Source organism: Tenrec ecaudatus, chromosome 4, assembly GCF_050624435.1.
Source record: "Tenrec ecaudatus isolate mTenEca1 chromosome 4, mTenEca1.hap1, whole genome shotgun sequence".
Taxonomy (NCBI): domain Eukaryota; kingdom Metazoa; phylum Chordata; class Mammalia; order Afrosoricida; family Tenrecidae; genus Tenrec; species Tenrec ecaudatus.
Window position 1 is genome coordinate 104636715 of NC_134533.1, and position 144179 is coordinate 104780893.

General features: G+C 43.8%; 1 protein-coding gene and 2 non-coding genes across 3 annotated transcripts; 1 reads left to right on the forward strand and 2 right to left on the reverse strand.

Annotated features, from left to right (window-relative positions):
* Positions 1-22637: 22637 nt before the first annotated feature.
* On the reverse strand, positions 22638-104857 carry SLC35F2 (solute carrier family 35 member F2). The gene is made up of 8 exons (XM_075548750.1): positions 104686-104857; positions 45451-45626; positions 41868-41995; positions 37497-37656; positions 35934-36090; positions 35129-35181; positions 33090-33244; positions 22638-24092 (listed from the first exon to the last, which is right to left on the reverse strand). The coding sequence occupies exons 1-8, from the start codon at positions 104793-104795 to the stop codon at positions 23907-23909; spliced, it is 1125 nt and encodes a 374-aa protein (XP_075404865.1). The 5' UTR covers positions 104796-104857; the 3' UTR covers positions 22638-23906.
* Positions 64148-64341, reverse strand: LOC142447413 (U2 spliceosomal RNA). The gene has a single exon (XR_012784127.1). It is a non-coding gene; the product is annotated as a U2 spliceosomal RNA (small nuclear RNA).
* Positions 77307-77436, forward strand: LOC142447764 (small nucleolar RNA SNORA76). Its single transcript, XR_012784417.1, has one exon. It is a non-coding gene; the product is annotated as a small nucleolar RNA SNORA76 (small nucleolar RNA).
* Positions 104858-144179: the final 39322 nt, after the last annotated feature.

A 144179-nucleotide genomic window follows, 5' to 3' on the forward strand; every position in this document is an offset into this window, starting at 1 on the left:
TTGAAACATGAAACGCTATTTATGATTAAATTGTTAAGGCAAGGAATAAGGAAGAGAAGTTCCTTAATATGATGAAGACAAACTGTCAAAGCCAACTTCACCCCATAGCAGAAAGAGGACCTTTGGCTGCATTTGTTTAAAACAGAGACAAACAAAGGATGCCCCTGCCAGGCTTGACCATCAATACAAGGATATAATGGTTGAAAACCAGGATTTAAAATTGCCATTGTTTTCAGATAATAGGGCCATCTACATAGAAACATAGCAATATAAGTACAGTGCTCTGGGAAAGGCCTGGTGCGCCTAAGATAAAGACAGTGCCTTATAAAAGGTGCCTTGCTTCTTCACTTTCATACCCTAGGCACAGGAAGCCAATGGCAAAAGCCATCCCACAAGCCCAAGGAACAATGATGTTGACTAGAGATTATGCACACACACACACACACACACACACACACACACAAACAATCTCAAACTCATTGCTCTGAAGTGATTCTGACTCCTAATGACCCTGTAGGACAGGGTAGAACTGCACTCATGGGTTTCTGAGACTGTAATTGTTTACAGGAGCACAAGTTGGAGGGCGAGGGGTTGGGTGAGCAAACACTGTATGTGGTAGAGGGAAAGGAGCACTAGAACTGATGGTGAATACACAACTCATTTTAAACTTGATTTACCCGTGGGGGGTGGATATGGGTAGGGAATATTGTGGTGATGATTGTACAATTCTTCTTGATATAATTGAAATGTTGAATTGTGTGATATATGGATTAAGTGTCAATAAAACTGTTTTTTAAAAAGATGCACAATGTGGCATTTGCAATTATGAAAATAAGAGGGAATTAATTTCTAGGATGTAAGAGGAACACTTGAAAATCAGTAAAAAAGGGGTCCTCCCTCAATGCAAGAACACTTTGTTCTAATAACCTGGCATTCTGTGATGCCCACCTTCACAACACAATCGTGAAGACAAAGCGGGTGCATAAGCAAATGTGATGAAGAAAGCTGATGGTGCCCAGCTATTAAAAGTTAAGCATCTGATGTCTTAAAGGCTTGAAGGTGAACAAGTGATCATCTAGCTGAGAAGCAACAAAGCCCACATGGAAGAAGCACACCAGCCTGTGTGATCACGAGGTGTTGACAAGATCAGGTACCAGACAGCAGAAGACCCAAAACAAACATATCAATGCGAACAAGGAAGGCCAGAGTAGAGACCCAAAGCTCATCTGTAAACAATTGGACACCGCCTCACTGAGGGGTCACAAGGAAGGGACAAGTCAGCCAGGGCGCAGTATAGCACCAACGAAACACACAGCATTCCTCTAGTTCTTTAATGCTTCCTTGCCCCCGCCCCTATCATGACCCCAGTTCTACCTTACAAACCCGGCTAGGCCAGAGCATGTACACTGGTACAGATTAGAGCTCTCCAGACATGGAATCCAGGACAGATAAGCCCCCCAGGAACAGCAATGGGAGTAGTGATACCATGAGAGCAGTGGGGGAAGGTTGGGGAAAGACGTGGGGGAGAAAGGGCAACTATCTCGATGGCATAAGATATAAAAATAATAATAATTTATAATTTATCAAGGATTCACAAAGGTGGGGGGTGAAGAAGGGAGCTGATACAAAGGGCTCAAGTCAGGAGAATAGGTTTTGAAAATGATTATGGCAACATATTTATAAATGTGTTTGATACAATTAATGTGTGGATTGTTATAAGACCTATAAGAGCTGTAAGAACCCCAATAAAATGGTTTGTTAAAAAGAGAGAGCTCATTGTACCAGTGAAAACAGTCATGGAAGCTGCACACATGGTTTTTTCTTATATAAAAATTTTAAAAATTAAATTGCATTTTTTTAAAAGAGAAAATCGACAAAAAGAAGAAAGGACATCTATTTTTTTAAGGTAACTAACATGCATTGGTGATTCACAAAAGGGAAAAGAAATGGCTCTGTGCTTCGGGTGGTGGTCTTTCTGCTCCTCCCAAACACAGCATATCCACGCTCCCGTCAGTCCAGCCTGTGCCTCATTGTTGGTTGCTCCCCCTAAAACTTCTCAGGTTTAACTCCTTGTTGCCTCAGTTTTAATATTCTCACTTCCCACCTCACCTCATGTCACCTAGCCTATCTGATTACTTGTGCCATTATTTTCTATTATGTCCTACATACTACTGTTTTATTTTCAACATATACTTATTAATATTATCCAGTTCTCCTAAATCTATTTATTTATTTCTCTTCCAACAGAAGGTCAGACTCAGAGTCAGAAATTTGTCTTCTTTAACCTTTTATCCCCAGTGCATGATGTCCAATAAATATTGGTTGAATTCATGCAGATATTAATGCATTTAAAAGCTAATTCAATCCCTGTTGCTCGTGTAATGAACTCTCCAGACAAGGATTTTCAATCATAATTAAATGACTAATTAATGGGATCATGCTAAGCACCATCAAGCCATCAGATGGAGACTTGGGCAGGATGGCCATTATTTAAGATACTCCTTCTAAAAATAATACTTTATGAGTCAAAGAAACACAGTTCCCTTGGATACCTTTGTTTTGACTACAGTGTCTAGAGTTCATTATTTTAGTCAAATGGATTAAGCCAGTTGAAACCCAACCCTCTTTAGGACTGTGCACGCTCAACACCAACACTCAGGGGAGTCCTGGTGTGAATTCCTTCAGGAGGAGGTGCTGTTTGTGCTGCATACTCCAGCAGGGAGGAATATTCTAACCATGAATCTGTGTGCCTCAAGGTCAGGACTCCCCGAGCTGACAGCTGCTTCTCACTTTAAATCCTGTAGGGTGTCAGTCACCACATGATCATGGAGAACATTGCATGATACTAATCAGGTCTCCTGTTAGAAAGTCCAGTGAATTGCTTATAATCGAGTCTCAGGAGGAAGCAAGTGTCATGGTTACCATACCTGCCATTTCAGTTAGGACACGGGGCCTTGATTTAACAAACTGTTGGATTTATTTCAACAGAATGCTTACACGCTTGGGAAATCTGTCACACAGCTTCTCAGTATGCCGTGCGATTTTTTAATGATACACTTATGTAACCTCCCTTTGCTCGGTGTAAGATAAAACTTGTCTCTGTGGATTTGCAAGGATGCTTGTTTATGAGAGCCTTTAAAAAAAAAACCTTAGCCGAAGCGCTAAATTAAGCATAAGCCTTATTCTTAGCACACTGTCAGCATTACTCTGAGCAAAGCCTGTCTCTTGCTTTCTCTCATTACTTTTTCTCTTTTTCCTTATCCCAACTGACCGTCTCTACTGCAATTTATATTATGTCTGGAAATAAACTTGTATCGTTGTGACATTTGTAGTGCTGTGCGTGTTTGTGCTTCCAACACACTTCTGCTTCTTGCTTTTATCATGTCCACGCTGCTATTTAAAGATCTTTCCATTCTTGCATGTATGTTTATGTTAACAACTCCCACCTTCGCACAACACATCGTGGCCATCCTGCTACACAATTGTATTGCTATTGGTAACAACAATAAGAACAAAACCCCGTTTCTGGTGAGTCAAATCCAAGATGTAGCAGCCCCATGATTTCGTATGGTGAACAAGGTAGATAACATAGACTCGGGGTCCTGAAGGCTACAGCAGAAGAGAGAGTTATGCATTTACATTAGTCTCTCCTACATTATACTTTCCAAAAGGCAAGAACTGATTCTCAATCCTGAGAAACTGTTCAATGGATTTAATTTTGTTGAACTCAATGAGATGGAACCAAATGTTACCAAACTGACAATGTTTTCTTTGGCTCACCATTTAACTCTCTTTTTGGTTACTTGGAACCAGAAAGAAAGCTCAATTTCCCTGGCTTTCAATCGCTAAGAAATGGCTTCTCCCCAAAACTCTTCCCAAGCTCTTCCGCTTCTAAGTTCCAGACAGATCACTATTTTCTGCAGCTAAAGCCAGAAGGGTCAGCTGCTAGCCCAGGCATCACTTGAAACTTTTCCGATGATCTGTGGGAACGAAGCCACTACCCTTTCCCTTGTGCATTTTCCCCTACCAGGGCTCAGTATTGCAATGGACCCACGGGGCTACTGTCACTGAAGGTGACTTCGCTGAGCTCAGACGCTGAAAATACCCTCATGTTCTGAGTCTTAGAGCATATCAATGCCACTGGTTTCACAGATGGCTCCCCCATGGAGTGGCTTTCATGTTCGCCTTGCATGGATAAGGTGAGAGGGCCGTAAACACGGTTAAAGAGGGAAAGCGAGAAACAAGAGTTGACTGAGTCTTTTTCCCCCATAAAAACATTTCACTGGGAGCTATTCCAGATATCGTTCCATCATAACAGCATAGTTAATGCTCAATCACATTGAGCAGTGCTGTACAATTGCTACCACAATCAGTTTCAACCATTTTCTCCCTTCTTGAACTCCTTGATCTCTGCGCCCCTGTATCTCCCACCCCAGCCCACCCCAAACACAGAACCCTTATTCTATCTGTCTCTGCAGGTTCATCGATGCTGGGTTTCATAAACTGAAAAACAGAAAATTATATAACAAATATTCAAGATGGCTACCCACTGTGACAAAATCCATCAGAGATAAACCCCAATATGGAAAGAGAGAGGGGGGAGAAACAAACAAAAAACCAGAACATAATGAAATCCAGATCAGGCCCAAAGTATATCGTGGCAGGGGATCAAGTGACAAGGTTTTAACCGTTCAGGTCAGGTTTATCGTTTTGGTCTGCCATAGTCATCTCTCCAATACTCTGTTTTGTAACCAGTTTATTCGCATCCCTCAGTTGTGGAAATCAGCGGAGGCTTATTTCCTGTGTAGCTCTTGGAAAGGACCGATTCTTCTGAGTGAACAAGAAGTCACAGAAGCCATTTAAAGTTGATCGTGCATAAAAATTGTAAATCAGGCCATTTCAAATTAAGGGGGGCTGCAGAAACCACCTGGTAACCTGAGGTGAGCTGTTTTCAGGAAAAGAGACATGACCTCAATCCATCAGACTGAGAGCAGCCAGTGGCTCCTTAACTGTTCCCTGGTCTCTTTGAGAACCTCATTGTAACTAGTCTGCATGGAGCTGTTTCTTTTTGGAGAGACAAAGTTACCTCCTTGTATGCGTAAAAAATAACTGCTCAAATAAACTCTATACTCCTCACCTCTGCTTTGATTCTTTAAAACAGCACACGTTTGTATAATTAACATATCTGGTAGCCCAGAACTGGGCCAAATGTCTGTTACTTGTATTTAATAAAACAAAGATGGAGAAGCGGAACGAGAAGTGGTTTAAACAAACTATCAGGATCAGTTAGTTGCTGCGCTGAAATTCCAGACTCATACTTTACAGTCAAATAGAGAGAGATGTGTGTGGGCGTGTGGGCGTGCGTGTGTGTTCCTACAAAGGTGGAGGGGGGTCGGAGACAAAAGTTAAACCAGTTGCCATCCAGTCCGTCCCAGTTCATGGCGCCCTCTGTGTTGCAGAGTGGAACTGCACTGCACAGAGTCCTCCAAGACTGAGCTCTCTCAGAGCTGATCACCAGGTGTTCTTTGGAAGTGCCTCTGGAAGGGTTCAAAACAGTAGCCTTTCAGAATCCAGGGGTACAGAGATACCCACAAAAAAATCAACAAAATAAAAGTGACCTCATCTGGCCTTGGAAGGTCAGCTATCTTAAAGCCGGGGCCATGTAGACAAACTTGCCATGGAGAGTATAAATTCCGGGGGGGACTAGGATCAGTGTCTCTGGGGCTCAGAATCTCAGCGTGAAGCACCACCCCCACAGTGCCGAGCTACCACTCAGTGGGCCTTTTCTCTGCTGCAAGGGATGTGGTGCAAGAAATGGCTTGTTTGGGGATGCAGGGGGGCAGCTGACGTGTCTGCTCTGTCTAACATAGGGGCCACGCGGGTATGGGAGAGAAAAAGAGAAGCGTGTATCATAGTGTGAAAGACATGGCGAGTCGTTCATTCCTTCCAGAAGGAAGAGAGAACATTTTCAGTTTCACAGATGGGAAACGAGACACATCTGAATGCAGTCTTCATCTACTCAACTCACTGTGGAGTGCAGCAGCTGATGCTTACCGTCCAAGCTAGGGGAACTTGAAACTCCCAACGTAATACAGTTTTAATGAGAGAAATGTCCTTTCACCCGTTATTAATTACCAGGTTGCCCGTAACAGGGTTCAGCTAGCCAAATCCCAGGCATCCCTGATCCAGTGTCTCTCACATAATTCTTTCCCCAAATTTTTATTTCAATGTCGCCATCTAGTGTCCAATTCCCCATCCATCCATTCAAGAACATATTATTCCATTTTAGAAAAAAAGGTCAATATTCTCTGCTCTGGACATTTTGTTGAGTGAAAAACAGTACACTTTAAAATGGTATGCACTAAGGGAGACTCCGGATAGGGCAAGATATGACAAAATAACGATGTATAAATTACCAAGGGCACATGAGGGAGGGGGGAGGGGGGAGGGAGGGGGGGAAAAAAAGAGTACCTGATGCAAAGGGCTTAAGTGGAGAGCGAATGCTTTGAGAATGATTGGGGCAGGGAATGTATGGATGTGCTTTATACAATTGATGTATGTATATGTATGGATTGTGATAAGAGTTGTATGAGCCCCTAATAAAATGTAAAAAAAGAAAAAAATGGTATGCACTATTTATGGTTCCATATTATAGATTTATGTGGATGTATGGGTGTAAATTTTATGTATATGTGTATATTGATCTGTAAGGATATTCTCCAAATTGTAAATGGTGATTGTCTCAACCTGGTAGGATTTGGGAGGATATTTTAAAAATTATCTTACTTGGAACTTGTACAACTATTATCACAATCCATCTATCCATCCATTGTGTCAAGCACATTTGTACATTTGTTGCCATCATCATTCTCAAAACATTTGCCTTCTACTTCAGCCCTTGGTATGAGCTCCTCATTGTTCCCCTCCCTCCCTCCCTCTCAAACACTTGCTAATTTATAAATTATTATTTTTTTGCATGTCTTACACTGACCAATGTCTCCCTTCATACACTTTTCTGTTGTCTGACCCCAGGGTGATCTGTGGATCATTGTGATCAGTTCCCCCTTGCTCCCCCCACCGTTAGGGGAGGATTTTTTGCTTTTTATTTGTTTCGTCCTTACTCTTGACTACACTATTTCAGTTTTTTATAACCATAATAGACTATTTATGCATCTAGGGGAAAATTATTTTTTAAACCAGATGAGCCCCAAAGATAAGAACCTACTTCTGGATAATATTTTCAGTATTGAATTATAATCAAAAGATATTTATTAATTATCTACTAGTCCAATGGACTCTTTGGATATGAGAGTATACTATTAAAGTTGTATCATGCCTCTCTATTAGCCTATTAGAACAAAACCCCACTGCTGTGGAGCCAGTCCTGACTTATAGCAATCTTATATAGAGTCTCTAAGATGACAGACAAATGTTTATGGGAGCAGACAACCTGCTCTTCCCAGCAGAGCAACTGGTAGGTCCAAACCACTCACCTTGTGTAGCCTCAGACCCAGCCCACAGGGGCTCCTCTCCCCATCCTACTGGCTGTCCGATTCAGTGAGTGCCGACTGCGTGGGAAACGCTGTGCTGAGCTCTTTGTGTTTTTCATCTTACAACCATCCTGGAGAAGACACCACTCAAGGGAAAGAGCTGCATCTCAGAGAGGTTCGATAATGTCGTAAATGCCACAAAGCAAATAATGGGATTCAAATTCAGGGATTTGCCAAAGCCTGAGCACCAAATCATTATACAATTCTCCAAGTGCCTAAAACGTTCTCCTTTCACACCCACAAGCATGGATAGAATGGGAGATAATATCTTTGGGATGTACTAAGTGCCAGACACCAGAATTTTTCCCCTTCATAGCACCCTAGGAATATGACATTTTAAGTGAGGAAAAGTCATCCCTACATAACAACTTTACCTGGTCACAGATCTAATAAACATCATAATGGAACACTTTATGCCAGGCCCGGGTGTGAGAGCCTAAGGAGCCCAGGAAGCACTGCGAGTAAAGGATTGGGCAACTAACCACCAGGCTGGTGGTTCAAACCCTGCAGCCACTCTGCAGGAGAAAGATGAGGCTGTCGGCTTCCATAAGGATTTGCAGTCGCTGAAACCCTCTAGATGGGAGCCCCATGAGTCAGAATCAGCTCTAAGGATCTAGGGTTTTGTTGTTGGCTGTTTGGGTGGTGAGAGCTTACTATGCATTGCTCTCTTTAATTCACCAAATGATTCTGTGATGTAGTAGGTAGGGTTATCACTCTTATTTTACAGATGAAGAAAGGTCTCAGAGAGGTTCAGTAACTTGCCCCAGGTAGAAGACCTGATATTAGCACACCGGTTTGGATTATTTCAAAGTCTAGCCTCTTTCTTCCATGGGATGCTACCGTTACCCTCCAGGTCGTTCTCAACAAGTATTTCAGGTGAACAGGATGCTGCCATTCTCGTTTTTACAGAAGGTGATCTGGCAGCCAAAGAAGTGAGCAGTCACTGGTCCATGTTCACCCAGCTACTTGATATTAAAACCTGGGTTGCCTAATTATCCCCAGCTTATGGCTCTATTCAACTTGATACCCAAGTATATGTTAACTACCAACGGTTACCATACAGTTCTTTAGGGCTTTTTCGTTTATTTTAAATGATCGTTTTTATAGTTTGTAGCGATATTCATTTGTTGTCATTAAATGAGCATTTAGTACTTGCGAACATTGTTAAGTGGAGCGCCACACCCTCCACGTAGATAAGTGGTTCTCAACCTGTGAGTCGAGACCCCGTTGGGGCTCAAACGACTCTTTTACAGGGTCACCTAAGACCATCAGAAAATATATATCTCCGATGGGCTCTCAGGAACCCAGACACCGCTCCTCTAGCTGTCTCCAGGCGGGTCTACCCACATGCAGACACGCCCACATATGAGTACCTGGTGTGAAGACTGTTACCTATGCTACACCATGCTTCAAGACAAAATTTCATTTATTTGTAATTAGAAATAAATATTTCACAACATATAATTACATATTGTTTGTGTGATTCATCACTATGGTTTCATTAAGTTCAATTTGTAACAATGAAAATACATCCTGCATATCAGATATTTACATTATGATTCATAACAGTAGCAAAATGACAGTTGTGAAGTAACAACAAAATCATTTCATGGCGGGGTCACCGCCACAGGAGGACCTGTGTTAAAGGCATGAGGAAGGTTGAGAACCACTGCCTTAGAGGAAGCAGCCAGGTTTTCTTATTTGTTTAGCATAAGGCTTTAGAGACAAAACAGGAGCATTAGTTAATAAGTTTTATTTAGGGATAATGGGAATTACAGAAATCAAAAGGAATGAGATAAAGGGGAGATGAGTAGCCGAGGGAGCTTGGAGTCGCATGAAAGAAAAGGAGACACCTAGCTTATAAAGTATAGAAGTGACAAGAAGCCTAGTTGCATAGAAAAGGGAGAAACGGGTTTTTATACAGACTCACTAGCAAGCTGCAATAGAGTTTGCTGAGGAGAGAGTTCACGGGGTCTCCCCTGGCTGGCTGCAGTCACTGCCTGCTGCTTTGTGGCAGAGAACCAGTGGTGAAGAAAGGAGCTGCCGACAGAAGTGGAATGACGGAATTTACAGAGAGGGAGAGAGACAGATGGACAGACAGGCCTGCCTCTTTTCACAACAGAGTCAAGAAAGCAGTAAGGGTGGCAAGAGCAGTTAGAGAGGGCAGTACCAGAGGGAAAAGAGCTAGAACCAAGACTCATCTCAGGTATTTACGTCTTCTGGGATGTCTATTAACTCTTTTAGACAGGAGGGTTGCCGCGCATCTTTCTGGTTGGACCCCTCTGCGGCCCTGGGGGTGTCGACACTCACGCCTGCAGGCTGGGATGACTTCGTTTTGCCTACAGGCTGCACGGGTGAGATAGGGAGCATGGATTTGTTTGTACACAAATAGCGCAGGATTGAAGCTGGCTGGAAACTGCAGACTCGCTATTGGACCTTTTATTTAACATAAGGTTTCTAACACATGGGGAGAATTCTGAAATTGCAAAGATTACATCCTCTGGAGACTGTAAGCCGTCCATCTGGCTCTGAGCATGGCATCTTTGTATCCACGACTCATTAACAACTCACTGTCCATCCCGAGAGGAGAAAGTCACAGACCGGTGGTTAGACAGTGGAATCTTGTGGGGATTATAACAGAATAAGATGGATCGAGTAACAATGCAGCATGGGGTATAATTGAATTAAAAGAGTCAGTGAACTAAAACGACCATTGGGAACTCTGATGGTTAATTTTTCTGCGTCACCTTGGCTAGGCTCTTGTGTACTATTGTTTGGGAAAACACTAGCTGTTGTGACACGCTCTGTTAGTTCTGCCTCTCTAAAGAACTCTCCCACCCTCGTCAAGATAGAGAGAGCCAGCATCCCAGCCAGTCCTCCCAGGCGCCCTTTTCTGTCAGTGACTCTACCCTGACCACTAGCGCCGCACAGAATGTATCATTTTGAGTGGCATATGAATGAGACTGGAAGACATGCCATCTTTTCAGGATGCGAAACTTACTCCTTATGTAGCTGCCATTTGCTTATCCTCTTTCCCAGGGATAGATTTTTGAGTCCTTTCCAATTTGCTGCGTTTGTGATTAAAACTGAAGTAAAGTTGCTGTGAGAAAGCCCCTGGGCTGGTGAGCGCTGGTGTGCAATTTCAGGAGACCTGGCTCATAACACCACTTGGATAGTTAGTTGGACCTGAGGTCTGATGCTTCTGAGCAAACTTCTTGAACTTTCCCTGGCCTGCCAGAAGTAGAACAATGCCCTGACCAGTTACAACCTGAGTACGTACTATGCAGTTGGAAGGTAGGTCATTTTTGTTGGTGGCATGGTGTGGCTACGGAGCACATTCTCTACTTGGTTACATCGTCCATCTACCCGTCAGTCTGTAGAGCTGAACATGAACTTGCAGGGTTTGCAGTTTCTACAAAACCAGGATACTAACTGGGAGTCAAGTGCCAAAGGCAGGTGGCTTGGGAGTTCTTGGAGTTAGAGATTACCAACAGTAAATAACTTATGAAATGAAAAAGAGCTGTTGGAATTCATGAAGTGAATGGGGCAATTTGAAGTTAAAGGGCAGGATGAAGCTGTATTTGGTGTCCCCCAGTCAAGTGGTAGATGAACATGCTTCGGTCTCTGAGAACTCTGTGTGTGGTCTGAATTAGTGATCTCTTACACTTCTCTCTTGGCTCTAGTACCCATTGCAATAGCTACACAGAACTCACAGACAAAATTCATGATTTAAGGGTTCATTAAGGAAGCTACATTGTAATGCCAGTGAAAACAAGCTCAAGGTGGTTTATCAGCTGAGTGAAAACAAGCTACATTGTAATGCCAGTGAAAACAAGCTGAGTGGTTTATCAGGTCATGTTACAAAGTTCTGGCAAGTCTGATAATGAATGCCCTAAAGACATACCACTCTGCTGCAAGGCTCAACCAGCTCCTTCAATTAAGTGACCAGAGGCACCCCCCCACTCCAGTAAACCCCCACCCCCCCCCACTCCAGTAAACCTCGTCCTGAAAGCACTCAGCTCCACTTCTGTGGGTCAACAAGTCTAATTTCTCCCAACTAAGTGCCCAGAGACTCCTTTCTCCACAAGCCAGCCTTCTGCACGAAAGCACTCGTCTGTACTTGCTCCGTGGGTGGGAAGTCCATCCCTCTGCTCCATGCTCTGGCTCCTGCTTCTGCTGCTGCTCCTCTGATGTCGAAGCTTTCATCGGAATTCAGGAGTTCACTGCACAGGAATCTCCGGTCCAGAGGATGTGCTACAGTAGCTACACTCCTGGTCTTTGCTGTTAATAAGATCCCTCCTCCTGCCTCTCAGAGGGTTTATATACACAGCAGGATGACACTCCAGAGAATCCTGTTCGCAGTTACTCACAGGTGAATCCTATCCGTATCTTCCCCCACCTGTCTACTAGAGCAGGCAGGGAAAGGTCATTCAGTGGGAGTTAGAGACTTTGGTGGATGAGCCACATTCAATAATTCACTGCCCCTGCGCGATGCTCAGTATCTTAACCAAGACATGGTGACCTGCACAGAAATCAGGAACTCTGAACGAGCAGAATGCTGCTGCTGCTATGGCCTTCAAAATCCACACTGTTTCCTTCCTCAGGAAGTTGATGATTAAGCCTAGTGCAGTAGTCAAGTGAAGAATGAACCACCAGAAATGCCCATGGAAACCTAAGCACCACAGCGTATAATTTACTTGGTGGGGAAGTTTCCACTATAAAACTTCCAACATCTTGCCAACTGGAAAGAAGATGCCCCACCCAGGGTCATCCACCCGGGGACTCTCCAATACACACTCCAACCAGAGATGGTATCGAGTATGGGACTAAGGACTGCCCCATAGCATTTTCAAGGCTGCAATCTTTGCAGAAGTACACCTTCCTCCCAAGGTGCAGCTGGTGGGTTCAAACTACGTTGGGTTAGCAGCTGAATGCTTAACCACAGTACCACCCGCTTCTGTGAGTTCAGATCCATTTGATGGAAATGACTCCATAAAGATTATAGCCCTTGTCTCAAGATAAGCAGCCAACTAAGTCCACATGAAAGAAACACACTAGACTGTGTGATCCAAATAAACTTCAATCCAAAGGCAGGAATGGTATCAGAGCTTAAATTCTGACCACCCAGTTTGCAGAAGGCTATGGATGACCAAAATGCATCCCCAGGGTCCCCAAATGGATTGTGAATCCCCTCTGACCATAGGCAAGGGATGTGGCAAGCCTTCCTATCAGGCGGAGAGCATTGGAAAGTGGATTATGGCAGATGTAGCCAGGTTGAAATGCATCATCTTAGCATTTGATCTCCCTTTGACCCACATTAAGTTGTGCTGGTTTTTAGTATTTTCTGCTTTCTTTTTGATTGAGATTTTTCTCTGTTTTGTCATTGTTGTTGGATTTTGTTTGTTGTTTGTGCTTTGTATGATTTTCTGTACATGAAATCCAGGATGGGTAACTCTATAGAGACAATAGCTGGATCAATATTTACCTAGGGGCATGGCAGGAAAGGGTGACGGGAAATGGGGCACTCACAGCAAAGAGTACAAGAAGGAGGAGGAAAACGTTCTGAAGTTGATTATGGTGATGACTGCGCAAGTCTTCTCCATCTGATCGAACTATTAAATTGTATATGTGCTAATTAAGTGCCAGTAAAACTTTTATAAAAAGATAACAGCTTTGGAAATCCTTTGGGCTAGCTCTTCTCTATATTACAGGGTCAAATCGAGCTGGAATCAACTGGACAGCGATAGGTTTAGATCAAGAAAGCACAAATAGTTATTCCCATCAGAAAAAAAAATTGTTGACATGAAACTTTTTTTAAAAACATTTTATTAGGGGCTCATACAACTCTCATCACAATCCATGCATATACATACATCAATTGTATAAAGCACATCTGTACATTCTTTGCCCTAATCATTTTTTTTCTTTTCTTTTTTTACATTTTATTAGGGGCTCATACAACTCTTATCATAATCCACACATATACATACATCAATTGTATAAAGCACATCCGTACATTCTTTGCCCTAATCACTCTCAAAGCATTTGCTCTCCACTTAAGCCCTATGCATCAGGTCCTCTTTTTTTTTCCCCTCCCTCCCCGCTCCCCCCTCCCTCAGGAGCCCCTGATAATCCACAGATTGTTATTTTGTCATATCTTGCCCTATCCGGAGTCTCCCTTCCCCGCTTTCTCTGCCGTCCATCTCCCAGGGAGGAGGTCACATGTGGATCCTTTTAATCAGTTCCCCCTTTCCAACCCACTCACCCTCCACTCTCCCAGCCTCGCCCCTCACACCCCTGGTCCTGAAGGTATCGCCCACCCTGGATTCCCTGTGCCCCCAGCTCCCATATGCACCAGTGTACAACTTTTAAAGATAAAATAAAATAGATTTTTCAAACGTGCTAGTTTATTCTAAAATGTAAATAACTGTAAATGTACTATAGTGGAATTATCTGTAAATAAAGTAGTAGGTCCCCCACCCCTATCGTCAGCAAGGAAGTAACAAAAAATGACCCTGGATTTGTTAAAAAAGCAACATAGTCTTAGAAAGGGAGTGGTATCCTAAATTCATTGAAAATAGTCACTACCCCCAGAATTTGATGTGGACACACTGGAGTCTCTCGGAGACTCCCCCTTTGAATGTTGATTTACCTTCAGGACACTCAAAGTGCTGAGGGTGACACCACTTAGGAGAACTGGCAGTGTGAGTCGAAATTATCAAACCTCAAAGCCGGTTGCTGGTCAGGAAAAGAAGGCGGTGTTTAGCAAAAGACACTGGAATCAGCCCTTGAGTGCACAAGCCCAGGCGCTCAGTCAGAGATTTCTGTGTATGGACTAAAATGCCCAACACTGGGACTTGCAACCTGCCTGGCCAAGCTTCCCAAGGCTGGGCTCCTCTATGCCTCATTGACGAACCACATCGACTTCATGGAGCTGTGCACCAGGGCAGGTCTCAGCCCAGAAAAGAATGACATGCTCGCTCAGCCCACAGAGCACCAGCACTTCCACACTAAGACCATATGCTGGAAGCATGAAATGACGGATCCGAAATAGCTCATCCTGCTTGGGCTCCCAAATTAGACAACCCCCAGCCACTAAAAGCATTTGAATAGTCAACATTCCTTTTAGTTTTCAGATAATTCAGGAAAAGGACAGAGTCCCTAGAGAGAGAACTTGGTACTGATGATGCTGGAGTAATTTAGGAATAAAATTAGCACCTGTAACTCTGCTCCCATAGTACGGGACAGCTTGTATCCCTGACATGAAGAATGAGAAGTGGCTTTGTGCCTTCTTTATTTGGGGCTCTTCCTGTTTCACTGTCCACAACAGAGACAGCTGGTTGTCTCGAGATAACAAGGAAGGTAGTGAGACTGTGAAACTTGAAATAGCCGAGGTGTATATAGAGGGTGTGAGAGGCAGCACCAACATTCTCGGGTGACAAAAAAACCCAAACCAGTTGACTTCTCGTCGATTCTGACTCATGGCAACCCCGTGCACATCAGGGTGGAACTGTGAGCCATGGGGTCCTCGAGGACTGTGACCATTTGGAAGCAGCTCAACAGGTTTTTCTTCTAAGTAGGTCCACCCGGCCTCAGAGTGGACACAACGGCCAACCTTTTGGTGAGGAGCCTAGAAGGATGGGCCTCAACCATTGCCAGAGGGGAAGTCCCTTGCAGTGCTCAGCCCTTGACATGACATGACATGCATCCTGGCGCTTAATCCTCACAGTTTTCACCAGAGGAAACTGGAATGTGCTAATTACGTCACATGCCCAAGGCTTAGCCAGCAAAAGCTTCACCAGACTGGCACCCACTTGGATTTGCGATCTCTATGGTGAGCTGCTCCGGTGACCCCAGGCTTGTGGTCTCCTCTGCTTTGGTCTCCCTGGCACCCAGCCATTGGCAAACTCAGTGCAGCTTTACTTTAAGAACTCCATCTTTCAGAGGGTTGAATGAGCAGCACATTCGTTCTTCCTGCTGACATGTCTGATAGTTCCCTGAGTAGCAGGCCTGGCTTTGGGAAGCAGCCAGATCCTGAAGTGCAGAACTAAATTTCAAATCACAGGGGCTGGCTGCAAACGCTCTGCTTGCTCGGGAGCTGCCGCATCCAGTGGATCCAACATGGAAGTCAAGTGCTGCACGTCCAGATGCAACAGATGCCAACGCCTAACGCCCACAGCTCCCTTCCCTCCAACGAGACCCGCGTTTTTCAGGAAAATGACAAGAATGTGGTACTGAAAGTTTAAAACTATATTTTGTGATTCTGTCCGCCTTTTTAAATTCCCTCCCCATGTTACCGATTGTACTCTTCCTACAATGATGAACTAGAGGTGTTATTACAAGTCGTGGCAGCAACAGGGTAACTAAGCACGCCGACGCCGGAGTCGGGCAGATGAGGGCCGAACCTGGACGTCTTTGTGTTTTGTAATAGTCTGAGGGCTGCACGCAGTATCTCCGCTTTGTTCTGATCCAAGTACATCGTAGAGCGGCTTCTCCACACTTTGCCTTTGGCGGCAGCCACGTGACTTGCTTTGGCCCGTGGGATGAGCGCGAAGGAGAGGTGTCGCACTAAGAGCCAGGGAGCAGTTTGCTGGGTCCCTCGTCCATGGACCACGGTACTTCATGCCATTCGTGGAGGCTGCTCCTGCGGCCTCCGTCTCTGAATGAGGATAACTTGAAGCAGAACCGCGATAACCCCCCAAATGGATAACCCCCCAAATGGACAACTCCCCAAATGGATAATCCCCCAAATGAAATCTTGTTAAATCAATGAACTTCGTGGCATCCATTGTCCCGGCAGCAGGCCTCGGTTCATCCCGAGTAGGTCAGGTAATCCATCCTCAGTTTCCTCATCACATAATTTCTTAAACGAAGATCGATAGAGCATCAGCCTCCTTAAGATGTGGTGAAATTTACAGAAGAGAATGCATGCTAGAGACAAGTGGGTCCACTGAGAGGCACCCCAAACTTGCAGATCAATGACAGCTGTAATGGAAGTCGAAGAGGGAATGGAACCATCCAACTTAAAGCTTTAATCATCTAATCAGACTGCGGCTTCCAATTATATTCATGTTCACCAACGCTCCTGTGAACACCAGGGACATCATAAGTGCTTGTCTTGGATTGGCCTGCCATTTCTGAATGCCTTTCACCTTCTAGCCATATGAAATGTAACCTCCTGATCTGGACTCGGCTTTCTCCCAGGAGCAGTTCCCCATCGCACATTTTCTAAAATTCGCTCTTTTGCTTCATTTTAACTGATGCCAAGAATGCAAATTTCTGGGAGAGATTAATGTGCCTTAATGGATACCGTCATGGAGCAGCGCCCTGCCTATGAAGTCATCCTTTGGCTTCTCACACTGGATAGAGTTATCGCTCCTTATCCAAACCAAAACCAATGATGCTCAAGTTGAGGATCTGATAGAACACAAGAAGCGCATAACCAACCAGCACAGCGCTATTGAATCCTTGTGACTTTAAACAGAGAAGGTTTTGTCTGGTGCTCTGATGAATGCTTGTGAAAACTAACACGAAGGGATGGGCATGACAGATGTTGCGAAAGGAGAGAGAAGAGCCATCGGTGCCCTGTGGGGTGTGACGGGCGAGGAATAAATATCACTTTCCAGGGGTTGAGTCAGCGCAATACGACCACAGCATCACTCGTGAAATAGGAAATGCAGAAGTGGCAAACTCAGAGGTGGGGGACTAGAATATGAAATTCAGAAATAGAAACGCAAAGGAAGCACATGGAGTCAAGAGCATGATGCGCTTCAGGTGGACTTCCTGGACTTGAAGCAATGGTGAAACAGCTGACTTAAGAAAGTCTACCCCGGAAGGGCATCCGAAGGCACAGACTTATTTGGGAGTTAAATATCCTACGGGCGTCATCACTATGCCTCTCTGCACGAAGCCCCTGAGTGGTGCAAATCATGAATGTGCTCAGCTACTAACTGAAAAGCTGTAAGTTCTAGTTCACCCAGAGGTGCCTCAGAAGAAAGGCCTGGCAATCTACTTCTGAAAGATCAGCCCTGAAAAAGAACCTGTGGAGACCATTTCTACTCTGACCAAATCATCATAGTCAGGATCATCTCCATGGCAGCTGGTGCATGTCTTGGGTACCTCAGTGAGTTTCCTTTCTTGAGTCCATTCATGTCTTCAGGGGCCCCGGAGCCTCAGTTTTCCATTTCTTCCTCCTAACCCACCCACCCCACTTGTGGGGCTCTATAAGAGTGCTTACCCACACTCCTGTTAGCCTTTTCCCTAAAAGATTAGCATGCAACACGAACTCCAGGTAGTTAGAGCACCCAGTATGGGATTATCCAATAAACTAGGTCAGTACAGGATAATGACTGTTTACTTTGAACCTGTAGTGGGCAATTTCCCATCTATGATCTATCTCCCAACCCTGCCACCCTGCCTCACAGCATCAAAGCCTCCTTTTGAATTTATAACAAAGTACCCAGGAGGGAAAGTAAGCACGGGCTTTATTGTGCATACTTACAGTTTCGCATGTTTTCCCACCACATCAAAGGAGGAGATGTCTCCTAGCCTGGAGTCTTGGTGCTCAGCGCCCCACAAAGAACTGCGGGGCATGAACCCTGCTCCTACATCTGGCTGAAGGGTACTCACCAGCCACACTGAGCTCTCAGCTGAGCCAAATCCCCTGCGCTGCCAGAGTCCACATTTCAGTTGGCTGTTCAGGTCTTGGCTCTCCCTCCTTCATCCTCCAACTTGATGAGCGGGAAACACTAAGCAGTGCACACTCGTGGTGTCCAGGGAAAGCCACCAAATCCATACAACCCAACGACCAGACTGTGGAGATGCAATTCTGCTGCGATGCCTCTGGATGTGTGCTGGGGTGGGGCTGGGTTCCCTGAGACTACTGCCGTGTGTCCTCTCAGTAGCAACAACCCCTCGGCAAAGACGATCGCAGGAGTTTGTTTCTGGTGGTCAGCCATCGCAAGACGTGCTCGCCGCCGTAGGAGACTTTCAAGGAGATCAAGGTAGATAAGGACCCATATGGACTCCCAAGATCAAAGTCAGACTGAGAATCTCAAAGTTTGTGATATACAAAGGTAGAGGTGGGTGAACACGCCCACCAGGCAGAGAGAAGGTGATGTGTAAGTCCAAGACGGTGGCACTTCTCCCAGAAGCGCCCAGTGGGCAGGCGGTAGAGAGGAATAGGTGAAGCGTATGAGACCATCTCAATGTGTGTCTGCAGTCGATGAGAGACGCGTATGAGACCATCTCAATGTGTGTTTGCAGTTGAGATGAGCGTATGAGACCATCTCAATGTGTGTTTGCAGTCGATGAGAGGCGCGTATGAGGCCATCTCAATGTGTGTCTGCAGTCGATGAGAGGCGCGTATGAGGCCATCTCAGTGTGTGTCTGCAGTCGATTGGAGCCAACAAGTGTCCCAATTGCTGTGCATGGGTTCTTTTCTGTGTCATTCTTTCCCTTTTTGTTCTAAATTTCATTCTCCAAAAGAGTACATTTTACATTAATCTTTTTGGAAAGGGCAATATGTAAACCAAGGAATAAAGCACCAGTAATGGAGCGTTGAGGATCGGGAGAAATAACGTTGGCACCTTCAGTCCTACAGATTGATGCCTGGGAGGGTAGGTAAAGGTTTGCAGTGCAGAAGAGATTTGATGCTCCCTTGTACACCACTTACTTATCGCCAGGCTTCCCGAGTACCCCTTGATAGGACTGGGGGAGAAATGGAGTCTTAGCATGACCTAATTTCCCCATAAATCTCAGGCCTTTTAATCAGCTAAGTGGCTAGCTGCTGAATTTCTCTGATTTATTGATATCTTTAGAGCGCCGAGGATCTGTCCAGATACTAAGTGATTCGATGTGGATGGAAATGGCACATCTGCCTAATTGCCAAGGCAAGGAGAATCGTGACTAGGCATCCAAAGGAGAGCGCAGGCAGCTTCTGCAAAGGGCAAGCGCCGAGCGTGCAGAGAAAACTGCCCACCAAATCCATTTGCTACACCAAAACCTTCACAGTTCCACTCATGAGAGGTGCATTCGCTGGCTCAGCAGCTGCGCAAGAAGCCCCTTAGAATTCACCGTCTCCAGGAGTGGGGCCCTCAGGCTGCTGGCTCAACTGAAGGATTCCAACCCCGGGATTCTGTGCTCAGCTTGTGAAAGATGGAGTTGGTACCGTTGTTAACGCGCCACCTGCTGGAGACTCCACTAATGAAACTCACCGCCACCAGTCCATGCTCTCAGGGAACCTTAGGGACAGAGTGGAACTCTGTTTAGGGGAGTTGAAAGCTTCCTATTTCTCCCGCTGGTGGTGTTGAACTGCCAGCTTTGCAGTTAGCAGCCCAATGCGCGTCACCACTATGCTACCAAGGTTTCTAGGGCAGGGAAGAACTGTGGAGTTTCTGAGGATGTAACTCTGTAGGAACTCAAAATCTTGAACCCCAAATCCATTGGCAGAGTGTCTAGTCAGATGAAGTCTCCAGCAGATCCCCTCAAGCCACAGGCAGGGTAACTATCAGAGATGATAGTAAACGTGATCATGGTGGATCAAACCGGGGTATACTAGGTCAGTTGACCTCTCTCCTGCCCCGACCTGAATTTGCTCTAGGCTCAAATATTTCTCGATTGTTCCATGACAGAAATGTCTTCTCTGGCTTTTAAAATATTACTGGTGGTCTTTTCTTTCTTGCTCTTTATTTCTATCTTTATGTATTATCATTTTATTGTTCCTGCTTTTATTGTTTCTGCTGGTGTCCCAGCTTATGAAGCGCAGAAGGCGTGCGTGCATAGAGACAATAACTGATGCCGTGGTTGAGCAGGAAAGGGGGTAGGTAGGTGGGGGAGGGGGAAGGCGAGGGAAACTGGAGAGCAATCAATAAATGTGGAAGGGGGAGTATTCGAACTGATGGTGATGATGTATAGACAACTCTTTTTAACAGCAATTTAACTATGAAGAAAAAAAGGATTGTCTACTTCCAAATATCCAATACATGTCCAATTCAGCTCAAAAAAGAAAGTCCTGTCTTTCTCCTGGGGCGTTGCCAATGGCTTCCAACTGCTGACACTACAGTGAGCCACCCAACAGTGTAACCACATGCCCCTGTGGCTGGCAATTCTCGGAGAAGCTGGTACCAGGTGAGTGAGAAAGTTCACTGCCTGTCCACAAAAGGGACCTAGTTTTGCAAAAAGCAAATCCTAAGCATGACATCCTACCAAATCCCTCTCTTCTTAGAGCATTATCACGGGTCAGGGACAACAATTTACTACATAATTTAGAGAACAATTTAGCAACTCCATTGTACTATCCAGTAGGATGGTTGTTTTGTGGAGTTATTTTTAATGGCATGAGTATTTAGAAAGTAATACTGAAATATCTAATAGGTTCAAAGAGATTAACAGAAGGTTCTCAATTGAAGAATGGGCAGTCTTTCAGAAGCATCTCTGTGCCATGTTCTTGAAACACACTTCCTTCTGGAAGCAGTGCTACCAAGTCTGGGTAAACTCCCAGTCCTCACACAGGCAAGGCATGCTGCACAGCCCTCCTGAGGTACTAGAGATCATTTAATAGCTGCCTGCCATTCAGAATGCTGCTTCTTTGGCACATAGCATCTGGTCTCTGTTCTATTTTGGTATTTCTGTCCGATAGCCACCACCATGTCAGTCTGCTAGACTGTGGCGGCTCGTGTGTTGTTTACAATGCTGGAAGCTATGCCACTAGTCATGTTAAATACCAGCAGATTCACACGTGGGAAAGCAGCTTTTACAGCAGAACTTCCCCTGAGACCGACTGGGAAGAAAGGTCTGTATTCTACTTATGAAAATGAGCTACTGAGAATTCTGTGGATCACAACAAAATAGTGCCGAAAGATGAGCTTACCCCCACCACTAGGTAACGGGGGGTGGGGGACAGGGCCGCCATGGAGTCTATTCCAACTCACAGGACCCTATAGAGCAGGGTAGAACTGCCCCTGTGGGTTTCCAAGCCTGTAGATCGTCAGGAAATAAAAAGCCTCATCGTTTTCCCTTGATGGTTCCCAACTGCGGGCCTTGTGCTTACCATCCCAACATGTAACTGCTGTGCACCAGGGCTCAAGGATGGAGACTCAAACCACATAGTGGCCACAGCAATGGGTCTGAGCAGGCCAACAAGGGTGAGGGGACCACGTTTCACTCCGTTTGTACAAGATGTCTGAGACGCTCTTTTGTGTTCCTTTTTCTCGCACATTATTCTCTGGGAAGCCCACGTTTAAACTCCCTCCTCCTCCTCTTCCTCCTCCTCCCCCTCCCCCTCCTCCTCCCCCTCCCCCTCCTCCTCTTCCTCTTCCTCCTCCTCCAGCAGTGACACCTGTGGAGCAAAACTAGGATGAAAGTAGATGGGTGGAAAGGAAGCAGAGCAGGATGAGGCAACTTAATATAACTGTATTCATCTGTATAAAGCACCTTACTTTTCTCCCCTTAAATGTTATGAATTGAGACCAAAAGCAAAGGTTTCTTTCATAAAGGGGCATGGGGAGGGGGGCAATTATTAACCTGGAAATGTTCCACCTGTGCAAAGGAGCCAAGTATCCGGCAGGGCTGTAAACACCTGCAGCAGGGAAGGATCCTGCCCGCCCCAGCCTTGAGAATGGCTCCAAAGAAGAGGTGACTCTTGAGCTGAGCCTCGAAAGACACAAGGAATTGTGTCACCTGAGAGACTGATTCACCACGACCCCTGCAGATCTTCATTCACTCGTCAGCAAGATACTCTGAGCAACAATCAGTGTGCTGATAACCACTCTCACCTCCAAGGGCCATTTTACCAAGACCTTCTTTTGTCACACCAAACCCAAACCAAACTGACTGTCATTAAGTTGATACAGAAATGCTCCAGTGCGTTGCTGAGACTGTAACTGTTTACGGGCATAGAAAGACCTGTCTTTCCCCCAGAGAGCGCTGATGGTTTTGAACTGCCGACCTTGTGGTTAGCACCCCAAGTAACCACGACACCACCAGGACAGAGAGTGAACACTAAACATCAACTAAAAGGCAACTTTAATTGGTTTCACAGAATTAAAAGATAATTTCACTAAAACAAACAAACCTAAGACTCCCATTGTAATAATTTAGGATTGAAAAAGATTAGTTCCTGAAAAATGATCTGTGAGTTCGCTCCAAAACTCCTCTCCACCCCAGCGGAGTCCCACAGAGAAAGGCCGTCTGTCTTTTTTTAGAAAGGTCATGATTCTGAGATGTTGGACATGAAAACATTTCACATGTGTTTAATCACTTAAAATCTATCAGGGGAACTGGTTAATCAAAAGAAACCGCCCCGTGAACACACTTCCATGATTTCAAAATCTTTTAATGAAAAGACCTCAGCCCCGTGCCTTTATTGCATTTTTACAAAATGATTTACATAGTGCTTTCTTCAACAGACATACTGGTGGTTGGTAATGTAATCTTAATACTCTGGATTGAAGAGACGTCATAAAAATCTCCTAACACATTACAAATATTTGGTAAGAGGCTGTGTAATAAGTATCCTCTTTTCACAGCTGAGAGGGTTCCTGGGTGTCCTGGACTCTGGTTTACTGTTTCTATGCTACACTCACTTCTAGGCAATCATTTCTCAAGTGCTTCCCTCTTCCCGCCATATTTAGTCAATCAGTCACCAGGCCTCGTGTGTGCACCGCAGGTCCGCCAGGCTTATGGTCAAGGACTGCCTTTCTGGAAGAGAACCAGAGGACAGCTACCCCATAGCCACTGTGGGCGGTCGCCTCTTCCTGACCACCTAGCTGTGTCTGGGCAGCCGGCTTTGGCTGTCAGGCTGTCCTGACACTGGCTCACTCCTGGCTGACTCCTCCATCCTGCTTCCCACTTCTGACTCCAGGATCCCAGTGGAGTCTCCCAACACCACCAGGTATTGATCTTCAAACACACAGGCGCAAACGCCTTGCTTTCATTTCTGGCCTGGTTTGGGTATGTCCATGCCTGATGCGCTCCCCGTGAGATACAAACCGTGCATGCACTCAGCTGCTAACCAAAGGCTTGGAGCTTTCAGTCCACCCAGAAGGGCCTCGGCAGAAAGTCCTGGCTATCTGCTTCCCCCTACATCAGCCCTTGGGAAAAACTTATGGAGTACCTTTCTACCGCGGTGCACATGAGGTCTCACCGAGTCAGGGTCAACCGGACAGCGAGTGGGAATGCTTGATACATTATTCTGTGTTCCTTTCTCAAATCTCACCCCAGGGTGCCATGCAGGGCTGCCGGGTTCGCTCCGAGTCTGATCATGATCCGAGAGTCCCCGCAGCCACCGGCAGCTTCTGCTCTACCGGGACCTGGCGGTGCCCCCGTGTCTGAAGCACCGCGTGCACTTGTCTGTGGCTACAAGGCTGCCGAGTGGGCTTCCTGGAGGTTCTCCTCGATCTTCAGGCCCAAGTTGTCGAAGCCAATGATGGTGACCGGAGGCACGCTGCTCTCGGCCGGCTCGGCAGTGCGCGTGGGGCTGGAGCAGTAGAGGACGAAGCCCACCATGATGACGGAGAAGGACAGGAGGTAGAGACCTGAAAACTAGGAGGCGAGACAAACAGGCTGTGAGCTCTGGTGCACCCTCACCTCCCCTGCGGCCGCTGTGCTTTGAGGGTGACCTTAGAAGGGCTCCCACAAATCTTTGTGAATACCTGGGTTCTAGGAACGCCGGCAGGCCACTGGTCCCTTGTATCCCGGGGTAACGGCACCATTGACCCATGCCAATCCAGCTGTGCACCGCCCCACTGACTGGGAGGGGTCAGAGGATCCCAGGAGAGAACCTCATACAGGACCCTCAGCAGTGCTCGCCACATCGGTGTGACACAGACATATGCCTTAAGACAAAATGTATCCTGTGCCAAGAAAGTTCATGTTGCTAGAATCTCATCAGTTGTCTTCTCTTTGTATGCAAATATTACATGGAGACATTTATGGTGGTCAGAGAAGACTCCGCTTGTTAGAGTCAGAAAAAGCCTCACTTACTCCCGATATTGAGTGGATGTCAACTCACAGCAACCCTATAGGGAAGAGCAGAACTGCCCCCCAGCGAGTTTCCCAGATGATCACTCTTTACAGTGGTAGAAAGCCCCGTCGTTCTCCTGCAGAGCAGGCTGGTGGTTTCGAACTGCTGACCTTGCAGTGGCCCAACATGTAACCACTGCCCCACTAAGGCTCCTTAGACAGAGCCGAAGACACCATTTGTCAGGGAGAAGTGAGAAAGAGCCGTAAGTGAAGTCAGAAGTCATTACTGGCCTGAAATCTAATGAGAACAAGCTGAGGGACCGAGGAGCAATGGTAGCAGGAGCATTATGACTGCCCTGAGGTGGAGAGAACTCTTAGCGATCTTCTCCAACCTAGTCTCTTCCTCCACTGAAAACAGTAGAGTCAGAGCACTGATGCATTTGGGTATTTTTACTGAAAAATGACATCCTTTATACTCCAAAGTTTCCAGAAATTGTATTAAGTAAGTACTTGGTGTAGTTGCATGTACTGAAATAGCTGATTCATATAAAAATTCAAATATACACAAAGTCAGTGAAATCCAAATTTACTTATGATATGATGATGCAGGAAGCACAGAAGGAGACTAGCGAAAGCCTGGCCATACATGGCATCGTCAAAACCCAGGACACCATGAAGTAGAATGAACGGTCCGAGATCGGTCAGTCCCCTGCCTTGGTGGGAGCAAGGCTCTATAATTTCCTGCCATTTGCTTTACTTCTGGAATCTCATACTCTGCACAGTGTCCAACACATTTAAAAAACAAAACAGGCCCATTGCCATCAAACCGATTTCAATTCAGGCCAATCCCATATGTTACAAAGCAGACCCGCTCCCCGGGCTTGATGGGCTTTAATGTTTACAGAAGTAGATTGTCAAGTCTTTTTCTGCAGTGCCACGGAGAGGGTTCAACGCACTAAACTTTGGATTGGAGCTGAATGTATATATACTACGTGTAGCACCCAAAGACCTGTCCCATATATAGTGTTTAATAAATGCTCCTTGGAGGTGGAAAATGATTCAGAGAATATTAGGAAAAGTTACGTCTATTTTGGTTTAAAACCTTTCAAGTCACTATTATTAAATGCTGTCCTATTAAATGTTTACTGTTACTGGTGGTAAAACCTATATAAACGTGTTCAGGACACGTCCTCGCTGGTTTGGTGGTTTTTAAAGTTTGGAAGAAACCTTGTCCCCCTTGAGAAGGCAGATGATCAAAGAGAGGCACCTTGTTAGAAAGGAGAGGCTCTGGGGGAGCGAGGACAGTCTTCTGAAGGAGAAGCTCTCCCCATTATCTTTTAAAAAACGTCTACCCTTTGTGCCTGGATCTACACAGGAAGTTTCTTGTGGCTTCTCTGTTCCAGAAGCATTCACTCAAGATCAATTCCAGAGGCGTTTGAGGACTGAAGGTTCTTACACAGAAAAGTGTAAAAAATAAAAGTTTCTTTTTATGAACTGGTTCCTTCAAAACCTCACAGTCAAAATTGTTTTAGATACATATTTTCACAGTAGTATATTACACTTAAGATTCTGTCTTTAACAATTGCATCTAAAACATTGGCTATCTTATTCGTGCTCTGAAAGGCTTCTCCGTCTCTCTAATTTACTCTAGAAATCACAGCAGACCTGCTCTTTGCTCTGTAAGTCTGGAAATGGCCTTTGACCAGAAACAATAAAATCAAAGGGGTCAAGAGTGAGTTCCTGGCAGCAGAGGGACACAGAAACATAAAGCAAAGGAACAAGAAAGGGAAGAAATAAAAAGAACGGAACCAATGGCTCCTCCTGGGGCATTCTTTTACTTATGAGGGGAGGAAATACTAATACTAAACCAATATATTTGGTCCTTACACACACAAAGCGGAGATGGGGAAGGGCCCATTTGCTGCACGGCTGAGCTCTCACGCTTTCTTCGTCTGAGGTCGCGTTCAGCTGACCCCGAACTAAGTGAAAAGCACCCTGTGTGCCTGGCCTGGTGGTGGCTGGCTGAAATGCAGGCGCAGCTCCCAAGAACAACTCACTCCACTTATGGCTGACTTTAAGAGTGGGCTTTCTACTCCTGTAAGCAGCTACAATCTCAGAAACCCACAGGAAGTCGCTGTGAGTCAGCACCAATTCAATGGCCCTGAGTTTTTGGTTAGGTTGTAGCCCTTGACAGTTCTGCCCTCATAGGTGTGTGTGTGTGTGTGTGTGTGTGTGTGTGTGTGTGTGTGTATGACTCAGAATAAATAAGAATATCAGAACACTTTCTTATATATATTCACATAATATACATAACTTCATATTATAGTATAGATAATATAACATGAATATATCATATAAAATATTAAAGTGTATATATCATGTTTCCCGATCCGTGTGTGTGTATCTTAGCATCATTTCTCCCACTCACTTGGCATCTGTTGTTGTTTTATGATGCTACCAAAAAGCTTCATAATTATCTTTGCAGCCTTATAACCAACGATTCAAAACTTAACTGCCATTGAGTCTATTCCAACTTAACTGCCATTGAGTCTATTCCAACTTAACTGCCATTGAGTCTATTCCAACTCATAGTGATACAACTCCCCTTTTGGGTTTCCGAGGCTACAAAACTTTACAAGAACAGACAATCTCACCCTTCTCCCTTGGGTATATGGTGGATTTGAACTGCCAGTCCCAAACGTAAAGGTTCAGTAATGCCTTAATGAGCAAGTCTGGACAGCTAACAGCTGGTTCCTGTCACATGTAATCTTTCCAGGCACAAGGATTTACACTCGTTAAGCAGAAATTTCTGGAAATCCTCCAAGCTTACATTATCAATGGTTCAGCTAGTGAGTTCATGGTTGATTCTTGGGAACTGTGTATATCAATAATAAGAGTTTTTACCCAGGTATAAAATTTCACAATTTGTCAATATTCCCAAAAGCTGTTGAAACTGAAATTATCATGCTGTAGCCAAGAATGTAACTAAGTGCCCAAATAAAAGATAAAGAACAGATCGATGATTTTCAAAAAAGTGAGAATAAGCCACTCTTTTCACTCTTTTTGTATTTTGTAAAGTATATTCTTTTCATTACAATGTTATTTAAGTGAAGACCCAAAGCCCCCATATAAGATGAGTGGACAGTCACTCACAGAAACACACAAGGGATAATATGTCCAGGGTGCAGCATAGCATTGTTGAAACACATAAATATCCTCTAGCTCTTTGATATTTCCTCCCCTTACTATTATGGTCTTAGTTTCACCTCATTAATCTTGTGAGACCTGTGTATGTTCATTTGTATAATTAAGGTTGTTCAATGAATGAAAACCAAGCTAGATGAACCCTTCACAAATAATAATGGGAGTAATGATTCCCTGAGGGCACAGGAAGAGAGGTGCGGAAAGGGAAATTGATAGCAATGATGACTATATAACCCCGCTGGAGGGACACAGAATTGAAGGTGACAGGTCCGACCCCAATCCCAACTAAGTGGATACACATTCCCCCACCCCCCAGCAGAATGCACTTCAGAGGACAGCACTGAAGCTACAGCCTGGAGAGAGGGGTACTTCTGATCAGAGCACACAGGGGAAAGGAAGAGGGATAGAGAGGGAGGGGAACATATCTGGTCCACCAAGTCCCAAGGATGATATTCCTGTTCAGAGCAGACAATGCACACAGAAGACCATAGGGCCGGCCCCACCACGAAACACGATGTCCCTCACTGAACCATTGCATTATGGGGGAACAACACTGGAGACAGTGTGTGAATTGTGCCCGATCTGACCCCATCACACTGGTGTGAAACACTAAGGGCATGCAACAGAGCAGCAAGGGGAACAAAGCAATGTAATCCCCAGGGAATACCAAAAATAGACTTTGGGGCCAGAGTGTGGCACCCATCAGACTCGACTGAAAAATACTCCTAAAGGTCAAAAAACAGACCTGCAACTATTTATAGGCTTTTCCTTTTTTGTCATTGGCTTTCTTTTTGTTGTTATTAATTTGGTTTGGTTGTTGTTTTGTTGGTTTTGTCTTCCTTTGTTTTTTTTGTTTGGTTTTTGCTGTTTTTTTACACTTTGTAATGCCTCTGCATGTCTATCTAGATAAGACAGGAAAGATAAACCATTAGAAGCCGAAAACAACGGGACTGACAGTTCCAGGGGAACACTGGAGAAGGGGAGGTGGAAGAAAGGAAGGGGGGTGGGCAGCCAACCCAGGAACACGGAAACAACAAGTGAACTAAAATCAATGGAGAGAAGGATGTAGGATGCCTAGTGGGGCTTAATCAAGGGCAATGTAACAGCGATGAATTACTAAACCCTAATGTAGGTCGAACATGACAGTGGGACAAGAGGAAAGTAAAAGGAAATAGAGGAAAGAACAAGGAGGCAAAGGACATTTATAGAGGTTTAAACACAGGCATGTACATATGTAAATATATTTATATATAATGATAGGGAAATAGATCTAAATACAAATATTTATATGTTAACTATTAAGGTAGCAGATGGGACAATGGACCTAGACTCAACTACTTCCTCAACACAAGAGCACTTTGTTCTAATAACCCAGCATTCTGTGATGCTCACCTTCCTGACATGATCGCTGAACACAACTGGGTACATAAGCAAATGTGGTGAAGAAAGCTGATGGTGCCCAGTTATCAAAAGATATAGCATCTGGGGTCTTAAAGGCTTGAAGATAAATAATTGGCCATCTAGCTCAGAAGCAAAAAAGTCCTGGTATCACTATTCTCCTTATCTGTCCTGGATTCTCAGTGTTACACGTTCTTATCTGTAGCAGTGTACATGCTTTGATCTAGCCAAATTGAAAGGTAGAATTGAGGTCATGATGGGGGGGTGGGCGAAGCATTAAAGAGCTAAAGCAGCAGTTCTCAACCTGTTCGTCATAACCCCTTTGGGAGTTGAATGACCCTTTCACAGGATTTGCCTTATTCATAACAGTAGCAAATTTACAGTTATAAATTAACAACAAAAATAATATTATGGTTGGGGGGTTACCACAACATGAGGATCTATAGTAAAGGGTCGCAGCATTAGGAAGGTTGAGAACCACTGAACTAGAGGAAAGTTGTATGTTTCAACGGTGCTACACTGCACCCTGACTGGCTTGTCTCTTCCTTGTGACCCTTCTGAAAGGGGATGTCCAATTGTCTACATATCGGCTTTGGATCTCCACTCCTCACTTCCCCTCATTCACATTGATATGATTTTTTGTTCTGGTCTTTGATACCTGATACTGGATACCTGATCCTATCGACACCTCATGATCATGCAGACTGGTGTGCTTCTTCCATTTGTCATATTTGAAATTAAAACTGAGAAATTAAAGAATTAAATTATTGGTTTTTGCTTATGAGGGAGGGTGGGGGCAGGGGAAAACGAGCAGGTAATATTAAGGGCTCAAGTAAAAAGAAAATGTTTTGAAAAGCATGATGGCAACATATGTACAAATCTGCTTGACACAAAAGATGAGTGGATAGGTTGTGATAAGAGATGCAAGAGATATGACAAAATAAAAATTTATAAATTATCAAGGGTTCTTTAGGGAGGCGGGAGGGGGAAGGGAAGGGGGAAAATGAGGAGCTGATGCCAGGGGCTTATGTAGAGAACAAATGTTTTGAGAATGATGAGGGTAACAAATATACAAAGTGCTTTATACAATTGATGTATGTATGGATTGTCATAAGAGTTGTATGAGCCCCCAGTAAAACGATTTAAAAAGAAAAGAGATGCAAGAGCCCACAATAAAAGTAGTTTTTTAAAAAGAATTGAAAGTGAACAAATATATTGGACAGTCTAAGAGACAGCAAAAAAATGAAAGAGGCAAAAAAAAAGGGTCTGGGAGGTGGGGTAAAGGAAGTGGTGTTAACCAACCCAGGGACAAGGGAACAACAAGTGATCAAAAATCAGTGGCAAGGAGTGGTAAGAGGCCTGGTAGGGCTTGATCAAGGGCAATGTAACCAAGAGGAATTACTGAAACCCAAATAAATGCTGAGCACGATAGTAGGACAAGAAGAAAGTAAAAGGAAATAGAGGAAAGAACTAGGAGGCAAAGGATATTTATAAAGGTCTAAATAGAGGCATGTACATATGTAAAATATTTATAATATATGATGGGGAAATAGATATATGTACTTATATTTATAGGTTTAATATTAATGTAGCAGATAGACATTGGGCCTCCACTCAAGTACTCCCTCAATGCAAGAACACTTTGTTCTATTAAACTGGCATTCCACGATGCTAACCTTCCCAACACGATTGCTGAAGACAACTGGATGCATAAGCAAATGTGGTGAAGAAAGCTGATGGTGCCCAGCTAACAAAAGATATAGCATCTGGGGTCTTAAAGGTTTGAAGGTAAACAAGGGCCATCTAACTCAGAAGTAACAAAGTCCACATGGAAGAAGCACACCAGCCTGTGTGATCACAAGGTGTTGATGGTATCAGGTATCAGGCATCCAAGAACAAAAAATCATTTCATTACAAATGAGGGAGAGTGCAGATTGGTGATGCAAAGCCCATCTGTAGACAACTGGACATCCCATTTCAGAAGGGTTCTGGGAGGAGATAAGCCAGTCAGCGGGCAGTGTAGCAATGATGAAATTTACAACTTTCCTCTCATTCCTAAATGCTTCCTCCCCCACTATCATGATCTCAATTCTACCTTACAAATTTGGCTAGACAAGAGGATGTACACTGGTACAGATAAGAACTGGAAACATGGAATCCAGGACAGATGATCCCTTCAGGACCAGTGGTGAGAGTGGCGATACTGGAGGGTAAAAGGAAGATGGGGTGGAAAGGGGGAACCGATTACAAGAGTCTACATATAACCTCCTCCCTGGGGGAAGAACAACAGAAAAGTGGGTGAAGGAAGAGGTCGGACAGTGTAAGATATGACAAAATAATAATTTATAAATTCTCAAGGGTTCATGAGGGAAGGGGCAGTGGGGAGGGAGGGAAGAAATGAGAAGCTGATATCCAGGGCTTAAGTGAAGGACAAATATTTTGAGAATGAGTGTAATGAATATAAAATGTGCTTGACACAAAGGATATATATGTGGATTGTGATAAGAGTTGTAAGAGCCCCCAATAAAATGATTTTTTAAATAATAGGGGTTCCTGGGGGGAAGGAGGGAGGGGGTAAAAGGGAGCTGATATCAAAGCGCCCATGAATAAAGAAAATGCTTTAAAATTATTGTGGCAGCAATTGTACAATTATAATTATGCTTGAACTAATTGAATTATGGATTGCTATAATATCTGTAAGAGTACTCAATAAAATGATTTTTAATGTTATTTATGATTACATAGAATGGATTTATGATTCTTATTAATTAGTAAATAAATATTTTTAAATTTCTCAGTTTTAATTGCAAGTATGATAAATAACACCAGCTATAAGCAACTGGGGTCCTCATACTTGTTTAACAGTGTAACTGGACCCTCAAGTTTAAAACAGACGTAAGAACTGATGCTCTGATTTTCCAAATTAGATAGGAATTTGAAAAAAAAAACCTACTTATTTGCCTTTCTCTGCAATACGTGATTTTACCTTGATGAATCTGTAAGTATGATAGAGTCATCTTAACAATGGTGAGAGGGAGAAAGGTGCAATAGAAAGAAGACAAGCTTCTTAGACAACTACGGTGCTGTGAGTCAGGAGAGGCCCAGTGACAGAGGGTCTGGCGTTCTGGTTTTATTACCACCAACCAGTGCTGATTAACTGCACATAACCTTGCTGCTCCTTCATTTCTCCATCTCTAGAACGGAACTGTGGCAGTTCCATTTTATGTCAACTTGAAGCCGGGGGAAGTGGAGGGGTGGAGTTCTCAATGTCTGTACATGTCTCCTCTCCCACTTCGAGCTTTCCGCCCACCCAGTGGAGAAGGATCACACGCACAGGAGCTGTAAGGGGATGGGAGGAGCTTACACTCGTGAGTGAGATGCTGCAGGCTGCTGTGGCAGAAGGAGTCTCCGAAACCACCCAAGTGAATCATCCTTAAAGGACCCTTCTAGATATGAAATGATGTCAAGGACTGAGCCCTTCATCAATGCATGCATGACAATACACCTCTGTCCCTTTCACCGGTACTGCAGATGATCTATGTGTGAAGCAGGGCAAAGGGAGTGAGTGAGCCTGGGTCTGATGACCACTCGAGATCGGCAGTAGCTCCAGGATTGCTTGTTCATCATCCAGCAACATTCCTTAAGCAAGGACATGGAAATCTAAGCCAGTGGCCTCAGTCATATCATCATAAAGAGGCTATCACTATATTTCACCCTTGAGACAAACCCGAGACACACAATTCCTAGGCTGATGAATTTTCTAACGCAGAAGCACAGTACACGTGAACACTGTACACTGAAATTCTTCTCAGGAGGGTGGTTGTCCTCGTCAGCCACCACCACCAAGAGCGGAAGAAGGCTTCATTCATTTATTCATTTATGTATTTAGACCAAGAGTATTGAAGAAAACAACTACTTCTTTTGGACCCACCAAATACTCTCTTATTTATTTTTGAACATGCGCTATTTGCTTACCTGATAGCCAAAGAGGAAGAGGCCAAAGAAAAGGCTGTAGAGATCGGCTGTCAAGATGCCCAGGTTGACGGAGGTGGCACTAGTGGCTTTTATCACCCACGGCATAAAGCTGTACAGGCAAAACATACAGAGGGCAAACGCCACAAAGAGCATGGCTGTGGAGGGGGGAAAAATTTAACATTATAGGGAGAAAATTAAAGGCCAAAAGGCTTCAGGGTTTGACGACTTGTAAAATGATCTTTTATCACATTATCTACATAGCTCCTGGATAACAGCTAGCATTGCAAAGGAAAGATACAAAGCTCTCTGGAGGGAAAAAACAAAAATCAGCAACAAGTTATGACTTAGAAGTGGATGGGGGTGTGGGGAATAGCAGTTGAGTTGAGTCAATTGCGACTCGTGGTTACCATGAGCCAGGACAAAACGGTGCTCTGGTTTCCAAAGGCTGATTTTTCAAAAGTAGATCCCTGGAGGTTTGGCTTCTGAGGTTGCTCTGGGTGACCTCGAACCACCAACCTTGCAGTCAGCAACGAGCACATTAACTGTTTGTACCACCAAGGGACCTCAATGGAGGTGAGGGACCCCCAGCAGGGGTTGTAAAGCCAAGGACATAAGATCCTGTTGTGCTGTGATAGAGTCAGTGGCTCTTATCACCCATGCTGTCCACCCTCCAGGCAGAGTGACCCCTGTGATAAAAGGTCAATTAAGGCTGGCAGCCCAGTGTCAAGAGAAGAGCTCTTCTCCGATTGATTGTGGTGGTGACTACACAACTCACTGTAGTAGAGTTAAATCATTGAGTTGTATGGCACATGAAGTATGTGTCAATAAAACTGCTAAATAAAAAAGGTTTTAATAAAAAATCATTAAATGTCTCCTTTTCATTATCGTTTGTTTGTGCGTTATTTGTGTAAGTGGATTCAGAATGACGTCTTTTGAGGGTATCAAAGGCAAAGTTGTGCTCATTTCCTTTTTTCACCTTGATTAAATCAAATGCTCCCAAGCACATGATGTAAGCATCCTTGATAGGACAATACCACACATCTGGATGCTGAAAGAAACATTGGTTGTATTTCTGCTTTGAAAACACTTCTCAAACTAATGCCCATACCCAACACACAACACAACACACACACACTCTCTCTCTCTCTCTCTCTCTCTCTCTCTTTCTGTAGTGGTGAATTACCCTATCACACTCAATGAAGCTATCCAAGGGTGGCCCAGTTTTCAAGGACATCTATGTGCTGTACACTGCCTTTCCACCCATCATTACATAAAGTCGAAATCTTCTCTAACTGCACATTGAACTGTGCCCCTGCTTCATTTACTTGTTAGGGAGCTGCAGTGGCATGGTGGTTAGGCATTGGATTGCTAACCACAAGGTCAGTACTTCGAAACAACCAGCAGGAGAAAGAAGAGGTTTTCTACTCCCTTGAAGTGTTCCAGCCACAAAACCCCACAGGGGCAGTTCTACCGGGACCTATGGGGCGCTGGGAGTCAAAGTGACTCGATGGCAGCGAGTTTACATTGTAATTTGTTTGTGCAGGAAGCCCAGTGGAGAGGAGAGATGGAAGGTTGTAGGTGACAACACACCATCAGGTCACTCATGTTAATGCTTTGCCAGTTACACCAAGGGGTGCACAGCCTCCCTAAAGAGCTTGAGGACACAAGATGCAGCTCTAACCGCAAGCTGAAGTGACCAAAGGTCAATCTTGAGCAGAATCCCTAGATAAGATGTTCCTGCAGATGAAGATTAAGAATTAACTTCTCTGAAGACTTATCTACAACATCTCACAGATGACAGAATTAAAACCAGGATGGCACTGTGTGTATAAAATTACCCTGTGATTTTACAGAGATGCCTAAATAACAAAATGTAGTATTCTTTTCTTTCTTTTAAAAATACTACTTTATTGTGTTTTAGGTTAAAGTCTGCACAGTAAATCAGGGTGCCCTACAAACAGAGTTTTTATTTCTTGATGTGTTTTTTCCCCCTAAGGGAAAGGAGGCTGACTAGAAAGAATCAACATTGATTTACTTACCGATTTTCCAGTCCCAGTGAATGCTGGCAATATCCTTGTATTCTACAATCATCCTAGAATTAAAACGAGCGGTCAAAGAAAGGTCCACATTAAAATAAGCCCACTCTCTTACTCACGCACTCCTCTATGGTAGTTAACCACAGCAAGCCAATGTAACATACAGCTTTCTTTGAATACATTTATGGATTTAATATGTTAATATTTTCTGGAAATAACTGAAAGAGGAAAGTCCTTATGGGTAATCTTATCCACATCCTCAGCATGAATCCTAGATGTTACTCCTGTATAAGAAAATGAGGCTGAATTCAGGACATCTCCCTATCATCTAAGACGGGTCGGCAAACTTTTGAGCTGGAAGAGCCAATCCTGTCCCTCACAACCATTCAGCAAGTACTCCAGACCACAAATATATTTCTACAAATGGATCACCATTATCTGAAAAAATATCCTTTATCATTTTTCAATTTTAGTTCAGAGCCACCGGTACTTACTGGAAAAGCTGAAATTCGCCAACCTCTCCCTGATAAGAGATCTTTACTACTAGATGCTTAGCAAGTTACCAATATCGAATCAAATGTGAACTGGAATCATCTACACAAATTTTAGTAGCTGAAAAGGGGTCATCTCTTCTATGTTTGCTCATTTTTTAAACATTTTATTAGGAACTCATACAACTCTTATCACAATCCACACATCCATCAATTGTGTAAAGCACATCTGTACATTCTTTGCCCTCATCATTTTCAAAGCATTTGGCTTAAGTAGAGAGCTCATTTTGTTTTTAAAGACAATGTTAGATTCTTACAGCTGTAGGCCACTGATGATTGTTCCAAATAAGCCCACCATTCCTAAAAACTCCTCTCTGCTCAGCTTCTTCACGATGTATTCTTCGCACACATTGGAAATGGCGTAGAGGGAAGCCCCGCCAAGAACTAGGATGTCACCGATCAGCACATTGCTGCCTACAGGAAGGAGAAGGCGCATAAGAAGACAAGCCACTGTTCACAGGTGACGTTCTTTGGTTGGCCGCATGAAGTTTATCTGGCGCATGGCCACTTCAATAAGCCAGCCTGGAAAATGTAATCCTGGTTTCTAGAAGGTTGGCATCTCTTACTCTTCTCATTTCCTGGCACAATTCGCCTGTGGGTTTTCACTTTCTGATCTCCGGAGACGAGCAAGCTGGGAGATAGTAACAATATGGGTACAAAACAAACAAACTCACTGCCATTGAGTCAACGCTGATTCGTAGCAACCCTATAGGACAGGGCAGAACGGCCCCTTTGGGATTCCAAGACTGTAACTCTTTTTTTTTTTTAACATTTTATTAGGGGCTCATACAACTCTTATCACAATCCATACATCTACATACATCCATTGTATAAAGCACATCTGTATATTCTTTGCCCTAATCATTTTCTTTTTTTTTCCTTTTCTTTTTTTTACATTTTATTAGGGGGACTATAACTCTTTATGCGGGTAAAAAAGGCTGTCTTTCTCCAGATGCCAAACGCAAGACCTCACCAAATGCTTCCGTAACATGACAAATTCATGGCTGGAGGATTTGGACAGTTTGGAAAGTAACAGGGAAGCTGTCTGCAAGGTAATGTTCTCTCCATCGGTCAGTGTAAGACATAAAAGTTAATAACAATTTATCAATTATCAAGGGTTTGTGAGAGAGGGAAGGAGGGAGGGAAAAATGAGGAGTTGATACTAAGGGCTCAAGTAGAAAGAAAATGTTTTTTAAATGATGATGGCAACAAATGTACAAAGTGCAGAACACATGAATGGATGGATGGATTGTGATAAGAGCTGTATGAGCCCCCAATAAAATGATTAAAAATAATTTTTAAAAGATAATGCTCTCTCTTAATCAGAGGAGGCGGTGAGATCACTTTTGAATTGAGTGAATTCATATGATCTGATTTGGTTTCCCTACGACCAGGTGTCGGCACTTCGACACAAAGAGCAGCAAAGTCTCACCTACCAAGTGACTTAAAAAGTCATGCCCTGAGAACAAACTTCGTTTTTGGTGGAAACCTCGAGAATGGACCACAGGTCTCCTAGTAACTAATCCAAATTGTTGGACCAAACATTATTTCACATATATGAAGAAATCATCTCTCTGTATAAGCCAAAACAAAGATGTTTCAGGCAACAAGGGAAGCAGCGCTGTGGGCAGCCTGGAACAGAACTGCTCTGTAAAGTGGATGCTCAATGCCAGAAGCGGGTAAAGATCAAAAACGAATCTTAAAACAAAATTGAGCGTCCAAAAGACACGTTCATTGCCTTTTACTGTACTTCAGCAAAGTGAATATTTAAACAAAGCGCTTTTCTGTGGCCGAGCCAGAAATAAGCAGCACCATCTTACCTGAATTGCCTTCCCGCCCTGCTAATATATCTGCACCAACCATGGTTCCGACACCCAGCAGACAGACAGCCACAGCGATGAAGTGGACCACTCTGTATCTCGCATAAAGAATGAACCACGAGAGAGCCATCAGCACGGGGATCCCAAAGCAATCCAAAAGCTGCACGGAGAGAAACACACATCAGAAACCATCCTCAGTGAGCTCAGAACAGGTCAAAATTAAGTAAGGATGTTGTCGAGGGGCCTCGGAGTCGGTTGTGCAGCAGAGCAGAACCGCCCCGAGGGTGTGCAAAGCTGTAGTCTTACAGGAACAGATCACTGGGTTCCTTCCAAAGAAAAACCACAGCAAACTCCCTGCCATCAATTCAATTCCAAATCAGAATGATCCTATAGGGCAAAGCAGAACTGCCTCTGGTGGTGGTGGTGGGGCGGGGGGCAACACTATAAACCTTTACAGGAGCAGAAAGCCTGGGGGGGGGCAGGGTTGAGCTGACCTTGTACTTAGCAGCCCAACTCGTAACCCACTATGCCACCAGAGCTCCTTAAACACACACACACACACACACACACACACCAAGAACTCACCGCTGTCTAGTCACCGCTGACTCACAGCGACCCCATCGCGCAGGGTAGGGCTGTCCCTATGGATTTCAAGGCTATACATCTCGACAGGAACTGAAAGCATCATCTTTCTCCGGAGCAGCTGGTGGTTTCGAACTGCTGACGTCGAGGTTAGCACCTCCACGTGTAACCACGATGCCACCGGGGCTCCTCAGTCGGTGTAAAGAGGAGTCTGCGTTTATTGTTGCCTATCATGCTTGGGGGCGGGGAGAGGCAGGGACAAAGAGGAAGGTCCTCGACAGGATGGATGGACACAGTGACTGTACCAATAGGCTCAAGCACAGGAACCGTGTGAGGACGGGGCAGGACCGGGCAGTGATCCCTTCTGTCGTGCAGCGGGTCGTGACGGATCGGAACTGACTCGATGGCATCTAATATAACAACCCTTTCCTTCGACTCATTGAACCCTCACAACTTGATGAGATTGGAACTACAATGTGACACACAAAGAAACCCAAGACAACGGGTGGGGGTTGTCGATGAACTGTGCAAAACTCACATGGTGACAAGAGCGCCGGCAGTGGAACCCATAAATTCTGCCTGTGTGTTCCCCCCGGGTTCCCCTTGAGGTCAAGCTGCGCAACCCCCACTTCTTCCATGCACGCATTCACTCAGTCAACAAACACTCACCAAGCACTTCATTCACATAGGTGAGGCTAAGAGGACACAAGCTCTGCCCTCAGATGCCAGTGGCCCAGAGAACAGCTGCCCAGACATGGCACACATCACACAACCAGATACTGAATTGCAATTAAGCTAAACACTAAAAGGACGTTATAGGTTATTGCTAGAGAATTAGCCACACCATCTCCCTGGCAAAAGGCCCACCTCTGGCATGCTGAGAAAGACAATTCTGTCAGCAAACCATCTTACTGGGCTTCCTCACACTCCCTCCACCACCTGTTGGATCCAGAAAATTCTTGCTGCGTCCCTACCAGCCTCAAAGGTAAGGAGGTGGAGAATGTGGACGTTATAGCAAACCCCAAATTGGATGACAAGATGGAGGAAACAGAGAAATCCCCTCCATTTACAAACTTTACACATCAAAGGGCAAAATGCAGTCCTTATGCTAATAATCGTCTTGCTGTTTTATTACTCCCCTCCCCTTGCTCTGTTTTTTGAACCTTGCCCTCGACTCTCTGGGTTCGTCGAGGACAAGACAGGCCGCTAAGTGTCCAGCAACTCATTTGAGGCTCTCCGGTTGTTTACTGATTGCCTCTCACTGTAATGTCACGTCTGCACTCAGACACGACATGTGGAGCAATGAGGACCTCCCTCGTTATTCATTCCAGCGGCAGAGCTCTGATCTCTTAAGTGCTCTATCGAGCCGCTTGAACAACAAACCAGTAAAGGATGCATAAGACATAGCCTCTCCCAGGAGATCTGCCACAGAAATCTGCCATAATGACTTCACAAAACCCCAACCAGGGACCTTTGACAAAAAAGAAAAGTGGAACAGGCCAGTCGAAAACTCAACACAAAATACTGCTTACTCACATGGTGTTTTAAAAATCAAACCTAGGCTTGCTTTATTTGTAACATTTCTTGTTTGGGAATCTCTGTGAGCAATGACTCGCCATGACCTGATGGAGCTACCCGTTTGGGTTTCTGAGCCAGAAGTCTTTGTCTAAGCAGGCAGCCTCATCTTTCTCATACGGAGTGAGTGATGGGTTCCAACCGCTGACCTTGTGGTCAGTAGCCCATTATGCTACCACGGGGCATCAGTGGATTTCCTTTAGCTTGGTTTCCTCCAGGATTTCTCCTCTGATACCTATCACGCTCAGTCACGCTTATGCATATAGAACACTTTTTTCAAATATATACTTGGTAATAGATGTCTTTCCTCTGATGCTTTCAGTTCCAAGGGTCCCCCGCCCCGCCTATTTAATTTAGTCTTTAAGAAATAATGATGGTGCAACCACAGCAAGGAAGGTTTTATATAAGCCCCTGTGGGAGCTGGAAGATACGTGGAAGCAGAGGATACAACGGTAAGTCAGACTACGTTAGGAGAGCAGTGGAGTGTAAATGAGAAACTGGGGTCAGGTGGGTGTCAGAGAATGGGGTGAATCCCAAAATACTACATTCTACAAAGACTACAGAGCAATCCAAGAAAGAAGGATATTGTGCATAGATACAGCTATGTGTCGTTGTGGCTTCTTCTCCCAAGAAGGAGTGAGTAGACCATAAGATATAGATGACCACATCATGACATTTATGTAAGCTCCCTCTGTTTGTCAGCAGCTTCTAGATGAACCAGGAAGAAAGGCCTGGCAATCTACTTCCAAAACTCATCCAATGGAATGAGCCGCTAGGCCTAGGGGCTCAGGACCATGGTCTCAGGGGACACCAAGATCAACTGGTATAGCATAGCCCACAAAAATACTGTTCTACATCGCATGTTGATAAGTAGCAACAAAGGTCTTACAAATGCATGAGTGGCTGAGTAAGGGGCAACTTTTGGTCTCTCCCCATCAGAGAAAGAAGAAAATTGAAGACACACGGAAACCCACGGACACATTAGTTCACTAGACTAAGGATCACACAAACATTAGTCTCCACAACCCTGAGACCAGAACGAGACAGTGTCTGACTACCACCACCAACTGCCCTGAAAGGGATCACGTTAGAAAGGCCTGGAAAGTAGGGGAGATATGGGTAACAAAACACAAAACTTAAAAAGACTAATGTTACTTGTCATACAGAGACTGGTGGAACCCCAATACTGTGCCCTTAGTCCCCCTTCAGATCATAGTTCAATTTCCAGAAAAGTAAAATTTGAAAAATCCAACTACCATCAAGTCAATGATGACTCATTCGAGAGCCTGCAGGGCAGAGTTGGAATACTCCCCCAACAGTACAAAAGGTTTTAATTGTGTAGAGGCTGCTAAGTAATTGTTTTTGTTTCTTTCTTTCTGAAAAAGGATCGGTGGGCCAAGTAAGTTTGGGAACCTATGCACTAAAGTAAGACTACATAAAACCTGTATACACTTGTTCCGATTTACCTATAAATTCTTAACGACACAGTTAAGAATGAATCTCCTCTGTTCCCTAGGGACTGCCAGCTCAGTGAGAGAAGGAATGCATTGAAAGCTTATTCACTCATTAAACTGTGCAGTCTAAACTTGGCCTCGGAGCCCATCTCACTGTCGCCTCCATTTGCGAAACCTTTGACATGAGGGATGGTGACTCCGTGCCACGATCCAAACCCAACAGCAGGACAGCTGAAACCGGTCTTCCTCCACGCCACGGCGTTGAAAAGTGCTGCTGTGGAGGAACGTGTGTCTTCCAAGGCAGCAAGACTAAAGCTACTCAAGGGGGTGTGATTTGCACCTTTGGCTACCACATCTGCCCAGGGTGTCCGGGGGTTCCTTTGTCTTGAACATACACTTGTGCTCTGCTGCACTAAGGCAGAGCCCCATGCTGTGCCTGAGCATCCACCAGAAGAACACTTGTCAGAATCAGGCGTCAATTGCCAACTAAATATTTATGATGGTTTTGGTAGGAGCTGTTCTAATCTGCTCCTCTGTTAGCAATTTGGGAACTGATTAACGTGTATACATTACCACTAATTCCGGGAAACACTACTCTTTAGAACATATGCTCCATTTGGGAAACAGACAGCGACCACCTGTGTTTAGGTTTTATTCAAGTGAGCAGGTTTTCAGGAAACGTAGGTGAGCTAACACATGTGGGTTTGGTTTCTTCTCTCGAAGCTGTGAAATCTCAAGTGGTCAGAGGCCTCCTTCTTACCTGGACACTGGTTAGAGTCGTGTACTGGTATGCTCGGACAATCATGTAATTCGCTTCCACGTCTGCTAGTCCCAATAAGATGTACTTCCACCATTTTCGTTTCAAGATGTATAAAAGGTTATCGCTGCCTGGTTGAAAGAAGTCTGAATGAATACATGTTACTTGCAAAGGGCATCGCGCATGTTAATTTGGAGATTCAAGGTTAAAGCCAGGGTTTCTCATGTGTTTTAAATGTGACACCGCTTCTTTTTCCTTACTACATCTCCCAAACACCCTTGGCAGCTCAGTAGAGTCATTTGCATGTTTGAAACACAAGACGTCACCATAGACCAAGGGCTCGGTGAGAACAGTGGAGAGAGAATTAGGAGGTGGACAATGGTCGCCTTTCCCATTCCCATTGGAACAGAAATATAAAAGTCCGGATATGGGTTTGTACGTTGTTATTCCTGACAAGCCACAGGATAACCTGGCAAAGGAAATCCTTTCCTGTGACTTCATTGGCTGTTTGACTTCTATTCATGGGTTTCAACAAAGGACACTCTGCGGGAGGTCATGTTTCTGGACAAGAGGTGCGTCTGTGGGTGAAAATGAAGTCGGCGATAACTTTGAGAAAAGGGGTTCTTGGAACCACTGCATTAACACCACTTCCACTCAACTGCCGTAAAGTCAGATCAACCACTGACCACTTCAAAGGGTCTGGTGACACAGGAAATGTAGGTTTGGCATCTAGATGAGAAGGCTTTATGGTGAGAAATGTATAAGGAAAGAAAGGTAGTCGGAATCATAGCGGACTGTCATTGAAACCCAATTAGTAGGAACGCCTGGAAGCACAGTCTTTCTCTGCAAGGGATGGCACGAAAGGCACTTAGCAACCAGCCCTTGAGGCCCCGCACTGCTGTCTGTAACCCACTGACTTCTTGAGGGTCAGTGGTTTGCCACACGCCACGCTTGAGCAGTACACCGCGCAGAACACTTGCCAGAATCAAGCACCAATTGCCAACTAAATATTTATAATGACTTGAGTAGGACTTGTTCTCATGTGCAGAGCACAACCAGCCCTAATTGGAGGGCTATTCTGTTTCCAGCTCCGAAAGCTCTTGCCAGATTGGGTGTTTGCCTCTTCAGGTGTTTCCCCGCTTAAAAAAAAAAAAAAATAAGCTATGTATAAGAATGTTACTGATATCCCAGGGCAGTGGGTTTTTCTTTTAATAGGACCTTTCTGGCGAGGGTCTTGTAACTCCCACAAAATGGTTGGGCAGGACTATGCAAATAAGACATGCAAAATTCTTGCTGGGATTGACTGGGACTATACAAATAGGTGCCTGTGGCACACCAAGGGGATTGGTCCCTTTTGCCATCCTGCTAGGTTTTAGAAACAGTCAATCCTGCAGGTTGATCTCACTACCATCAACAAGAAGCGCCAAGACAGAGCACACCCTTTGAGTCCCTGCACCAAGAACCTCCTAGCTCCAAGAGACAGACAGTTGTAACAATGTAGAGTTCTAACACCGCAGAGTTTGATAGCACTGGAGGCGCCTATGGGAAGGGACAGCAGTGGCATAGGGCAGCAGCAGCACAGGACCTGCAGACGGCTACTCTGAGTCCCCAGTCCTCAGAGCCAGACAACTAAATGCCTTCAGGCAGGAGGCTTCCTGGCAGGGTACATCTGGACCCTTGTCTGCAAACTAAAGGGCTATAACACTTGCCCAAGCACAGCAGAGGGCAGGACCAAGCAGAGACCTGCCTGTGGGCACACACACTGCCCTGATCAAAGAGTGGTATTTTGAGTTGTTCTTGTTACTTCCAAGATGTTCTTGAATTGAAACCTGCTACTTCCCTCGTAAGCCTCATAATCAGACTGTGGGTTCTGTGTGGTTATTTCAATCACACTTAATTTATTCTCTAATGTCCTCGTCTCTCATGAGAATAATCAGCCTCTTGGCTATAAGCAGCAGCCATCACAGAGCAGTCTTAGAGCCTGGACTCGGGATCAGATACCGAGCCTGGAGTCCAGGCTCCACCAGAAGTTCCCTATGTGACTTAGAGGAGACCTAACTGCTATCTGCTTCTGTTTCCTCATCTAGCGAACCCAAACCAAACCCCTGTTAGTGACCCCGTAGGACCTTGTAGGGTTTCCAAGGCCATAACTCTTTACAGAAGCAAACTGCAGCATTTTTCCCAATGGAGCAGCCGGTGAGTTTGAACCACCAATCTTGCAGTTGCCCATTGTCATAATTACATAATTTCAAGTGGCTTGAAGATATAAGAAAGTGTATGGGTAGTGTTCAACCTGTCAATCAGGTCACAACCTGTCAATCAGGTCACAGCCTGGTGGTGCCTCCTTGTGAGCGTGGACTTCCGTAAGGAGGGACCTGGGAAGTTCCCCTTCTCTCTCTGCCTTCACTTTCCTGCTGGCTGACCCTGATGCTGCCACCGCCATTGGATTCACAGGACTTTGCACCCACCAGCCTGTGACTTTCCTGCATTCTGCATCATTGCATGTGGCTGCGTGAGTCTAAAGAGGGACTTATGGACTAGTATTGGACTTAGGGACTTGAGTTGAACTGGGCTGGAATGTTTTCTCAATATATAATTACATCTTGATATAAAGCTCTTTCTTATATATGAAGTTAGCCCGGCCTAACACACTGGTCAAGTACTTTTAAACCACTGTGCCCAGGGCATCTTACGCATCTATAAATGGTTCCTGAGTCGTGTGCAACTTTAATAAGTTAACTTATAACTTAGGTAAGCAGAGTAATTACTAGTACAAAGAGTCTGGATCTAGTTTTTCCCATCTTTGTGTATAAATAATTCTTTTTTTTTTCCGGGGCTGGAAATCAATTTATTTCTAAAACATTTCCATATGCAAGGAGGCGGATCTGAAGTATCATGTATAAATAATTCTATGATAGTTTTAAAACAGCTTAAACAAACAAGCAAACATGGCTGTTGACTCCAATCTGAATCATAATGACCCTAAGACAGAATATAACTGTCCCACAAGGATTCTAAGGTTATAATCTTTACAGTAGCAGACTTCCTCATTTTTCTCCCACAGATCAGCTGGTGGGTTTGAACCACCAATCTTCTGGTTAGCAGCCACGTCTAACCACTGTGTCCCTAGGGCTCCCCAACCTGTGACAAAGATACTAGTTCCTTGTCTTTGTTTCTCTGACAACACAGACTTGATCAACATAAAACTGGTGCTGCATTTCACATTTGCCATTTATCTGGAAATTCCTATTTTACAGAAAGAGGTTCTTAAGTTTTTAACTCTCTTTGATACTGCCTTTTAATTTAATCAGCCTCACGGGAAAAAAAAAATGAAGCCTAACTTGTATGTATCATATATATATAAACAGATGGTGCTGCTTACTTTAATATTTTGGAACATTATCGATAATATCTAGTCACTGGTTTTCATAGATTCCAGAAATATACTTTTCTAGTAACTTTTATAAATATACTTATAGTTTATTTACTTTGTTCTATGTCTCAATATTAAAACACCTGGAAGTCAAAAAAACCTTCTTTATAAAAATAATTTTGCTAACAAAGGAATTCCCCACATGTGACATACCTGATCGAAATGCCAGCATCACTGTATAAATGAGGAAGAGCAGGCAGTAGTTGATAAAGCTCTGTAGCATGGGGGTGTTCACTTTGTATCTTTCTGCCAAATACTGGCTGGTGATGGCTGTCCCACAGATAGACAGAGACAACATCTGGCCCAGGACAATGGTTTTCAAAATATTCCTAAAAGATGAAGGAGGAAATCAGAACAATTTGCAAATAAACTATCCCTTTTAAACACCAAGCACACACACACACACACACACACACACACACACATTTTAGTGTTAAACATAAAGGAAAATGTGAATTACTCTGCCCCCCCCCCCCAAAATTATCATGATCCAAATTCTCCCTTCAAAGTCTAGCTAGACCAGAGGGTGATGTACCCTGGTACAGATAGGAACTGGAAACACAGGGAATCCAGGACAGATGATCCTTTCAGGACCAATGGTGTGAGTGGCGATACTGGGAGCCTAGCGGGAGAGAGGATTGGAAAGGGGGAACTGATTACAAGGATCTACATGTGGTACAGACAACAGAAAAGTGGGTGAAGGGAGACATCAGGCAGGGAAAGATATGTCAAAACAATAATTTATAAATTATCAAGGGCTCATGGGGGGGGGGAATGAGGACCTGATGCTAGGGGCTAAAGTGGAGAACAAATGTTTTGAGAATGATGCGGGCAATGAATGTACAAATGTGCTTTACACAATTGATGTATGTATGGATTGCAATAAGAGTTGTATGAACCCCTAATAAACATTTTTTTAAAAGAAATACCTCATCCACAACTGGAAAAAAAACTGGTGTTTCTTAATTTTAGGTCATCGTTTACATCATATGCACTTAATTGTTCAATGTTGAGAGACTACATTTTTATTCTTTAGGACATTCTAGATTATGTGCCCCAACTCCAAAATGATTATATATATATGTATGTATATGTATATATACGTATGTGTGTGTGTGTGTGTGTATATATATATATATATATATGGAAACCCATTTGAAGAAGAGTGGGATCCCCCATGCTAACAACTGCAGCGTGGGGAAACAGGTCGGAACAAAGAAGGGCAATGGTGGAACAACCTAAGGCAATATCTACCCAAGAAGAGCGCTTCCCAAGAAGAATGTAGAAATAGCCTTTTTTTAACAAAGAGATTTACCATATATGTATATATATGTTAATTGTGGAGAAATGAAGCTAAAGAGACACTGCTGGCTAGATGAACCAGAAGTTGTTAGACATTTTTGAAGGAAACATTTTTTCTCCATGATAACGTTCCGTCTGATTCTAGGAGACAGAGTGGAGGAACAGGAGCGTGGGAACTGCAGTAGTTGATGGAAACGAGATCACAATGGCTAGACAGTGAGATGATAAGACAGTGGAGAGGAAACACCCTGGGGAGCAGCGGCATTTAAGATCAAGAAGAGGAAGTGGAGCTGCGATGAGGGGCACGGACAGAGCACTGAGGAATGAACTCGCTGGAGGCCAAGGGAAGTCAGTCCTCTCTAGTCTGAACTATAGCAACTCTCTCAGCTAGATCTTCTTCTCCACTTCACTCACCCCAAGTCCAGGACTCACACCAAGTGCCTTTCTGAATGTGCACCTGATGGGACTGTCCCCATGTCTCAGTGTTCCCCTTTCTCCTGAGAATAAGGCCACACTTTAAAATGGCCTCCAGGGTACTCCACTCTCTGACCTCTGCCTACTTCTCCAGTCTCATCTCGGAATTTTCTCTCACACCTTATTTCTTTTTTAATACATTTTCAGTTTTCATACATTTAATGCATTTCTTATAAGATAGCTTAAATAGAACCATAAAATATAAAATCACCATGCTTCCAAATATCCATGCAAGAGCCTAAGAAAGCAAATGCTGGCGACACCAATATATAACTCTAATGCTCTCTCCCAGCCTCTTAGCCCTAATGATGTAACGGCCATTAGGAACTTTATATTTCTCATTCCTTGCCATTTCTGCACACAACTCACTGATTGTATAAATGCCTGTTTGATACTAGCAGTTCTGATGGTTTTTAACCTTTACATAAATGGCATCAGATCTATGTAAACCCCAGCAACATGCTGAGAGTTGTGAGGCTTCTCCATATGGATGCTAGTTTTAGTTCATTCCTTTCCATTACTAGCATAGCAATCCCCAACACAAATAGGCCACCCTTTATTTATCCATTCAGTTGTTGATTAATAGCTGCGTAATATTCCAGATATGCTTTGTTTTCCTTTATCATTAATGTCCATGTGTCCCGGGGTACCTATCTAAGGGTTTTTCTAGCTCCTAACAACCCGGTGCAGGGAAAACACAGAGGTGTAAACACATCATCCCTTTGGCATTCAGGCTGGGCTCTGTCGGCTGAGAAATTGCAGACAGTTGCCTTCTTCTGGGAAACACTGTATCCCATCAACATGACTTTCTTTTTTGTATCATGACCATTAAAGGAAGTGCTTGCTCTGAAGCTACTCCTAAGAGTCTAATTATTGACCCTGCAGTGAAAACGCCTTCAACTTCTACTTGTTTTATTCAATTGCTCCCCCAGGACTTAAGGCTCCTTTGTGTAGTGTAGACTGTTGCTCACAAGGAGAAGGCATGCTGTTAAGGAGTAGTCAAAACCGAAGACGTTTCATTAGGCTGGTGGAATGAAATCTTCACGGAGCTGAGTAAAGGGCCCGGACATACTCCTACAGGGGGATGTTCTTTCTAGGGAGGCTCCGCCTGCCACATCTTACCTAATGAGGTAAGCCGGACCAGGGGACTGCTACCTCTTTCCCTTGTGCTCACCTGTCCCTGAAGGGCAGGCATGCTTTGCAGTGATTCTGAGTTTTAGGCTTCTCCATCCTAGACTAAAAGAATTCACCCTTCCACCTGCCCTAGGAGGTCTCAAGAACCTAGAAGCCACAGCCGATGTGTGAAAAAAAAAAATACAGGCATCTCATGTCATTTTCCCCAGACACATATGAAGGAGCTTCAAAAAAAACTCATAAAAGATGAAATTTAAATATAATGGAAGAGAAACAACACTTTAATCAAAGATCACAGAATTGTTCCATGATCTCTGAAGTCCCCTTGTTGTTTCTCTCGTGGGATCTTGTGGGAAGAGGTGCCTGTCTGAAGAGATGGCTCTGATTTTCCTGTGTGCATTCAGTGGTCAATGATCCCTTCAGAGTATACAGTCTCACAATAACCCTGAGTAAATCTCACTGCCCCCAAGCTATCAAGGAGAAAATTAGATTCAGAGTGGTTCAACATTTGCCACAGATAATCAGTTAAAAACAGAGCAAGTTCCATATTCATCACTATTTCAAGACAGGATTAGAGGCTCAATTTGAGTTAAAAAAAAAAAAGTGTGTGTAATTTCCCTTTCCTTTCAGGAAGGAGCAGCAGCGTTCAGGGTTGATAGGAATTTACCAACCACAGCTTTCTTAAGTTGAGGAGACAGGCCCAGCCGATGGGAGTGCTTTGAGCAGCCCCCTGTAGAAGCAGAGATCACACCCAAATGATCTGACCACTGCACAGCTGTTCTCCTCCTATGGCTTATGATCGTGGGATAATAAGAGATATCAACCCTGACTGTCCCCTTCTTTATCTTCCTCCTCCCTCTTCCTTCCCTGTCTCTTTCTTCCTCCCCTCCTATGGTAACTCAATAACAGAGCTGACATTAGAGACCCCCCTCTTTCAACGATCCTTGGTCCTCAACTTGCTTGCAGGAAAACTCGGTACAAGCATGTTTTCTCCCCTCCCAGAATCAACAACACTCTCTCTGCACAGCCCGAGGGAACGGGAGGTTCACATTACAAAGCACTGAAGATTGAATCAGGGACCAAAACTTCAGCAAACGCAGAAGAAAATGCCAGGCCCCTAATGGACTTGAAAGCAATTCTAAATAAGAAGCAAGTGAGAACAAGATCTTAGAGGCACTAAATGCTGTTCAAAAATTGACGACAACCCTCTAGTAAGCTCATATTTGCATTCTAAAATAGCACGATCAAGCGAGCTGTCCTCCTGTGATAAAATAGAAGCCTCTTCTAAAAAAAGGGGGGGGGGGGGAAGAGTCACAAATTGCGTATGTAGATTCTCAGTTACAGGAATGCACTTCCTTGGCCCTACATCGTAATGACCTCATCTCTAATGGAGAGGCCCAGGGCTGGAGAGAGAAGCTGAAGGGGGTGGCGAGTGAGCCAAAAGCAAGCAGGGAAACACTCAGACTTGTAGAGGGAGGTACCAGAGGCCTTCACACACGGGGAGCCCTGCTTACGGTTTCATCACAGGGTCCTAGCTGTGTGACTTCTGGACAGAGGGACTTTGGGGGCTCCCTTCTCTCCAAAGGAAGCATCTCATCATGGGATATATCCTGTCACCATTTTCTGTAGAAGTTAACTTCAATGGCAGGATATGGCCCAATGCTAAGCAGGTTTCCCAAAGCAGCTTCATGCTGTGGGAGCCAGGCCACCAGACAAAACCAAAAGAAAAAAAATAAACAAACATGCTAAATCCCTGGTGGGAAAACAAGTAGCAGAGAAGCTGAGAATGGATCACTGGGGATTGCATCACTCTCTGAATGGTCTTGGGGCCTGCAGAATAACTCAAAGCAGTGGTTCTCAGCCTCCCTAATGCCGTGACCCTTTAATACAGGATCCTCATGTTCTGGTGACCCTCCCCCAACCATAAGATTATTTTCGTTGCTACGTCAAACTGAAATGTTCCTACTGCTATGACTCGGTGACCCCTGTGAAAGGGTTGTTCAACCCCCAAAGAGGTCACAACCCACAGGTTGAGAACCGCTAACAAAGAAGCTAGGCTTTTAAGGTAGTTTATCTCTCCCTCTTCTTTCTTCCAGAAAACCTGAAACATATATCTGTTTTTGTTTGTTGTTTTTTTAATCATTTTATTGGGAGCTTGCACAACTTTCACCACAATCCATACATGCATCCATTGTATCACTCACATTTGTACATGTTGCCGTCATCATTTTCAAAACATTTTCTTTCTACTTGAGCCCTTGATATCAGCTCCTCATTTTTATATTTATATCAGTGTTCTCATAACCCTTGATAACTTATCAATTATTTTTTTTCATGTCTTACACTGACCAATTTCTTTCTTCACCCACTTTTCTGTTGTCAATCCCCCTGGAGGGGTTATATGCAGATTACTGTGATCTGTTCCCACTTTCTCCCCCATCTTCCCCTTCCCCTCCTGGTAGCACTACTCTCATTATTGGTCCTGAGGGGTTTATCTGTCCTGCATTCCCTGTGTTTCCAGCTCTTATTTGTACCCATGTACATGCTCTGGTCTAGCCAGATTTGTAAGGTGGAATTGGGATCATGATGGGGGAGGGGCATTAAAGAACTAGAGGAACATTTTATGTCTCATTGGTGCTATACTGCACCCTGACTGGCTTGTATCTTCCTTGTGACCTTTCTGTGAGGAGATGTCCAATTGTCTACAGATGGGCTTTGGGTCTCCACTCTGTACTCCTCCTCATTCACATTTATATTAATTTTTGTTCTGGGCCTTTGATACCTGATACCCGATCCCACTGATACCTCACAATCACACAGGCTGGTACACTTCTTCCATGTGGGCTTTGTTCCTTCTCAGCTAGATGGCCACTTGTTTATCTTCAGGCTTTTCAGACCCCAGATGCTATATCTTTGATAGCTGGGCATCATCAATTTTCTTCATCACATTTGCTTATGAACCCATTTTGTCTTCAGCGATCATGTTGGGAAGGTGAGCACCACAGAATGCCAGATTATTAGAACAAAGTGTTCTTGCATTGAGAGAGTACTTGAGTAGAGACCCAATGTCTATCGGGTACCTTAATACTTAACATATAAATATATGTACATATATCTATTTCTCTATCTTAATATATAAATATATTTACATATGTACATGCCTGTATTTAGACCTCTATATATGCCCTTTGCCTCCTTTTACTTTCCTATTGTCCCACTATCATGTTCAGCTTTCGTTCAGGTTTCATTAATTCCTCTCCGTTGCATTGTCTTTGATCAAGCCCTACCAGACATCCTATCCCCTCCTCACCATCAAATTTAGATCATTTGTTGTTCCCTTGTCCCTGGATTTGTTGACACCCACTTCCTTTCCCCTGCCTCCCCCTCTCCCATGTCCCCCAGAACCATGGATCTCCATGTTTTCTCCTCCCGATTGTTTATCCCACCTATCTTATCTAGATAGACATGCAGCTACAATAATAAGCACAAAAACAAGGCAGAGCAAAGCAACAAAAGAAAACAAAAAGACAAAAAAAAAAAGCCTATAAATAGTTCCAGGTCTGTTTGTTGACCTTTAGGAGTGTGAAAGACATATCTTATGCCCTTTCCACCCCCATAGCATTTGCACACATGCTTTCCAAGGAAACCCACTGTTGTTAAGTGCCATTGCGTTGGCTCCAACTCACGGCAACCCAAGTACAACCAAATTATATGTTGCCTAGTTCCGTGCCACGTACACATTTGTTGGTGCACTCTAGTCTATTGTTATGGCCACTGTGATTTTGAGTATCTTCCAACCTCAGTGACTTATCTTCAGTACTCTATTAAAAATATTCTGCCATGAGCAGTGATATACAGGGTTTTCATTGGCTAGAATTCATAAGAAGATCACCAAGGCTCATCTGCTCCATCTCTTAGCTCTGCTGAGACCTGGACACTGTGGTGAAAGAGTCATGGAGTGGTTTCCAGCTTCAAAGCAGCATTCAAACCAAACAGCATGACAACCTGACAGACGGATGGTGAAAATGAAGCCATACTTTCTCTTATTCCTTTAATCAACAACTAAGTGGTCATGTATTCTTCAGAGTTTATTGAGCACCTCATAGGTACCAGGAGGAGAGAGAGGAGGCTTTCTACCATAAAGAGTTACAGTCTTGGAAACCCACAGGGGCAGTTCTCCTCTGTCCTATAGAGTCGTTATGACTCTGAACCAACTTGATGACATGAAGTTAATATGTGCCAGGAGTCACACACTCAACTGATAAGAAACAAGATTAGAAGTTCAAGTCTGCCCAGAGGCACCTTGGAAGAAAGGCCCTGGTGATCTACTTCTTTAAAAGCAACCATCAAAAACCCTCTGATTCCGACCCAGAAGATTCCGACGGATAGCAACCTGTGGGAGCAGAGTGTCTTAAGATGAACTCTGAGAAAGGAATCAGTGCCAGTCTCTGAATATGGAGATCCTGGTGCTAGAGTCTCTGAACACAGAGAACCTGGAGCAGAACGCTGTGCCTGGCTTCCGAATAACAGAGTACATTTACGGGACACTCTGAACCTCATTTACTTCTTCAAGTAGGACTGGATCAGCAGCTTCCACAGTTAGGCAAGACCCAGTAGGACAGTGCTGACAGCTCAGCCCATGGAGCGGATGCACTGTAAGGTTTGGGCTTCACCCAAGGTCAGGTAGATACTTTCCCTCTCGCTCCCTGGGAAATAGCCAGAACACAGCATTCCACAAAAGTTCAGTTATACTGCCTATTCCTGGCTTTATCTTCCCCTCCAAACCATAGTCAAATTGGCCAAGATATTATTTTTTCTTTGCCTCTGCTATCCTTTCTAATTGTGATGGTGCCCCTCCTGTCCCTGGTCAATTCATGAGCTGGCTCTCATATCAACCCTAGAGGACAGAGTAAAACTGCTCCTATGGGTTTCAGAGACTGCAACTCTTTGTGGGAGTACAAGCCCCATCTGTCTCCCAAGAATATTATAGCCCTTGGGATTTGCACAGTACTTGGCACATTGTCAGAGTACTTAATGTATGTTTGCTAAGTGCTGGACATCCTAAGGAGCTTTCCAGGTGTGTTAGTCCGGCTTGACTAGAGAAACAAATTCATAGACACGCATAGGTGTATTAGAAAGAGCTTTATATCAAAGAGTAATTGTACATTGAGGAAACATGCCAGTCCAGTCCAGGTCAAGTCCAAAAATTCCATATTAGCCCATATGTCTGATACCAATCTACAAATTCCTCCTCAGACTCATGCCACACATGCAAGGACGCTAAATCCAGGATGATCACAGGCCAGTGGGTGTAAAGTCTTGTGGATCCAGTGGCATTGGAGGCATCTCAGTGCTGGGGTGGGTCTCTATGTGGCTCCTCAAGTTCCAGGGCTTGATGAAGCAGAGTGTGGTCCTTGCCTCCAGTGAGCTATTTATCTCCGTAGCACCTCCAAATGAGGTCATCAAGCTTGATGGGCTAAACTCCACCCCTTCACTCTTAATGGGTCTCAAGGCGACACCAAATTATGTAACTAGCACACCAGGAAATCAGATGAACAAAATGTGGTACCAACATACAATGGAATACCCTTCAATAGGGGGGAAATAAAGTCTTGATACATGCAACTCTCCGGATGGAATTAGAAGACAGTAGGCTGAGTGAAATAAGTCAATCACAAAAGAGCAAACTATGACTTCACTTTGCTAAAAAGACAGGAAAAGGCAAATGTATTGAGAACAATGTTTACTAATGATTACCAGGGCAGGAGAGATGAATACAAGAGTGCTGGGAGACAATGGTGATGGCGAGATCACTCTGATTAAGGGTAGGGTTACACAGCTGACTCGGGAAATTACTCCCAGTAAATTGGGTCCACCAGTAAAATGCTCAACTAGCATTGTGTAATAGGTACAGCAATGGCAAAACAAAAGAGTAGCTACTGAGACGGCGTAGGTACAACCAACCACCTGATGGGATCTAATTCTTTGATTTAGAGGTCTGCGGTTGTTAGAGGCCGTCAAGTTTGTTCCAACTCATACTCACCCTATGGACAACCTAACCAAACACTGCTCAGTCCTGGGCCATCTTCACAATTGTTCTTATTGCATTCTTGTTGCAGCCACTGTGTCAACCTAGCTTATCAAGGGCCTGTGTCTTTTTTACTACCCTCCAGCTTTACCAAGCATGATGTCCTTCTCCAGGGACTGGTCTCTCACAATAACATGTCCAAAGTACATGACACCAAGTCTTACCATCCTTGCTTCCCACAAGCACTCTGACTGTACATCTTCCCAAGACAGCCTTGTTTGTTCTTTTGGCAGCCCATGGTGCTTTCTATATTCTTAAAATGTATCCATTCTTCTTTGGTCTTCCTGATTCAATGTCCACCTTTCACATGCACATGGCTTGGGCCAAGCTCTCATTAGTCCTCAAAATAACAGCCATGCTTTTCACCATGTTAAAGAGGTCCGGTGCAGCAGAGGCACCCAATGCAACACTTTGTCGGACTTCTTCACCGTTGCTTCCATGAGCACTGACTGAAAAGCCAAGCAAGATGAAGTCCTGGATACCTTCAACTTTTCTCCACTGGTCATGACATCGTCTATTGTTCCAGTTGGGAGGGCTTGGGTTTTCTTCACATTGAGTTATATACACACTGAAAGGGGTGAAATCCTTGATCTTCATCAGCAGCGCTTCAAGTCTTCCACGCTTTCAACAAGCAAAGTTGTGTCATAGGCATACTGCAGGTTGTTAATAAGCCTTCCTCTATTCCAGATACCTCGTTCTTCTTCATATAATCCAGCTTCTCTGATTATTTGCTCAGCATTCAAATTTGAAGTTTTAGTGTCATGGTTTCATGAGACATCCCAGTTCATTGGTCTGATAATTTGTTTAGTGCTTCTGTTTTACCTCCTAGTTCAGGGTGTAATATCTGGGGGGTTAAACATTTGTAGGCAGCCAAACTAAACAAAATAATTGGTCTCTAATCCCTTGGATGACAGAGGAAGAAGAGTGTCATCAATTAAAGTGTTGCCCCCCGCCCCCCGCAAAAAAAAAAAAGTGTCAACTAGGCCAGGCCATAATTCTTGGGAGTTTGGCAGTTACATAAGATGTAATTTGACAGTTATGTGATGATGTAAATATCCTCATGGTGTTATCTTATGTGATCTGCCAATCAGTTCTAGGAGCTTAAGATGGGCTATAACATCTTTACTCAGGTCACAGGCCTGATCCGATAATAAGGGGAGTTTCCCTGAGGTCTAGCTTGCATCACTTTTTATTTTACAAGAGATCAAAGGAAGGACAAGCAGAGAGAGAGAGCAACCTGATTACCACCAAGAAAGAAGAGCTGGTCGTGCAGCATGTCCTTTGAGCCTGGAGTCTGAGCACTGAGAACCTCCTAGTCCAGATCCAGGGGAAGATTGATGCCAAGACATATTGCCATCTCCAAAGAACTCAAGGTTCCCAGATGTTTAAAGGAGACAAGACTGCCCTGAGAGCTGGCAGAGAGAGAAAGCCTTGGCTGTAGGCAGCTGGGCTGGTGCTCTGAATCTAGACTTCTGGCCTCATAGAATGTGAGCGACTAAATTTCCCTCCGTTAAATCCGTCCCCCTGAGGAACTTTGTTAGAACAGACGTAGATAATGAAAACACAGTCAGGACTAGAAGATACGGAATGTGTGGCTAATTGCTCCTATGAACAGCTGCCTTTGCCAAGATACCAGCTGGTTACCTGGTAACCATAACTGAACATGTTGACCAAACATTCTATAAGAGAATCCTGATAAGAAAGGGGAACGTGCGGAACATATGACATATTATTATGGACTCCAGACTGACAGTTGGACGAACTCCTGAAATTATTGCCCTGAGATCATCTTGAAATCGTAAACCAAAAATAATCCCTGAAGTCTTTTGAAACTAAAGAACAGCTTCCTGCAACTAGTAACAACTGTCTGCCTTGAGCATTATGTTATGTTTAAGACTTCCTATATAGGGTCAAACTGGAACAGCATCTCAAAGGATTGCATAGGAACCCTGGGAGAACAGTGAGTGTACATTAATTGGCTAAGGAGGGTGTGAATGGTCTCACAACTTGAAGAACGTAACTGAGGATACTGACTGATACACAGAGAAACTGATGAGAATCTCAGCAACAACTGAAAATGTCAACGAGAGCTATGTGTGCAGCCAAGTGGATAGGAGGGCCAAGACTGCCCGGAGCAGGTTCACAGAGATGGGACTTGATCACAGGAAAGGTAAACGGCTTCCAGGAAGAGATGAGAATGGGAGAAAGAGGCAACGGTGTAGGTGTTTGTCTAATTTAAGCTTTCGCCAGTTTCAACTGAGGGAATCCAAACTGACTCCACGTGTGTCCGTGTAGAAGTGTCTTCCATAGGATGTTCAATGTCTGCTGTTTCCAGAAGCAAACTGACAGAGCCTTCTTCCACAGGGGTCTCTGGGTGGACTCAAATCACAGACACTTTGCTTACAGCCAAGCACCTTAGGCATTTGCCCTGCTCAGAGATTTCACTGAAGCACTCACTCACGCCCATGGAGGCAATGCTGACTCATAGCCCCTTTGTGGGTTTCAGAAACTAACTTTACATTAAGGAGAAAGCCCAGTCTTTCTTCCAAGGAACTAGTGGTGTTTTGAACTGCCCACCATGCGGACCACAGTCCAATGGGTAACCACTACACCACCAGGACTCCTGACTTAGACGTTAGTCTTATGTAATATATGCATGGGACATGACGCTGGGGTCTCTTCCTTTCTTTGGCTGTTCTTCATTTACAAAACATTTTCAAAACAGACCCGCAGTCTTTGCCCCAGTGTCTATCAGAATCACTGGGGAGATTTCAAACCCAGTGACCCCGGGACTTGGCCCAGAGCAGCTGGATCAGGTTCTCTGGGATGGCGACCTATATTAGTATATTTTAAATGCATCCACAACAGTTGGCTCAAACAACAATGATTGCGAAGACAGCACAGGACTGGGCAGTGGTTCACATTGGTGTACAGAAGGTCGCTTTTGAGGTCAACCACACCTAACACAACAACAGATGTATATGCAAACCACTAAATAATCCTTGTGAAAGGGAGGAGGTAAGAGTTCAAAATGACTAATAAAATCAACTGTCTGGATGCAAATGACACTTTCTCCCCTTTCTGTCTCAATCAATCTTTATGGCTCAGGTGCGTGCTGGCTGCTATGGTGCATGTCGTTGGCTACAGGCAGGATTTAGGATGGAGCTAAAAGGCATCGATGAAGCAAAGCTACTTTGGGGAGATTTTTAAATCCATCATCTCTGCCACCTGAAAATGACAAGCCTTTCCCAAACATCTCATTCCCAATCTGAAAAGAAATCTTCACTTAGTAAAATTCCTCATGTTTCGCACAGAGATTATCTCGTTTCTATTGCTACAATATTTTTTCACTATATAAAAAACAGGCTAGAAGATAAATTACTGTAAGAAGGAGTAGTTGTTCTTTACAAACTGACTAACAATCTAGGTAACCTGTTGTATTCATCTGTCTCTACCAACTATCCTTCAAAAGTGTCGCCACTGAGCACATAGGGGACAACGTTACGAAAGCTCCTTAGACATAAATAACCAAACATCTTGAGGGAATGAATCCTTGGGTCTCAGGGCCATAATCTCAAAGGACACCTAGGTCAATGACATAACAGTTTACAAAGACAATGTTCTCTGTCCTACTTTGGTGAGTAGGGGCTGGGGTCTTAAAACACTTAGTGAGCAGCCATCGAAAGTGCCATAATTGATCTCTTCCCGTCTAAAAGAAAAAAATAATAATGAAAATCCAAAGATTTGTAGAAAACAATTAATTCAATGGATTAGTAGTCCACACAAACATCTGTTGCCATGGCCCAGACACCAAGAGAACTAGATGGTGCCCAGCTACCACCACCCACTGCTCTGAAAATAGACTGCATCAGAAAATCCTGGTTAGAGTGGGAGAAGCATGTGGAACAGAACTGGGCATCAGAAAACAGACCAGACTTCAGATAAAGACTTGTGGGACCCCCAACATTGTGGTCCTTAGCCACCCTAAGGTCTGGAACTGAATTCATCCCTATGTTAGAATCCTCAAGCATTTACAATCTAAAGGGCAGCATTTGCCCAAACACAAAGGATTAGGAAAGAAGAAGGGATAGAAACGGGAAACACTGGGAGGAAGAGAGATACGTGATGATGTATTGAGGGGGTTGAAATAAACCAAATGTGTATAAATTGTTGAACATAAAACTGATCATCTGCTTGGTGAACCTTCACCTAAATCACACGAAAACTTTGTGTTGCTGGTTTTTGTTTTTTGTTTTTTAAGGAAAGGAAACTAACTACACCTCAGTAAAGAGGCTGTTCCAAAAAAGTTTTTAATGTATTCATTAACAAATCATCTAATTCTAGCAGGTGTGGTGGAATGAAATTTCTTAACATTGTTCTTCTAAGCCAAGTCTCTGTAACTCCTACCAAATGACTGGGTGGACTATGCAAACAGTGTATGTGTATCACTAAGAGAGGGGATTGGTCAGTTCTCCTTAACGACTCACTGGCTGTAAGGATGAGCTGTCTTTGAAGCAGAGAAGCGAGAACCCACAGGACTTTGGAAGAGCACTCCAAGATCTCACTCAAGCGTCAGAGGCCTCCAAGACCAGATGCAGTGTAGACTGTAGCACAGAGACTCACACACACACACACACACACACACACACACATCTTGGGCACGTAATAAATTTTATTTCCTTCTGTCCTCTGGCTCACCCAGCCTTTTGGTAACATATAGAACAAAAAAGTCCAATGCAGCAACAAGACCATGGGGTACCTTCTCCTTATCTGGCCCAAGACTATGGAAGTGTGAAGCAGAGTGACAGGTGGGCTGGCTTCATGGCCCATGGAGGCAAAGCCAAGGGACCATATGGCTGAGAGGCTGAGAACCAGAGAGAGACTTGGCTACTGGATGAGGAGCCCCATGACTGCATCCCTGATGGTATCTGATCCTGACTTGTGCTAACATATTGACTTCCCTAATAAACCCTAATTGAAAACCTTGCCAGTGAGTTCTGTGTGGCCATTGCAATGAATTATTGAGCCCAGAGTAGATGCAGAGTGGCATGAGAGGAATGCTTGCTGTTTGAATAAGTAAAGAAGGATGGAGTGTGGAGGCAATGGGGAAGCCAGAGGAGGTCAGATATGTCCACCTCCATGCCATTAATTGCAACAGACATTAAAAAAAAGAGTCATTAAAACCCAACATGCTCATGTAATCAATGCATGTTCAAAACTCGGGGTAGCTAAGAAAACCAAATTTTAAAGAATGTATACATTATTAACTTAAAAGGACAGAAGAGTGCGTTTTTTAACTATGTGTAAAGAAAACCCTCACTTTAGTAGATGCTCAGTACATGCTTACGTTATTGACATGTCAAAATAGAAAAGTGAAAGGTAAACAAATTGTGAAAAGGGGAGTCTTAGAAGTGAATTCAATAAATCAATTAGTGTTGATTTCGATTTGGAACACGACCTGTGCAGGGAAGAGGAAACAGTGGGTTGCATCATGTTTTGTTTCGTAGAAGGCTGCACTCAGGCACATTCCTTCTAAATATAGGAAAGAATCCTCAACTTTGAATTAGACTCTATCCCTTATTAGTGTTGATGTAGTTGAATAACTTAGTGTTTACTAACCTTGGTTTGGTTTGGTCTTGCCTTTGAATAGGTTTAACACGACCATGAGGGAGACCTGGTGGTATAGTGGGTTAGACGTTAAGCTGCTAATCACAAAGTCACTGGTTCAAACCTACCAGTCTCAGAAACCCTGTATAAGGTCACAAGGAGTTGGAATTGACTCCGTGGCAGGGAGATGACCACCATTAAGGAGCCCTGGTGATTTAGTGGTTACGAGGTGGACTGCGATCTTCAAGGTCTGAAGTTCGAAACTACCAGCTGCTCCAAGGGAGAAAGATGGGGCTTTCTACTCCGGTAAATAGTTAGTCTCAGAAACTCACAGGGGCAGTTCTACCCTGTCCTGTAGGGTCACTGTGAGTCAGCATCAACTTAATGGAAGTGAGAGGCGGCACAATGATTAAAAGCTCACAATGGTTAAAACTAAAAGGCTGGCAGATAAAACCTGCCCTACCATTCTACTCCATAAAAACTATACTCTAAACATATGACAAAAGAATAATAATTTATGAATGATGAAGGGTTCATGAGGTGCGGGGGAGTCAGGAGTGAGGGGGGAAATGAGCAGCCGATATTAAGGGCTCAAGTAGAAGGCAAATGTTTGAGAATGATGATGGCAACACATGTACATATGTGCTTGACACAATGGATGTATGTTTGGATTGTGATAAGAATTGTATAAGCCCCCAATAAAATTATTTTTTGAACTTATGATCTAGAAAACCTTATAAACCAAACTCACTGCCATAGTAATGTTGATTTTAAATGGGTTTGATGCAACTAACAAAAACCTAATACCAGCATGGTAGACTTAAGGGTTAATTGATGTAGCCTACGTGAACCTCACTTACACACACACACACACATCTTGGGAATGTAATAAATTGTATTTCCTTCTTTTCTCTGGATCACCCATCCTTTTGCTAACTTTTGGAACAAATAAGTCCAACACAACTTTTGGCACTGATGGAAATGTTCTACATCATTCAATACCATATCCACTAGCCAGTCCCATGTAGCCATTGAACACTTAAAATATCAGGAATATGAATGGGGAAATAAAAATCTAATGTTATTTAAGTTTAAGTTTAAAATCACATACATGTGGCTACCACATTGGACAATGTAGCTCTGGACCAGTACAGTGCAAGAGAAGTTTCTGCAATGATGAAACTGTCGGAGAAGTGGCTATTTGAAATATAGGTAGAGTGAACAAGGAACTGAATTTTGTTATAGAATTTTAATTAAATAACCACCGGTGACTACAGTATTGGAAAGCACAGTGTGGCAGTTACATGACCTCCTGTTACTTGAGTGAGGGGGTGGAGTCTGGCCTGTCAATCTGGTCACAGCTTAATGACCTAATTTGGAGGCCAGACCCACTTTCTCTGCCTTCGCTTTCCTGCTGTTGAAAAACACAGAGACCTGAAGGAGACATGTGGAACCCGTGCCAGCATGGAGATGCTTCCACTGCCACTGGATCCACAAGACCTTCTACCCACTAGCCTGTGATCTTCCTGCATTTGGCATCATTGCATGTGCTGTGTGAGTCTAAATAGGAATTTATGGACTATGGACTAGTATTAAACATATGGGCTAATATCGGACTTTGTACTTGATCTGGACCAGGCTGGGATGTTTTCTCACTTTACAATTGCTCTTTTTCTTATACACATATGAATGTCTATGAATTTTTCTCTAGTCAACCCAGACTAAGACACACAGCTTCTCAAATTTTAATGTGATATGAATCACTGAGTATCTTGTTAAATTGTCAGTTCTGGTTTAGTAAATTATTAGTCTGAGAGTCTACAGTTCAAATACATTTTTTGGTGATGTTGAAGCCCTGGGTACATGTTGGGCGGCTGACTGCAAAGTCAACAGTTTGAGATCACCAGCTACTCCAATGGAGAAAGATGAGGCTTTCAACTCCTGTAAGGAGTTCCTGGCTCAGAAAATCATGAGGATAGTTGTCCTAAAGGGTCATTCTGAGTTAGAATGGACTTAATAGCTGTTCATTTGGTTTGGGTTTGAAGCAGTTGGACCGTGGACAACACTTTACAGAGCAATGCTTCCAATTCTGGGGTCTCTCAACCACTGGGAAGCCACTGGAAACAGCGCTGTTCAAGACTTTTTTTAAACACTTCAAAAAGATTAAGTGAACCTCTACACATTGTTGGTAGGAAGGTAAAATGATATTATCTCTATTTTAAAGTGGATTTGGGTGATTTGGCAATTTAACTACAACAAGAGGAAATGCACACTAGTTTATAATAGCTACTATATTAAAAACCCACAAATTTACAGATAAATGAGTATATGCTGCCATTTATTTAGAAAAAGGAAGTCGAAATGTTCATTTTTTTTTAGTGTTGGTTAAATGGAAAAATTTTATTTTTTTAATACCTAAGGACAAAAAGTAAGCATGAAGTAAGTATTGTATAGCTTACTATACCCTTATTTTGTAGATTTACCCATGTAAATATTTTTCATAATTTTTAAAAGTCACAACTCAAAACAAATTAAAAGTGTACTTCATGATGTTTTAAGTTGGCACCCAAACCAAAAAGGAATTCTTTCAGTGACTTTAAAACACATTGATGGTACAATCCTAATAAAATATTCATAAGAATGAAAAGAACTGCAGAATATCATAAAGTGCTCTCAATAATTGTATTACTGGAGAGAGTGGATAGTTCTTTGGGGGCTATGAATATATGCTAGGAGATAAAGTAAATAGAAATTATATGCATGTATTGATTTTTGGTGCAGGAAAAAGTTGTACATTATAATAGCGAAACTTAAGTGAAATCCCTATAGTTCTGAATTTTATAGGATGTTAGTGTTAACTCGTGACATATTTACAAACTTAAAAAAGAACCAATATATTTCCTAACTGTAGACACTAAAAAGCCCTAGAAACAATGAGCAAACCAGTACTAATGAGCATGCCTAAGGTTTGGATTTATGGCAACTAACTGCTACTTCCCACTAGAAAGAACTCGGATTCCTGAGAGAAAGGCTGATTTCAGAATGGGCAGAACATCGTGGCACACCAGATGAGAAGACAGCTAAACCACGATTCGAGGATTAATAATGAAAGAATATTCTGAACCTGCTATCTACGATAATTTGACACACCTCCACTTCACTTAAGTCCATGGGTTAATAACAACATTTTAAAATAAATATCCATGGGCTTAGCATCTATATATTCAGCCATTCATGGGTGAAAATATTTGGGAAAAATAAAAGGCAATTAAGTAATCAAGGCAATCTCTCAAAAGCTAAGAGAGAGCCAAAATTGCTATTTACATAGTACTAACTTTGTATCAGGCATTATAAGTAATGTAGCTAGAGGTGATGTAAAGCACAGGAGAGGGTATGCTTAAGGCACCTGCTGTTATGTAATGATGTAATCATCTCCCATGGTGTGGGCTGATGTCTTCAGTTCTGATGCAATGTAAGAGGATTAGGTTGAGATCCAACACCCTTAGTTCCTCAGAAGCGCTGATCTGATAGATATGAAGGGAGTTTCCTCAGGGCTGTAGCCTGCATCCAGCATGTGATGGGGGCCTCAAAGAGTGCATGAGAAAATATCCTTTGTCTGTCCGTTCCGTTTTTTTAGGAGCTTTTTCTTTCCCCTTCATTTTTTTCAGCAACTTTTTGAAGCCCCCTCAGATACTGGCATCCTGGCAAAAATCTCTCACTTTTCACTCACTCCGGATCTTACTTACATCTGGCTCTCATCACCTGATGTCCAAGTCTTGGGACTTGAGCCAGACGTCTGCCACCCTGCCTTCTGACCTTGGGATACTTTAGCCAGCTACCCAGTGTCTAACCTGCCAACTTGGGATGCATCCGCCCCTGCAGCAACTGAGTCAGAACCCTCCAGCCTAACATCTGCCACGCAGGCTTGGTAGTTGCCAGCCTCCACAACAGTGTGAGTTGCTTCCTTGGGACGCCATCTACAATTACATATAAGCTTCACTGGTTACAGCATCAAAGTCTACAGTCTACAGCACCAAAGAACAACTTTAAAAAATGATCTTATTTGGAGGTAGCAATCAACTCATTATTTTAAAACCTGGTAAATAAAGAGAAAGTCACAAACATTCTTCCTGCTCTTCCTATTCAAATTGTGCCTCGGGTAATCAATACAGAGGGGAATTTGGATAAATATCCTGGATAATAAATTAAGATGCAATAAGACTAGGATATCATCAAGCCCTAGTAAAAGAATTGATTTAGGTAATACATATCAATAATTGCTAACATCACAAAAACAGAAAGAGCACGAGGTACCTCCTGGGAGAAATAAACAATAGTTATGTAATATTTTGCCTCTCGACCCCACCCCACTTCCAAAAGAGATATTACTACGGTCATATTTTCTACACTTGATCTTAGCCAAAAGGCTGAGAAACGATTATGGCTATATTTTCTAAAAGCCTTTTTATTTTAAGATTAATACCAAGATATTTATGGATGAAAACATGAAACCAAAGATTTGTTTTACAATAATATGGGAAGTGGGGGGAGATAAGGAACATCAATATCACATGAATTGATCAATTTTTCTTTTTCTTTCCTTTTTCTTTAACGTGTTTGAAACTTTATTGGACAAAGTATCCCATTCACCAAAACCTTTTTGAAGAATATAAGACACCCAAGTAAGTGAACAGATGGTGTGGAAACTGGATGTTTTATGATCATGATTTTAAAATACTCCAAAAATGAAAGCTTTTTTTTCCACTTTGTCATCAGACTGAGCTGACTGATCTGGCAACCATCAGATGGATTTGTAGACCATGTACCACTAGCGTGGTTGGGTTCTTTTCCCCGATGGTGCAGTGGTGAAACGCTTGGCTGCAAACCAGTGGCTCTGTGGGAGAAAGACGCGGCAGTCTGTCTCCACAGGGCGTATGACGTGGGAGGGCTAGATGGCCAGAATGCAACACTAAAACCATTCAGTTCCACAATTTTTCTTTGATGGCCATATTTATTCATGATTAAGATTTTCAAAAAAAATACCACATGTGTTTTGTTGTAGTTATAATTATACAAACCAAGTGTGGCAAGAACTCATTTTCTCTTGCTTTCAGAAATGGTTGTGTCTGATTAATTAAAAAAGAAATTCGGTTTTACTTAAATGCAACTTCGAGAGAGTTGAAAATCTTTCGAAAACAGAAGACTTCTAGCAGAAAAATAATTAAAAGAATTTATGTCAAAGGAAAACCTTCAAATTGACCACCTCAGCTGAATGAATATCAATGTTTGGCTCCACAGGTGGGCTACAGGCTCCGAAAGGGCAGAAACAATGTGATATTCATCTTGATTGACCCAATCTGTGACTAAGAGAGTAGGTACTGGTGGTTGTTATATAATCTGTTGTCAACTTGCAACTTAAGAATGAAGGGGTGGAGTTGACCCTGTCAATCAGGTTGCAGCTTCATGACCTCATTTGGAGCTGGTAAGGAGATAAATAGCTCAGTGGAGGTGAGGCACTCGCTGACTCCCTGGGAGACATTCCTGTTGACAAGCTACATGGAGCTCTGCTGATGGAAGCCAGAGCCTTGGAGCTGGAGGAGCCATGTGGAGACACACACCAGCACTAAGATGCTTCCACCACCACTGGATCCACAAGACTTTCTACCCACTGGCCTGTGATCTTCCTGCATTCAACTTCATTGTATGTGTTACATGAGACTTAAGAGGAATTTACAGACTGGTACTGGACATATGGGCTAATATTGGATTTATGGACTTGATCTAGACTAGGTTGGGATGTTTTCTTAATGCATAATTACTCTTTATATAAAGCTATTTCCTATACACATGAGTGTCTATAAATTTGTTTCTCTAGTACACCCAGAGTATCACAGTACTCAATATTGGCTGATTGAAATTCTTGAACTTGAAACAGTGAGAAAAATAAAGAAGGCCTTCTGCAGCTTCTACTAGGCCATCAGCAACAGGTGCTCCTAGAATGGATCCCAAGAGCAATCCTGCAACAGTGCAGGTTGGAAACATGTCACCCACGTTGAGAAAGCATCCAACTTAAAAATTAAAATGCCCCACCCCCTATCATGACCCCAGTTCTACCTAAGAAATCTGGCTAGACCAGAACATGTGCACTGGTACAGATAAGAGTTCTTGACGCAGAGAATCCAGGACAGATAAACCCTTCAGGAATAATAATTGGAGTAGTGATACATTGAGGGTGGGGGAAGGTGGGGGCTGAATGGGGGAACCAATCACAATGAAACTGTCATTAAGTGGGGAGACATTTACTCAGTTCACCAAGTAACTTCCTATCTTGACCTTCCCAACTTGGCGTTTCTTTGAGGATGGCCTTGCGTGGTGAGCTCTCATGATAAATAATTAAAATTATTTTCAAGGACAAATATGACTTTGAGTAACAAGATCCACTTTATCAAGAGCCTGGTCACCCCTAAATGAACCCATCATTGATGTTCCAGACTTAAAACACTGAAACATTCTAGTGATGGACAGAAATCCAGAGGTTCAGGTTTCTAGCTGCTATAACTGTAGAAACATGTTCACAAAGTTTGCTACAACCATAGTCTGGTAATTAATGAAGTAAACTTTCTCAAAAAGTCATCCTGTGTTGGGCTCTAGTTTAAACTGACCCCTAGTCTTGGAATCACGCGTTCTGATGGCACGGGCCTGCCTGATGCCCACCCTGATGAGAGAACACTGAAGAGATGGGTGAACACTGTAGCAGAGTGGGGTGCTGAAACCGGGCAATGCTCGGCCACGAGAAGGAAGGGCATCTGAGGTCTTACAGCATCTTTGTCTTAAAATAAGCAGTCCTCGAAGTGAGGCAGCAACTAAGTCCACACAGAAGAAGCACGCGAACCAATGCGATCCACAGACTGAAAATCATAAAATCCAGAGAGGAAGAAAGAGGACCAGAGCTGAAATGCTGAACACCTGGTTCGCAGAAGGCTGTGGATAATAGTGGAAGGCCAAAATGCATCTGCGGGACCTGCGCTCAGATTAAGCCTCCCGTGACACTCCTCTGACTCCAGTCCAGGGATGTAAATAGCCTTGCTGCCAGGCTGAGAGCACGGCAAAGGCATTGACGACTGAGGTCGCGAAGGTAAAAGGTAACAGCCTAGCATTGTGGCCCATTTTATTTATTTTTGTTTCTTTGTTTGTTTTAAAACATTTTATTAGGGGCTCATGCAACTCTTATCACAATCCATACCTACATCAATTATATAAAGCACTTCTGTACATTCTTTGCCCTCATCATTTTCAAAGCATTTGTTCTCCACTTAAGCCCTTTGCATCAGGTCCTCTTTTTTCTCCCCTCCCTCCCCACTAACCCCTCCCTCACAAGCCCTTAATAATTTATAAATTATTATTTTGTCATATCTTGCACTGTCCGACGTCTCCTTTCACCCCCTTCTCTGTGGTCCGTCCGCCAGGGAGGAGGTCACATGTAGATTCTTGTAATCGGTTCCCTCTTTCCAACCCACTCACCCTCTACTCTCCCAGTATTGCCCCTCACACCCCTGGTCCTGAAGGGATCATCCACCCTGAATTCCCTGTGCCTCCAGCTCTTATCTGCACCAGTGTGCAACCTCTGCTCTATCCAGACGTGCAAAGTAGAATTCGGATCATGGTAGTTGGGGGGAGGAAGCATTTAGGAACTGGAGGAAAGCTGTATTCTTCATCGGTGCTACATCGCACCCTGACTGACTCATCTCCTCCCCTAGACCTCTCTGTGAGGGGGTCTCCAGTGGCCGACAAAAGGGATTTGAGTCTCCACTCTGCACTTCCCCCTTCATTCACTATGGTAAGATTTTTTTTTTTCCTGATGATGCCTTATACCTGATCCCTTCGACACCTCGTGATCTCACTTGCTGGTGTGCTTCTTCCATGTGGGCTTTGTTGCTTCTGAGCTAGCTGGACGCTTGTTCACCTTCAAGCGTTTAAGACCCCAGAAGCAATACCTTTTGATAGCCAGGAAGCATCAGCTTTCTTCACCACATTTGCTTATGAACCCATTTGTCTTCTGTGATTGTATCAGGGAAGTGTGCAGCCAATGACATGATTTTTTGTTCTTTGATGCCTGATAACTGATCCCTTCGGAACCATGTGATCACACAGGCTGGTGTGCTTCTTCCATGTGGGCTTTGTTGCTTCTGAGCTAGATGACCACTTTTTTATCTTCAAGCCTTTAAGACCCCAGACACTATATCTTTCGGTAGCCAGGCACCATTAGCTTTCTTCACCACATTTGCTTGTTCACGCACTTTGGCTTCAGCGGTTGTGTCGGGAGGGTGAGCATCATAGAATGCCAATTTAGTAGAATAAAGTATTCATGCATTGAGGGAGTGCTTGAGTAGAGATTTTGCCCCATTTTATAGTTGTTTCGGTTTTTAATAATTTCTGCTTTCTTTTCTTTTTGGTTTTTCTGGGTCAGTATACAAAATTTAATTGTATTACTAGGTATAAGCTAACAACATCAGAAACTGAAATTTTAAAATTTTTACAAAAGTTTTAAAAATATTTTTTAAAATAATACAAATTTGACAAGAGATGTGCCATATATAGAGATAAATTAAATGAAATTTAAATAAACTGCTTTCTTTTCTATTAAGGTTTTTCTCTGATTGATGTATTTTGTTTTGCCATTGTTATTGTTGTTTTTTCTTGGTTGTGCTTTGTAAAATTTTCTGTATATGAAATTCAGGATACGTAAATCTCTATAGAGAGAAACTGGATTAATAATTACCTCGTAATGATTGGGTAATAGATCTATGTACATATACATTTATAGGTTTAGTATTAAGGAGGCAGATGGATATTGGGTCTCTACTCAAGTATACACCCTCAACAGAGAACACTTTGTTCTATAAAATTGGCATTCCATGATGCTCACCTTCCCAACACGATCACTGAAGACAAAGCAGCTGCATAAGCAAATATGGAGAAGAAAGCTGATGGTGCCAGTCTATCAAAAGATATAGCATCTGGGGTCTTAAAGGCTTGAAGATAAACAAGCGGCCATCTAGCTCAGAAGCAACAAAGCCCACATGGAAGAAGCACACCAGCCTGTGTGATCATGAGGTGTCAATAGGACCAAGTATGAGGCATCAAAGACCCAGAACAAAAAAAAATCATATTGTGAATGAGGGGGAGTGCGGAGTGGAGACACAAAGCCCAGATGTAGGCAATTGGACATCCTCTTACAGAAGGGTCACGGGGAGGAGACATACAACTTTCCGCTAGTTCTTTAATGCTTCTCCCTCCTGCCCCACTATCTTGACCCCAATTCTACCTTACAAATTTTTCTAGACCAGAGGATGTACACTTGTACAGGTAAGAGCTGGAAACAGAGAATCCAGGACAGATAAACCCCTCAGGACCAATAATGAGAGTAGCGATACCAGGAGGGGAAGGGGAAGGTGGGGTGGAAACAGGGAATCGATCACAATTATCTACATGTGACCTCCTCCCTGGGGGATGCACAACAGAAAAGTGGGTGAAGGGAGACGCCAGACAGGGCAAGATATGACAAAATAATAATTTATAAATTATCAAGGGTTCATGAGGGATGGGGAGCGGGGAGGGAGGGGAAAATGAAGAACTGATGCCAGGGGCTTATGTGGAGGGCAAATGCTTTGAGAATGATGAGAGCAATGAATGTACAAATGTGCTTTATACAATTGATGTATGTATGGATTGTGATGAATTGTATGAGCCCCTAATCAAAAAAAAAAAAAAAGAAAGAAAAAAATGTCCACACCGTGGGGAGTTTGGTGACAATAACAAAAATAACTATCCTAAAATTATAATACCTAGTGAATTTCCTTATATTTCTGAAAGTAGCTAAATATTTTGTCCCATTGTCTTAACAATATCATATTGAGCATCTTAGACTAGAGTATAATAATAAAATCAATTTTGCAATATTTTATAGCAAAGCAATGGCTTGTTAAAAGCAAGTTTAGTAGGTCTATACCTACCAAATAATCTACTTCCCAACTCTCCTAGTTGCTGGAAGTGCTTCATTCTATTTTGAATCTGGGAATAAGAGCGAGCCTAGGCTATGGGTATACGTGGAAGAGGGAGATCGCAATTATTTAGAGTAACTGACTTACAAATCAAAACACCCAATTAAATGAGCTTTAACAGAACTAGAGAATCTAGGTGGGATCACGGGGTGGGATGGGGTTGTGTTAAGGGAACTTTCTTTTTCATTAATTCTTTTATATATGCCATGTTTTCTATAAGGAGAAATATATATTAAAAATCTATATCTTTTTTTTAATCAATTTCTTTTTTTTTAATCTACTTCTTAAAAGAACCAGGAAAGTGAAGGGCCCAGAAGAAGACACTAGGAATAACCTTAGGAGACGTCTACTGATGTCATGCTGAGTTCTTTGCTAAGTCAGAGTTCCTCCCAGCTCTCCTTCCTGCCCTACGCCCACCAACCTCCTCCTGCCCACGATGCTGTTGACAATTCAAGGTTTCCAAACTGCTGACTTAAAGCTCCCTGGACTTGCCAATGGGTCGTCCATCATCATCAAGTATTATTTATTTATTATAGTCATGCTAATGGATGCCACATCAGAATACCTTACTTTATTGTTTCTTATAGTGCCGCTCAGCTTACAAAAATTGTACTGTGACCTATCTAACCTGATTTTTCATCCATTCAACACCACTGTGGGGTTACAGACTAGGAAACTGAGGCTGAAAGAGGTTAAATGAATCACCTAATTTACTGCTCAAAGGAGCGGACCCCGGTGCAGAATACAAACCACACCCCACACTCCGACTATAGGTAGACTGCTTTTGCTGACCTCCCAGGGGGGTGGACAACAGAAAAGTGGGTGAAGGGAGACATCGATTAGTGTAAGACATGAAATAATAATAATAATTTATAAAGTATCAAGGGTTCATGAGGAAGGAGGGGAGGGGAAGGAGGGGAAAAATGAAGAGCTGATACCAAGAGCTCAAGTACAAAGAAAATATTTTGAGAATGATGATGGCAACAAATATACAAATGTGCTTGACCCAATGGATGGATGGATGGATGGATGGATGGATGGATGGATGGATGGATGGATGGATGGATGAATTATGATAAGAGTTGTATGAGTCCCCAATAAAATGACCTTTTAAAAATTAACCAAGATACACGGAACTTCTGTTCAGGGAGAGCATGTAATTTTGGAATGGATATGTGTGATGGTTGAAAAACTAGATGAACATAATTAATGTCACTGAAAAAATGGGTTGAGATTTTTCCAGGACATTTTATGAATTAATATTTAAATGTTGACAATGATCCAACCATTGGTGGTTGCCTCCAGTGCATGGCAAGTCTAGATATGTTAGAATAGAATTGTACTCCAATGCTCCAATGGGTTTTCAGTGGTTGACTTCTCCAAACTAGACTGCCTGGAGAGCAAATGCTTTGAGAATGATTGGGGCAGGGAATGTATGGATGTGCTTTATACAATTGATGTATATATATGTATGGATTGTGATAAGAATTGTATGAGCCCCTAATAAAATGTAAAAATAAATTTTTTTTTAAAAAACTAGACTGCCAACTCTTTCTTTTAAGGCACCTCTGGGAGTATTCTAACCTTCCTGTTGGCAGTCAAGTGGATTTGCCATCACATCCTCCGTGGATGGCAACCAAGGTTCACTGGTCTTACTGCTTTATGCTCTGGCAGTATCACCTCAAAAAAACAGCCCCCAATGCCATCAAACCCTGAATCAGTGAATGCGCTGCCTTGAGTGGCAAAGGGGACTTTGCAGATGGAAGTGTGGAAATGTGGGAAGTGGTGAGAGATTATAGTGGATTATCCAGATGGGTTCAATCTGACCACATGAGTCCTTAGAAGGCAGAAGCATGTGAGTTCAGCTGTGTTCAGAGAAAAATGTAATTGTGGACCAATAATCAGAGAGAGGTCATGTTGCTAGCATGTATGCTGGATCAAAGGGCCACAGGTGGCTCTTAGAGGCTGGAAAAAGCCAGAGCATCCAGGAAACAATGCAGTTCTGTCAAGACCCTGACTTTAGCCCAGTGAAACTTGTATTGGATGTCTGACCTACAGAACTGTCGTTCTGAACCCCTGAGCTTGTGGTAATTTGTTCATGAAACTAACAACCCTATGCCAACAACGTCAACAACAACACTTCCGTAAAACAATGCTTGAGTCATAATGTTACAACAGGATTTGCATTCATCTCAATGAATTTCCTTGGTAATGAGATAATTTTATCAAATTAACAGAGTATATTAAATAATTGAAGACAAGGCTGATCAGGTGTCCACCTGGATTAAAATACTTCCATCATATGCTACAAACCACGTGTGGTAGTTACTTAATCTGGTGTCAATTTGAGGATTAAGATGTAGTGGTGGGGTCTAGCCATCAATCAGGATATGGCCCGTGAGGCTCCTGTATGGGCCTGGCCTTCTCCTGGGGATTCTGGGAACTATGGTATTTCCTCCGTGGAGGCAGGAGACCCTCTCTCTCTAAGCTCATTCCCTGGGAGATGCTCTGCTCTCAAGATACATGGCACTATGCTGATAGACCCTGTGCCCTGGGACCTGGAGGAGCCACATGGAGACCTTGCCAGCGCTGAGATGCATCTACCGCCACTGGATCCACAAGATCCACTGGCCTGTGATCTTCCTGCATTCAGTGTCACTGCATGTGCTTCCTGAGTCTGAAGAAGACTTTATAGATTGGTGTCGAATATATGGACTAATATCAGACTTATGGGCTTGATCTGAACTGGATTGAGATGTTCTCTCAATATTAAATTGCTCTTGTATATAAACCTCTTTCTTATACACATAGGAGTCTCCCTGGACTTGTTTCTCTGGTGTACCCAGACTAACACACCATGGGATCAAGCCAGAAACTACTGAACTAGTTTTGTGCAGGCTAGCAAGAATTAAAATTATTAATCCCATGAGTTCTTCTACATTATGCCCTATACGACTCATAGGCAGTCAAGAATATATCTACTTTCTCATCCTCTATCTCCTAACAGGGAGGAATTTAGTACCAGCTATCACATCTCAGGTTCTTATAGATACTAACTCAGTGGATTCTTAAAGGTGGGTATCATATGACCTGTAAGTAGGTATCATATGACCAGTTCAAATCTTTTAACCAAGTCCTTATGTGAAATAAACCACAGCATTAGATGTAACCTCAAATAAAATCCTGTGTTCGTTCCATTTCACCATAGTAAAGGGAATATATATATATATATATATATATATATATATATATATATATATATATATCAATCACTGGGAGTAAAGCTACTAAGAAAGGTGCCAGTCCAGAATAGGATCTCTAACTTTCAATTGAGTTGCAACGTCCCAACCCCATTTTCCACATTCTGCCTACAGTGTTTCAGAGTCTGGATCATGTGTCACTAGATGATTACACATGTGGAGCCTGTGTCATGGATATTTTGTGCATCGCCCTTACACACTCATGCAATAGCAGGTTACAGTAATAATAACGATGCACCCTGTGGGCCAAGCATTTCTCTAACAATTTAATTTTCCTAATTCATCCAATCCTCCAACCACTCATGAGGAAGGTATCATTATCACTATTTATAGATGACGAAACTGCGGGGCAGACGTATGGAGCACTTGCCCAAGCCTGCACAACTAAGAGTGTGGCTCCAGACCATGAGCTAGTAATCACTGTTACACTGAAAACACCTTTTCTTGCATCTGCAAGGGTTCACAAAACCCTTCCTTCTCTCCCAGGAAGTGTAGGTATCAGCAGGGGTCAGGTGCTAGACAATAAGCACTTAGACATACTGTTTCATTTCAATCTCTCAAAAATTCTTGTAAAAGGAGGACTGTAAGTCCAATTGTACTTTTGAAAAAGCTGAGGGTTAGCTGGTGAGGAGTTAACGCCCCAAGGTCAGAAAATCCGTTTCTATTTTTTCCAATCCACATAATAGTAATAATAATAGTAATAATAAAAAGGATAATTCCAATCCACATACAATCCTTTGATAATAGTAATAATAAAAAGGATAATATTGTTATTCCATGCCAGAGAAATGGATACGAATTGTCCTATATTTCCAACCATGACAATCCACTTCTGAAAGAATTAACCACTGAGAGTTGGAAGAATAGCAGCAGAGCAGCTCCAATACTGGGTGGGAAACGGAGCTCCTGGGGCGGAAGGCCCTCCACGGTGCTCAGACTTAGGGATGACGGTGAGGAGAGCACGGACCAGGCAGCATCCCGTTCTGCTGTTCATACACGGTCACTCCGAGTCAGAACTGACCCAACGGCACCTACCAACAACCTTTCACCTGGAAGATCTGAGTGTGTGTGTATGTGTGTGTGTGTGTAAGAAAGAACTTTAATGTCGTTGTTAGGGGCCATCAAGTCATTTCTAATTCACAGGGACCCTATGTACAACAGAATGAAACACTAACCAGTCTGAAAGAAATCACACACGATCAATGGGAGGTACATAAGACAATGTTTCAAAAAGCTCTGTTCATCAAGGGATCAATGGGAGGTATATAAGACAATGTTTCAAAAAGCTCTGTTCATCTAGGGTTCATGAGGGAGAGGGGAGCGGAGAGGGAGGGGGGAAAATGAGCTGATACCAAGGGTTTTAAGTGGAGAGCCAATGTTTTGAGAATGAAGGCAACGAATGTACAAATGTGCTTGACACAAGGATGGATGGATGGATTGTGATAAGAGTTGTATGAGCCCCCAATAAAATGATTTTTTTTTAAGTTCTGTTCACAATAGCAAAGAATCTGGAAAAAATCCGAAAGCCTAACTATAGAAAGGCAAAACTCCGTGCTATTCAATGACTCTATAAGAGTCCTGAGACTATATCTTGACAGGAAAAGATTGCCTCATCGTTCTCCCTTAGGTTTGAACCACCAACTTGGGGTTTGGCGATCCAAAGCTTAACCCACTGTACCACCAAGGCTCTATAAGAAATGAGTTTTTCAAAAGGATGAATACAAGGAAGAAAAGGGTAGTGGGGTCATGGGGCATTAATCCACCCAAGGGGAGGGTATTGTTTATATCTCCACAGGGAAAGTGGGACCAGACTTCAACCCAGTGCCGCAAGGTGTGAATGCAATATCCCGGCGTGGAGTAGGGAACCAGTGGAGAGGTCTGGGAGGCTGGCCCCAGCACCATAAATTAAGTGGATTCCTGCCCCTCCCCCAAAAAGAATTTGTTCCAAAGGACGACATTGACTCTGCAGCTCCGGGAGATGAACATATATGATCAGAGCACACGGGAGCAGATGAAGGGGCAGGAGGAGAGAGTGGAGCACAGCCTGGCCCACCAGGCCGTGAGGATGATGTTTCTGAGTAGAGCAGCCAGTCCACAGAGAGAACAACATGGCTGGCCCCACTATGAGACATGATGCCAATCAGTGACTAAGGGCGATACAGGGGACTGCACTGGAGACACAGTGTGGGAATTGCACTTGACCTGATCCCACCACACCGAGGCAAATCACTGGGGGAGTGCAGCGGAACAGCAAGGGAATGGAGTGGCAAGGTCCCCTGGGAATGCTGAAAGTGGACTTTGGGGCCAGGGCGTGGTGCCCCAACAGACTGGACTGGAAAACACTCCTAAGGGCCAGCAAACGATCCCTGAACTAACTACAAGCTTTTCTCTTGTGAAAAAAAAAAAAAAAGAAATGAGTTTTTAAAAAACTCACTGTCATCGAGTCAATTCAGACTCATAGTGATCCTGAAGGGCAGAGAAGAAATTCCCTTTGGGTTTTTGAGACTGGAGTAGAAAGCCTCATCTTTTCCCCAAGGAGTGGTTTCCAACCACTGACGTTGGGTTTTCGAACTGCCAGTCTTGCGAGTCACATCCCAATGAGTAACCTCCAGGGCTGCTCGTGTGAGCAGGTGTTGTGACAGGAAATGCTACATAGCAGGCAAAATGAGTGTTCTACAGCATCAGGGGACAGAACAGAAGAATCTTGGCAATATGGTATACTGGGAGGAGAGAGTAAATCCCCAAAGAGTATAAGAGAGGGCTCCAAACGATTCACGGAAAAAATCCCTTATCTTTTCATTCCATTTTTCTATGGATATTTTGAAGCCCTCTCATAGCATATCTATTTTACAAAGTAAAAACTGAAAATATATAACATTTTGTTATAACTATAAAGAGAAAGACAACAGCAAGGCAATGATAAAAGGAAGATTTAGCATAGTGATCATCTTGGATTGAAAGGGGCATGGAATGGGCATGGCAAATATACTACAGGGATTCATTTATTAAGGAGTTCTGATGGTACAGTGAGTTTGAGTTTGGTTTGGTGATACAATGGGTTATTTCATTTTCAAGATTCTAGTTTTAGGGTTGATGGTGTGTATACAAGCACTTGCTTCATAAATGATTAGGGCAAAGAATGTACAGATGTGCTTTGTACAATTGATGTATGCATATGTGTGGATTGTGATAAGAGTTGTATGAGCCCGTAATAAAATGTTTTTTAAAAAGTGAGCCATTCATGAGGACTATGATTAGAGTATGTCATGAGCTAGGGATGATTTTGATTAGTCCACTACTGCACAATTGGAAAGACTGTATTCAGTCAGTTTGACTAGAGAAACAAATTCAGTGACACTCAGACACGTAAGGAAGAGTTTTATATCAAGAAATAATCATATATCAAGAAAAATATCCCAGCCTAGTTGAACTCAAGTCCATTACTCGTCCGTAAGTCCCTCTTCAGACAGGCGCAGCCCCATGCAGTGATGCAGAAGGCAGGAAGAGTCCCGTGGATCCGAGGTCTAGGGAAACACGGCAGGGCTCCAGCAGCTCGCAGGACCAGTGGCAGAGGCAGGTTGGGGGAGGCTCCCAGGGCCCTCCTTATGAGAAGGCCACACTCCAACGCGGCCTTACTGACAGCTTGGATACCACCCTACACTTTTCTATATCTTCAAGTAGACATCAAATTATCTACCTACCACAGTAGCCCTGGTGGGGAGAAAGTTATGAAAAATTCTTAGACATAACCAAATACCTTGAGAGAATGAGTCCCTGGGCCTGGGGGGCTCAGGACTATAGTTTCGGGGGATACCGAAGTCAATTGACATAACATACTGTATATATGCGAGTATAAGCCCACCCAAATATCAGCCAGGGCACCTACTTTTACAACAGAAACTGCATTAAAATATGCTGAAGAACTCGGCTTATATACAAGTATATACGGTAGTTTATCTACCAAGACAATGTTCTATGTCCTACTTTGATGAGTAGTAACTAGGGTCTTAAAAAATCTCATGAGCAACCATCCAAAGTGCAAATGTTGGTCTGTTCCCATCCAGAGAAAAGAGTGAGGAAAGGGCGCTGCCTTTGAACCCGCCGTGCCTGCTCGTGGCGCAGGGGGTTAAGCTGCAGCGCCAGAGCAAGTGCTGGCGCATAACTGGGGCCGCCAAGCCTCTGCAGGTGGCCCTTTTAACCACATGCAACATGGAAAAAAAAAAAGAGTGAGGAAAATTGAAAGCCACATGGAAACATTTCGTTCTGTGGACTAAGGGAGGACCACAAAAACATCTTTCTTCACAACCCTGAGACTAGAAGAACTAGATGCTGCCTGGCTCCCACTCCCAGCTTCTCTAAAAAGGATCACAGCAGAAGGTCCTGGGCAGCATGAGAAAAACACATGAAACAGAACTCAAGATCATGGAAGAGGCCAGGCTTACTGTGGGATAGAGACTGTTGGAACCTCCAATACCTTAGTCATTCTTCTCGTCAGGAACTGACCTCTCCTCTGCATTAGAACAATCAACCATTTGAGATGCAAAGGACAGCATCTACCCAGTAGGGTTAGAAAAGGAAGAATGGAACAGGAAGCAAAGGAAGGAAGTGGGATAAATGATGACACTATGGGAATGCATGAGTTGAAACAACGTGAATTAATTGTTGAATGGAAAACTAATTCACAATAAAAATTTTTGAAAAATAAATGGAACTCTGGTGGCCTAGTGGGCTAACCCCAGGTCAGCTGTTTGAAACCATCAGTCACTTTTAGGAAGAAAGTTGAGGCTCTCTCCTCAAGTAAGAATTTGATGGTAGTGGGTTTTAGTTTGGTACAATTGTGGTCTAAAAAATCGATTCTATCTCTTTTGATAGCCGGGCACCATCAGCTTTCTTCACCACATTTACTTGTTCACCTGCTTTGGCTTCAGCAGTTGTGTCGGGAGGGTGAGCATCATTGAATGCCAATTTAATAGAAGAAAGTATTCATGCATTGAGGGAGTGCTTAAGTAGAGGCCCAATGTCCGTCCGCCACCTTAATACTAAACCTATAAATATAGACACATAGATCTATTTCCCCATCCTCATATATATATATTTGCATGTACATATCTTTGTTTAGACTTCTATAAATGCCCTTTGCCTCCTAGCTCTTTCCTCTATTTTCCTTGACTTTCCTCCTGCCCCATAAGCGGCCATCTAGCTCAGAAGCAACAAAGCCCACATGGAAGAAAACACCAGCCTGTGTGATCACGTGGTCCTGAAGGGATCAGTTATCAGGCATCAAAGAACAAAAAAATCATATCATTGGCTGCACACCTCCATGATACGATCGCCGAGGACAAACGGGTGCATAAGCAATTGTGGCAAAGAAAGCTAATGGTGCCTGGCTATCGAAAGATATAGTTTCTGGGGTCTTAAAGGCTTGAAGGTGAACAAGCTACCATCTAGATCAGAAGCAACAAACCCCACATGGAAGAAGCACACCAGCCTGTGCAATCATGAAGTGCCAAAGGGATCAGGGATAAGGCATCCTCCCCCCTAAAAAAATCTCACCATATTGAATGAAGGGGGTAGTGCAGAGTGGAGACCCAAAGCCCATTTGTCGGCCACTGGAGATCCCCTCACAGAGGGGTCTTGGGGAGGAGATGAGTCAGTCAGGGTGCAATGTAGCACTGATGAAGAATACAGCTTTCCCCCAGATCCTGGATGCTTCCTCCTCCCCAACTACCATGATCCGAATTCTACTTTGCAAGTCTGGATAGAGCAAAGGTTGTACACTGGTGCATATAGGAGCTGGAGGCACAGGGAATCCAGGGTGGATGATCCCTTCAGGACCAGGGGTGTGAGAGGCGATACTGGGAGAGTAGAGGGTGAGTGGTTTGGAAAGGGGGAACTGATTACAAGGATCTACATGTGACCTCCTCCCTGGGGGATGGACAACAGAAAATGGGGTGAAGGGAGACTCCGGATAGGGCAAGATATGACAAAATAATAATTTATAAATTATCAAGGGCTCATGAGGGAGGGAGGGGGAAAAAAAGAGGACCTGATGCAAAGGGCTTAAGTAGAGAGCAAATGCTTTGAAAATGATGAGGGCAAAGAACGTACATATGTGCTTTATACAATTGATGTATGTATATGTATGTATTGTGATAAGAGTTGCATGAGCCCCTAATAAAATGTTTTTTTAATTTTTATATATAGTAAGATATAATCTTATTTAAAATAAAGTTACCATTTTCTATCTCAAAAAAAAAATAGATGCTGCTCCAGGTGGAGGGGCTGTAGCCATGCTGGGACATTATATATTCTCTGGGACCCCTGGGGTACAAATAGCCCTGTGGCAGTTACAGAAGCTCTTGTCAACTTGAGTGAAGCGGTGGAGTCTAGTCTATCAATCAAGCCATAGCCAATGAGGCCTCTATGTGGGCATGGCCTTCTCCCAAGGATTCTGAGAATTCTTGTCTTCCTCCATGGAGGCAGGAAACACGCTCTCCCTACGAGACATTCCTGCAGACAAGCCACATGGAGTTATGCTGATGAAGCCAGAGCCCTGGAGCTGGAGGAGCCATATGGAGACCCGCCCCAGCACTGAGATGCTTCCACCACCACTGGATCCACAAGACTTTCCACGCTACTAGCGTGTGATCTTCCTGCATTCAGTGTCACTGCATGTGTTTGGTGAGTTTAAAGAATTTATAGACTGGTATCAGACATATGGGCTAATATTGGACTTATGGGATTGATCTGGACAGGGCTGGGATGTTTTCTCAATATACAATTGCTCTTTTAGATAAACCTCTGTTTTTTTAAATCATTTTAGTGGTGGCTCTTACAGCTCTTATAACATTCCATATATCAATTGTGAGTTAGTTAAAGTTTATTGTGCCAACCTGGCTGATAAACACATGTGGGGTTAATTGAAGGGAGGAGAGAGAAATGGCTTGGTGAGCCTCGCCTTTCTAGTTCTCAGGTCTCTTGCTTTCTGATGGTCGGACCAGGGTGCAGCTGCCTTAGCCAGTTCCCTGTTTCAGCTGGCAAGGCTCACTTCCTGCAAGACATCCCCAAGGAGAAGCTGCATGGACCTACCCGGATGCAGCTCTGGGTGCTGGAGCAGCCATGTGAAGACCCCTGCCAGTGCTGAGATGCTTACACATTCACTAATTCAGCTTTCCTCAATGTGTGTTTTGTGAGCTGGAGGAGGACTTTGTGGACTGGTGTCAGGCATATGGATTAATGTTGGACTTGTGGGCTTGAGCAGCACCGGGTTGGGATGTTTTCTTAATGTACACTTACCCTTTATGTAAAACTCTCTCTTAAACATATGAGTTTCTGTGGATTTGTTTCTCTAATGTACCCAGACTAACACAAATTGTATCAAGCATATTTGTACATATGTTGCTATCATCATTTCCAAAACATTTTCTACTTGAGCTCTTGGTATAAACTCCTCTTTTATTCCCTCTTTCCCCTACCCTCACACCCAATTACAGATTATTATTGTTCTTTTGTATCTTACACTGCCCATTGTCTCTCTTCACTCACATTTCTGCTATTCATCCCGTGGGGGGAGAGGTGGTGCTATCTATCCAATCTTGTGATGGGTTCCCTCTTTCTCACCTTTTCACTTTCTTGACCAGCCCCCTACACTCATGATATCACTACTCCCATTCCTGTTCCTGAGGGGTTTATCTTTTCTGAATTCCATGTGTTAAGAGCTCTTAATCTGTACCAATGTGTGTCCTCCACTCTAGCCAGATTTATGAGTTAGAACTGGGTCATTGTAGTGGCGGGGAGGAAATATTCAGGAACTAGAAAAATGATGTGTGATTCGTTGGTGCTATACTGCACCTTGGTTGAATCATCCCTTCCTTATACCACTTCGGGTATATCCAATTAGCTACAGATGGGTTTTGGATTTCCACTGCACCCCACTCCCCTCTTTCACATCAATATAGTTGTTTGGATCTTTGGATACCTCTTGCCTGATCCCATCGACACCTAATGATTGCACAGGCTGGTGTGCTTCTTCCATGTGGACTTAGTTGCTTTCCTGCTAGATGGCCTCTTGTTTGATTTCAAGCCTTTAAGACCCCAGATACTATCTCTTTGGATATCCAAGCACCATCCACTCTCTTCACCACATTTGCTTATGCTCCCATTTTGTCTTCAGCGATCATGTCAGGAAGATGAGTATCAAAGAGTGCCAGGTTATCAGAACAAAGTGTTCTTGTGTTAAGGGAAGCCTTGAGTAGAGGGCCCAAGTCCAGCTAATATTTTAATACTTACCATATAAATTATGTACATTGGCCTCTATCCCTTTCATTATAAATGAATATATTTACATATATACATGCCTAAAGCTATAAATAGCTTTTGCCAAAACTCTTTCTTATACACAGATGTGTCTCTAGGAATTTCTTTCTCTAGTCAACCTGGACTTACACAAGCCCAGAGTGCAAAATCAAGCTAGAGTTTGCCCAAGGCCTATTATTGCTATTTGTTACCTCGGAGCTCTACAGCACAATCATTAAGAGCATAGGTTCTGGGGCTAGACTTCCTGGTTGTGGAGGAAAGGGAGAGAGGAAAGGGTTAAAAGTAGAGCAGTCTGTTTGTTTTAAATGTACTATAGAGAATTATAAGTAATTTTTTTTCATGGCAAAATCATCAGGGCTAACTCTGGGTGGACCATTAAGTAACTAAATGGGTTCACTTACCTGGAGTTGTTCCGTACAAACCAATTAAATCTTTGAGCATTGTTGTCAAAAAATATAAGTAAATTAACAGAGGTAAGTAACGCAATGAACAAATAGTTCTATTGAATTGGATTTGGAATAATAATGCCTATTAGATAGTCAATTGCTTAATATGGCCCTTCTAACCATAATCCCTTTTATGATGTATTGTCAATTTTAGCCCCTGTGACTGTGGCTATAATCCCATTTTGGAAGGCATTCTGTTATGTGATGGACAGGATTAAGGTGGGATGTGTTCTGAGTCTCCACTTTACCATACCACCTTGGGGTACGGACTGCTGGAAGTCAAAAATCACACCTTCGTCAAAACCTTCCCTTTGTGTCCTCAGATTCCTGACTGAGCTTTAGCCGCAGCAAGACCTGCTGTGACTTTCCGACATTTGGGGCTTTGGGCTCTGGACCTGCATTTGGCTCACCTCTGCCTAACTTCAGGTCCTGGGACTTCAGTCTATCGCCTGACCCGATTTCACCAGCTTCCGCAGCTGTGACTGAGAAAGATCCTACAGACAGGTACCTGAACTTCGGGGTTGGGACTTAACAGCACCAACAGCCCTGACAGTCATGTCCTTGCAGCTTCATGCGGTCCATGCAACGCTGCAGCAAACTGGCACGTGGAGGAATATTCTCAGAGGAAGGGGTTCGCATCAGGTAAAATGGAGACTGGTATAATAATCTTTGAAAAGTGTGGCATTTGGGACATCTCTGATCATCACCCCCTTGAGACTAGTCTGATATTAATTCTTCTAAAAAAATCATGACCACAGCCTAAGCTAATATGTTTTCAGTTTCCTGAAAGCTCACGTATATGGAACAATGATTTCTCTCCAATGAGCCTCCATAAATAACAATATCAGGAAGCTTATGTGGCTTTTTAATAAAACTACATATACAATAACCTTGGGAAGCAACTGGCTTCTTCCGCAGATAACAGTTACTCATCAAAACCTTTGTGATAATTCTTCATCATAGACCTATAGCCCTGTGTCTTTGGTAAACCTCATTTACCGAAAGTGGTTGCAAACAGGCTCTTGCTCTTCTGAGATAGAAAATCGACCCTCGAAATGGGAAAGCTGCTACCATTTCAGTTCTGGGCCCGGTACAGTGGTGTCTACAAGGGACTTCAAAGATAAATGAAGGAACCCTAGTGGTGCCGTGTTTAAGGGCTCGGCTTCTAACTCAAAGGTCGGTGGTTGAGAGGCGCCAGCTGCCCCACAGAGAGATCTGCAGCTGTGTGCCAGGGAACCGCTGTGGGGCAGTGCTGCTCTGGGGTTGCTATGAGTCAGCATCAATGCCAGGACAACAGGGTGGGTTGGTTTGGAGCCTAAAGATACAGAGGAGGAATACCCAACCGGAAGGAGTCCTGAAAACAGGCTGCCAGAGTTGTGGCTGTCCACACAAGTCTTAAAGGGTAAGCAAGACTGAGTCGCCACGAGAAGAAGATGGCTGGGAAAACACTGAAGAAGGGACACACGCACTGGGGTGGAGACCCAGACCATGGTGGGTGCAAGGGAACCACAGGATGTAAGTGTCACCTGAACACAGTGAGTTGGGCGCTCAGGTGGATGAGCCTGGAAAGGAGAGCAGGCCAGTGATAGAGGGCCTTGTCATTCCTGCCAAGCAGCTCGGGTTCTGTGTGGTAACCAAAGGACTTCAGACTTGTTCTAGCGTACAGAACTCTTTCCAATCAACACCGTGCATAAAAGTCCAACTATAAAACAAGCAACAGCAACATAGCCTGCCTGGTGGGTGTCAGATGGCCAGCCAAGAAGCCTATCAGAGCCTACTGTCGGCTTCACGTGGGCTCTGTTGAACAAGACTAAAAAATCAAGTGGATAGAACTGTATAAAGATGAATGTAAATGAAAGGAGGACTCCTGTTATATGATGAATTCTCACTCAGTAATAACCACTGCTTAGCATGAGGAGCTTTGATGGAACAGTGGAGGTAAGCATTTAACTGCTAACTCAAAGGTCAAAGATTTGAACTCACCAACCGCTCCATGGGAGAAAGATGTAGTCATCTGCATCCATGAAAAGTATAGCCATTGGTTTGGCCCTCTATCACTGGCCTGCTTTCCTTTCTAGGCTCATCAACCGACAGGGAAGTTCTACTCTGTCCTGCAGGGTCACTATGAGTCGAAATCAACTTGGCGGCCGTAGGTTTGGTTGAAGTTTTTTATTGGTACCTTTAATTTTACTTGGCATCACTCTAGTTCCTGTGCAAGAAGATGTGTAGAGAGGAAGGGGCAAGGCTAGAATCTGTTACAAGAATCCACGTGAGAGTGGTAGAGCCTGAACTGAAGTAGTGACAAGGGAGTGAAAAAGAGACTTACCAAAAGATGTCGTTTCTGCTAACCGAGGTACTAGATATACGCCATAGTTCAGGCCATGAGAAATTGGAAGTACGGTTTTCTGCTAAAGCATACACAAGCAACCTCCGCACCTTGTAGTAGAAATTCCTTTCAGCTTAACCAGAAGGAATGGTCTTGTAACACAAAGAATGTGGCACTCCACTAAGTGTGCTGGGTTTCATCTCAAACTCACCTGTAGCCATTGGACTTAAGTCTGAAACTCTCTAGTGTGGGAAGAAACAGATGACGACCAAATGCACAGAACTGTCAGGCAATGACTTTGCTTCGAAACTGCTGCCCAATAACTGGTGGCCTGGAACTACCATACACTTCTTATTGCAATGCCCTCCTTGCTTCATAATGACATATATTAATCTAGTAGGTGTGACTGTGCTGTGAATGAATATTAATAGGATATTTGCCCTATCACCAACCTCTGTTGTTTGTGTAAATAATGTCCAGTCACTTAGGAGTTTAATCTGTACAAACAAACCATTCCTGTGTTATGGTTCATAGCTGGCCTATACTTGTAAAATTTCCTTTTCTCGACAGTGTTTTAAATTCTATATCATTGGATAAACTAATGAAACGGTCAATGCATAGTGGTTATGCATTGGACTGCTAACCGCAAGGTCAGCAGTTCAAATCCACCAGCTAGCTCCACAGAGGAAAGATGAGTCTTTCCACCCCTATGAGGATTTGTAGGCTCTGAGGCTCACAAGGGCCATTCTACCCTTCCCCATATGGTTACTATGACTCAGTATTGACTGGATGGCAGTTGAAGTGATGTCCCTAGGGGATGATTGATAATGTTCTCTAACATAAAAAGAAAATGATTTTGCTAAGGTGAACTAGAGACATATATAAACCACAGATGCATGAATGGATTTGGGGCTTGCAGTTATGCACTTAGGATATAAGAACAATTCGGTCTTATGAGAGGCCCAGCTCGTTGTTCAACCTCATGAAGAGATCACTGAAGATATGGGTGCCGTAGCCAAGTACAGTGAAGATACCAGATGGTTCCTGGATTGTAAATATCAGAGAGAATGGTAGCTGGGTTTTAAAGACTGGCTTTTAAACAAGCAGCCATCTAAGTGGGAAGTCAACTAAGTCCACATGGAAGAAACACGCTAGTAAGTGTGATCCAAGGCTAAATAATATCACGCAAATCTAAAGCAGGAAATGGCATCGGGGCTTAGCGTGTGAGCATCTCGTTTGCAGAAGGCTGTGGATGCCAAAGGAAGCTCAGGATCCACACATGATTTAAAGCTCTGGTGAATCTCCTCCAATCACAGTTGAAGGATGTGAATTGCCCTGTTATCAGACAGAAAACACTGTAAAGTCAATTATGGCAGACATAGTTAAGTCAAAATGTAATATCATTTGATCTCCTTTTTGACCCATTTTAAAGCTGTCTCAATTAATAAAAAAAAACATGAAGGAGAAATCCTCATGCTCTAAGCCCCAGGTGGATCCCCTCTGACCCTGAACCAGGATGTGAATAATCTTGCTCACCTGCAGAATGTATTGGAAGCAGACTGTTGCAGATGCCCTTAGTTAGATGATCCATTTAAATTTGCTCTAGTTTTTAATGTTTTCTACTTCCTTTTTAATTGAGGTTTTTATCTGTTTGCCTTTGTTACTCCTTTTCATTTTGTTGGGGGTTTTTTTTAACGTTTTTCTGTAATTGAAATCCAGGCTAGGTCAATCTATAAAGGCAGTAACTGGATTAATGGTTGATTGGGGCTATGGCCTAGGAGGTTGGGGGGAAATGGGGAGCTAATAAGGATGAGCCTAAGAATGAAGAAAATGTTCTAAAACTGATTGTGGTGATGGTGTATGACTGAACTAATGAATTCTATGAGCTGTGAATTCTATGCCAATACAACTTGGGGGCGGGGGAGAATATGGCAGACACGATTGTTGAGATACTTAGCCAAGCATGAAGCAACAACCTGCTCGGAGGAGCAGTGAAGCATGATGACATGTGAGGCAGAAGTCCAGTAAATGTTAAACCCCTGTGAATGTTAACCCCTGAATATTAATATATGTAGAGGTCATTGTTTCTTTAATCATGGCAAAACCTATAGATTATTGTTTCTTTGATTATTTTTATTTCTTTGATTATTACTACATTATTTCTGTCACTTTGGTTGAGTTTGGGGTATATCACTTGCTCTCACTGAATTTGTGTGGTAGTTACATAATCGGGTGTCGCTTGAGACTCTTAAGAGTGAAGGGGTGGAGTTTAGCCTGTCAATCAGGTAACAGCTTGATGACCTCATTTGGAGGCCTACGGAAATATACAGCGCACTGGAGGCCAAACGTACTCTGCCTGCAAGGCATTCCTGTGGACAAGACAGATGGAGCGACACTGGTGAGCTACACTTCTCTCTGCAAACGTGAAGAAAGACGCTGAGAAACACACACAGGACAAACCTGTACTTTGTCTAGGACTGGTCTGGGAGAGGACGGGACTGCGGCCGCGGGTCTAGTGCAGGAAATGTTGGAGGGAAACTTATTCCACTCTCGCATCTTCCTTGCATTGCACGAGGGAATTATTGCCTGCTACTTAGCCATTATGAAAGCCTGTCCCTGCAGCAGTGCTGGGAAGGTAATAAAAATAGGTTCAAAATGATTGAACTTTATAACTGTATGATGTGTGAATTATACCCCAATAACTGTTTTAAACAACGCAGTAAACTACAAACACAATTTGTAACGCTTCCTGTCCAATATAGGACTTTGTGTTCATCACACACACACACACACACACACACACACACACACACAGGTTCAAGCTGTCCAGCCAGCCAGTCAATAATCACTTCTCCACTCAGTCTGGTGCTAAAGGGCTAACCCCAAGGAGACTGCCCTGCCCAACACTGCTGCCAGAGCAGCGGGCAATAAAGTGCTGAGCAAAGAAGTGGCCAAATAACCTGGGAAGCCAAATAATAGCAGAGAGCTGTTCCGGCTCCCCTGCGGTTCTCTTCTCCAGCCTGGGTTTCAGAGCACCTAAAGGAGCCCTGTGGCTTGGGGGGTTATGCTTTGGGTTGCTTACCTGCAAGGTCAGCGTTCAAAACCACCGGCCACTCCAAGGAGAAGGAGGAGGCCTTCGATGAGGCCCACACACCCACAGGGCCTCTCCTACCCTGCTCTAGAGAGGAGCTATGTGCTGCAAATAACTCAATGGCTGTGAGTCTGGTTGAGTCATTTAGTGAGCTGAACATGGAGCTGTAACCACAATGTCAGTGGACCCGAGGGAGAAAACTGAGGCTGTTTATTACTATTTTAAAGATTTTAAAGTCTTGGAAACCTAAAGGGCCAGTTCTACCCTGTCCTATAGGGTCTCTATGAGTTGGGACTGACTCCATGGTAGTGAGAAAGTTGCCCTGGTGATGTAATGGGTCACAAGGTGGACGGCTCAACGCAAAATCAGCAGTTTGAAAGCACCAGCCTCTCTGTGGGACAAAGAGGCGTCTGTCTGCTCCAGCGTCACCTCCTCAGTACTGGGTTTTGGTTTGGAAGGAATCAGACTAGGGCCTAGCCAGCCATCAGTACCTCCCTCAACACACATTGCCTGACAAGTTCACACAACCTATGTTTGGGAACACTCAGTACAGTGTTTTCGAGGCAGTGGAAACAATCTGGATTTCTATCTCTGGGGGAGCATAGTGCATAAGTCTTCTGTAGCAGATAGAAACAGTAGATCAGCACTTCCCAATCAGAGGTCATACGTGAGACAAAGGCTCACCACCCTGACCTCCAAGGAGCATTCTGATTGTACTTCTGACAGGACAGATTAGTCGGTTCTTCCGGCAGCCCATGGTACTATCAGGATACTTTGCCAGCACCATACTTCAAAGGCATCGATTCTTCTTCGGTCTTCCTGATTCCATGTCCAACTTTCACATGCAGATGAGAAGACTGAAAATACCGTGCTTAGTATTCTCATTGCCCCTCTACTTTACTAATTCTGATCATTGAGTTGAAGTGGACTCATTTGGACCTTTTTAATCAGATAATCATATGATCCACTATCGGAGGAATGCCAAAATGAAGAAGAGGAGCACCCTACATCCTGAGTACACGATCAGATCACAGCCACAAGGCGCGCTGGTTGGTGTGAGCTACAAACCGGACTGCTAACTACAAGGTCAGCTGTTCAAGCACAACAGCTATTCTGCAGGGGAAGGAGGACACTTTCTAATCCTGTAAGATTTAGTCTCACAAACCCAAAGGATAGGTCTACTCTATCCTCCAGGATCAATATGAGTTGAAATCAGCTCTATGGCAGTGAGTTTGCTTGTGAGTTTATAATGAAAACCAGATAATACAACTATTATTCAAATGTACACGCCAAACAATAATACACCAAAGGTAAAGAGATTGAAGATGGTTACCAACTTCTGTAGCTGAAATTGAGCACACATGCAATCAAGATGCACTAATAATTACTGGTAACTGGAATGTGAATTTTTTTAAGAATAATAATGGAAAAAAAACCTCAAATCAAATTGCCATCAAGTTGATTCGGACTCAGTGACTGTAGAGGACAGGGTAGAATTGCCCTTGTGAGTTTCCATGACTGTAACTCTTTTTTTTTTTTTTTAATTGTTAAATTAGGGGCTCATACAACTCTTATCACAATCCATACATACATCAATTGTATAAAGCACATTTGTACGTTCATTGCCCTCATCATTCTCAAAATATTTGCTCTCCACCTAAACTAAGCCCCTGGCATCAGCTCCTCATTTTCCACTCCCTCCCTGCTCCCCCCTCAATCAGGAACCCTTGATAATTTATAAATTATAATTTTTTCATATCTTGCCCTGTCCGACATCTCCCTTCACCCACTTTTGTGTTGTCCGTCCCCCAGGGAGTAGGTCACATGTAGATCCTTGTAATCAGTTCCCCCTTTCAAGCCCACCCTCCTAGTATTGCCACTCACATCACTGGTCCTGAAGGGATCATCTGCCATGGATTCCCTGTGTTTCTGTTTCCTATCTGTACCAGTGTACATCCTCTGGTCTAGCTAGATTTGTAAGGTAGAATTGGGATCACGATAGTGGGGGAGAAGGAAACATTTAGGAACTAGAGGAAAGTGGTATGTTTCATCATTGCTACATTACACATCGACCAGCCCGTCTCCTCCCTGAAACCCTTCTGTAAGGGGATGTCCAGTGGCCTACAAATGGACTTTGGGTCTCCACTCCACATTCCCCACCTCAATCACTATGATATGATTTTTTGTTCTGATGATGCCTGATACCTGATCCCTTCGACACCTCGTGATCGCACAGGCTGGTGTGCTTCTTCCATGTGGGCTTTGTTGCTTCTAAGCTAGATGGCCGCTTGTTTATCTTCAAGCTTTTAAGACCCCAGAATTTTGATAGCCTGGCACCATCAGCTTTCTTCACCACATTTACTTATTCACCCTCTTTGTCTTCAGCAGTTGTGTCGGGAAGGTGAGCATCACAGAATGCCAATTTAACAGAAGAAAATGTTCTTGCATTGAGGGAGTACTTGAGTAGAGGCCCAATGTCCTTCTGCTAACTTAATACTAAACCTATACATATATGCACATAGATCTATTTCCCCATCCTCATATATAAATATATTTGCATATGTAAATGCCTTCTTTTAGACCTGTATAAATGCCCTTTGCCTCCTAACTCTTTCCTCTATTTCCATTTTTTTAAATCATTTTATTAGAAGCTCATACAACTCATCACAATCCATACACACATCAATTGTATAAAGCACATCTATACATTCACTGCCTTCATCATTCTCAAGACATTTGCTCTCCACTTAAGCCCCCGGCATCAGATCCTCATTTTTGCCTCTCCCTCCCCAGTCCCCCCTCTCTCATGAACACTTGATAATTTATAAATTATTATTTTTTCATATCTTGCCCTGTCCGATGTCTCCCTTCACCCACTTCTCTGCTGTCCATCTCCAGGGAGGAGGTCACATGTAGATCCTTGTAATCGGTTCCCTCTTTCCAATCCACTCTCCCTCTACCCTCCCAGTATCACCACTCTCACCACTGGTCCTAAAGGGAGCATCCGTCCTGGATTACCTGTGTTTCCAGTTCCTATCTGTACCAGTGTACACCCTCTGCTCTATCCAGACTTGCAAGGTGATTCGGATCATGATAGTGGGGGGAGGTGGGTAATGAAGCATTTAGGAGCTAGAGGAAAGTTGTATTTTCATTATTGCTACATCGCACCTTGACTGGCTTGACTGTAACTCTTTTCAAAAGTAGAAAACTGTGGGATACAGAAGGATTTCTCCCAAGCTGTCTCCCCCAAATATATGCCAGACAGCTTCTTGGGAATGACTACACTTGGAGGTCATCAGAACAAGGCCATGGGCCCACTGCAAAACGAATCAATGCTCGTGTGCAAGTTCAAGCCGTGGTGCTATGGTGGTTATGCACTGAACTGCTAACTGCAAGGTCAGCAGTTCAAACTCTCTGCAGGACAAAGATGAGGCGTTCTACTCCGGTAAAGACTTATGGAAACACAGAGGGGCAGTGCAACCCTGTCCTATAGAGCTGGTGTGACTACCGACTTGATGGCACTTTAAGTTAGAAGTTCAAGTTGAAGCTAAAGAACATTAAACAAAGTCTGTGAGAGCCAAATACCACCTTGAACATATTTGGAGACCAGCTCAAGAAGGGATTTGACATGGTCAACGTAATGACCAAAAACTAGAGACGCTAGTCTGGGGAATAACATCAAATATGGGGAAATGAAAGGTTATTTAAAATATCAGAAATGAAAGACCAAAGTGGATGTCAGACGAGACTATGAAACTTGCTCTTGAATATAGAGTAACTGTTCTTGAACACAGAGTAAAACGAAAGAAAGAAATTATTAAATAAAAGAGCTGAGGCTCTGGTGTGCAGAAGGCTATTGACAGTGAGAGCCCAAAATACATTTGCAGGCTCTCCACAGGGAATAGTCCTCTGGTGATTTCCCTGTCAGCAGAACTGAGGGATGGAAACCACATTGTTATGAGACAGAGAGGGCTGGAGCGACGACTCTGGCCGTTTAAAATGATAAATCTAACTTAAACAATTAAAACCCTGTCACTTGACCTCCCTCCTGACACACTTTGTACATGATCTGGTTTTTAATATTTTCCGTGGATTTTTTTTTCATATCGAGGTTTGTCGCTATTGTACTTTATAATTGTTGGTAGCCTTCTTGACTCTGCTATGTGTTTTCTATGTTACTCAGTATCTGAAACCCAGGATGGGTGAATCTACAGAGACATCAACTACAATAAGAGTTCTTAGCCGATGTGGTGGGGGAGGTGGATGGGGGAGGAGAGGTGGAGCTGATATCAAGAAGGAAAAAAATGTTTTGAAACTGATTGTGGTAGCAATTGTACAACCCTGCTTGATATGAATTGAACTATGAAGTCTGAATTAGCTCCTAATAAAATGGTGTTGAAAAAAAGAATAATAAATAAAAGGGCTGAACAGAAGATATCAAAGAACGGATGGAGAAGACAAATTAAAGTTTTAAAATGAAATGTGCAAAGGCTAGGAGTTAAAAAAAAAAAAAAGCCAACAGAGAAAACATGCTCAGCAGTTCTCAAACTGGAAGAACTAAAAAAAAATTCAAGCCTTGAGTTGAACAGAAAGATTTGAAAAGCAAATGCAATAATATATAACAATAAATATATAGGTCTATGTACATATATTTAAATGTTAAGCATTAAGGTAGCAGATGGGCATTGGGTCTCTACTCAAGTACTCTCTCAATGCCAAAACACGTTGTTCTAATAACCTGGCATTCTGTGATGCTCACCTTCCCAGTACAATCGTTGAAGTAAAAATGGGTGCATAAGTGTGTAATTACATAATCTGGTGTCAATTTGGGGCTTGAGAGAATTAAGAGTGAAGGGGTGGACTCTAGTCTGTCAAACCGGTCATAGCCAATGAGGCCTCTGTGTGGGCGTTCTCCTGAGAATTCTGAGAATTCCGGGCTTTCCTCCTTGGAGGTGGGAGACACTTCTCTCTCTCTGCTTACTCCCTGGGAGACATTGCAGCTGACAAGACACATGGAACTATGCTAGTACCCTGAGCTAGAGAAGCCACATGGACCTACCCTGATGTAACCAGACCTCTGAAGCCAGAGGAGCCATGTAGAGACCCCTGCCAACACTGAGATGCTTACAATGCCACTGGATCCAAAGACTTACTACACACTAGTCTGTAATCGTCCTGAATTCAGCATCATTGTATGTGTTTCGTGAGTCTGAAGAGGACTTTATAATTGGTATCAGACATATTGGCTAATATCAGACTTATGGGCTTGGACTGGACTGGGTTGGGATGCTTTCTTAATGTATAATTCCTTTTATATAAAACACTCTCTTGTGAGCGAGTGGTCCCAAAGGGATCAGTTACCAGGCATCAAAGAACAAAAAATCTTATCATTGACTGCACACCTCCATGATAGGATCGCTGAAGACAAATGGGTGCATAAGCAAATGTGGTGAAGAAAGCTGATGGTGCCCGGCTATCAAAAGAGATAGTGTCTGGGGTCTTAAAGGCTTGAAGGTGAACAAGCGGCCATCTAGCTCAGAAGCAAATAAGCCCACATGGAAGAAGCACACCGGCCAGTGCGATCACGAGGTGCCCAAGGGACCAGGTATAAGGCATCATGCAAAAAAAAAAAGATGTAAGTGTGTGTATGTGTATATATGTGTATATGTATATATGTATGTATATATATGTATATATATATCATATTAAATGAAGGGGGAAGTGCAGAGTGGAGACCCAAGGCCCAAGTGTCGACCAATGGAGATCCCCTCATAGAGGGGTTTAGGAGAGGAGATGGGTTAATTAGGGTGTGAGGTAGTATCGATGAAGAACACAGCTTTCCCCCGGATCCTGGATGCTTCCTCCCCCCAACTACCATGATCCGAATTCTACCTTGCAGGGCTGGATAGGACAGAGGCTGTACACTGGTGCATATGAGGGTTGGAGGTACAGGGAATCCAGGGTGGATGATACCTTCAGGACCAAGGGTGTGAGGGACGATGCTGGGAGAGTGGAGGGTGAGTGGGTTGGAAAGGGGGAACTGATTACAAGGATCCACATGTGACCTCTTCCCTGGGAGAGGGACAGCAGAGAAGGGGGGAAGGGAGACTCCGGATAGGGCAAGATATGACAAAACAACGATGTATAAATTACCAAGGGCACATGAGGGAGGGGGGAATGGGGAGGGAGGAGGGGAAAAAAAAGAGGACCTGATGCAAGGGGCTTAAGTGGAGAGCAAATGCCTTGAGAATGATTGGGGCAGGGAATGTATGGATGTGCTTTATACAATTGATGTATGTATATGTATGGATTGTGGTAAGAGTTGTATGAGTCCCTAATAAAATGTAAAAGAAGAAAAAATAAAAATAAAATAAAATAAAACACTCTCTTATACACATATGAGTTTCTGTGGATTTGCTTCTCTAGTCTACCCAGACTAACACAATAAGCAAATGTGGTGAAGAAAGCTGATGGTGCCCAGCTATTAAAAGATATAGTGTCAGAACCGATCTCGGAGATCTATGTGTAACCTCATCTCTGGGAGATTGGCAAGGGGGAAGCGGGTGAGGGGAGACGCCGGGGAGTGTAAGATAAGATATAATAACTATTTATAAACTATCAAGGGACCAGGGGTGGGATCGGGGAGGGAGGGGGATGGGGGGAAAAAAAGGGAAACCGAGCTGATTCCAGGAACCCAAGTGGAAGGTGAATTATGAGAGTGACGAGTGCAACGAATGTATAAGGGTGCTTTGCTCAATTGATGTATGTACAGATTGTGATAAGAGCCTTATGAGCCGCAATAAAAAGATTTTAAAAAAAAGAAAATGATTAGGGCAAAGAATGTACGGATGTGCTTTATACAATTGATGTATGTATATGTATATGTATGGATTGTGATAAGAGTTGTATGAGCCCCTAATAAAATGTAAATTAATTAATTAATTAATTTTTTTAAAAGATATAGAGTCTGATAGGACTGAAGATAAACAAGTGGCCATCAAGCAGGGAAGCAACAAAGCCCACAGGGAAGAAGCACACCAGCCTATGTGATCACAAGGTGTTGACAGGATAAGGTATCAGGCATCAGAAGATCCCAAATAAACAATTATATCTATGCAAATGATGGGGTCAGAGTAGAAACCAAAGCCCATCTGTAGACAATTGAACATTCCCTCACAGAAGGGTCACAAGGAAAGAAGGAGACAGCCAGGGTGCAGCACAGCACCTACAGAACACACAACATGCCTCTAGTTCTTCAATGCTTTCCCTCCTCCCCCACTATCATGACCCCAGTTCTACCTCACAAATCTGGCTAGACTGGAGCATGTACACTGGTACAGAAAAAGCTCTCAACACATGGAATCCAGGACAGATGAACCCCTCAGGTACAGCAATGGGAGTAGAGATACCATGAGTACAGGGTGAAGGTTGGGGGAGAAAGAAGAGAAAAGGGAACCAGCTGCAGTGACATATTAATTCTACTTCTCTCCCCAGGAAACGCACAACAGTAAGGTGGATGAAGGGAGACAGTGGAGTGGTGTAAGATATGAAAATAATAATTTATAATTTATCTGGGGCACATGAGGGTGGGAGAGTGGATTAGGGAGGGGGAAAAGGGAGCTGATACCAAAGACTCAACAGAAAGAAAATATTTTGAAAATGATGATGGCAACATATGTACAAATGTGCTTGATACAATTGATATATGGATTGTGATAAGAGCTGTAAGAGCCCCAATAAAATATTTATAGTAATTTTAAAAGAATATTTATCCTAATAATGCTCTGCTATTACAAAAAAAAGAGAGAGAAAGATTTTAGGGGCAAAAAATTGAACCACCCAGGAGGCATCAAAAGAAGATGGAAGTAGTGTACTGTGAAAAAGAAGTCATAGACAACCATTTCAGGAGGTAGCTTATCATTAAGAACCAATGGTAAAAATGAAGTAAGAGGCCATTGGTGAAAAACAAAGCTCCAGGAATTGACAGAAAGCTAAATTGAAATGTTTCAGCAAACTAATGCAGAGCTGAAAGCACTCACTCATCTATGCCAAGAAATTTGGAATAGCTGCCTGGCCAACTGACAAGTGATCTATATACATGCCCAGGCCAAAGAACGGTGATCCAACAGAATCTAGACATTATCAAACAATATCATTAATATCACATCCAAGTAAATTTTTTCTTAAGAGAATTCAAAACTCATTGCAGCAGTATATCAATCTGGTATTACCAGAAATTCAAGCCAATGCAGGAAAGGATGTAAAATGAGGAAGATCATTGATGAAGTCAGATGGAGCTCAGCTGGTAGCAGAGAACACCAGAAAGATGTTTACCTGTTTCACTGACTATGCAAAGTTATTCAACTGTGTGGATAAGAACAAATTATGGCTAATGGAGTAAAGACTGGGAATTCCCCAACGCCAGTTGTGCTCAAGCAGAACGCCCATACAGAGACCAAGAGGCGGTCACTGGATCAACAGAATGCTACACGGTTTAAAATCAGGAAAGGAGTGTATAAAGGTTGTCTCTTTTCACTATGTTTATTCAATCTTTATGCTCAGCATATAATCCAAGAAGCTGCGCTATAGGAAGAAAAACTCACATAAAGATTGGAGGAAGATTCGTTAACAACCTGCGATATGCAGATGACACAACTTTGCTTGATGAGAGCAAAGAGAATTTGAAGCAGTTATTGATGAAGATCAAAAACTACAACCTTCAACAAAAGAAAAAGCCTACAGGCTTCAGTACAGACTACAACTTCGCATAAAACCTACTGCCCTTGATGTCAACTGGTCAACTCCAACTCATAGTAATCATATATAGGATTTCCAAAACTAGAATTTTTTTTTGTAGGAAAATATATTATCTTTCATCCAAAGAGCAGCTGCTGAGTTTGAACCACTCGCCTTACAATTAGCAGCACAACACCTGACCCTCAGCACCACCAGAGTTCCTAGACCTTAACATAAAGAAAGCAAAAATCCTCACAACAGGACCAATAAGCAATATCATGGTAAATTGGGGGGGGGGAGGAATACACACACACACACACACACACACAAAAAAAAGTTCCCAAGTGTGAAATTAACAAGACCAGCACTCTCACCAATCAAACAGGAGGCCAAGAGGGGCACAGTCGCAACTGAAAGATAGATAATAGGTAAGACAAAATATATAGTTGGGGCGTAGGGGACTTCTGAAGCATAGACACTCCAGGGCCCAGAACTTTATTCAAGGCAGGTTTATATACAGTTCTTGTCGCGTATCCTGCATCCCCATGACAAGTTCTCACACAAAGGAATTGTTGACAATTTCTTAGAAGGCAAACAAAGAAACAAGAATATCTTTAGCCAATTAATCTATTGTCCAGAGGGTAGTTTAACTGAACACCTGCAAAATGCTGTTTCAGCCACTGTGCCTCAGCTCCTTGGGGATGAGCTGACTGACTGCTTCTTCCACAGACCTTGCTTAAGCTGTGGACGATGGGGACGGCCCTGTCTTACTTGAGGAAGGAAATGAGTTACAGACCATCCTATACATGTCTTCTGTTACTCAGAAACCCAGGAATTCCTTTCCCAGAATCCATATTAAGAAAATTTGCTCCCACATCCAAGAATTTCATTTGAGTTGGATCCACAATCAACACTCATATGAGCCACAGACAAGAACGCGAATGCACTGCACTGGGCATGCTGTTGCAAAAAAAAAACACGTTCAAGTATTTAAAAAAAAAAAACCAAAAGACTAAGGTGCACCCTCCTAGGCCATAATATTTTCACTTGCCTCATATGCATGTGAAAGCCAGGCAATGAAAAAAAGAAGCAGACAAACAGAAGAGTATGAGCAGAGTGCTCCTTAGAGGCAAGCATGCCAAGACTTCATCTTGCATACTTTGGACATGTTCTCAGGAGGGACCAGACCCTGGAGAAGGACATCCTGCTTGGTCAAGTGAAAGGGGGGAGAAAAAGAGGAAGGCCCTCAAAGTCAGATTGACAACATAGTTGCAAAAATGTGCTCCACATGGAAGTAGTTGTAAGGATGGTACAGGATGTTTCGTTCTTTGTGCGTCGGGTCACTATGGGTTGGAACCAACTTGATGGCCCCCAAATAACAAAATCAAGCAAATAAGAATTGATACCAATGAATTATACTGAATATTCTATAAATACCAAAACAATGAACATATTTGTCTTGGAAGTACACCCAGAATCATCCTTGAAGGGAGGATGGTGAGCCTTCGTCTTACACACTCTGGACATGTTATCTCTCAGGAGGGTTCAGTCCCTGGGACAGGACCTCAAGCCTGGTCAAGGAGAGGGTCGGCCAATAAGAAGAAGCCTCTCAACGAGATGGATTGACACAGTGGCCGAGACAACAGGCTCAAACATAGGAGCGACTGAATAGCACCTAACAACAACAGTTAACTTTAAAGAGCACAAATTTATGTTCTCACAGTTCTAGCGGCTAGAAGCACAAACCAGGGTCTCATCCACCTTGATACCTTCAGTGGGCCTCACTCCTAGCTCTGATGTCTGCGGACAATATCCAACGCTCTTTGCTTCAGCTGTGTGGATCTCTGTGTCTGCCCAGGATTTTTATAACTCAGGAGTGATCGGATGTGGGGGCTGCCCTACACTGTTATGAACTCCCTAACAGAAGAAACCCTCTCTTTCCAATCACATCAACAGGTACAAGGACCAGGTATTAAACACATATTTTCTGGTGACGTAATCCATCCAGCGTAACTACCTACCTGCACATAGCACACAAGAAATGTGCTTGAATGAACAAACGAAGGTTACACAGTTAAGCACAACTAAATGGCACCTTCAAGATTCTCTGGGCCCTACTTCTTGAAAAGAGGAAACAAAGGGCCAGACAATATGGCAGACAACCACTGGGGTGCACAAGTCCATGGAGTGCTTACTACTGATCATTCCCTCTCACACCAAGCTACATGCATTCCATAAACAATACACCTGCTACCAGGTCTCAGTTTGCTTGTGCCACTGTAAGCGAAATTTACTACAAATTGGGACAGAAATGTATTTCTCACAGTTGAGGAAGCTAGGATTTCAAGTCCACGGCATTAACTCAATTCAAGGTATAACAAGGTCCTTGACTCAACAGCCCTTCTTTTACCTGGTTCACATGAAAAATTCTTATTCATGCATCTAGATTCTAGACCCCTGTGGTAGCTACATAATCTGGTGTCAATTTGGGACTTGAGAGGATTAAAAGTGAAGGGGTGGAGTCTAGTCTGTCAATTGGGTCATAGCAATGACCCACCTGTGTGGACATGGCCTTCTCCTGAGGATTCTGGGAAATCCAGTATTGCCTACTTGGAGGCGGGAGACACTTCTCTCTTTCTCTCTCTCTGCTCACTCCCTGGGAGACGCTCTGCTGACAAGACACTTGGTGCTATGCCCTGGAAGCTGGAGAAGCCACATGGACCTACCCTGAAGCAACTAGACCTCTGGAGCCACAGAAGCTACAAAGAGATCCCTGCCAGCGCTGAGACGCTTACAATGCCTGTGGATCCACAGATTTCCAATCCACTGGCCTGTGATCCTTCTGCACTCGGCATCATTGCATGTATTTTGTGAGTCTGAAGAAGACTTTATAGATTGGTATCAGACATATGGGCTAATATTTGGACGAATGAACTTGATCTGGACTGGGCTGGATGTTCTCTCAATATTCAGTTTCTCTTTTATATAAACCTCTTTCTTATACACAAATGAGTTTCTATGAATTTGTTTCTCTAATCTACGCAGACTAACACAAACCCCAATCACCTTCTCTCTCAAACTCTCCAACCACACTTCACTCTGATACACTTGATCTCTGTCCTTCTTTATACCACCACTGTACTTTGTACTCACAGCTACAGCATTTGTCCTCACTTCTTGATTATGAGCTATCTGAAGATCCAAAATTAAATCTTATTCATCTCTATGAATGTTGAGAGGCTAGACCATTATAGGTTTGGTGAGTGAAAGAATGAATGAATAAACATATATCCAGTATTATGTGGCCCAAAGAATATGATAAAATCTGTATCTTCAAAAATCTACTGGTAACTGTTTACTCAATATGTTGTTGTTGTTGTTGTTGTTGTTGTTAAGTGCCATCAAGTTGGTTCTGACTCATAGTGACCCTACGTACAACAGTACAAAACACTGCCTGGTCCGTGCCATCCCCATAGTGATTCCTATGTCGAACCCATTGTTGGAGCCACTGTGTCAATACATCCATCACCTTTGGGGCCTCCACTTTACCAAGCATGGCATTCTTTCCTAGGGACTGGTCTCTCCTGGTAACACGTCCAAAGTACATGCTTCTTCTGATGAGTCTCCCATTGCAGAGTTTCAACCCTACATTTTTCCTGTTCTGGTTATTGTCCCAAAATACACACATTTTATAAATTCTGTTCCAGTTTTGCTGCAACAGCCATGGCTGAGCTCGACTAAACCAGGTCTAGGCCCATTGGAACGCGGAAAGTCAAACCAGCCACTATCGAGCTGAATCCCACTCCTACGTGCTACACAGGAATGTGCACTATAAGGGTTCTAGGCTAAATAAAGTTTTTTGGAAGTGGATTGCCAGGCCTTTCTTTCAAGGTACAGAGCTCTGAGTGGATTCAAACTGTCAACCTTTCAGCTAGCAGTCAAATGTATAACTGTTTATGCCATTCGGAGACACCTAAAAAAAGCAACAACGTGGGTACCAAAAGAAGTATGATAAGAAGAAATATCATAAGAAGTTATCAGATGCTCCAACCTAAAACAACCAGAGGGGAAAAAAGAGGAGCTGATACCGTGGGCTCGAGTAGAAAGAAATGTTCTGAAAATGTTGGTGTCAACTTAGGTACAAGTGTGCTTAATACAATTAAATGATTGATTGTTATAAGATTTTTTGAGCCCGCCAATAAAATTATTAATAATAAAAAGCAGGACCTTGAACATTTTAGAACATTAGAATAATTTTTTAACTGCCAATCCTTGCTACACTTTGCTAACTGGGCATCTGTCCTTTGACCTGCCGCAGCCTCAGAGTCCTTGCATCTTCCCATGGTGCAGGAATGCAGCTAAGATGACAACTGACCCCTCACTCACTCGCTACTATCAACTATTTTCCAACTCCCAGCAACCCTATAGGACAGGGCAGAACTGGCCCTGGCCTATGGGCTTCCACGACTGTAACTTTTTTTTTTTTTGGTATTACATGCTTTAATTATATATTAGATACATTTTTTATGGGTTTGACAAAAAAGTAGTTGTTCTCATGAAAACGGAATTAAATACTGTGAACAAAAATCTTGCTAACTTTGCTAATAACTTTCTTTGAATTAGGTGAAAAATTGATATCAGAAAGATTATGCATTCATATTATTCAGCAAGTGTTGCATTTTCTTTTTTTAAATCATTTTATTAGGGGCTCATACAACTCTTATCACAATCCATACATACATCAATTGTGCAAAGCACATGTGTACATTCATTGCCCTCATCATGCTCTCCACTTAAGCCCCTGGCATCAGCTCTTCATTTTACCCCCTCCCTCCCCGCTCACCCCTCCCTCATGAACCCTTGATAATTTATAAATTATTATTTTGTCATATCTTGCCCTGTCCGATGTCTCCCTTCACCCACTTTTCTGTTCTCCGTCCCCCAGGGAGGAGGTTATATGTAGATCCTTGTAATCTGTTCCCCCTTTTCACCCCACCCTCCCGATATCGCCACTCACACCATTGGTCCCATAGGGATCATCTGTCCTGGATTCCCTGTGTTTCCAGTTCCTATCTGTACCAGTGTACATCCCCTGGTCTAGCCAGGTTTGTAAGGTAGAATTGGGATCATGATAGTGGTGGCAGGGGGAAGAATTTAGGAACTAAAGGAAAGTTGTACGTTTCATCATTGCTACACTGCACCCTGACTGGCTCATCTCCTCCCCATGACCCTTCCATACGGGGATGTACAGTTGCCTACAGATGGGCTTTGGGTTTCCACCCCGCACTCCCCCTCATTCACAGTGATATGATTTTTTGTTCTGATGATACCTGATACCTGATCCCTTCAACACCTTGTGATCTCACAGGCTGGTGTGCTTCTTCTGTGTGGGCTTTGTTGCTTCTGAGCTAGATGGCCACTTGTTTACCTTCAAGACTTTAAGATCCCAGATGCCATATCTTCTGATAGTCAGGCACCATCAGCTTTCTTCACCACATTTGCTTATGCACCTGCTTTGTATTCAGCGATTGTGTTGGGAAGGTGGACATTATGGAGTGCTAGTTTAATAGAACCAAGTATTCTTGCATTGAGGGAGTACTTGAGTGGAGGCCCAATGTCTATCTGATACCTTAATACTACACCTATACATATATGCACATAGATCTATTTCCCTATTGTTATATATAAATATATTTACATATGTGCATGCCTGTATTTACACCTCTATAAATGCCCTTTGCCTTCTAGCTCTTTCCTCTATTTCCGTTTACTTTCTTCTTCTCCCACTATCATGCTCAGCCTTCATTTCGGTTACAGTAATTCCTCTCTGTTACATTACCCTTGGTCACGCCCTACCAGGCCTCCTACACCCTCCTCACCACCAATTTGGATCACTTGTTGTTCCCTTATCCCTGGGTTTATTACCACCACTTCCTTTCCCCCCACCTCCCCTTCTCTCATGCCCCCCCTGGAACTGTCAGTCCCGTTGTTTTCTCCTCCAGATTGTTCATCCAGCCTATCTTATTTAGACAGACCTGCAGATATAATAACATGCACAAAAACAAGACAGAGAAAAACCAAGCAACAAAATAAAACAAAGCAATAACAAGCCAATCACAAAAAAAAAAAAAGAAAGAAAAGCTTGCAGTTAGTTCAAGGACTGTTTGTTGGCCTTTCGGCATGTTTTCTAGTTGAGTACGTTGGGGCACCAAGCCCTGACCCCAAAGTCTATTTTTGGTATTCCCTGGGGACTTCCTTGCTCTGCTCTCCTTGCTGTTCTGTTGCATGCCCTTGGTGTTTTGCCTTAGTGTGATGGGATCAGATCAGGCAGAATTCCCACACTGTGTCTCCAGTGTTGTCCCCTGGAGGGCTATGGGTCATTGAGGGATGTCGTGTCTCAGAGTAGGACCGGCCCTATGGTCCTCTCTGGATTCACTGCTCTGTGTGGGGATATAGTCCTCAAGGCTTGGTGGGCCAGGATGTGCTCCACTCTCTCTTCCTTTCCCCTTCATGTGCTCCCATGTGCTCTGATCAGACATGTCCCTCTCCCTGAGCTGCAGTTTCAGTACTGTCCTCTGAAATAATTTCTTCTGGGGAGAGGGCTGGGCTGTAACTCTTTAGGAGTAGAAAGCCCTGGTCTTCTCCTGAAACTAATCACTACAGAGCCATATCTATATCCATTCTTGTATATTTATCCAATTACTCCTCAACCACCAAACCAAAAGCCTACACCCACTGCCATTGCATCAATGCCAATTCATAAGACAGACAGAACTGCTCAGTGAGTGTCCAAGTCTGTAACTGTTTATGAGAATAGAAGTCCGATCTTTCTCCCACAGAAGGTGCTGGTAGGTTTTGAACTGCTTATTTACTATCTACATTTTACAAATTAGAAAACTGGGCCACAGCGAAGTTTCAGTGACTCCCAAAGCCAATCGGCTGATAAGAGACACAACCAGGGTTTGAGTCAAAATCTTCGTCTTTAGCTGTATACCCCACTTCTCCCCAACTGAGAACTGGCAGTTAACTTGATCAGAGCATACTCAGCTGGATGGTCAAGGCAATTCCTGGCCAACTTCCCCTTTAACATAGTGGTTAAGTGGCTGGGCTGTGATCCAAAAGATGGGAGTTTGAAATCACCAGCTGCTCCTCAGGAGAAAGACTGGGCTTTCCACTCCTGTGAAGAGTTACAGTCTGGGAAACTCACAGGGGCAGCTCTACCCTGTCCTATAGGATCACTAGGAGTCGACATTGAGCCGATGGAAGTAGTTTGTTTTTGTTCTCTTTTGTTTGGGGAGCTTCCCCTTTAACACACATCTATTTAAAATTACACTTATTTATGTGATGAAGATGCATCTAACTTTATTGATCTCGTTCTGAAAATGGTATGGCTTTTTATAACAGAGCTTTCAGTCTTGAAAGGGGAATTCACATTGTTAGTATGAAAATAATAATAATTCAAAGCCTGTCACATGATGTGCCAGTGACCAGGAGTGGTTATGGTGCAGGGGCATTGAGCAAATCGCTCGGTCTTCTTTGTTTCTCCCTTTATGAAGTGGGTAGAAACACCTAATTCCATTAAAATGGTGATTACTCCTACAAATGGCTATGCACAGTACCAGACACAGTGACTATCCAATAGATTTTGGCTTTCATCATTTTTAGGGGATCGATGTGGCCATCGGCTTCCCCACAGACTAGTAGCCTTTGAAGTCCTAAGGTTGGGCCCTTCTACTCCGTATAGGGCCACTTCCAGGCGTAATCAACTCTAAGACAGTAGGTTCGGGTTGGGTGCGTTCTTTTAGGTCCTGAGGGACCAGTGCTTCAAGAATACAAATTCCCCAGCGATTACAGAAACGGTCCCAGTTTCTGTACGAGAACAGCGATTCCACGTCTCAGTGCCAGATTCGCTGCCAAGCACCTATCTCTTTACTTTGAACCGGGCACAGTGACAGGAGAGACGATGAGGATTGGTCCTCAACCCACCCCCCACCCACCCCAGGGGCCACGTCACTTCGCCCTGCCGGTTCAGGCGGAGGAAGGCGGCAGACCCTGAACCCCCTCCAAGCGACAGCATAAAACTTAACCTAGATTTCTCACTTGGGTGAACTTGTCAGAGAGCGCGGCGGGGGGCTGGCCCCCGCAGCACAGGGCAGGCAGGTAGGCGCCAGCCCAGGACGTAGAACTCACCCACCGGTCCAGCCCGAGGATGGGTGCGCACCCCTTCTCCGCAGCATCCCTGGGGATGTCGCCCCCTCCCCTCCTGGGTGTCCCGGGGCCCGGCTTCCCGACGCCAACAGGGTGAATTCCCCCACGCCCCAATGAACCACATCCCCACGGCGTCTGAGCGCGAGCGCGGCGGCAGCGAGCAGAAGCAGCGCCGCGTGCCGGTGTCCCCGGACGCCAGCAGCGCGGACGCTGGGTGCAGCCGCCACCTTTGCCTCTCTGCTCCCGCGGCCCCCCGCTCGGCCGGCGCGGGCTCCGCAGACACGTGCGGCTGCCCGATCGCCATCCCGCGGCGCCGCCCGGGCCCGCACGGCCACTCACCAGGTGCAGACTTGGCCTCGGATCCTACGCAGGAGGTTGGGGAACCCGCCCGCCGGCGGCGGCGTGTAGGGCGGCGGGGCGCCGGGCAGCTCGGGCGCGGCGGCCTCCATGGGGCCCCCGGCTGGGCTCCGGGGCTCCGAACCCCCAGGCGAAGGGCCGGGGCCCGGAAGACAGGAGGCGGTGCCTGGCGGCTGGCGGGACACGGCTCCGCAGCGGGCGGGCGGGCGGGCGCGCTCGCTGCCTCCCCGCTGGTTCCCGCCGAGCTCCTCCTGCTGCAAATCATTAACCGGCGAGCCGCGCGGGCCAGACAGCACGTTTGCAGATTACAGCCAGATTACCATAAAGCGAGGGCGCCCCCCCACCCCACGACACACACACACCCTGCTTCAGAATCGAGTGGCACGCTACAGGCATGTCAGGATTTGATGGGGGTTTGTTTGCTTGCTTTTTAAATCAGTAAATGGGGTGATAGGGAGTCATCAGGAGTTATGCCTAGGGTGTCCTAACCTAAGAAGCAGTAAATCAGGAACTGGCTGAACTTTGCTAACTTGGAAACCAACGGCTGGCTCCTCCCCTTATTTCTCAGGCTCCCTCCCTCTGATTAGTGAATGACAGAAAGAGAAGCAGAAGCCGAAGACGAAGACGCTTCAGAAGCAGCAGCCGGCGGAGGCGGGAGGAGGAAAGGGGGGGAGGAAAGAAGGGGGGGGGGGAACAACTTCTGTAGGATTTTTTTTCCCTCTCAGGCAAGGATAAAATCCTACAAGAGTCCTAGGGACACCTCCATGTAGCGTGGAGTGAGGGGAGGTTGTCCTCAGATATATTCCTTGTTGCTTTCTGAACAGTTTCCCAGCAACAGGGAGGGGACCGTGTCACCCCGCAGGCGCTGGGTCCCGGGCGTTCAGAGGCTGGACCACACCTTTCAATACTTTAGCGGACCTAAGAAGGACTAAGGCTTTGCGGGTGGAAAGCTCGTGGCACTCATTGATTTGGGAAATCCGGGGATCTGGTTAACTCCAAGGATCCCTGTAGCCTGCGCGTTGTGCCAAACACAAAGCCGGCAGTTTGAAGCCATTAGCCACGTTGTGGGAGAAAGACTGTACGCAGGTGCTGTTCCACCCGGACTTTCAGGGTCGGTGTGAGTCCGATTCCACTGGAAGGCAGTGAGTTTGGAGTTGCGTTGACTCTGCTCAGAGCCATGGTTTAGGCTTCGGCTGCTACCTGCAAGGTCAGCAATTCAATTCGAAAGACCAGACTTTTTATACCCATAAAGAGTTCTAGACTTGGAAGCCCAGGGGGCAGTTCTACTGCGATCTTTAGGGTTGCTGAGTCAAAATCTGCTGGGCGTCCATGAGTTTTTGCGTTTGGATAGACCCTGCTTCTCTACAGGAGACCACCAAGGCTACAGAAAAGGAATTGGGAGGCTCACAAATACACGCGCACTGGGCTCCTTCCCTAGAGTGTGGAAGAGCAAAATAAATATAAATTCAAGAAGCGGATCAATTGTACATATATGAAATGATGGGGGGGGATCTGAGAAAGAAAAAAGATTTTGAAAAGTGAAGTGTAGCTTCAGTTGCCCTAAGCCCAGTGGCTACAGGAACCCCTAAAGTTGAAAAGAAAACTGTCTTAACAGTTTAAGAGATGTTCAAATGAGAGACAGTGGGGAACATGAGTTGACTGAGTCCTGTGTGCGTAGAAATGAGTCCAAGAAGAATAAACAGAAATAACGTTGAGACCAAACTACCAACTCCAGTGCCATCCATTAGATCCCCACTCATAGTGACCCTATAGGATTGAGTACAATACTCTTCAGGGTTCCTGAGACTAAATTTTTACAAGAGCATACAATGCCTTCTCTTTCCCAGAGGAGCAGTAATGAGTTTGAACTGCAAACCTTGCGGTTAGCCCCCCAACACTTAATACCTCACCAAACTCAAAAACCAAACTCACTGCCATCGAGTTGATGTGCGCTCTTAAAGACCCTACAGGACAGGGTAGAACTGCCTTGTGACTTCCAGAGACTCTTTAAAAGAGTGGAGAAAGCCCCGCCTTTCTACTGCGGAGCAGTTGGTGGTTTCTAACTGCTCACCTTGCAGTTAGTAACCCAATGCGTAACCATCACGCTGCCCCACCAGGACTCCTTAATGTTACAGAATCAGAAAGCTTGCAAACTCCCTCGAGGTAGGATCTGACTGCTATGATAACTCTGAAGGCTTTAAGTTTTATCTTTGCAAAGAATTTACCTTCGGGCAATGTCACATGACTAGGGGCCTCAGAAACCAGCTAGGAACCCAGGCCAGCTGATGCTGAAAGTGCTCTAATCATGCTGAGCCTGGCCAATGGTGGCCATTTGCTATTTCCTTTTCTCGTTAAAAGCCTCCTTTTGTAACTAAGTCATTTGTTTTTTAGAAACAAAATTATCTTCTGGTATGTGTTCAGAATAATTGCTGAGTGAAGCCTACATTAATGTATTTGAGTTTTCATTACCTTCTGGCAGCTAAATGGGAAAAGGCCTGAAAATGAAATGTATGCGAACACCACAGAGGGCTGAATAGTGTGGCCCAAACCCATCGTGAAACATTAGGAGGTATTAAAGAGAACGGAAGGGAGCACTACGAGAACTTGGGGAGACTTTCTCCAGGTGTTATTGAGTGAAAATAGTAAGACTCAGACAAGCGCATTTGATGTGATTCCATTTTTCAAAAGGAAATAGTCCCTTACATGCTGCATAGTGACAATGTGGATTTTACCTGAGCCCTGTGCTTCGTAGAAAGCAGTGGTGACTAAGAAATCCCCCCCCCCACTTTTGTATTTGTATGTCCCACCACTTAACAAGGTGTGACAGGCAGGATCCTTCCCCATAGGGGCCTCCTTCAGACTGATGGACAAGTCATCACACAATGTTCCCCTTTTTAACTTAAGTCAAGGCCAGCGCTCACAAACAAACAAACACTGCCATGGAACTGATTCTGACTCATACGGAGAGACTCATAGAGAGCAGAAAGCCTCTTTTTTCTCCTGGGCTGCTGCTCGTGGGCTGGAAATGCTGACCAGGCTGTTAGCGGCCCAACTTGTAACCCATCAAGGCTCCTTAGACAAAACAGAACAAACACCAAACTCGTTGCCATTAAGTCAATTTTGACTCATAGCAACGTGAACTGGCTTCGTGGGTTTCCAAGATGATAACTCCTAAAGGGAGTAGATAACCTCATTTTTCCCCTGTGGTTGGCAGTCCAACTCCAAAGCCAGGACTTCGAATCCTCATTCTTTGCCTCTCAAATGATTTACTGGATCATTTTCTCCTCTGATCTATGGGAACAAATTACTTGCTAAAATTGTTTATCTTTCTCTTTTTCCTCCGAGTCCCTACACGTTCACCTATCTTTTTACCAGGTCCTCCAGAGAATAGGCTGACCCCAAGGTAAAACATTCTCTGATCTCCTATCTAATCACACCACCCTTTTACCCCATTTCTCCATGCCCAGTTCTTCAGTCTTGTTTATTCCTCCCTATAAAAGATTTATGGCCCCACATGAATGCCACAGATTGGAAATGAAAAAGGAAGACCAAAGGAGATTTGAAGCAATTGGATTATAGCATTGGCAGAGAATATTGAACATGCCACAGACTGCCAGAAGAACAAACAAATCTATCTTGGAAGAAATACAGCCAACATCCTCCTTAGAAGTGAGGATGCTGAGACTTCATCTCACATACTTTGGACATGTTATCAAGAGGAACCAATCCCTGGAGAAGGACATCATGCTTGGGAAATAAGAGGGTCAGCAAAAAAAGAGAGGACGGCCTCAAGAAGATGGATCTCACATTAGGTGCACAATGGGCTGAAACAGAGCAAGAATTGTGGGCACATTGTAGGACCAGTCCGTCTTTCATTCCGTTGTCCATAGCATCACTGAGAGTCAGGATCGGCTCAACAGCAGCTTGCAACATAAAAAAACTCAGAATTAAGAACTCTGCCTAATCCTTCAGACACTTGCAGATCTTATGATCAGAGCATCCTCCCTACTGCAATAGTTGCTCCTTCCCCTAATCCAACAGTCTCTTTCTTCCCATAAAATAATTCTGTGGGGTAAAGATTCCATGAGGAAGCTTTAAAAAAAAAGTCCTGGAAAGCTTCCATTATGTTTTACTTCCATGTTTCCATGAACTTTTTGAAGCCCCCTCCATGGCTTGTGGTTATGAGAGCATGAGGAAAAGAACAAGATATTTGTCAATGCAAAGAAAGAAAAAATCCTTAAAGGGGGATTGGGATGAACAAGCAAAACGAAAGTGGATTTAAAACAAACACGCACACATAAAACTCCAGCTTGAGTGGTACTGTTGCTGGATGACATCAAATCAACTCCAACTCATAGCGAAACTATGTGACAAGGAAGACTTTCCCCTTAGCGTGGCTAAGCAGAGTCCTAGGTCTCTCTCCTGCACAGCCACTGAATGGGTTTGAACCCCCAGACTTCCAGTTAGCCAGTGAGCGCTTCATTGTTGCACCACAAGAGCTCGTTGCAAAATTGTGTGTAGTTGCATAAATAAATTCTATTTTTAGAAGTTAGGTTTAGATACTGAGGTAGACTGGAAATGTCTCAACCTCCTTCAAGGAAAAAAAAATTATATAATCAGGCCCCAATTCATGGAACTTGTGAATGTTACCTTACATGGTAACATGGTAACATCATGACTTTACAGACATGATTTAAGGATTTGGAGATTTGGGAGGTTATGCTGGATTATCCAGATGTACTATATGCATAAATGTCTTTGTAAAGGGAGACAGAGAGAAATTTAACAATATAAAAGAAGGGGATAGGATCACGGGAGCAAAGATCTGAGTGACGGGGACAGGGACCACATTCTGAAGATGGAGGAAGGAGCCACAAACCAAGGACTGGAGTGGCCACTAGAAGAGCCTACAGAAGGAGCCAGCCCTGCCAAATACCTTGAATTTAGCCTAGTGAAACTGATTTCAGATTTCTGAATCCAAAATTATAAGAGAATTTATTTGTGTTCCTTGGACACACACACACTGGATGTGTGGCCATTTGTTACAACAAAGGTATGAAACAAAACAGTGGTGGGAAACAAATGAAGATGCAGCTACATTAATTTGTAGCAATCTTTATGTACTGAGAAGTGGAAAAAAGCTAGGGAGAATAAACGTATAAACTGATTCCATTAGTAAAAACCATCCATTAAGTAACTGAAAATCTTTATATACATAAGAGGGGCAAAAAGTTTGTGGGAAAATGGAATTAGTTAAAATAAACTGTATTACTCAACATAAGTTCCATCAATATCAAGACACATGATAACAGACATTTAGCACTTCCCTAAAGAGCCTAGAGTCTAGGGAATTTAACCCTGTCAGTGTAGTGTTCTTTTACATTCTTAATGAAGAGAAAGATATTTTTAAGATTATAAGACAACAGGAAGTCAGAATGAGTCAAATGAGGACTTAAAGGTGGATGGATAGTGATTTCCCATCAAAAGTCTTGCAGAATTACCGGTCAGATGGGAACAAGGAGCAGGAGCAATGTCGTGGTACAGAAGGACTGTCGATAAAGCTTTCCTGGTGTTTTTCTGCTGAAACTATGGCTGGCTTTATCAAAAACACTCATAATAAGTAGGTGTTATTGCTCTTGGGCCCTCCAGAGTGTCAACAATCAAAATGCCTTTTTAAAAAATCATTTTATTAGGGGCTTATACAACTCTTATCACAATCCATACATCCATCCATTGTGTCAAACAATTTGTACATTTGTTGCTGCCATCACTCTCAAAACATTTGCTTTCTACTTGAGCCCTGGGGATCAGTTCCTCATTTTTCAAAATGCCTTTAAACCAAAACTAAACTCTCTGCCACCTAGTCAATACTGCCTCATAGCAACCCCCTGTGGGTTTCCAAAACCATAACTGTTTACAGGAGTAGAAAGCCCAGTCTTTTGCCCATGTAATTGCTGGTGGTTTTCAACTACCAACCATGCAGATGGCAGTCCAATGTGTAACCACCACACCATTGTGACTCTTTGCTCTTGATTGGTCAGCTTTTGAGTTGAATGAACCAATTTCAACCCTTGGTAGCCATTGCACTGATACACTTTATTTTTATGATCATCCTGAAAATGCCGTGTTTGTTTCCTGTTACACATCTTCATAGAAATGCTTCATGATCTTGATCCTACTTGCTGAAAATTTCTATGGAAAGCTCTGCTCTTTGCAACTGATTTGAGCACAATCATTTGGGCACCCATCAAGCAGAAAGTGTGTTCAATTTTAATTCTTCAGTCAGAAATGTGTAAATAGATCAATTGAGACGTCAATTGTTTCTGCTGTTAATTGTCCTTCAGCCCTCCTTAATTAGGGCACGGACAAAGTTAATTGTTTCCTTGCAAATTGATATGAATGGTCTGCCAACGTGGACTTCATTTCAGCATCATTTTGGCACTTCTAAAAATGGATTATCCATTTGTTAGCTACTGATTTCTTTAGGTGCATTGTCCCCATAAACTTTTTGTAAACCATATATGATTTCACCCCCACGCAATTGCTTCACTACAAATTTAATGTTTGTTTGTGTTCCAATTTGAGTAAAATTCACATTGGTCTGATAAGGAATCTTCAAACAGATAGCTGTGTTAGCTTCTTAGGGCTTCAAATTAGATCCAGTTGAAGACGTCGTATAACAAATTGACACAAGTTTTTTAGGGGTTGCAAAACAATTTTGAAATTCAGGCAGTCTTTTTCATAATACACATTGTCCATAGCTTTTTATGACTCCTCATATGTACATATACATGTATTTATTCTTTCTGTGTTTGTATGTGCAAGAATACACAACAGGATGTTGGCGATTGGTAGGCAGTGGTGATGCTCGTGTGTAAGAATGAGAGACTGCCTTCTATAGCTTCATTTTGGTTCTTGCTCTAAGGAATAACTTTTGCAACCCACCCTCCCACGACATTGAAAGAGCACTTCAAGGTCTCTGTCTGAAGTGGTAGAACTCACCAAGACCAGGTGCAATGTCTTCTTTGAAAAGCATCCAATTAAGATAGCTTCCAACAGGTTACCTTAACCTTAATTTAAAATTGGTTAGGCACAACGAGGTCTCACATGTCAAGATCTCAAATAAGGCCAGGAAATAGACTCAATTGCTGATATGGATTCTAAAATGATAGGCAAGGTTATTTTCAATACATAAAAACCTCTTCCAAAATAATAACCATAATTGTGATGAGTGAAATTTTTTTATTATGGCTCTTCTAAGTCTCTGTAACTCCCACCAAATGATTAGGTAGGACCACGAAAATAGGGCATGTGTAACACTAATAGATTGGTCACCTTTCTGTTGCCAGCTCCAATTCTTCCAACCCCCACTCCCACTCCTCCCTATCCCTGCCCCTACCCCATGCACCCCAGCTAAATGATGAGTCTCTAGCTATCTTTGAAGCGTAGCAAGAGAAAGATCCCTCACCCTCACCCTCCCAGGCCCTTGAAAGAGCATTTCAAGCTCTCTGTTCGCAGTGGTGGAGGCCACCCTGACCAGATAGATGCATCAGAGACTGGCCCCGAGACTCAGAAGAGCAGTGCTGAGACTATGGGGGACCTTCTCTTCATGTGGCCCCAGACTACGGAACTGAGGGACAGAGTGACAGGCAGACTGGCTCCCTGGTCCGTCGTGGAGGCAAAGGCCATGTGGCTGAGAGGCAGAACTGGTGAGAGCTTGAAGCTGGCTGAGGAGAAAAAAGACTGTATGCTTACTGTTTGCTGATCCTGACTTGTGGTAACTTGTTAACTTCCCTAATAACTCCCTTACTTATAAGGACTGTCTGTGAGATCTATGTGCCCATTGCTATGACCTGCTGACCTGAGGACAGATGCAGAGAGGTGTGGGAGGAATGGCTGCTGTCAGAACAGGTACCACTGAAGGACAGACCACAGAGGCTTGTCTAACAGCTGCCTTGTGGCAATAGGGAAGCCAGAGGAGGGCAGATATGGCCCGCTATTGCCCATCTTTGCAGTAACACTGCTCTAAGTAGCATTGCTCCAAAATGAGCTCATTCCCTTAATATGGAGTATTGATCGGTCTACATTATTTTAGTATCAGGATTAAAATACACTGAGTGGCTCTGTGGGCAGCAATCCACAAGTTCTTGGCAAAGGAGGTTTACTGAGAAAATATTAAGTCGGGGGAGGGAAGTCGAAAATAGTAATCTTATTTCTTACAAACACACACACAGTAGCTACTATCTATTACGCATCAGACCCTTTGCATATATTTTTCAACCCTGATCCAGTTAACTATGGCATGTATCAAATCACCCCAAAATAGCGGCTTAAAACTACAGGAATCATTTTATTATGTCTTGTGGCTTTTGTGGGACAGGGATTAGGAAGGGCGAGGTCAGGTGGTTCTGGCTTGAGGTCTCCTGTGGGAGTGCATCAGAAGGGAGCCGACTCTCTTGAAAGCAGTGTCTAGAGAGGGCGGCAGGGCGAAGCCTCCAGGCACTGACCAGCAGCAGTCTCTTCACTCACTTTCAGGGTCTGGCCTTCGATCTTTCTTGGGAGGCTTATTTGCACTTCCTTAACAGCCGGGGAGGAGCCCTGATGTCACAGTGGTTATGTGTTGGGCTGCAATCCAAAGGTTCAGCAGTTGGAAACCTTTAGCACCTCTATGAGAAAGAGTAGCTTTCTACCCTGGTGAACAGTAACAGTCCCAAACCCCACAGGGCAGTTCTGCTGTGTCCTGGAGGGTCATTATGAACCAGCATCAAATTCTCTGTTTGGGTTTGGTGGTTGGTTGGTTGGTTGGTTGGTTGGTTGGTTGGTTGGTTGGTTGGTTGGTTAGTTGGCTTATTGGCTGGTTGGCTGGCTGGCTGGCTGGCTGGTTGGTTGGTTGGGTTAGCTGGTTGGCTGGCTCGCTGGCTGGCTGGTTGGCTCGCTGGTTGGTTGGTTGGATTAGCTGGTTGGCTGGCTGGCTGGCTACTTGGTTGGTTGGACAGCCTAGTAACCTCAAAGCAGTTGGCTTTCCCACAACAATTAACCTGAGGGAGGAAAACAGAAAGCTATTGCTAATCCCCTCTAGACAAAGGCCACCCTGAACACCCCTATAGAGGTCGTTGAACAAATTGGATTTATAACTCCTTGCATTGAGGATAAAGTGCACAGGTGGCATCCTGCATTAAATGCTGGGCGGCTCATTGCAAGGCGACCAAGTTCAAAACCAAAGATGAAGCTTTCTACTCCCGTAAAGAGTTACAGTCTCTGAAACCCCTAGAGGGCAGTTCTACCCAGTCTTATGGGGTCACTGAGGCAGAATAGGTTCGGTGGCAGTGATTCTGATTTCTGGTTTGCATCAATGGTAGGCACAAGCCATGTGGGAGCCCTGGGATTTCTTGGTAAGAGCCTGTTAAAAGAATGTGTTATAGGATTTGGGCTTTGGTTTAAAGACTCGGGGAAAGGAGAGGGCTCCTTAAACTTTTTCAGTATGGATTGCTTTTTGTCTGGGAAATTGGCAGCACGGAAAGGAATGCCAGAAACCTCTGGGGTTCATGATTCACTTGATGTTGAATTAACTTTTGGTCAAATTTTTCGTGACTCCCACATTCAATTACATGGCCCCTCATGGGGTTGTGTTTCACAGTTTAGGACGCTTTGGTCTAAGTAAGCAAGGGTTAGCTCTAGAATGGATGCCATCTGACTGAGCATAATACTATGACTGGGTGTCCCGATAAATCTGACTTGAACCAGAACTCCCTGCCAGTGAGTCCATTCTGACTCATAGAGAACCTATAGGACAGGATCGAAAAACCCCTGGAGACTTTTGAGACTGTAACTGTGTCAGTCCGGGTTGACTAGAGAAACGAATTCATAGAGACACTCATATGTGTATGAGGTAGTTTATTGTGCCAACCTGGCTGATAAACACTTGTGGGGTTAATTGAACGGTGGGGGGGGGGAGAGGATAAATGGCTCCGAGAGCCTTGCCTTTCGAGTTCTCGGGTCTCTTGCTTTCTGATGGTTGGGACCAGGGTGCAGCTGCCTTAGCCAGTTCCCTGCCTCAGCTTGCCATGCTCACTTCCTGCAAAACATTCCCAAGGAGAAGCTGCATGGACCTACCCGATGCAGCCCTGGGTGTTGGAGCAGCCGTGTGGAGATCCCTGCCAGCGCTGAGATGCTTACACGTTCACTGATTCGGCTTTCCTCCTGCAGTCGGCATCTTTGTGTGTGTTTTGTGAGATGGAGGATGACTTTGTGGATTGGTGTCAGACATATGGGTTAATGTTGGACTTGTGGGCTTGAGCAACACTGGGTTGGGATGTTTTCTTGATGTGCACTTAACCTTTATATAAAACTCTCTCTTATATATGAGTTTCTGTGGATTTGTTTCGCTAAAGTACCCAGACTAACACAGTGTATAAGAAAAAGATTTATATACAAGAGCAATTGAACATTGAGAAAACATCCCAGCCCAGTCCAGATCAAGTCTATATGTCCGATATTAGCCCATATGTCCAATAACAATCTATAAAGTCCTCTTCAGACTCACAAAACATATGTAATGACGCCAAATATAGAAGATCATAGGTCAGTGGGTACAAAGTCTTTGGATCCAGTGACATTAGCAACACCTCAGCGCTGGCAGGGATCTCTGCATGGCTTCTCCAGCACCCAGGGCTGCATCAGGGTGGGTCCGTGTGTCTTGTCAGCTGCTATGTCTCCCAGGGTGTGAGCAAAGCGTCTCCACCTCCAAGGAGGAATTACCAGATTTCCCAGAATTCTCAGGAGAAGGCTATGCCTACATAAAGGGCTCATTGGCCATGATCTGATTGACAAGCTAGACTCCACCCCTCCACTCTTAATCCTCAAACTGACAAGTTACCACAGTAGCTCTTTATGGGAGTAGAAAACCTCATCTTGATTGAGCTAGTGAATTGTGTGATGTATAGATTAAGTACCAATAAAACTGTTTAAAAAAAAAAACCTCTAGGGAGGGTTGGGTGGAAAGGGGGAACTGATCACAAGGATCTACATATAACCTCCTGCCTGGGGGATGGACAGCGGAGAAGTAGGTGAAGGGAGATGTCAGGGAGTGTAAGATATGACAAAATAATAATAATTTATAAATTATGAAGGGTTCATGAGGGAGGGGAGAGTGGGAAGGGAGGGAGAAATGAGGAGCTGATATTAAGGACTCAAGTAGAAATCAAATGTTTGGAGAATGATGATGGCAACAAATGTACAAATGTGTTTGACACAATGGGTGGATATGTATGGATTGTGATAAAAATTATACAAGCCCCCAATAAAATGATTTTTTTCAATAGCTTGGAATACAAAAAAAAAGGTGGGGGGAACCTCATCTTTCTCTTGCAGATTTCAAACTGTTGATTTTATGGTTTGTGATCCAAAAAGAACTACATCACCAGGGATTTAAGAAGGTAGAATAAAAAGGATAAAAATGGATAAAGATGATAAAATTGGTATACATAAATAAACAGATATATGATGGATAAATAAATAAATAGTAGCAGTCACATTTTGGCTAAGAGAGACATAGTTGGTTATCGGTGGATGGCCAGTGACCTTGTTTTTGTACTTCAGTAAAATTATGATTTGGTCTTGTTTTATTTCATTTCATCATTGTCTCAGAGTAACTGTCTGAGGTTAATATTCTGTGTGATTGCTTATGTCCAGTAAGAGAGTATCACAATGGCCTGACTGCAGGTACCAGGCTAGCTTCTGAATGGCAGGAACTACATTTTTTCCTTTTTTTTTTCTTAGTACCTCCTTTTATGACCTACCTTTAGCAGTCATATAGCATCTTTTCCAGCAGAAGCCCCAGCCCATGCAGATGCAATGGGTAGATTCCACCCTGGATGTGAGTGGCATCCAACTCCCGTGGAAGAGAGTATGTGGGATAGGAGGTATCATTGCAGCCATCTTTACAAAATACCAGGTGCCACAAAATGTTTCCCAATATGTTATCAGGCACTATTTGTGGTGTTGTTTATTTGTATTTTCAGGGGGGAAACTAAGGCTCAGAAAGGTTAAAGAAAATTGCACGCCTGTGTGATCATGAGGTGTCAATGGGACCAGATATCAGGCATCAAAGACCCAGAGAGAGTGCAGAGTAGAGACCCAAAGCCCATCTGTAGACAATTGAACATCCCCTTACAGAAGGGTCACAAGGAGGAGACAAGCCAGTCAGGGTGCACAGTATAGCACCAATGAAACATACCACTTCCCTCTAGTTCTTTAATGTTTCCTCCCCCATCATGATACCAATTCTACCTTACAAATCTGGCTAGGCCAGAGCATGTACATGGGTACAGATAAGAGCTAGAAACACAGGGAATCCAGGACACATAAACCCCTCAAGACCAAATAATGAGAGTAGCTATACCAGGAGGGTAGAGAAGGGTGTTGGGGGTTAAGGGGGGAGTCAATCACAATGATCTACATATAATCCCCTTCCAGAGGGATGAACAACAGAAAAGTGGGTGAAGGGTGACAGAGAATGATGTAAGATATGAAAATAATAATCTATAACTTATCAAGGGTTCACGAGGGAGAGAGGGCAGGGGAGGAAGGTGGGGAAATGAGGATTTGATACCAAGGGCTCAAGTAGAAAGAAAATGCTTTGAAAATGATGATGGCAACAAATGTGCAAATGTGCTTGGCACAATGGATGGATAGATGGATTGTGATAAGAGATGTAAGAGCCTCCAATAAAAGTAGTTAATTTTTTTAAAAGAAAGACCCCCCAGACGCTATATCTTTTGATAACTGGGCACCATCAGCTTTATTCACTACATTTGATTATGCACGCATTTTGTCTTCAGGAACAAAGTGTTGCTTTGAGGGAGGGCTTGAGCAGAGGCCCAAAGTACTTCAACTTTCTCAATGTATTGCCATATGCATTCATGTACAAAAGCCAATACCTCTGTTTTTATGAATTAATATATTTACATAAGTGTGTACCTATGTTTATACCTCTATTCATAGCTCTTCTTTCTAGACCTTTCCTCCGTTTTCTTTTACCTTCATCTTTCTCCACTATCATGCTCACCCTTTTTCTGCCTCTTAGTAATTCCTCTCAGCTAGATTGCTGTTGCTCCCACACCCCCAGGATCTCTACATCCTCCTTGTTGCTGCTTTTATTTCCCTAGTTGTTCCCCTGTCTCTGGTATCCTTTGCCCACCATGCCTTTCCCCTTTCTCCCTTCTCCCCAAGGTCCCTGCAGACCCATAAGTCCCCTTACTTTCTCCTTGGACTTGTTTCTCATGCCTGTCTTATGTAGGTAGGCAAAACAACAATAATTGAGGGAAAACAAAAAGAAAACAAAAGATTGAATAAAAAGAGAAAAAACAAAACAAAAATGAAAAGCATGATTCCAGGTCTGTCTGCTAAGCTTTATGATTATCTCCACACTGGTCCTGGGGGGTTCTAAGAACTGCCCCTCCTAGCCTGAAGTCTTTTTTGTTGTTGTTGCATTCTTTGAAGTCTTTTTTTTAAAGATCATTTTATTGGTGCTCTTTCAGCTCTCATAACAATCCATACATCAATTGTATCCAGCATATTTGTACATGTGTTGCCATCATTATTTTCTAAACATTTATTTTTTATTTGAGCCCTTGGTATCAGCTCCTCTATTTACCCTCCCTCCTCTCCTCCCACCCTCATGACCTCTTGATAAATTATACATTATTATTTTTTTAATATTTTATGAGGGGCTCATACATCTCTTATCACAATCCATGCATATTACATTATTATTATATTCATATCTTACACCGACCACTGTCTCCCTTCCCCCAAGGTTTCTTCCTGCCTCCTCTCCACACCTTCTCCCTCCTCTCCTATCCATTTCTGTTCCTGCCTTGGATTCCATGAGCTCTTCTCTGTACCTGTGTACATGCTCTGGCCTAGCCCACAGTGAAAGGCAGGATTGGGGTCATGATAGTGGGGTGTGAGGAAGCCTCAGGAACCAGAGGAATATTGTGTTTCATTGGTGCTTTACTTCACTCTGGTAGATTCATCCCTTCCTTGTGCCCCTTCTGAGAGGGGATGTGCCACTGTCTACAGGTGGGTTTTGTGTCTCTGCTCTTATACCCCTTGTTCTCAACAACATGTTTGTTTGTTTTGGTTTTTCTGGTGCCCATTTCCTGATCCCATGGAGACCTCAAGATTGGCACTGGCTTGTATGCTTCTTCCATGTGGGCTTGCTTCTTTTCTGCAAGATGGCCGCTTATTTAACTTCAAGCCTGTTAAACCCCAAACGCTATATTTTTTTATATCAACTTTCTTCAACACATTTGCTTGTGCACCCATTTTGCCTTAGCGATGGTGTTGGGAGGGTGAGCATCACATAATTCCAGATTGTTAAAACAAAGTCTTCTAGTGTTGAGGATGGACTTGAGCAGAGGTCCAAAGTCCATCCAATGAAGTCTATTTGAGGGCCTCCTCGAGGGTTTTGTTCCCATTGCTGATCTGTTGTGTTCCCTTCTTGATTCACCCCAAAGTGGGGGTAGTCAGACTTGATTTACTTCCCACCATGTGTCCCCAATATTATCCTCTGTCGCAGAAAACTCCAGCGAGGGTACATCGTATCCCCAGCTGTTGTCAGTCCTACAGTTCTCCCTGCGCCTTAGTAGCTGCATGCAGGGGCATCATCTGCAGGGCTTGGTGTGCCAGTATGGGGTCTAGTCCCTCACTCTCCCTTTTTCCTTCTTGGTTTGCTTCTGTGTGGGTGTGGCAAGCTGGCCCTCTTCCCAACATGTAAGTTTAGCGTTGACCTCTATATCACATACTCTGGTATGGGGGGTGGAGGGGACGGGGTCAGTTTGTCTCTGATTGGGGCCAGCCCGGTAAAACTCTCTGTTCATGACTTGTTCCGTGTGCAAACCACCTTATTTGATCTGAAATAAGCTGTTGTCTCCTAGCCTCTCTCTATAAAAATCATTAGTTTACCTTTTTGATTGTGGTAAAATAGAGCTCACATCACACATTTTAATCTTTTAGAAGTACACAATTCAGTGACATTAATTACATTCTCAATGTTGCATAGCCTATATCACTACACACTTTGAACATTTTTCATTGCTCCACATAGACATTGCATTCATTAGCATGTCAGTGGTAATATTTTTATCCTGGAAATTACTTAAAATTTATCTGATTACTTATTTCCTGCTCCTCTTTCCCCCACAGAACTTCCTGCCCTTCTATTGGGAACAGTCCCATAAGTTTCTTGATATTCATGTTAAAGCTCATGGTTAAACATTGTATTTTCAAGGACTACACATTTTTTTTAATTTTTTTATTTTAACAATTTATTGGGGCTGATACAATTCTTTTCACAGTTCATACATATACATACATCAATTGTATAAAGCACATCTGTACCGTCTTTGCCTTAATCATTTTTTCTCTTTTCTTCTTTTACATTTTATTAGGGACTCAAACAACTCTTACCACAATCCATACATATACATACATCAATTGTATAAAGCACATCCATACATTCCCTGCCCCAAGGACTACACATTTGGACCCACAAATTATGTGATCTAGAGCTGAGTATGGTCACATATTTACTAATAAATATGCATATCATTTTATAAATCCTAGATTGTCCAGAAGGAATTTCTTTTCCATATACTTAAGTTACAAATGTAGAGCTTCATTAGATGGAATATTTTTGTAAGATTTTCATTATTGGCTCCCTGAAAAGATCTTTATGGTAAATATAGCATATTATTTTAATAATCATCAGTGTTGACGGAGAAAGTCCAAGTTGTACTGAAAACATTAGCAAAAGCAAGGTATTGCCAAAATACCTATTAAAATGTTTCAGAAAACTGATGTAGTATTGGAAGCGCTAACTTGTCTATGCCAAGAAATTTAGAAGACAGGTACCTGACCAACTAACTGGAAGAGATCTATATTTCATCCCATTCCAAAGAAGGGTGATCCAACACAATTAGGAAATTATGAATCAATAAATATCTAGCTGGCATTCTCTGTTTTTAATCGAGATCCAACTGACAGCAATGACATCCCTGGTTCCACATCCTCTGCTGAATCTGGCTTGAATTCCTGACAGCTCCCTGTCAAGGTTTTGAATTATCTTCAGCAAAATTTTACTTGTATGCTGAATTGATGATATTGCAACAATGAGTTCAACAATAACAATTGTGAAGATGTTACAAGACCAAGCTGTGTTTCTTTCTTTCTTTCCTTCTCTTTTGTTATGTGTCTATCATACACAGGATTTCTATGAGGTAGAGCCAATCCAATGCCACTTAAAAATAACAAAATTGATATGCTTGATCTTTTGGTTCTGTTCTCAAAACCAGTACTCTCTGAGAGTGTCTTAGTGTCGCCACCTCCTCCTCCTCCTCCTCCTCCTCCTCCTAAGTTTTAACATATAATTCAACTACCATGCAACTCAATACTTTAAATATACTTTTAAAAAGTTGTGCAACATCATCACAACCAATTTAAGAACATATTATTCATTCTTGTATACATTATTATTAGCTCAACATTTACTGCCTGCTCTCCATACCCCTGCCATAACCCCAAGAAACAAAGAGTCTAGCTACTGTCCTTACAGATTCTTATCTTATACCTATCTATATATTACCTAAAATCATTAGAGATTTTTGTAAAAAAAGAAAATCATTTTAAAATTGGAAAGCAGCAACAAAATAAAACACATAAAAACCTCAACCCCAAAGAAAGCAGAAAATACAGACTAGAACACGTTAAAAATGAGTCAAAAGAGAAAATAAGTGGTAAGATATTAAATTAAGATAGCTATATCCGCAGTCACTCACTTTCCAATGCACTCTGTCAGAGAATGAGACTATGCTCATCCTTGGTCAATGGTCTGAGGGAATTCCACAGAGCCTCAATCCACACGGAGACTCTGCTCAAAGAGTTGGAGGTTACACTGTCATCGTAGCCCTCTATAAACCAGGTGCTCAGAATTTAAGCGCTAATAAAATTCCCTCCTCTAGTCTTGGATTTTATTATTTACAATCTTTCCATCTTACAGGCTGGTGTGCTCCTTCTGCATGGGCTCAGCGGACACCTTACTTAGATGGCTGTTTGCTTTAAGACAAGCCTTCAAGATCCCAGACTATTCTTCCTGAACAGCAGGCATCCTCTGATCTCTTCACTGCACTTTGCTGTAGCACCTGTATCTTCAGTGATCATTTCAATGTAATCTTCTTTATGCTAGCGTCCTTCTCACTGAGAAACAAGAAGAAGCCCCTAATGGTTATGGGGGGAAATTAGGGCAATAATCCAAGAGACGTAAGGAAGACGGTGTCATTACCTAGACATGTAAATCTTCATGTAAATCTACATTGTAGATTAGTACATTATTGTTCAAATACAAAAGAGCTCTTGAAATTTTTCTAAGAAGGATAAAGATAAAAGATCTGGGCAGGTAGGATGTAATGGAGCTTCATTTGAAAGTACTGCCATTAAAAAATAGGTAGGTAAGCATTTGAGAAATGTGGGCCTGTAGTATTGAGTGCAGATAAAGAAGGTATTTTAAGCTCCAGAATGAGCTAAAAGGCTTATTGAACTGCTGAAATGTATTGAAAAACTATAGTAGCACAAAGAATTCAAAAGGCAAACACAGTGCCATCCCGTATCAATTGCACAAGCACTATTCCCTGCTGCTTCTTCACAGCCTCAACCCACTTGTCAGCAAAGATTAAATGGTCGCGTTAGAGTGATATCGTTACTGGGAGGGTGCCTGCTTTTACAAAACACTCTTCAAGACATTTACTAATGCACTACCGTCATAAATATTTAAAATCAAATAAATAAATTCAAGATAACTAAATAATTTAAATTTGTCAAAATAACTAATCTGAGAACAGCACAAGGTTGAATCTGTTTTATTTCCATGCTTTGTTTTCTCACGGACCAAACCAAACTCACTGCCTTTGTGTCCATTTATGGTAACCTGTAGCACAAGGCAGATCAGCCCCTGTGGGTTTCTGAGACTCTAACTCTTACCACAATAGAAAGCTGCCTCTTTCTCCCATGGAGCAGCTAGTGGTTTCAAACTGCTGACCTTGCAGTAACCACTACACCGCCAGAGCTCTTTGTTTTCTTATTAAATCATATACAATTAAAAACAACTAAACTTGCAGGTCATTTATGCCAAATAGCATCACCCTCACTGTCATGCAAAACACATTTGTTGAAAATACAAAGAAACAAAATCCAATGCCTTTAAAACTGAGAATTTGGAGTGGATCTTCCACCAATCACAAGGACCTCGGATTCCAATGCCAGTCCTGTGTGCCCAGTTACATTTTCACAGTCCATGTGACCAATGTTTTGGTTTAACGTGTAAGGACTTGGACTTAAGACATGAATTAGTATAAATATGTGCATGCATGCCATCCTCGATCTCAAAAAATAGGCCATCTCTTAGAGAATTAAGGCATACATGTTAAAAGTTGGCTGTCAAAGTAAGGCACTGGATGTCAACTGCCACAAAGCCTTCAGGGATTCAGAATGACAACAGTTCCAGGCACAATCAGAGAAGGCTTTGCTGGGCGCTGGGGGAGAGTTAATCTTTTCTGAGCCTTTAAATTCTGGTTAGGACCTAGTTGACAAGTAAGAGAGCATTTGAAAGCCAGGCAAAAAGTAGAATATCAAGAATAACCATGGAAGAATTAGACCAAACAGCCTGGCTGAGCAAGAGGTGTTAGTGCTAAGAAGCAGAAGGTAGGGTGTGGGATTATAAAGAGACTTCCCCAGCTTTGTCTCCCCCAAAGACATGCCAAACATTAGGGGCTTTTTGCTAGCATGTGGGGGGAGGTCAGATGCTTATGACACCCTCCCTAAAGGCAATCAGTCACCAGACTACTAGGCCCCCCTGGCTCCCTGCTGTTAAGGACAATGGGCTACTCCTCCCTAAAGACTTGTAGTCTTTAGTCAATTTGGTTCCTGTAGGTGGAGTTTACACCCTACTGATAAAGTGCCAGGGAACAGGTCAGACCAGCTCAGTGACATCCAAGTTAGGCAGCCATCCTGAATCTAGGATCCGCCCATCTTGCCACATGTATACCCCAATCCCTCCTCTTCCTATTGCGTGAATACCCCTAGATCACCCCCTCCCATTACTGTATTACCTATAGCACAACCCCTTCTTATGACGTATGTCTTCACCTTAATTAGGGGGTTTTCATGTCCCCAGAGAAGATAAAAACTTTGATTAGCATTAAATCTCTCTATCTCTCTCTCTCTCTCTCTCTCTCTCTCTCTCTCTCTCTCTCTCTCTCTCTCTCTCACACACACACACACACACACACACACACACGGACCACAAAATGAGGCTGAGGTGAGCATTGCTACCATGAAATGTGTCTGACTCCATTATTTCTATCTCTCTTCTATCTCTCATGCTCTTTATGACTTTACTAAAATCTTTACTTATTATCACTATACAATTGCGCCTACCGGACCTGTGATGATGCACTAGGGGCTGGACTTCCCCTTGCAGTAAGGAAAGAAAGGCAGGTTGGGACCAGGCTTTGGAGAGCATTGCATTATAGCTCAGTCTCCGTTTCATTCTATAGCCTTGTCTGGCATGGCCAGTAAGTCTGCATTGTCCTCTAAAGGTGAAGGGGGCCAAGAGAACAAAGAGTTGGGGTGGCGTTACAGCAGTTTACTGTATTTACTTACTTGTAAGATGATAGCCCTGTCAGGGGAGGGGTGGGGGAACCAATCACAATGATCTACCTATAACCCCGTCCCAGGGGGACAGACAACAGAAAAATGCGTGGAGGAGGACCTCGGTCAGTGTAAGACATGATAATTTCTAAATTATCAAGGCTTCATGGGGGAGGGAGAGGGAAAAATGAGAAGGTGATACTAAAGGCTCAAGTAGAAAGAAAATGTTTTTAAAATGATGATGGCAACAAATGTACAAATGTGTTTGATACAATGGATGGATGTATGCATAGATTGTGATAAGAGATGTATGAGCCCCCCAAAAAATGATTTTTTTTTTAAAGATGAGAACTCCGGGCAATCGCAGGGTTCGAATCTCTGTGCCTCACAGTTAGAGGCAGGGGCTCTTATGGCTCTATTAGTGAACAAAAGTGGTATTGTGCCAGGCCTTGGATCCCCCAGGCCATCCAAAAGGCATTATATAAGAGTGACTTAGAAAGTGAGCTAGCAGAAAGCAAGAGTAGAGCCATATTTGGTCTTGCAAAACCCCATTACTGGACAGTCCACCCCTTGAGGCTACCTCTTAAAATCTGCTCTGACCATCCCTTCTACAAGATCCCTGTGGGAAGGCATCACAGCCATGTAGTTAAGGACGGGTTGTGCCGCATTTCCTGACCTTTGCGTACAAAGCTAAAGCCTCCATAGGGATCACAGTTATCAACTTTAGTCTACCTTGCCGGGAAAGCTTTGCTTATAAAATGAATACCAGATGGTTGCCACTCATAATGACCTTATAGGATGGAGTAGAACTTCCCCTATGGATTTCCAAGCCTGTAGCTCTTTCCAGGAGTATAAAGTCTCATCTTTCTCCCACCGAGCAGCTGGTGGTTTCAAACTGCTGGTCTTGAGGTTAGCAGCACAAAGATAGCCCACTACACCAGCAGGGCTTCTTTTTGTCTTTCAGAGAATATATATTTTGTTTTGCAACACTGATCTCTCTTCCCACCAGTCATTGCCTAAAGGTTATAGAGCCATGGTAGCCCCAGGGCACCTCACTCTCAGCCATCCATTCGCTCACACTGTCACCTGTGAAGCGTGTGCCTTAGTCACTAGCAATCCTTTGAGGGTGTGCAGGAGGCTACCAGAAATGGACTTTTAAAAGTCATGCTATGTTCTATTATGCTCACCCTCCTAACACAACTGCTGAAGCCAAAGCGGGTGAACAAGTAAATGTGGTGAAGAAAGCTGATGGTGCCCGGCTATCAAAAGAGATAGTGTCTGGGGTCTTAAAGGCTTGAAGATAAACAATTGGCCATCTAGCTGAGAAGCAACAAAGCCCACATGGAAGAAGCACACCAGCCTGTGTGATCACATGGTTCCGAAGGGATCAGTTATCAGGCATCAAAGAACAAAAAAATCATATCATTGGCTGCACACCTCCATGATACGATCGCCGAGGACAAATGGGTGCATGAGCAAATGTGGCGAAGAAAGCTGATGGTGCTCGGCTATCAAAAGAGATAGTGTCTGGGGTCTTAAAGGCTTGAAGGTGAACAAGTGGCCATCTAGATCAGAAGCAACAAAGCCCACATGGAAAACAGCCTGTGAGATCACGAGGTGACAAAGGGATCAGGTATAAGGCATCATCAAAAAAAAAAAAATCTTACCATAGTGAATGAAGGGGGAAGTGCATAGTGGAGACCCAAAGCCCATTTGTCGGCCACTGGAGATCCCCTTACAGAGGGTTCTAGGGGAGGAGATGAGTCAGTCAGGGTGCAACGTAGCACCGATGAAGAATACAGCTTTCCCCCAGATCCTGGATGCTTCCTCCCCCCCAACTACCATGATCCGAATTCTACCTTGCAAGTCTGGATAAAGCAGAGGTTGTACACTGGGGCAGATAGGAGCTGGAGGCACAGGAAATCCAGGGTGGATGATACCTTCAGAACCAGGGGGTGAGGGGCAATACTGGGAGAGTAGAGGGTGAGTGGTTTGGAAAGGGGGAACTGATTACAAGGATCTACATGTGACCTCCTCCCTGGGGGACAGACAACAGAGAAGGGGGTGAAGGGAGACGCCGGATAGGGCAAGATATGACAAAATAATAATTTATAAATTATCAAGGGCTCATGAGGGAGTGGGGAGCGGGGAGGGAGGGAAAAAAAAAGAGGACCTGATGCAAAGGGCTTAAGTGGAGAGCAAATGCTTTGAAAATGATTAGGGCAAAGAATGTACAGATGTGCTTTATACAATTGATGTATGTATATGTATGGATTGTGATAAGAGTTGTATGAGCCCCTAATAAAATGTTTTTTTTAAGTCATGCTATGTACAGGACACCCAAAAGATTGCTAGTGACCACGCCAGTTTGCACAGGAATGTCTAGGTTTAGGTGAAAACCATGTGCACAGCCACAAGAGCACAGGAACGAAAGGAAAGTAAAGAAAGGCAGGTTGGATCAGATTTGGAAGAGCATTTCATGATAAGTCAATCATTATTTCATCCTATAGCAGAGTCTGGGCGTTAACCACTAATTTTAAATTTGCCTCCAAAGACGAAGGGGGCCCAGAGACCTCTTTCACTAGGAGAATCAAAGGTCTATAAATTCACCTGTCAGTCCATTACTATGTGTGTTTCCTTGTGCCTTTGTCCAAGCTCATGTGGCAGATGCCGAGGACACCGGTAGGTAGATGCCGAGGACACACATGTGGCAAGGCTGTACAGCAGCCACCAAATCGCTATCATGCTATGCCTGCCTCTTTGATGCTTTTCCAACCAAGCCAGTCACCTCAGTGGCCACTGTCCTGGTCACCCCAGGGCAGCGGTTCTCAGTCTGTGAGCTGTGACCCAATTTGGGGTCGATCCCCCCTTTCACAGCTGTTGCCCGATTCATAACAGGAGCAAAATGACAGCTGTGAAGTAGCAACAAAAATAATATTATGGTTGTTGGGGGGGGGGTCAGTACAACATGAGGAACTGTATGAAAGGGTCGCGGCATTAGGAAGGTTGAGAACCACTGCTCCAGGGGAGTAGCTTCTTCTAGAGGCGCGGTTTTAGGTGTGATAGAATCTGCCTTTTGGTTCCTTGGTAGAAAAGTGAATAGGCTGCGACATGAAAAACAGGTCTGAGTCTAAGGTTGGGAGGCAATCTCTGATGTCCTGCCACAGGGCTGTCCCATGCAGGGACCTTCCCATCACCCTCCACTGCCTCTCATGCCGTTGACTGGTCCACAGCGTCCACCCACCAGCTGCTGGCCGACTGTCTGGACAGAGAGTTAAGGGACAGGGCTCACGGGTGGTGACCATCCATGCAGCCCTTCATTGGCTCATTCTTCGCTCTGCTTCAAGTCAGTCTCAAGCCATATGTGTCCCAGGTGTCTGCACGCATCAGACCTTGCCCTCATCAGATCTTCTAGAGAGGGGAGGACCTGTGCCCAAGGGTCATCTTAGTATGTCGCCTTTCCCATTCTGCGCTCAGCTCTTTCCTTTGTGCAACCACGTCCTGGGCTTTCCTGAGAGCTTGCTGCTGTTCTTTGCCTCTGTCCCAAGAGGCACCCTTTGGACGGGTCGATACAGTGGTTTCAAGCACTGAGCCAAGTAGGGTATAAATATCCTCCCGTGACCAGAAGATCCGTGAAGGCCTGCGCACCCCCATGATGTCCTCGGGGTGGAGGAAGCTTGTACCTTGTAGACCAGGCTTTAGGAAGCACATGGGTCTTCCCCAATCAGAAGACGACTCCTTGGAACTGTATCACTGTTCCCGCCTTTTGGGGGTTCCCAGCCCATCCTCGCCCCTGGAGGTGGATGTTTAGAACATTTAGAGAGAATCCTGTAACCGAGAAATATCTTCAGCGGCCAACAGGATGTCCTCAATGTGATGAAAGCAATGGGCAGTGGCAGAGCGGGAGCACAGAGCTTCGACTCTAGCAACCATCTCAGTCAGGTCTCTGTTAAGAGCTTCTAATGTGGACATTATGTTCGGGACTACTTTCAATATATTCAACTGCAGTTGGAATGTTTCCACAAAGAATCCGCCTTTAGGACTTGACTATCCCACGGGAGGCCTTGAAAACCACTGCGGGGGGGGTCCCAAGTCACAAATACCTTCTCACCCACCAGGACTAGTACCCTGGATTAGTTGTCTTTGGCTCGTGTAGTGTGGTTTCTGTTCTGACCGTCTAGTGATCTCTGCCCCTACCCCATCCCCCACATCCCTGCGGACAAGTAGGGTTCACTCAGAGCCAATGGGTACTTCTTGGGGTGGGGGAGGGGCAGCGTAACAGTAGAACCCAGAGAGCAGTGTCGCTGCCCCTGTTCCAGACCCTTCTGAAGGCTGACAACAAATGCAGGTGGCTTCTCAACTGGCTTCCCCACTGTCATCCAGCAAGCATTAATCCCAGTACATCGGTCCTTGTGTTACTCTGAAGGGGTGTTGGGTTGGTCATTGGTCAATTTTGCCTCACTTCTTGCCTGGCTCACCCCCCTTTCTCTCCAGCCCTGCCAGTTTCAACTGGGTCAAGTGCCCCAAGCTGGGAGCTACTGGTAAGCACTGCCCGAGGGAGGGGCTACCTGTAAGACCCTTACTTTTACTTCCATAGAAAATAATTCTACTGGCCTCATCAGGGCGGGAGTTAAATTCCTTTTCAGAAACTGTGGCCATCTGTACGGGCAGGATGCGGCTCTGCAAGTTAGTGGGAAATGAGGAGGCGGAAAGAAAGACATGTGCGAGGGAAACACATGTGGCTTCGTGGCACACCACTCCTGTGGGGTTTGCCCGTCCAGCTGCTGCCTCCTCCAGAGTCTCAAGCTCCCCCCCTTCTGCTCGCTTTTGCTGCCTTCCACTCTGAGCCAGAGGTGAGCAGAGGCTGTGGCAGCTCACTGCACCCCTGAGGCCCTGGCAGTACTGGCAGCTGGGTAGGGGGAAGGGGGTGGGGGTGGGAATGGGGTCCTATTCCCTCATACAGGTCCTGTGTCCCTAGCTCACAACTTGTTTGCACAGCACTGTTTTCTTCACCACCTGCTTTTTCTTTGCAAACCTAACTGGTCATCGGCTTCATGGAGGCAGCTGTTCATAGCATCAGCCACGGCCTCGTCAATGGCTGTCATCCACGCAGTTCCTCCTCTTCCCACGCACTTTCCTGTGTAACTGGCCATCAGAGGCCAGCGAAACCACTCAGAGCGGTGACTCCTGTCCCAGCCACCACCCCTCCTTTAGCCTCGCCTCCACACGTATGAAGGATCACGCTTTCCGACCGCCATGCTGAGTAGCTTGGTGTTTGGGGAGCATGCCCACACTCACACTGGGGCCCATGTGAGCTCAGGGTTTCCCCCGGCAGATGCAGACATAGGCCCCTGGGGTTTCCCTGGGTGGAAGAACCAAACCTCACCACATGAAAATAGCAGGCCCCTGGAATTTCCTCGGACCAATGACTCACCTTTATTCGCCTTGTTTTGGATGTCCCGGCTGGCTCACCAATTCTCTAGGCACAAACTAGTAATGAAATTTGCCTCCAAAAATGAAGAAGGCTAAGAGGCCAAAGAATTAGGCTGGCAGCTTCCCTATGTTGGTTGCAGAGTTTTCACTAAGAGCTACTTACACAATGAGGCGCTGGCCTCACTCTAGGCACACACACACACACACACACACACACACACACACTGCCACTGACCGGTGGGAGGCCACAACTTTGAGGTCTGTGGTTAACCAAAGATAGCTAGCTCTGCGTCAGGGCTTGAACTTCAAGGCCACCCCAGCTTAAGAGTGACTTAGCAAGTAGAAGGGAGCTAGCAGAGAGCAAGAGTACAAGGGGTGGCCCCCAAAATCTGAAAAAGCTCCACTGGGTATACATTTTTACTGCTAGGCTGAACATAGGGCAACTTGCTCTGAGTTAGTGCCCCAGTGACATCGCCTGGGAAGGTGCTCTCTCGTCACAGTGAATTTTTTCATAAAAGCAGTTTCACTCAAACCTCATATTTTGTGATGGCTAATTTAAGAGAACTGTATGCAGCTGTGAAATATTGTTTCCTGCTTGGGAAAAATGCCGCAGAAACTGTTGTGATGTTGAACACAGTTTACAAAGACAAGCTATGGGAAAAACTCAAGTGTACAAGTGGTTTCCTCTTTTTTAGTGGTTTTCTCGTTTCAAAAAAGGTGAAATGCTGATTGATGACAAACCTCATTCTGGACGTTCTTTCAACTTCGTGAATGGATGAAATGTCAACAATATTCATGCACTTGTGCTAGAAGATCAAAGCTGAACCATTGAAGAGATCGGGGAGTGATCTGGACTATCTTGGACCTCAGTCCAGCAAATTTTAACAGAAGATTTGGGAATGAGAAGGGTCACTTCAAAATCTGTGCCTCCGGTTCTGACTGACCAGGAAAGAGTTGCTTCCAGTGGAAACAAGCTGTGCTTTGAAAAACAGCTCCGATGCAACCCAGACTTTTCCCCAAGGTCATTACTGGTGATGAGACATGTGCTATTCTTATGACTCCAAAAGCAAATTTCAATCAAGCCAGTGGCAGATGCCATCGTAACCTTACCCAAAATAAGCTCGTCAAGTGAAATCCAAGGTCAAGATGATGCTCACTTGTTTTTTGATGTGAGGGGGAGAATACATTTAAAGTTTGTTCCACCCGGCTTGACTGTTCATCAAGGTTTCTATTTAGAGACTCTGAAAAGATTGCATAACAGTTCACAACAACAGAAGCCTGATTTGTGGCAGAGGACTGGTTTTGCCACCAGACAATGCATCTGCTCACGCAGCCACCTCAATGCACCATTTTTGGGCAAAATTAAAAAACAGCTTGCCTCTCATGCCATGCCGCACCCAACTGACTCACCTGAACTTGATCTGTGCTAGTTCATTGTGTTTCTGAGAATGAAGAGGGACATGAAAGGACAGCGATTTGATGATGTGGAAGAGGTGAAGAGAAAAATGAGGGAGGTGCTGTCAGCCATCCAAACAGATGCATTTGAAAAATGTTTCCAAGAGGGAATCACAGATTTGACAAATGTATTAACTGTAATAGAGAATACTTTGAAGGTGATAAGGTTGTTTTGTAATAATATTTAAATACATAGCTTTGAAAAAAAGTCCCAGGTTTTTTGTGGTAGCCTCTTGTATAGCCATATTCAGCCTTGCAAAGCCTGTTCCCCTCCAAGTAATCTTTACGAGGTTTTGTTTTGCTTTAAGAGTAGAGTACTGGGAAGGTTGTTTAAGTCAAACGAATTTGGCGGGCGAGGGGGGGAGGGGGAACACACGGAGGGAGAGAAGGACTCTAAGGGCAAGGAGACCCATTAGAAGATAATTATTTTAAAAAGAAGATCATTATAGCAGCACTACTGGTGGCAGGAGTATAAAAGAAGGAATAAAAATAGTGGGGGGGGGCATAAGGAGGGTGTGTCCAAATCTATAAAACTTGGGAAATGCTTGGGAAGAGGAAGAGATGAAGAATAACCTGCAAGTTTTGACAGTGAGTGAGAAAGTGATGGCATGGGGCTAGGGGTGTGGGTAGAGGTGGGAAAGATGGCCAGAGAAAGAGAAATTAGGAGGAGAGGGTAAGTGTGTGAGGAAGAAAGTGAGTTTAATTTTGAATCCTGTTGCATATCAAGGGGCAGCTAAATTTCAGAAGGTCATATCCAGGCAACTACTTAAGTTACTTCTCATTGAAAAGACTGGAAAAGGTAGTACTCATGGGAGATGTGTGATTCTTGGGCCTAGAAGTGGTAGCTAAAAGCATGAGACTGGACCTCATTCCCTAATGATGAGGATGTAAAGATAGTAAAATATAACCAAACCTAGCAAATCTCCTCTCTTAAAGAACAGAAAGAGAGTTGAATGTAGGAGCCAAAACACTTCATCAATATCCATGCAGGAAAGAGAAGCATGTTACATGAGTAATGATAATGGTTATTATATTAAACATTGGATTTTCAATATTATTCAGGAAAATATTCAAGACATTCAAAATGAATTAAAGATTAATGAAGAGGTTATTGTCACAGAAAAAGCCTTTTTTTGAAATTCTTAAAATAGAAAAGATATTAAGGGACAGATAAATGTTAAAATAATTTCAAATTGAATCTATTGTGCTCCCTGAAATGAGATGAGGATTGATATTTATGTACAAATAATGAGTACAAAATTTCTAGGATCGTAAGACAACATTACCCAAAATAATGATTTGTATTTAAGTATGAGAAATAAGTCACCTACGTCAGCTACTTGTGTCAATTACTTAATTGTTGTTTTCCCCAAATAAATTGACTAGGTTCATTGAATTAATCTATTTGATCGATTGTTTTAGAATCATGTGTTCACGTGGACAAAAGCTAAGAATGTTCAAAAATATGATCAAATCCTAATTATTCATGAATACTGTATAGAAAATCCTCACGCTGACTCAGTTATTAGGTCCCTTGGTTTTAATGCGGTTGATTCCACATATGCATCATGCCAGGTAATAAAGTAGTAGTCCGAAACAATTGCTTGGTATAAGAATGAGATTGTTGTTAATAATTTCTATGGAGTTACTAAAGTATTGGGAGACTATTAAAGGTTGATAATAGAACCAAGCAGCTGTATGATATAAGAGAGTGAATCTGAGAGTCCGGCAGACTTAGATGCAGACTGAGTCACTGCGAGTACCCTCAGTGACCATTTGCTGGTGATTCAATTCTGACTCATGATGACCTCATGTACATGTCAGAGGAAAGCTATGCTCCACAGGGTTTTCAGTGGCTGAATTTTCAGAGACAGATGGGCAGGTCTTTCTTTTGAAGCATTGCTGGGCAGACTTGAATCTTCAACCTTCTACTTAGCAACCAAGCAACTTAACTACTTGCATTGCCCAGGGACTCTAAGAGAATACATGAGTGGATATATGCCCCTAAGAACTGCTTACTTAGTGTTATTGAAAAATTAGTTACGGAACACCAGCATCTTGTGAAAGATTTCATCTTTCCCTGTGTTCTTTTTCACAGCATTAACTTTTAAAAATTGGAATACATATACACCAACAATTATTTTTTAAAACAGCAGGGAAAACGGCTTTGTCAGAGGTTTTCATGGCATCAGCATTGCTTTGTAAAAAGGACATAGAAAGACAACCAAAGAGACTGTCTACCTGTGCACTGTAGACAGGAAAAAAATCTGTTTCCTATGAATATTTTTGTATGGCAAATTGTATGAGCTTTTATAAATGTTTATAACAATTCTATATTTGTAAATTAATTTATAACTTGAACTGAAGCAAAGTTCTTCATTTTCCAAGAGAGTACATTGCATGCAGAGAACCAGGTGAAAATAAACTTTTAAGTGAGGCCACTTCTGGTCACCTTTAGACATTAAAAAAAAGAAAGAAAAACTAGTTATGAAAATTCTGATCTCAGATGCCCATAGACCAGAGGAAAGAAATCACACGTGTAAGTCACCAAAATATATGCAATAAAATAATGCAATAATAACAGCAAATACTTTCTGAGTGCTAACAATGTGCCGAGTATTAGCCATGTCATAGAATAAAAAATTGAGATGTGAAGAAGTTATAATAAAAGACCCAAGGTTTCTGCCTCTAGATTCTGGGCTCCTAAACACAGATAAAATTAACCAGAGAAATATAAGGGGGCCTTTCAATACGGCAAGAGGTAACACCAAAGCCAAACTCACTGCCACTGAGTCGATGTCCAATGTACGTTTCTCATATTATAGCTCTTTACAGGACTAGATAGCTTGATTTTACTCCCATGGAGTGACTGGTGGTCCAGAGCTGATGGCCTTGCAGTTAGCCCAACACACAATCTCTACACCAAAAGGTAGCACAGAAGGTGAAAAGGAATCTAGAAAGACTCTATTGCAGTGCTTCTCAACCTGTGGGTCGCGACCCCTTTGAGGGTCCATCGACCCTTTCGAAGGGGTCACGTAAAACATATTTCCGATGCTCTTAGGATATGCTGATCTGGTGAGAAAGAGCTATCTCAACCTTCCCACTGAAGTTGGCTTTTTACAAACACTGTAGCAAAATGTAGCAATGCAGTCTTATCTTAAGACTGTTACCCATGCTACACACCATGCTTCAAGACAAAATTTCATTTATTTGTAATTAGAAATAAATATTTCATAATATATAATTACATATTGTTTTTGTGATTAATCACTATGCTTTATGTTCAATTTGTAGCAGTGAAAATACATCCCGCATATCAGATATTTCCATTACAATTCATAACAGTAGCAAAATTACAGTTAGGAAATAGAAATGGAAATAACTTTATGGGTAAGATATGACAAAATAATAATTTATAAATTAGCAAGGGTTCATGAGGGAGTGGAGAGTGGGGAGGGAGGGGGGAAAAACGAGAAGCTGATACCAAGGACGCATTGGAGAGCAAAATGTTTTGAGAATGATGAGGACAATTAATGTATAAATGCGCTTTACACGATTGATGTATGTATGGACTGTAATAAGAGTTGTATGAGCCTCCAATAGAAAAAGAAAAGAAAAGAATGTTATGGTTGGGGGTCACCACAACCTGAGGAACTGTACGAAAGGGTGGCGGCCTGAGGAAGGCTGAGAAGCACGTCTCCACTGGGGAGATAACAAAGGCATTATCTAAAAGAGCAGGTACCTAACCCTCCTTCCTTTCCCATTAGATCTGAACCCTGGTCTGAGTGGCTACAGGAGGGAAAGCAGCATTGAAACTGACTTCGATGCTTTGGGAGCACAAGCGCTAATCTCAAACAGGTTTGTTGCTTGTTTGTCTGTTTTAAGTAGATGCCTAGCTCATTTAACTGGCCTACTATATATTGTCTAGTGCTTCTGTTCTATTTCCTAGGTGTTTTCTTTTTATATTTCCCGGGGTCTTAAAAGCTTGCAAGAGGCCATCCAAGGCATAGCAATTGATGTCTGTTTCCCGAGACTAGAGCAATGGATGAAGAAAGATTCAAGAATAGGAGAAGGACCTTGAATTTCCTCTGCAGAGCTAACTGCCTCCATGAACACCCACCCCCTTTGCCATGAGACCAGAACCGGGTGGGGTCCAGATACCATTACTGACCATTTTGATAAAAGATGCTGTAGAGGAATCTGGAAAAGACCAAGGGGGGGTGGATGTGCAAAACAGAATTGTAAATTTTCACGGATTCCAGACTTTCTGGAATCTTTAAAAATGCCCCAGAGTCTAGTGGATGAGGAGCTGAAGAAAGCCTTGCAGGCAGAGAGGAGACAAGTGGCAAACACACAGATGTGGCTGGCTGACAGCATGTGGCCAAGTAGAGAGGTTGGAAAGGTCAGCGGACATGTCACGAAAAGCTGATACCGCCTAAGTAGTTTCAGTGTCGGAAAGCACGGGAATTTCTATACCATTCTGGTGTGTATGGTAGAGTTAGATGTGAGGGTAGAAACACAAGTTAGGAAGCAAATGAAACTGTCCAGGCCATCCCGCACAGAAGAGTCACAAGGAAGGAATGAGTCAGCCAGAGTGTAGCATAGCACTGATGAAACACACAACATTCCTCTAGTTCTTTAATGCTTTCTCCCTCAACTATCATGACCCCAGTTCTACCTTACAAATCAGGCTAGACCAGAGCATATACATTGGTACAGATAAGAGCTCTCAACACACAGAACCCAGGACAGATAAACCCCTCAGGAACAGTAATGGGAGTAGTGATACTATGAGGGTAGGCGGAAGGTGGGGAATAAGAAGGAGAAATGGAGAATGAATCACAATGATCATTGTATAACTCACACACACACACACACACACACACAGAGAGAGAGAGAGAGAGAGACAAACAACAGAAATGTGGTGAAGGGAAACAGTGGACAGTGTAACATATGAAAATAATAGGCTGGATGAACAATCTGAAGGAGAAAACAGCGGGACCGACAGTTCTGGGGGGACATAGGAGAGGGGGAGGGGAGAAAGGTAGTAGTGTTAACAAACCCAGGGCCAAATTGGTGATGAGGAGGGTGTAGGAGGCCTGATAGGGCATGATCATGGGTAATGTAACCAAGAGGAATTACTGAAACCCTAATGAAGATTGAACATGATAGTGAGACAAAAGGAAAGTAAAAGGAAATAAAGGAAAGAGCTAGGAGGTAAAGGGCATTTATAAAGGTCTAAATACAGGCATGTGCATATGTAAATTTATTTATATATGAGGACGTGGAAATAGATCTATGTGCATATATGTATAGATTTAGTATTAAGGTAGCATGTGGACATTGGGCCTCCACTCAAGCACTCCCTCAATGCAAGAATACTTGGTTCTATTAAACTGGCATTCCATGATGCTCACCTCCCTGCCACAATCACTGAAGACAAAGCAGGTGCATAAGCAAATGTGGTGAAGAAAGCTGATGGTGCCCGGCTATCAAAAGATATAGCATCTGCAGTCTTAAAGGCTTGAAGGTAAACAAGTGGGCATCTAGCTCAGAAGCAACAAAGCCCACATGGAAGAAAGACACCAGCCTGTGTGATCACGAGGTGTTGAAGGGATAATATATCAGGCATCAAAGAACAAAAAAATCATATTATTGTGAATGAAGAGGAGTGCGGAGTGGGGACACAAAGCCCATCTGTAGACAACTGGACACCCCCTTACGGAAGGGTCTAGGGGAGGAGATGAGCCAGTCAGGGTTCAATGTAACAATGATGAAACATACAACTTTCCTCTAGTTCTTAAATGCTTTCCCCATCCCCATCATGATCCCAATTCTACCTCTAGATCAGAAGATGTACACTGGTACAGATAGGAACTGGAAACCCAGGGAGTCCAGGACGGATGATCCCTTCAGGACCAGTGGTGTGAGCGGCTATACCAGGAGGGTGGAGGGAGGGTAGAGTAGAAAGGTGGAACCGATTACAGGAATCTACATATAGCCTCCTCCCTCGGAGATGGACAACAGAAAAGTAGGTGAAGGGAGACGTCAGACAGTGTAAGGTATGACAAAATAATAACTTATAAATTATCAAAGGTTCATGAGGGAGGGGGGATCAGGGAAGAAGGGGGCGAAATGAGAGCTAATGCCAGGGGCTTACGTGGAGAGCAAATGTTTTGAGAATGATGGGGACAACAAATGTACAAATGTGCTTCACACAATTGATGTATGTGTGGATTGTGATAAGAGTTCTATGAGCCCCAATAAAATGATTTTTTTTTAATTGACAGCCTTGGAAAGACACAGGAGCATTTCTACTCTACCCTAAGGGTCTCTGTGAGTCGGAATCAGGTAGATGGCAGTAAGTTTGGTTTAGAGAGTGGGAGGATCTTAGGAAAACACAGCTCAATATAGTTAACTCTGGGGTTGGCAGACTGTAATGTCTACTCTTTTACAACATGCCGGTCCCTGTGCTTTGGATAAAAACAAATGGGCACTCTCTGCAGTAACTCCGAGAATACATTACTGAAGGATGCAAGCTACATTCAGGTTGCCCATTCCTAATGAAATGTTGCTTGCTAGAAACTTTCGTAAAAACGAACTCATTTCTTTTTTTTTTTTTTTTTACGAACTCATTTCTTAAGGAATGATCAGAGCCCAAGCATTTAGCTCTGGTTGGGGAAAAGGTCCTGAACACCCTTTGGAAAACTTCCAGACAGAAATAACTGGCACCTGAGAAGGTTTAGAACATGGATGTGAGCCAATTCTCTTCTCTTTTCTCTCCCTTAATAATATTGATTTCTGAATATCTTTGTGAAGCAAAAATGCATAACTGTTTTCCTTTGGGGATTAGAGGGACATTTGTTTCTAATTTCACAGTTCAGAAATTGGACCAATATTGTTTTTCTTTTCTTCTTCTTTCTTTTTAAACTGATCTTGAAATTAATTTCACTAGCCTTTGAGTCATTTAATTCCCAGTGATGGGAAAGCGGGGTCAGGAAACAGTAAAGTGATCGATCATCATTAGCCGCCCTCAGCAAAACTGTCAGTTGCCTCGGTTTTAAAAATACATCGCATTGATTGAATTTGCATCTCTTTGATTACTAGTGAGGCTGGCCTTTTTTTCCCCTCAATGTTTAATGGTCATTAATATTCCTGTTCATAGGTAGGAATGGTCATTTGATTTATCAGATAGCAAATTCCAGAAGGGGAACTGATACTACGTACATTCTGCCCCTCCCTTTAAAAATGTGCACCTTAATCATGGCATGATACTGCTAGTGGACCCATTGTTTACAGCCCCCTAACTCTGGAGACAGAGTGGGTTGCCTTAAGTATCGGGATACTAACTACAAGGCCAGCAGTTCCAACTCTCCAAACTGATCTTTCCAGGTTTTTGACCTCATCTCCACAGACATTTTTCACCCACACCTCCTGGGGTACACGCTTTCCTGGGCCCCGTCCTGGAAACTAACTAAAAAACCCAAACCCTTTAGCATCCAGTCTATCCTGACTTAAGGTGAACCCTTGTGTGGGAGTAGGGTTCCCACTCCTAGAACTCTGCCATCGAGTCAATGCTAATTCACAGCAACCCCTCTGGGTTTCCAACTGTCACTGTTGACGGCAGTAGAAAGCCCAGTCTTTCTCCCGCGGAGCTTCTGGTCATTTCGAACTGCTGACCATGAGGGTCGCAGCCCAACGCACAACCACTGCTCCATCAGACCCCACAGAATAGAGCTACTCCGAGTTTTCTTGTTTCTCTCTCTCTCTCTCTCTCTCTCTCTCTCTCTCTCTCTCTCTCTCTCTCTCTCTCTCTCTCTCTCTCTCTCTCAATCCTCTCTTTCTTTGCTGTAATTAGACAGTCAGGGTTTTCTTCCATGTGACATGAAGTGAGCGGTTGAGCCACCAGGGTCGCTGTGAGTCAGAATTGAATCATTGTCTTTTGAGTTTGAGGGTTTTTTGGGTTGGGCGGGGGGGGGGGGGGCGGTTGGAGGTTGTTGTTGTTGTTTTTAACTTGGGCCACAAGTTGTGTGAACCATTCAGGGACCTACCAGAAACAGTACTGCTCTTCCTTCTCCATCCAAATCCCTTTGATCCTTGCTCCTTATCTCTATCAGCCCACAACCCACAATGCTGCCTTTCGTTGGCCTCCCTCTGTTTGCTTCCACCACCATCCCACCACCCCAGAAAGCAGAAAACTATAGCAAAGATACAAAAGCAGTCACAGCAGGAAAAGGTTCAGCAATATATGAGGTGGCGGCTATGGGGCTTGGTCTGCAGACAGAGCTCACCGCGCGGGGTGCTCGATCACATAACACAAGCAGCAGCACCAAGAGCAAATACCGAAGGGAACTCCTTACTGCCATCGCAGTGCGCCCCTGTGGTCCAAGAAGACAGCATCTGTTGGTGGGGGTAGAAAGCCCTGTCCGTCTTTCTCCCTCAGAGTTGCTGGGGGTTTTGAACCACCAACCGTATGGATCGCAGCCCAACAGGTAACCACTACACCACCAGGGTTCCTTCAGAGCCAGAATAATCTGGTATTAAAAACACAGCACATAGTCCTGAAAATTCATTTATTTCTTTGTTTTACCAAGGATCTACTCTCTTGGGGGAGGACTTCGGGGCTGGTGCGGGGAGTACAAGGAGGAAAAGAAACAAACCAACGTTGCAGAGAGGGGGTTGCCTTGCTTCTTAAGTAGGGCGGGGGCGGGGGACATTTGCTACAATGGTGACCGTGGTATGTCCGTGACTGGAGAGGAGAGGGCGAGGGGGCCCTCCTGGCGTCTTTTCCTGGCGGGGCGCCACGCCGGGCGGGGGCGCCCCTGGTCCCACGGTCCCCTCCCCGCGGGATGCAGCGCGGGATGCAGCGCGGGATGCAGCGCGGGATGCAGCGCGGGATGCAGCGCGGGATGCAGCGCGGGATGCAGCGCGGGATGCAGCGCGGGATGCGCGGCGGCGCGGCGCCCTCTGGCGGCCACGACTGCGCCTCCGCTCCGCAGTCGGAGGCCGAGCCCCCTCTCTGCAGCGTCAAAGGCACCCAGGGAGGAGGGAGGGGCAACCGCAGTCACCTTCACCCCTGCCTGCCCCTCCCTGACCCGGCGGCAAGCCCCCCAGACACCCACCGCCTTCCGTCTCTGAAGGGTTACTTTTCCCCTTGTCCACCTTAGGTGCAGGTGCATAAATTCATAATCAAATTTGTTCTTGTATCTTTTCACTATTGTGATTTTAAAATGTTCTCACAGGTCTTGCTGCATGCATAGTTTGATGTAAAGGAGCTGCAAGGCTACAGGACCCTGATTGCTTGCTTTCTTTCTTTCTATATTTTTCCCTCTCTTTCTTTCTTTCTAAACCATTTAATTGGGCGCTAACACAGATATATCGTCCCGTAGTTCAATCGCATCAAGCAGCCTTGCACAATTGCTACCACAATCCGTGTCAAAACCTTATTTGTCTTCTTGAACTCCTGGACACCAGCTCCCTTTGACCCCGGCTGCTTTTTCTGCGTGTGGAAGCGTTGTTTCCTCCAGGTAAGGGCATGTTCTCAGGCAGGGCCTCTGCTCGTGAAAGCAAATCAAAATCCAACCAAATTCGATACACACACACCTCTACCCACCCACTCACCTCTCCACATATATAACTGTTAGGTAGCTTAGCCTAGGTAATTGGGAAGTCCATTTACGCATGCCCAGGAGAGCCAGCAAAGGACAAAGCTGGATTTTCCCGCCAGTGGGTGGAGATGGGCGTTACACCTGGAGCATCCCACCTGGGCCAGGTGACTGCAATTCAGCCAATGGGATCGACCTGGGGTCGTTCACCACGCCTCCCCCGGGAACCCTTGAAAAGGCAGGGACCCAGAGGGAGAGGGGTCTTTTGTCTTGGCTTGCTTGTGCGGTCTGGTCTTCTTCGTGAGAGGAGAGAGATCCTTATGTGTCTCGGAGCAGTCTCGGCCAGGCCGCAAGGTCAAAGGAATCCTATGGGTGCCGCGTAAAACCTGATGCTTCTTTGAACTTTCATTAAATTCACTTGGATCACGAGCCGGGCTTCGGCGTGAAATCTTTCTCGCTTGCAGAGCCAAGGACTAAGGTCGGAATTTAGGCCGGAGAGAGAAACCTAACATAACCTATCTAAAGTCTTCAATCCCCAAGTCTGAAATCAAGCATCCTTATTCTTTGTGTTGAAGGGCAATGATCCTGATTTTAAGGAGCCTTGGTAGCATACTAGGAGGGAGGGGGAAGGGCAGTGGGGGGGGCATTGGCTGCTAACTGCAAAATCAATTGTTTGAAAGCCCCTCCGCTCTGCAGAGAAAACAGGACGCCTTTTACTGCAGGAAGCAGTTACAGCCCTGGAAACTCACAGGGGCAATTCTACCCTCCCCAAAAAGGTCACTATCAGTGGGTTCTACCGGTCCCTATCGGGCCACTCTGAGTCGGCGCCCACTGGGCGGCAGTGAGTAAAGCAGTGTGCTATATTTTGCATTGGGATGCTAGCCCCCAAGTCTGCCCTTCGAAACCACCCAAAGAAGGATGAGTTTCTACTCCTGCAGAGATTGGCAACCTTGGAAAGCCACAGGGCGCATCTCCTTCTTCCTATAGGCACTGTGGATCAGAACTGGCTCCATAGCAGTCAGTTTGGTTTGGTTTGGTTTGGATCCTGATTTTTCTTTCTAGAAAGGAAATTTATGAAAACCCTAAATTTATTTAACGAAAAAGAATTGCTTTATATTCCAGGCTGGGCTAAATATAACAACAGTAGTGCAGACAGTGCGGGACAGGGCAGGGTTTTGTTGTGTTGTGATGTGCTTAGAGTTGTGACGAGTGGAACCGACCAGACAGCACCCACCACCAGTAACACTTTGTCTAGGCACTGTGCAAAGAGTTGGGATACAGCTGTGACTAAAACTGACCCCCTACAACCACCCGCTTCCCCAACCCCTGCACTTGTAAGCTTATTAAACTCTCTTGGAGGAGACAGACAATAAACAAAATAGATTGTTAGAACATGTATTATGTTAAATTGTAATAGTTCCTAGGGTAAAGATGAAACAGAGCAGGGGGTGGGGCAGGTAATTTTACAACTAGTCAGCAGGGACAGCTTCCTGGAGATGTCCAAGTAAAGACCGAGTACATATGAATAAAGGTCAAGAGAGGTGAACAAGCAAGCACGGCCAAGATGAAGGGCGGGAACTGTTCCAAAGGGAACCCAAGTACAAAGGGCGGGGATGTGTGAGGAACATCAAGGAAGCCAGTCGGGTTGCTGGGCAGATACTAAGGAGGTGAAGGTTGAAGACGAGACCTGCGAGGTAATGGGAGAGCAAGGACTTTGATTTTTGCCCTGGGTGAGGTAAGGAATCAGTAGAGCGCTTTTCCCGGAGAAGTAATGTCATCTGGCTTACACTTTCACAGGCTCGCTCCAGATGCGCGCTTGAAAATCGTAACGGCCATAGTAGAGCAGGGCCTGCGCCGTGGAGGCTATGAACACTCTGTGTTCTAAAAGTGATGGCAACTTTTAGTTCAGTGGCAGGTGTGCACGTAGTTAAGAAGTGGTCTGAGGCCACGTGTAGTTTGAAATGCACTAAACTTCAGTAAGTTTCACTATGAAATATACTGATGGAATACTCGTGGAGAATGGAAACAGTGGCGTCCAATCAGAGATTTGGGGTCTGAGCCAATGGAAGGGCATCTGTTTTCTAACATGAAGAAAAAAGTGGGGGAGGAGAACAGATTCTTTTTTATGTTTTCTCACTTGTGTACCATAGCACCCACATTAAACACACAGTGGTTAACAGCAAAAAGGCCAAAGAAAGCACATTTTTAACATTTTTAAAGAATCTCAGAGCCAGAAGATGCATTAAAGATCACGTAGTAAGTTGGCTTTTGATATTTTTTACTCTAATCACCCCCGCACAAAAAAGACCACACACAAACATTGCTTCCTGATCCAGTATTTGTGTACCCACACATATACTGCTGCATTAAAAGTGCCATAAACCAAAGGTTTGCTTAGTCTGCTGTTATGCATTGGGCTGCAGACTGCAAGGTTGCCGGTTCAAGCCCACCAGCCTTTCCAAGAGAGAAAGCTAAGGCTGTCCCCTCTTTTAAAAATCCATACTCTGAAACCCTAGGAAGCAGTTCTACTCTGTCCTATGATGTAGATCAGAATCAAAAATGACTCAATGGCTGGTGGAGCGTGATTTTATTAGTTTGTGTGTCTGCTGTTTTGTTTTTAATTTAGAAAAATACATAACCAATAGATTTTATAACCTTCAGTTTGCAAAACACCCATTAGCTCAGTTCTTTCCTAATTCAGATAAGGAAACAGAGACCCAGTGAAAGTAGCCATTGACTTGTCCCGCCCAAAAAAACGACTGCCACCAAGTCCATTCCGACTCATACTGACCATACAGGGCTTTTAAAATTTTTTTTTAATATAGGGTTTTTAAGGCTGTAATCTTTTTACTTTTTTACCGTAGTTCAAGGTCTGTATGCTGATCTTTTAAAAAAATGTTTTTAAAATCATTTTATTGGAGGCTCGTACAACTCTTACCATAATCCATCTACCCATCCATTGTATCAAGCACATTTGTACATTTGTTGCCATCATCATTTTGAAAACATTTTATTTTCTACTTGAGCCCTTGGTATCAGCTCTACATTTTTCCCTCCCTCCCTCATGAACCCTTGATAATTTATAAATTGTTATTATTTTTTTCATGTCTTACACTGACCGAAGTGTCCCTCCACCCACTTTTCTGTTGTCCGTCCCCCTGGAAGGGGGTTGGTTATATGTCAATCATTGTGATCTGTTCCACCTTTCACCTCCCATCTTCCCCTTACCCTCCTGGTATCTCTTCTCTCATTATCGGTCATGAGGGCTTTATCTGTCCT

Coding starts and splice junctions, on each gene's coding strand:
- SLC35F2 (XM_075548750.1), bottom strand. CDS start 104,795: ATGGAGGCCGCCGCGCCCGAGCTGCCCGGCGCCCCGCCGCCCTACACG. Junction 37,657..41,867: donor CGACTCTAACCAGTGTCCAG/GTAAGAAGGAGG, acceptor CTCTCCGTGCAG/CTTTTGGATTGCTTTGGGAT. Junction 36,091..37,496: donor AGGGCGGGAAGGCAATTCAG/GTAAGATGGTGC, acceptor TCCTTCCTGTAG/GCAGCAATGTGCTGATCGGT.